The sequence below is a fragment of the Halichoerus grypus genome, chromosome 1 (assembly GCF_964656455.1).
Source record: "Halichoerus grypus chromosome 1, mHalGry1.hap1.1, whole genome shotgun sequence".
Lineage (NCBI taxonomy): Eukaryota > Metazoa > Chordata > Mammalia > Carnivora > Phocidae > Halichoerus > Halichoerus grypus.
In genome coordinates, this window is record NC_135712.1 from 77,855,487 (window position 1) to 77,999,665 (window position 144,179).

Consider the following 144,179-nt stretch of genomic DNA (forward strand, 5'->3'; position numbering starts at 1 on the left):
TTATCCATTCACCAGTTGCTGAATGTTTGGGTTTTATCCACTTTGGGAACATTATGAATGATGTTGCTATGAACATTTCATGTACAACTCTTTGTGTGGACATATATTTTCATTTTTCTTGGGTACATGATATTTTAAAGTGGAAAAGAAAGTACAGATGTATAAAAAAAGGATCTGAAAGATTATGAACGAAGGTTTTAAAAGTGGTTATCTTTAAATGGTAGTATGATTTCTTCTTTTGACTTACCTAAATTTTCTTACAATAAATATATATTATTTTAAATGTTCCTGTGTGTCTATAATAACACAAAGACAATAAAGTGCTTTTTTTTTAAAGTAGGCTCCACACCCAGAGTGGAGCCCAATGAGGGTCTTGAACTCACACCTCTGAGATGGAAACCTGAGCCAAGATCAAGAGTCAGATGCTCAACTGACTGAGCCACCCAGGTGCCCCAATAAAGTGCTTTTTTTAAAAAAGACTTTATTTGTTTACTTGAAAGAGAGAAAGCGTGCACGCGCCCAAGCACAACATGGGGGAAGGGCAGAGGGAGAAGCAGACTACCCACTCAGCAGGGAGCCTAATGCAGGACTGGATCCCAGGACCTTGAGATCATGACCTGAGCCAAGGCAGATGCTTAACCCACTGAGCCACCCAGGCGCCTCTAAAGTGCTTTTTTTGTTTTTGAAGATAAAAAACAATAATACATATTTGGAACGTTGCATTCCTTCTTTTGACAATTGAATCTTCTCAGGAATCCATGCCAGATGGTTTGTGTTGGGATATTATTTTGAAATATTCAATGAGATTTTTACCCATATTTCTAACCTTTGGCCTTTCACTCACCCAATTAGCTTAAGACATTCTTTGTTAGTGCATTCCCAGAGGAAGGGTGGGGTGGACTTCCAGTTGAATGACACTAGGTTTCTCCTCCTTTGCACAATAAATTTAATTTTAATTGGAAGCTCTCAATTATAAACAATCTTCAAATTTTCACATCTTGCTTTTGAGTTATGGATTAAAGTCGTATCCTGTATAAATTAGTCAGCCTTCATTTGAGAGCCTTCAAGCTCAGAATGGCTTCAAAGTGCACATGCCCCAGTCCTCTCTTCTCCACACCTCCCTGTTTCCATCCATGATACACCAACCTCCCCAGTCACAACCCAGGGTCATTCTTGACTTCTCTCTCTTCCCAACTCCTCTTTCCAATTAGTTGATAAGCCTGGTCAATTCTTCCCTAAAAAGTTCTCTCCCATTGTTCCCTTCTTTGAAATTAGGTTCCCATTATTTGCTGTCCCATCATTTATTATTTTAACATTCACAAATTCAATACGAGAGCAGAGAGAGGAGAGAGATAAGAAGTCAAATGCTACCAGTAATGCCCTCCACCAAGGCTTTTGTGAGCAGGGGCTGTGAGAGGCAAACCTGCCCCACACTGGGTCTCTCATTCTCTGCCTGCTTTCTGTAGTGTGGTCTCTCACCTTGCTAATTCTGTTGTTTAAAGACACCAATTTTGTATTCAGCATGGCCCCCAGTTAAAAGCCAGATGCTTCTTCTGGTGTTCAACAGAGAAACAGCAATTAGTCCCAAAGCCAGAAGAAAAATAGGCTGGGTTGGGCTCTAACACAAAACCTTCCTAAGTATTTTCAAGGATAATTTCAAGCAAAAATTTCCACTACATGCTTTTATTTCAATCACTAACATTAGATGGGCACTGGATGGTCACCAGAAAAATTCAAATGCATTTTGAATACACAAAATTAGGACGATTCTACCAAACAAACAAATAAACCTTGGTGTACCTGTAGGCTCAAATACCTGCAGGCCACTGAAAGGCTCTGGCTAAAGATCTAGCTGCATTTCATCAGGCTACTTTATTATTAGCTTTCTTTTTTCCTACAACACATGGCCTAATAGACAGCCAGGCAAAGAACCAGAACCCTGCAGGATATTCTGAAGAGAAATACAAGCAGCATGAAGGCTTTTGGTGGCATTCACAAATGTCAGGTAGGTCCCCTATGCCGTGCACAGATGGAGCACTCAACCACATAACTGAGCACAGCGGAGGATGTTCAGGTTGGCCGTCAAGAGACTTGGGTTCTAGTACCAACTCTGCTAATGAAGGTATGACCCTGAGAATGTTGTTTCTTCGCCAGGGCCTTTGTCATTCATTCATTCATTCATTCATTCATTCATCTACTGGATGGGGATCTACTGTCCACCTTCTTCTGTAACTTTATGACATGGATATGATAAAATGATGACTATAAAAGCAAACTCTAAGTGCAATGAAACTACTGCTACTAGAGTTCATAATCCCCAACACTGCTTTTCCCATCTCCACTCAACCTTTTCAACACTACCGTCAAAGTCATCCATCGGTGTCTTCTCATGTGGATCAACGAAACCACAAACTGTCCCAAATGCAGTATATATTGAGCCTTGATTTCCCCAAGTAGAGCATGGATGTGAAGTCTTACCAGCATCAAGCTCTTAAATATAAGATCACTGAACTTATGTCTAAATGTTCTAAGTGCTTTTCTTTAAGGAAAAAAAAAGTGGTTACTGCATTAGGATGATGGATGAATCTCCAATTAAATTCTTTAAAGCATATGGCTTTGACATTTTATTCCCACCTCTGATTACAAGTAAAGGATTATGCTTCATCACTGTGGCAGAGGTAGGAAGAAGAAACAGATTTGATTTTGTTGCCTTCTTTTTTATAATGACTAATTATTACAGTTCAAAAATTATCTAAATTGCAATGTCTCCCATTGCATGTGCCACACTTAATCAAAAGGCAAGTAGCATTCACTCGGGTAAAGAATAAAGGGAATCAAGAATCCTGCTCCCTTTATGTGTCCCTATCGCTAACTCACTGCTTGCTGTTTGACTAGGAGATGATAATCTTTCATATCAGTTTGGCCTAGAGAGTAGGTATAATGCCAGAAGCTCTCCCTGACCCAACACCTTCTATCTTAAATCAAAGTCTACAAAACAACTCTTCATGATCTGGCAAAGGAGTGTTGCTAGCTAAATAGTGTGATTGTATGTCCCACTTGCTCTGGACAATCCCAACTTATGCCTATTGTCTCAAAGTAATTATTAATAGCACTGCTTTTCACTCTCAAAGTGGTCCCACTTAGACAATTTATTTTTGTTTTTTTGCTTACCCTGTAACACAAGACTTCTCTAAGCAAATATTTCTTGAGTACCTATTGATATGAAAGTTCCCGAACATAACATTAACTTGAACCAGTCATCTATTCTACTCCAAAAGAACAGAGTCTAATATGCTATAAATAAATACTTCACAGAAAGAAGGAAGTCATTGTATTTTAAAGTGCTATTCATGTTCAGGGTTGGGGAGGAATTACTTCTAATTATAATTATATTTTTTCACAAATATTTTCAAGTACCTATTACAATGCAGGCACCTGACTAAATTTTAGGGAAACAACAGGGAATAAAACATAGCCAAGGGGTTTGCTAGAGGCTAGTTAAGGTTATAAACACACACACACACACACACACACACACACACACACACACATAATCGCTGTAGAGAGTGATTTGTGTTAAGGATGAGTCAGCCCATAGAAGGAGCCCATAGGTCTTAGAGAGAGGAGGGCAGAGAAGATCTGTTGAAGGAAATAATAGATAAGATGGGACCTGAGAGAGGAGCAGGTATTAGACAGGTGAAGAAATGTAGGACAAGGAGGAATGTTCCAGGCAAAGCTTATAGCACAAGGAAAGACTGAGTACTGTAGGATCAAGGAATTAAAAATAGTTCATTATGGCTTGAGCATAGAATGTGAGGAGTATAAAAAAAGATGGGTTATGGGGGAGGAGGTAATGGAGCTAGCAAAATTTGGACCAAAGGGTGGAGGGAACGTAATTCAGAGAAAAGAACAGGGGAAAGTACCAGGGTGTGGCAGGGCAGCAGGCAATCTATCCTGGACATTGACTTTCTCCAAAGTTCATGGAGAATTTCTGAGCAAGGGATGGGCTGCCCATATCGGTGCTCAGGATGGTTGTTCTAAGCAGTGAGACTGGGAGTGTGTGAGTTTGGTTCCTGTCTCTGGTCTCTTTAAACCTGCCTCACCTGCATGCATACACAAGTATGGAGCCCTTAGAGATCACCGAATCCCATCCTCTGATTTAATAGATGAGAAAACTGAGCTATCCCTTTCCCCATTAGACCTATATTTTTACTTTTTCAGAGTTAGAAATCCCAGCCCCAACCAAAAAATCTGCACAGAATGAAAGCCTAAAGACACCAGGAATTGGGCCAAAAGGGAGTATGACATCCAGCTCTTCTCTGGGAATGGGTTTGACCAGGACTCAGATGGACAGAGCAGAATCAATAATCTATCATGTAAGAATAGAAGATGACCACTCATTTGAGGAATGGTAGGCAAAAAATAAGACCACTATGGGGTCTATTTAAAAGATTTGTATTGTATCATGCAGGGATCTTAGTTGTAAGAAGTGAATTAGACTCTGACAATATAAACAGAAAATACATTTATGAAATGGATGTTGAGGAACTTCCAGGGCCTACTTTCAGACTATACAACAGGTTCAGAGACTATACAGAGGAATGAAGCTATATAATGGTCCTGTTGTGACACCCCTAATACCACAGCTGGTGATGGACATTATTGCTTGTACCACCAACACCCCCAACACTTGGTGCTCTCTTTGGAACTGCCGCCATGCTGCTTCTAGAAATTGAATTAGCTACTTCTGCCCTGCTTCTTTGAACCACTCCTATTAGTCAATGCAGATACATCTAACTGGCAGAGCTGACTCTGTGTGCTCTAATTGTAAGGGAGACTGAGAAATTGAGTTTCTGGGATTTTCAGTTTCTATATGGAAGACAAGCTTTGCTTCATAAAATGGGAGATTCTCCAAGCATGGGAAGGGAGAAGGAGGAGATTCAGATGCTGAGAAACAAAAACAAGGACAAATGTTCATTACGGTACATACAGAACAAGGGAAAAGAGAACATTAGCCTGGAAATACAAAGGGAGAACAACGTTCTGGAAATGATTTGCTGGAAGAACCAGAAAAAAATGATAAAGAAGTTTTGGCATTCTCTAAAAGCTTAAAGGGGATGCCTTTTTGAAAGAACCGAAGTAATAAAGAAAGAGTCCACACGAAAAGACAACAACAGAAATGAAAATGGATAAAATGGGAAAATATTTTAGGAAATTTAAAAAGTATAACAGCAGAATTAACATCCATAATGGGGGCAGAACCAGGGCAGAAATGACCTGGAAAAGCCTAGTCTATGATATAGAGGATAAACCGGAATCTTTTTTAGATTATAGAGAAAAGCCTAAAGAGATCAAAATAAAAAGAGAAAATGATCTCCGTAAGACAGGAGTCAGAGATCCAACCTGAGAATCATTGAAGGTCCTTGGGGGAAAAGCAGGACTTAGGTCAAAACAATATTGATCAGAAACAATGATTAAGAGCATATCTAGAGGAAACTTTCCTGAGCTGCAGAGAGTTTACCTGAGTATGCCAACCAAAAAGTCCACTGCATTCAAGGCAAAGTCAAAGACAAGAGATTCACACTGAGACACATCAGAGTGAAATGTTTGAAGCATATGAGTAAAGCACAACAACGAATTCTTTAAACATCCAGGTGGTCAAAATAGTTTACCTAGAAAGGAATCAAAATCACATTTATCTCAGGGCACCTGGGTGGCTAAGTCTTTTAAGCATCCCACTCATGATTTCAGCTCAGGTCATGATCTCAGGGTTGTGGACTCAAGCCCCAAGTCAGGCTCTGCACTGGGTGTGGAGCCTGCTTAAGATTCTCTTTCTCTCTCTTCCTCTGACTCCCTGCCACCCTCCACCCCACCTGTTAGCCCTCTTTCTCTCTCTAAAAAAAAAAAAAAAAATCACATTGACCTCAGCTGTCTCGGCCACAATAAAAATGTCAAAAGTAAATAAAACAATATTTATCTGGGTTTGTGGGAGAAAGGTTTTGACCAAGTGAATTTGTTTTACTTGTATGAAAGCAACAAAGAGACATCTTAGGTATGAAAAAGAAAATACTCTAAGACCTTGCTTCTCAAAGTGTGGTCTGTGGACTGGTGGCATCGACATCATCTGGGAGCTTGTTAGAAAGGCAGAATCCTCAGCCCACCACAAACCTTCGGAATCACAATCTGCATTTTAACCAGATCCCCAGGTAATTCCTAGGCACATTACCATGTGAGAAACACTGGTTTAAGACACACTTTACAGAGCAAAAACAGAACCAAAGAGAAGAACTCAAGAATGGTGAAGTGATGGTTTAAATGATTGGCAAACTGCTCTTTGAGCCATCAACAGAGCCCCCCATCTTGTCGGGAGGTCCCTGAGGAGCAGAGCCTCTGCAACAACAAGGAGGACTTGTGCCCCCTCCCAGCAGCACCGGGAACCAAGTGGCCCCTTTATCCCTTTCATGTGGTTTCTTGTCTCTTGTGAGACTAATGCTATAGATAACTGAACATAAGAAATGTCTCTTAAGGGGCGCCTGGGTGGCTCAGTCAGTTAAGCGGCTGCCTTTGGCTCAGGTCATGATCCCGGAGTCCTGGGATCAAGCTCTGCTCCACATCAGGTTCCCTGCTCAGTGCGGAGTCCACTTCTCCCTCTCCCTCTAACCCTCCCTCCTGCTTGTGTTCTCGCTTGTGTGCACGCTCTCTCTCTCTCTCAAATGAATAAATAAAAAATCTTAAAAAAAAAGAAATGTCTCTTGAAGGATGGATCTCACATACAAGGTTTAACATAATTGAAAAGCCCAATAAAGTATGATTAGAACAATGCTTTAAAAAAAAAACCCAGCTGTCTGTGAAAAAAATGGAAGGAAATAGAGCAAATTATTAAATAATAAAAATTATTATTGCCTTTGAAATGTCTATATTTTCAAGTTTTCTTGAATGAACTGATTATATACATTATAAAAATAAAATATTTTCTGGCATTATGAGAATACCAAAGCAAGAGAGCAAATTGTATATTTTCTCTAAGCCTTCCTTTCCAGCATAATCTCTCACTGTTCCTTTCCTGAGCTCTGTGTTCTGACAAATCTACTTCATACTTCTCCATCTCAGTGTCTTTGCTTACTGTAGGAAATCCACTTCTCCCGGCCCACCAAAAATGTCTATGGGCACAAATCCTTTGGTCCTTCAAAGCCAGTTGAGGTGACGCCTCTCCATGAAAACCTCACTGATAGTTAGAACCATTGACATCCTGACTCCCTGTATGTCTCTTCAGGTCTTTAACACTTTGTATCTCATATTATCATATTAGTGTGTTGTTAGTACTAATAGTAGTAGTAATGGAATATTCTAATACCTTTGCTGTACTGGGAACTCTTCAAGCCCTTTTGGAGTTTTGAAAACACCTTGATTATAGTATTAAAAACAAAGACAACAGGCCCCAAATGGAGTCACTTACACTAAGCCCCACGTCACCAAACCAAGACTTAATACTTAACTCAATTACAGTTTTGGGTCTCCCAGAAATGGAATCCTAAACCAGTCAGTCAGGAATCACCAGGTCAGCACTAGTGAGGAAATCTGCCTGACAGACCTCTCTCATCCCCTAAAAGCAAGTGACCTTGCTACAAACAATCTGCTACTTGCCAATAAAATTTCGCCGTGCCTGCTCCTTCTGCCTATAAAAGTTTCCCATTTTGTATAGCTCCTTGGAGCTCCTTTCTATCTGCCATATGGGATGCTGCTTAATTCATGAATCATTGAATAAAGTCAATAAGATCCTTAAAATTTACTCGGTTGAACTTTTTTTTTTTTTAACAGTTCTGGAATCTGAAGAATTCTGGATCTGAAGGAAACTCCTGACTGCTTTGGGAATAATGAGAAACACAGGCTGATACCCATGAACACTTTGAGTTCTCTATCTTTCTAACCATTTCTGAGGGCCATGGGTACGTTCCTCTCATTTCTGAGCTCCATTCTTTTTGTGCTGGGCTCCTGATCTAATTGGCTGTCTAGTCCAGGGCGGGTCAGTTTGAGCTAGCAGATGGTTCCACCCAGAACCCCAGCCCCAGCCCTTGGTGCAGTGTGCAGTCCCCCATTTGATTAGAATCCCCATCTGCGGTCCCCATTCATTAGGATCTGCTGGTTCAGTGCTTTCCCCAGTCCCCAGTTCCACATCGGGGATTGCTGGTGGTGTACACAAAGCCTTCTCATGGCCTGGTCACTGTTGGTTTCTATTAATGTGCACATGAGGTAAAGGCTGTTGCTAATGGGAATCTCAGAAGCCAAAGCCACAAAATTAGTGGGTCAAGCACTTAAAAGCTTATAGAGCACTCACCACCTAACTCTAAGACTCCCATGTTAGGATAAGTTGGTCACAGAATGGGTTAGATTGACACTAGGTCACTTGCCAAAGTCAAGAAAATTTCCATGCAACAAGGTACACTGTAAACACCACACAATCCCAAACCCAGGGACATATCCCTCCTAGGTATTAATTTGGCTTCCAGAGACCCAAGGGAACCTTAAGTTCTGAAGAGTTGAGTGTGCCACCTTCCAACACACCTGCTTATTTTATGTCTAAGATATAAATATTTTATGTCTATAGATATCTACAAAAATGGAAAAATCTTACTAAAAGTAACCCCAAATTACAATGGCCTTTATGGGGAATGTTCCAATTAGACAAGATCATCCATTTAAAACATGCATTTGAAAACAGGGGTTCCCAGATCAAACAGAAGGCGATACATATTTTACTTGGTATGCAGAAGCTTCCAAAAGATTCAAGATTCCAAAATAGCTTCATTGAATGATTCACTGCAAAAGGCTAATGAAAAACTGAAGATACAAGAGGTACCTAAAACAAAAAAACAGTAAGACTGACATGACTTCTGCTCCCCTCTAATTTTTATGTGAGTACTCACATTCTACTGGTACTCTATCTAAATTGTCCCTCCCCTTGGAAGAGACTACCTAACAGTTACATTTTAAAAAATAAGAGCACCGAGGCTACAGGTATCTTTCATGCCTTGGTCAAAGACCAAACTAAGGGCCATAGTTAAAGAGTTTCCTAAACCCAGGGAGATTCCTCAAGAAGTTAAAAATAGAGCTACCCTATGTCCCAGCAATTGCACTACTGGGTATTTACCCCAAAGATACAAATGTAGAGATCCGAAGGGGCACCTGCACCCCAATGTTCATAGCAGCAATGTCCACAACAGCCAAACTGTAGAAGGAGCCCAGATGTCCACTGACAGATGAATGGATAAAGAAGATGTGGTATATATATATAATGGAATATTACCCATCCATCAAAAAGGATGAAACCTTACCATTTACATCTATATGGATGGAACTGGAGGGTATTATGCTGAGGGAATTAAATCAATCAGAGAAAGACAATTATCATATGGTTTCACTCATATGTTAAATATAAGGAATAGCGCAGAGGATCATATGGGAAGGGAGGGAAAACTGAATGGGAAGAAATCAGAGAGGGAGGCAAGCCATGAGAGACACTTAACTCTAGGGAACTGAGGGTTGCTGGAGGGGAGATGGGTTGGGGGATGGGGTAACTGGGGGATGGGCATTAAGGAGGGCACGTGATGTGATGAGCACTGGGTATTATATGCAACTGATGAATTACTAAACTCTACATCTGAAACTAACGATGTACAACATGTTGGCTAATTAAATTTAAATTAAAAAAAAAGAAAGTAAGAAAGATGCTTTCTACACAGGAAAAAAAAAAGAATTTAGAGTCCTTATCAGGGCCTGTGGCCTTGGGCTGCCAGATCTTTATCAGCTTGGACGCATGTTGATAGGACCTGGGGAAGCCTAAAAATAGATATAGGAAGCAGAATGGCATAACCCTGAGGGTGATACTGAAAATCCCCAGTCTTCAACATGGTCCCCTTATGGACCAGAAAAAGCTCGCAAAATAGCAACTGATCCTTTAAAGCCATTAGCAGAGTCTTCCCTGCCCACACTGGATTGACCTATTATTCAAACCTGCAAACAAAAGAAAGCTAAATCTGTGGCGGACTTGTGTGTGTGTGCGTGCGCGCGCGCGTGCGCGCGCATGCGCGCGCACGTGAGAGAGAGAGAGAGAGAGAGACTCTCAAGCCCATCTGGAAGCTCTCTTCCTATGGCATTCTGGGATCCATACAATAGATGATATCACCCAACCTGCTCCAGCTGCCCTATTTGTAAATGGATTCTCTCCTGAGATCAGTGATTGATGAAAGGCAGAAAACAGGATGGGAAGCCACCGGTCTGACTGGATTTGTGACCGTAGCTAAACACTTTGAAAGGACCTTAGAACAAGACCTACACAAGTCTGACAAGCTATTAACCTTACGGTTTCAACAGCTCTAAGACCAGCAACCTAAAATAACACCTGGGCCACCCCCATTGTCCAACATCAAAATGACGGCCCAGGGGGTCAGTGTCTCATTTGTAATCAATAGGACACTCAAAAAAAAAAAAAAAAAAAAAGGATTGTCCTCAAAGGTTTCATGCAAATCTTTCAGTATCACCTCAAATGTAGATTTGGGGATATCTATCCTCGAAGGAGGGCCCCCAGAGGACCCCCCCACGCCAGAGCTCACACAACTCTAAGAGATTGTCCAGCAAACTGCTACCAGCAACTCCCTAAAACAGCTCCAAGGGGAAACTAAAGTTAAAATGAATGCAAACCCTCGCCAAACTCTGGCAGGTAACTGGAGCTTCACCTTCTACTTTAAACCCCATCTCATATACCCTCGGAGTAAAGAAAGAAAGTTCTACAGTGGGACTATCTAATAAAATTCAGAGAGAGTTTCTATGTCAACCAGTATAAATGACTCTGGGACCTTTCGCTGAAGAACATTGCTTTTTGCTGTGTGATGCAGCTGGTGTCCTTGTGTTCGGCAGAGATCTGATTTACTAAAACAAGCTCGGGAAGAACTGCCTGCCCTTGGGCTACCGATCCTTCTGTGTGCTTGAAACAGATAACCAAGCCCTGGGATTGCTCCTTAGCGGATTTAACCCCGGGACTAACCTCCTGTGTGATCCTTCTGCTTTCATCACCTAATCTACATCTTAAATGGTGCCACTTCTGAGTCCTGCCACGGGTTCCTGCCCCGGCCTGAGAAGGGTCCACCCCGTGCCCGTAAAGTAGTAACATCCCATGTCATGACACTGCATCCTGATTTACGAGACATGCCTTTGACTGATTCCGAACTAACTTCGCTCATCTATGGGTCAGACTGTAAAAATGAAAAAGGGGATTTTCCAGGCTGGCTAGGCTGTCGTAACCCGGTATGAACTCCTTGAGAGGGCGAGCCTTGCACAAGTTCTACCAGCCCCAAAGGAGAGCTCCATGCCCTGACCAGAGCATGCCAGCTATCAGGAGGACAAACAGCCAGTATGCCTTTGGGGCCATCCATGATTTGGGGATGTTAGGGAAACAAAGGGGTTTTCTAGCTTGCCACATGGCAACAGTCTGCTCCTGTATGAGAGAAATCACTGTGGGTAAACAATGGTTGTAAATTCAACGAACACTTGGGAAAACCTGACACAGGCACTTGGTTCTTCCCAGCTTCTGGCCAAACTCTGTCTTTTAGGGTTTTTTTATATCCTTTCACCCACCTTGGTGTGGTTATGGTGACTCAGATGATGAACAAACATTGCTGAGGAGACTTCTATAAAATTGTAAAAAGTTTACCACTGATGTCTCACCTGTTAGGTCCATAATCCCAGGAAAACTCTATTTGTTTCCAGAGGCCTCAGACCTCCGCTCTTTGAGCCTTGGCCATGGGACTTCATACAGTTGCCACCTAGTATGCGTTACCAACATGTCCTTGTTGTCTGTGTGTTCTCTGGAAGCGTCGAAGCCTTCCTTTGCTTGCTTCCCTTGCTGCTGCCCTCACAGGGGCCAAGAAACTGTTAGAAAATGTGTTTCTCAATTGGGCTACACCTTCCACAATCTTCAGTGACTGAAGCACCCACTACACTGGGCAAATCATACAAGCCTTAACGAAAATTTTACAAATTTCTTGGAGTTATCACCCTCAATCATCAGGCAAGGCTGAGAAGACTAATGAGATCCTCAAACTCAAAACTCTGAACTTGCTGAAATGACTGGACTACCCTGGCCTAAGGTGTTCCGTCTGGTCCTTCTGACTGTTTGCAGCACCCCCGTTTGGAAACATAAACTCCCTCCCCATGAAATAGTAGCTGGTATGCCAACGTCTACTTGCATACAACCTTCTGCTGATCTCTCATTGTCACCAGCTACTATAAGTCTGTAAGCCTGGCCTCAACAAGTAAAGAAGCTTTCCCAGAAACCGATGCAAAGGATCCTCTTGGTTCTGGTCTGAAGCTTGGTGAGTAGGCATTCTGGAAATGTCACCAGAGGACGACAGCCCTCGAACTCCTTTAGAGGGGACTTTACCAAGTGCTCCTGACAAAAGACACTGCTGGGAAACTAGATGGCATTGGACCTTGAGTATACATCTCACAGCTGAAGAAGGCTTCTCCTGACATCTAGTCCTGTGCCAACACTGGAGAAGTCCAAATCAAACAGGCTAGGAAAATAAGTAGTTGGCATTAAGGAAGACCGCATCTACACAAGATGCCAGATCAAGACTTTATACTTTATACACAAAACTCTTTCTTCTTCTCTTTCTTTCCTTTAGTCTGGTATGGGCTTGGGAAGATAATGTCATCCTATGTATCTACCAGGCCATTGCTAAGGGGGATGACGTTTTAGACTGCCGGATTTGTCGTCAAAAACTCTAAAGTGTCCATGATGTTAGAGACCCCCTTGTCCTTTCTGTGACCAATTTTTCTTTTATTCCCGATGTCACAATAAACTACAATTGGCCCTTTTCAGAAATTACTTAGAGAGTCCAACTTTTACAGCCAGAACATCCAGTGTCTTGTTTTTACCTTACTCTAATTATAATTTTACTTGCCCGACTAGACACAAATACCTATGGAAATTGTAGTACATTTGCACCCCCACATTCTTGTGATTATCTAAATCAGATCTGCCTCCAACCTCCAATTGTGAAAAGATCTCACCAGCAGCATCCATCTCTGGAAGGAACATAAAACAACTTTTTATTTCAAGCTAGGGGATTTACTTCCCAAAAACCTAAACATCCCTGGTTTGAACAGGCAAGTGCAACAGTTTCTGGGAATGAATCCATTAACAGTGCCACCTTAGCAAGAGTGGTTTGTGCCCTGATAGGATTTATCTTTTTCTGTGTTGGTTTTCCTTCTCCTTGGGCCTGTAAATGCCTAGATGGCTGGTACATAACTGGGAAATGCCTCCTGGGTTATCTAATTGTGCCCCTAACTGTCCACAATCCAACTGAGACACCTCATTGATCAAGTCCCCTGGATTTACATCATCAAATTAGAAGGGGACTGCCGGGAGGCATTCACGACTCAGGATTTGCTTCCTTTGGCAGATCCATACTTCCTTGGCTAAGAGTAAGTATGAATGAGGCTATGATTAGGAGCCTTTTCTTAACTCAAAGATATCACAGAATCTACTGCTAAAGCAATAGCTGTTCAACAAAGATCCCTAGACTCTCTGACCAAAGAGTTGTTCTTGATGAAAGGATAGCCCTTAATAATCTCTTAGCTGAGCAAGGAAGTGTTTGTGCTATGGCCTACACCACTTGCTGCTCTTAGATTGGCACTTCTGGAGAAGATGAAACTCAGCTACATATCACCGAACAAGCCACTTGGCTTAAGAAAGTGACTCCTTCAACAGGGTCTTTCTTCAACTTTTTTGATTTTGATTGGTTTGGGTCTTGCGGCTATATGGCTCCGAAGTACACACCAGACAACGGGATTATCTTACTTATAACAAGCACAGTAGTCTCACTGTTGTGCTGTATTCTCTCAAAAGCTATAAATGCACGTTTGCAGCTGTTAACCACCAAGCAAATGATCTCCCTCAGACGTTCTCAGTCAGAGAACAAATGAAGAAAATAACCGACTTAAAGAATATGAGCCCAAAGTCATGATCTGTGAACACCATGGGGAAGATCAGCAAAAACTGTGAGAACTTCAGAGAAATAGCTGGGAGTAATGCTAATGCATTAAATTTGGATCGCATCTCTCAGGCTGAGTCTGACCAAAAGGGGGCAATTGTAAAAACAAAGACAACAGGCCCCAAATGGAGTCACTTACCTAAGCCCCACATCACCAAACCAAGACTTATACTTAACTCAATTACAGTTTTGGGTCTCCCAGAAATGGAATCTTAAACCAGTCAGTCAGGAAGCACCAGGTCAGCCCTAGTGAGAAAATCTGCCTGACAGACCCCTCTCATCCCCTAAAAGAAAGTGACCTTGCTACAGGAAATCCACTTCTTGCCGGTAAAACTTCGCTGTGCCCACTCCCTTCTGCCCATAAGAGTCTTTCATTTTGTACAGCTCCTTGGCGCTCCTTTCTATCTGCTGTAGAAGATGCTGCTTGATTCACGAATCATTGAATAAAGACAGTAAGATCTTTAAAATTTACTCCGTTGAATTTTTTTTTTTTAAACAATAGTAAGCGTCAATAGGTGATTAAGTGAATGATTAAAAATTTGTCCTAGGATCTGAATCAGGCCCGAAAGACTGTGAAACATCATACTATTTCTTCTTTTATCTTTTACCAGCTGTGTAGCATGGCTTTGAATTTAAATATAGCAACCCAGTGTTTTAAGTATCAATAGCTTTTTAGGCTTGACAAATAGAAATCCCAAGAAAATACTTAAGTGTTTCTTTTTAAAAAAAAACACCAAAAGAACATGTTGTATCTCTCTTTATTTAGAACAACTTTCTATTCTACCTTGGGCAACTTGTTTCCTCAGCTCCAGAGAAACTGTTTGCTCTAAAATTAGACAAAATGAGTTTGGATTAAGAGCTCTTTAAGGCCCTTTCCAAATCTAGCCTTCCACAATCCTAAAATGATGATAAGGCCAAGTTTGGCTGGTAGGGACTTCAGTTGCTGTGGTCCAAATACTATAATGTCAAAATACAATAATTTTCAATAATGCTTGATTATTTACAGAGTGCTCAATCTGCTTCTTTCTGGTTCCTCATATCATCCAGTCACTGCTATAGTATTATTTTTGTCTTTCTAGAACAACCTAAAGCCAAAGGCTTCCTCTCTGATCTGTTTGCCTTCCCAAGGGGAGGCATACCTTCTGCAGCCACAGCTGTCCCCAATTAACCTTTCTCCTAGCCACCAGAGCATGGATCCACATGACTCAGCAATCCCAGCCTCTGAAGGAGCCCATCATCATGACAAAAACTCAACAATTACATTTTCTCATACACTAGCCCTAAGTTAGGCAAATACTACTCTCTTCACAATGTATATTTTCAGCTCCAATGAAATGGCCAACTCTGAATAAATCAGGTGGAAATTTTATTGCTAATCTACTTAATACATAGTTACATTTTATAAGCTGTGGATGATATGTAACATGAAATCTACCATAACCCAGACCCTAACATTTATTTCCAATTTTTCAGTTAATGGATGGCTTCCACACGAGTGCTGTATTGTCTCCTACAATGAGATACCGTTAATGTAGGTTAATGATTGGTTACTCAATGATTGTTGAGTTGACTTTCAAATGTGTTACAGTTAAGAAGTCTCAAGAGAGGCATCTCCTGACACTTTGTTGTGGCCAAACCAGCTGCAGGATCCAGTAGTGAGGACTGCTGCATAGATACAGACGGAAACATTCTATTTTATTCATTCAACCCTAGGTGATCACTCAGGATATTCACATGCCAACTCAAGTTCAAATCAGATTTTTCTTCCTCTATAAGGTCCTTCTAGACCTTCACCTCTCCAGCCAGAAATATTTTCCCCCTTCTGAATACCTATAGCACCTTTCCTATTCCTCATCTATTATATTTTTATTTTTATTATTATTTTAAAAAATCGATGACATTGTTTTCTTCCTGTTCACATTTTATAGCCTCTACCACTCTATGAATATCTACTCTATACCTATTGAATCAGAACCTAAGGGGCATCTGTAATTATAAAAACCTCATGGTTCCTATATGGGGCCAGGGACATCTGTGTTAAGGGCAGGAACCATATGCATAAGTCACATATTTCTTGTGACAGTAGAAGATGGTGGTTAAGATCCCAGGCACCGGAGTGTCAGACTGCCTGCGTTCACATCCCAGCTCTGCCACTTACAAGTTAGGCCTTTGGCAAGTCACTTAAATACCATGAACTTAATGTGTGAATGGGGATATAATACTACCTGCTTCGGAGGCTTATTGTGAGCTTAAGTGAGTCAACATGTAGAAGCACTAGGAGTGCCTGGTACTCAGTATGTGCCACGTGTTTCACCTGTCATTGTCCCCTATGGTACTCTGTATGCAGGAGTTATTTTCTAATTGAATATATAAAACAATAGACACATAATCCTATTGATGTGAAGCACACTACATGCATGTACTTGTATTACATATTTCTCAGGGCACTTAGGGGAACTACTTGATTTAGGTTAATAAATCAGAGTCCTCTGTGATCTTTACAAAGCATCCATACTAGTCTATGCATTATTTCATTTTTCATGTTTTATAAGAACTGACTACTTTCTTCTTTCTGTGGCAAACTTCATAAACCACGTAATTGTTGTCAGCAAGCAAGTACAGGGCATTTCTGAAGACTTCACTGGCCCAGTCATGCCGTGGCATGGGTCGAGAGTCCCCCAGCAGAGGAACTTCCATGGTCATTTCCCAGTGACATGTGACAAACTGGAATCCTGACAGAAGCCTGAGATGAGTGAGACATGAGTGCTTAGGCCAGATATGAGGAACTTGTGGGCAGGAGATTAGGCTTCATAGTAGCACAGAAAAATTAAGGACTCAGATTATTTTCACTCTCTCTATAACTTGTATATATTTTGGTTACCAGACTACATTTTTTTATACTATACCTTATTGAAATATCAGAGAGTAAGAAAATCAAATGTGGTATCTTTAAGCAAAAACTAGCATTAGTTACAGCAGTAACAGGTTTGCAAAATTGCCACAATAATCTTACCAGTCCTGTATGTATACTTCTTTGCAATGTGACTTTGCCATTCCTCCCATTAAGAGGTTGAGTTTCATTACCCACCCTTTCAATCTAGGCTCACCTTGTGACTTTGGCCAAAGAAGACTAAGCAAGAAGCCTTACAACTTCTGCTCTAACCTTCTCTTGTGGTGTCTACAATTTGACTGTGTGTGGGAAAGACTGAGTTAGCCTGCTAGATTCTGGAGACATACAGCTTTGCTGAAAGGAGCACCAATCAGCTCCAAGCCACAATGCCAGTTGCAGCTGCATGAGCGTACCTGGTGGGTTCATTGGAATGACTGCTCAGCTGATCCCAGACAAAATTACTGGCCAAGAGAATTGTGAGCGAATAACTGACTATTTTACGTCACTAAGTTTTGGACTGGTTTGTTACACAGCAAAGGCTAGCCAATACACATAGTGCATCTCATTGAAAGAAAAATCTGCTCTTTAGTTCAGTGAAGGTATTTAGATGGTTAATAAGCCTTCCGGGCCTTTTAAAAGGGATCTGAAGTGAAAGTGGCAGATTATAAGAGTGTGGGCACAAGCGCACCTCAGAGAAAAAATATGTACTAGGACAGAGTTTTCATTGAAGAGGCACTGGCTTTTTGTGGGGATTAGGTAACTGCAAAACAGGATTTACAAAGAATCTCTCAAAATGATTCGTACTAATCTTTACAGTTAGAGTCCTGTTTATAATTTTCCACATACTTTTAGCTACAATATCTCTTATGGCTTGGAATAAAAAAAAAAAAAATTTTAAAGCTGAACAGGGTCATAAATTCCAACTTGTCATAATAGTTAGAAATGACCAGGGGCTGTCACCCCAACCTTCCATTTTATCAATTTTTAAATATTGAAGAACCAATTAAGACTTCATCTGAGGGAAGTCTACAAGCATGTGCAATGACACTTATATAACTCAAACAGTTCATTTACAGACAGAAACTGAGGTGAGTTAATGATCCCCACCCCCAACACACATGTGAACTCAGACATCCAGACTTCTTTACCACAGACTCTACCGCTCCACCGTAATCTCCATTTTCCCACAGTCGAGGAACATGGGCTCAGATGCCTGTTTGAGATCGTCTAGCCCGGGCAAGGCTCTAACACAAGTTTACTGATTCTAAACCCAGATATTTCATCCTGGCTGGTGATGTCTGGGAACTGGTAACTCTGGTGAGTCACAGCTCAGCCATCGGAAAATTATACACTACATATACACGATTGCCCACTTGTCATGGTCACCATAAACCAAGATTAATGATTAATTTTTATTTTTATTTATTTATTTATTTTTTTAAAAGATTTTATTTACTTATTTGACAGAGAGAGACATAGTGAGAGCAGAAACACAAGCAGGGGGAGTAGGAGAGGGAGAAGCAGGCTTCCCGCGGAGCAGGGAGCCCGATGTGGGACTCGATCCCAGGACCCTGGGATCATGACCTGAGCCGAAGGCAGACACTTAACGACTGAGCCACCCAGGCGCCCAATGATTAATTTTTAAAGAGTGAAATGGCCTATGTCTCAACATTGTTGTAGAAATCCTTGCACCCTAATGTTACAAAAGAAAAGGCATTCTTTCCTTACGCAAAGCACAGGAAAGAAACAAACTTGTCCTTGTTGACCCCTGAGGTACAGAAGTAGGATCAAAAGTTGGAAGTAGTAAGAGATAGATTGTAGTGTACGTTTTTTTTTTTGAATGTTTTAAAAAAAAACCCAACTGCCGTCATAAAATCAGCAGCTCCTGTCCCTGAAGGTGTCCAGAATGGTGCAGATGAGACTTTAGGACTCGTTCGGAGGCTGGATAATCTGACATCTGAGATTCCTGTCAGGAAGTTTATAAAAGCTCAGGTCCTTGGTCTCAAGTGAGGATTGCTGCTTTTATTGAGTCTCTGAAAAATCTTGTCCCCAGAGAAGAGGCCTGTTGCATCTGTTTCCCCAAACAAGGAGGAAGCCTTTATTTAGAAGTCTTAGAACATAAAGAACATTTACTCTGACGAGTGAGCCTGGCGCCTGAAATTCCTCAGCCCTTCCTATGGGCACCCTGCTTTATGGACAGTTTTTCTGCTGGGGTCTTCAGGGTTCTTGAATATCCTTGGCCAGATGTCATCTATACCAGGGAGACAAGCTTCAATAGGAGCAAACACTTGCTCGTGGTTTTGCTTATTTCAGTTCCCTCACATATGCCAAGGTGGGGAGCAGTGAGGTGAGGCGGGGGCAGGAAACAAAGGAACTTACACTGATCTTGAAGGTGTGCCAGGCAGTGGGCCTGGGGCTTTGCAAAAGTTACCTTCTTTAATCCTCTAGACAACCATAGAGACAGCCAGTTTAATGTCTTGATTTTGCAGAAACCTGAAGCTCTGAGAGCTTAACTGTCGGAAGTCACATTACTAAAAGGGGTAAGCTGGCCCCAAGCCCCACCCAACCCCCAACCCCGCCCCCCTGCCACCGGCCACCTTTCACTCCAGCCCTTTGACTGGAAAGGCTTTGGGGAAAGTAGCTCAGTTTCTTTACTGGAGTTCAAAAGAATGATGGATTCGTATTCTCTAGCCACATAATCTGTGTCATACACGCACACCCTCACCACCTCAGGAAGTCCCTGAGGAGGGGAAAACAGTGTTCTCATTTAGTGGAAAGCCCACTGGGCTGACCAAATGCCCTTCATTCTGAGCTCGGCTGTCCACTTGTAAATAAAGGGTTTTGGACTACGTGCTTTCTTAGGCCCTATTTCTAGCTCTAAAAAATTTCCATGGAATCAGTCAAAGCAAATATTACCTGACTAATGTGTGTTAAGGAATTTCTTTCAATGGCAGAGAATCCCTACCTCTGTGAGTTTTATTTTTAAACTCTTTTTTTTCTCACGTGCATTCTCTGTACGAGTAGAAGGTGTTAGACCAGGGACCTTTATTTATTCCCAGGGTGTTTGTGGCATAAGCAGGAACTGCGGTGAAAGCTTCCCCCACACAGCTGAGCATCACAGACACTTCTCCCAGGGGGTGCAAGCAGAGTCCTTCTCAGCCTTTGCTGAGAAGACAGCCGCCCACCAGGCAGGGCTGGAGTGATGGGAGACAGCCAAGAAGAGCATGAGCATTTTAGCATGAACCCCAGCTCAGAGCGTGATGGTGGGCAAGACATGATTCTTCTAGGCCTCTAGTTTCTCCGCTCTGAAAGAATGCACTTGGGCGTATGGGTGGCTAAGGAACCTAATAAGATGGCCTGTGCATGATCATGTAATTTTGTCCATTGGTTATAGACTTCAGTCCTGCAGGGTTGGATTTGAAAATGTGCCTTTTAGACCCTCTTCCAGTCTCCTAGATCACCTTGGCTAGTCTAGTCCACCTTGTAGAATATATACCTATGAATTAGCTACCTTGTATGTTATCTGATTAAAAATTCCAACCTCAGGAACAGAATAAGATTTTGCTCTTTACAGAGCAAAAAAAAAGCATTACTGAGAACCAATTGGAAAGCACCTCTATTTAGACAAATATGGCTCACAAACAAAACAAGAATGGGGCTCACAAGCAATCAAGCAATCAATAAGTTTAACTCGGTCTCAAGGAGACCAGAGAAAGATGCTCAGTTCAGCCTTTCCCACTGAGGCTCAGCCCAAGTCCTGGGAGCAAGTATGTGATTGACAAAACTCAAGTCATGTGCTTTAGGCTTAGCTCTTCTTCTATCGGGGTGACCATAAGCCTTTGTCACCAAACTCTCTGAGTACATACAGATGGCTTTCTTTTGTGTTCCCTAATTGTGCCTTCTGCCCACTGCGGTGTCTCCAGTAGGGACACACAGTTCTCTTACAGAAGACTCTTTTGGAAAGGTGAAAAAATTAATTCTGCCATCAAATCCAGTTGTACCTTCCAGCTTGTTAATGCCATGTATAACTTTACACTTTTATTACCTGCAATAAAACACACCAGTATCACTTAATGAACTTTTTAATTGGCTCTTTAAAATAGTAGTGCAATCAGGCTCCTCATTTGATTCATGCACAAAAATCTGCAGCCAGGCTGAAAGGCAAAATGTGAATCACAGTTTAAATAGATGCTTTTCAACTGCTCTGTAAGACAAACAGATGTATTAATTAGCACATATTTTAGGGCATGTTTTATACTTAAATGGAGGAAGGAGAACAGAATATCATTTCACCAGCGGCAATAAGAAAAATTTGAGCTCTGACCCCAGAAACAAAATGGCAACTTGTTTTCAGAAATGCCTATTTCTGAGAACAATGAATCAGGGGCTTAGAGTAGCCCTCCAAGGGCTTGAACAGCCAGAGGAATGATCTCTGGATTTATGTAACAAGGACACTCTTGTCTAAGAGGTATATAAGAAGTAGACCACAGCCTTAGTAATGTGGGGAAAAGCCTTTTAACATAGACACAGAAGAAGAAATCCAGTAGTCATAGAGCTAAGACATTTTAAAAAGCCTTTAGTAACACAATTGCGCTCTTATACGCCCAGAACTTAAGTATAAGGAGATTTAGGCTGAGGGTAGAGTGACATTCTGAGTGTGCATGATATTATGGTAAGTGTTATTGAGATAATAAAAGCGACAGGGTCCCTACCCGGCAGGAGATTTGATGGGATCCTTGGACACAGACATGAATTTAATGTAGCATGTTTTTTTCTTATGGCAAATTTGAGTGTGCTTTTTTAACTGAAAGAGGAGAACACCTTTCCTTAGAACAATGGTCATGTGAATCTTTCTTCCCTTGAGCTTTTCGTCACCCATCCCCACCCATCTTGAGTCATTATTTGTGGGTAGCTCTTCTCTTACTGGACTTCAGGCATGAGAAAAAGGACTATGTCTCATCCTTTTCTTTCTTTTATCCCCTCCCCAGTTTTTGCCGAGCCCATAGAGAATTCTCGGTATGTGTGTACTGAATGAGTGAATCCTGAACAGAATAAGGAAGACATAGGGCTCCTTGTATTCCAGGAAGAATTCTCCCAGATCACTTTAGACAAGGCGGTGTGAACTTGGCAAGTAAATTCATCTCTCTGGGGCTTTCCTATAAAATGAAGGGGTAAAGTGCTGGCCGGACTGAGGATGTGAATAAGTTTCAGTTTACATGTTTGCTCACATTGGTAGTGGCTGAATTGAGCTCCAGTTCGAGAAGGATTTGGAGGCCACACCTGGGCTTAGCCAAGTAAAGGACTGTGATTGATTAGCCATGTTTGTCATGGGCATTGGAGTAACAAGTAGCTGTGTGTTATCATCCCTCAGGCAGAAGACATATGCATCTGGACCTTTACCAGTTACTCAAACTGAGGGTGACAGTGAGAAAATAAGATGGAGATGGACCAAGGAAATGGCCAACTTCTCTGGGCCCTTAGATTGGATGCTCCTTTTGGCCAGATTGCACACTTCTGGTATGGGCAGGTAGGATGCTGCCTGATGGAAAAGAAACAGAACATTTTGAAGCTTCTATGTTCTGATAACCCATATGCTCTGCTCACCTATAGGTTGTTGTATCTACATGGTTTTATAGAAAGAGGAAGTAAGTGATTTACAAAAGAACAAACATAAACAAAATGTAAAAGGCATGAGAAAGTCATTGCCTGCCCTTCCATGTAGATATCTTCTTACCCTCCAGGCAGTTTCCTCCAAAAATCATATATATCAAGTGTGTAAGTGAAACTGAGCAGGGCAGTTTGTGGTATACCCTGGATTTCCAAATGCAGGTTGATGTGCTGACTAATAACCACCTAAGATGTGTGTTTTAGATATAGCTTCCAGGGTCCTACCAGAGAACAGATGAATCAAAATCTTGAGAATAGAGCTCAGGAGAAATATTCATGCTCAAAAAATTTCCGTGATGGTTTTAATATGAAGCCAGGATTGGAAAGCACTGTTATTGATGGCTGAATCATAGGCCGAAAGTGTCTGAAAAGAGTGAACCAACAAGATAAAATGTCAGAGACAAATGTAAATTCCTCAAGTTTACAATAACAAGAGCTGGAAAAACCTAGCCTGACAATGGCATGTGTAATAAATCTGTAGTATTTAGTTGTCTGTAAGCTCGGGATGAACTACCTCTGAGACATAGCCTCCCGAAATAGCTATGATGATATCAAGCTGAATGCATATGAATGCAGTATCTAGATCACAGGAGGAGATCCCTTTTTCCTATTCTCCTGTACTCTCAGAAGACAACTGGATTATGTTCTTGATTTACTAGGAGTAATTGTTATTTTTAGGAGTAATATCTAGTAGCAGTAATAATTTTTTATGTAGCACTTTATCACTTATAAGCTTGTTGTGTCCAATATTTTATTTGCCCTAAATAAAAACTTCATTTCCCTGCATTGATGGAATATGGCCCATTGGTGGATGCACAACTCCAAGCTAGGTCTTGTATCTCTCAAGTCTAGGTCATGCTTGAAAATTTGGAGAGTCTTTGGACCAGGAGAGTAGGATAGCTGAAAACTATGTTATTAGGAAAAATAAAGCCCCTTATCCCGGGGAAGACCTCATGAGGGCTTGCTCATTGTCTCCAAAGATTTAATGACTTTCCCTGGGAAAAGAGAGGACAGACTTGTCAGGGGAGGTCTCAGAGGGCAGACCCGACCAATGTAGGAGTTATAGGGAGACAGATCTTGACCCACACCTTGACCCAAGATATTTCTTAGAGTCAAAACCCCCTAAGATGGAATAGGCTGCCTTCAGGCAGAGGCTGGAAAACTATTTATCAGGAATGCACAGGCAAACGGTTTGGGGGGTTAGTGATCTCAGAGGTCCTAGAAGGGCCCCTGACTTGTGAATCCCAAGCCCACCAATCCTCTGACGAGCAGGGTTGCTAGAGCAGCAGATCCAGAAGTGGGGTTGTGGGGGACAGGGATGCCTTCAGAGGTGGAAAGCTTCCGCTCTGTGCCCACATGGCCAAGAGACTCACTCTTTCGCCTTGTGACCTGTATTGGAGAACCTCCTGCCTTAGGCTGAGCTAGAACACTGGGAGCAGCCTGACAGCCCTTATGCTTTTGGCAATTACAGCCTCTCTGCTTTGATATTTGCTCAGTGAGCCCTGATTTAGTCATAGAATCACAGATTCCTAGAGCTGGAGGGCACTTAGAGGTCATTTGGTCCAACTTGGCCACATTGCAGGTGAGAAAACAGTAAAATATGGGACTACAATCACAAACATCACTGTTAGGGTTGGGAGAGGCTCTCAGGGGCCATCTGGCCATGTCCCTTTATTTTCCCTGAGACCTGAAAAGGGCAGCAATTGCCTACAATAACACAATGAGTGATGGCGTGGCTGTGGTGGTGGCCACGGTGGTGGCCGAGATCCCAGCCCAGTCCCTTCTCTCTCCACATGGTGTTCTCCTTGGCTGCACATTTCACCTCCTATTTCTCACTGAAGTTACGTTCTGTCTGTCTGCCCCTCTAGGACACGACCCTGTGCCGTGGCATGGAGCTGAGCTTACAGGGGGCCAGCCCTGTCAGGCACAGTGCCACCCCCACTCCAAGCTGGGCTGGCACTGTCATGGCGCCATGCAAAGTTCCCCAAGCACACAGCAAAACGGGGGTGTTTTGTAAGCTGCAACTCACATCACTGAGGTTTGCACATAAACAGACTATACATTCCTTTGGGTGATTCTACATATCTATTCTGATCCCTCCTTGGGTTACTTTTAGGTGTATGTTTGTGTGTTGGAGACCAGAGTTAAGATTATGGGTAGAACATAGAGCTTATTCTTATAATAGTTGAGAATTTTTTGATGGGGTGAGGAGAGAAATAGCATTTGGTGATGCTCTTCTTCCTCCCCTCCCTTCCTGCCTCTCTTCCTGCCTCCCTCCCTTCCCCCTCCCTCCCTCCCTTCCTTCCCCCTCCCTCCCTCCCTTCCTTCTTCCTTCTTTCCTCTTGAATTTTCCAACTCAGGGCAGCAGGTGTTCATCAATTGCACAATGAGTGTCCTCACCCTGAGAGCTGGTATATATCCTCTAATTTAAGGATGCTCTATTATGCCTTTCAGCTTCTTTGCCCATCTAAGAACGCAACTCTAGAGAACTGGGCCATCAGACACTTTTCTTTGTGAAAGTCTATACCCAAAGCCAGTGCAAAATCCCTCTTAAGTCTGACTAACACACTCATTTGTTCTGAAGTTATTATCTCTGCAAGGCCTAGCATTTGCAGTAACAAATACCAAGAGGTTACCAAATGCCTGTCCTGTCTATTTCAAAATTCCTCTTTGCAATTGCTCACTGCTCTTTAAGAAATTTTCCTTTCTTCACTGGAATTTTCCATAGAGTACTCTACACTAAAGGTGAATTTTTCTAATGAGGAAATGTGAATATACCATTTACAGATTGTTTTGTATTAATCATGACTGTGCTTGCCATTTTAGCAGGAAAAAAAGTTCCCAAACCAGAAGACCCACCAGAAGACCCACCAGAAGACCCACATCTAATTGCCCTAAGACGAGACTCTCTAAGGTAGGAACCAGTTTCCCCAAATGTGCTCAAGAAAGAAGAGTTTGGAAACCTGCGAAGTTACCTCCTGAGAGAATGGAATGGATGTAAAAGAGCAGGGGCCTCTTTGGGATGGAAGACCCGGGCTCGTCTCTTGTTTCCATTCCTTACAACCTAGACTGGCAGCTCTACCATTTACAACCTGTGTGACCTTGAACAAGTGACTTAACCTCTCTCTACCTCACATGGGGATAAGACAGCTGCATCCCTCATGAGTTTGTTGCAGGGAATAAAATAGTTGCCCTGTCTAAAACACAGTGAGAGGGCTTCTCTGGTAACGAGTAAGAGTAAGAGCCAGAGTAAGGCCTGGAAGCTGGAGTGAGGTGCGTGCGTGGATGCCAGGGCCATGGGAGGAGAGGGGATCTGATGGGGCAGGGCTTCGGCAAACAGCAGTGAGGCAGCAGGAGGCCTGGGCTGGCCAGACTTGCTCCCTGGGGACCCTGGGAACATCAGGCTAACTGAGGATGCATCACGAAGCTGGGATTCCCTCTTCTCAAATGAAGAGATGGAATTCACAGCTGGGAGTAGAGAGTAGGGCCATGCATGATTTTAGAAATGAAACCATATAACAAATGACCAGAATTGGAAAGAGCATTGGCCTGGAAGGTAGAAGATCTCAACCCTGTCTCAGCACGCTAGGAACTTGCTCCTTGACTGTGGGCAGGTAACTTCGTCTTTCTGAGGCTCAGTTTCCCCGTTGCTCCTCTGGCCCTGATATTCAGTGATTTTTGATTTGTGAGCGTTCTCCTTAGTGTTTAACAAGGACCGAAAAGAGTATGCTGAATTATAATTTAAAAGCAAAAGGAAGAAAGAAAGGAAACTTTTAAGATTTAATAGAACCAGTGAACTGTGCACCATTTCTAGCAATCCCTGGCAAATGTTTCATAACAGTAGCAGCTTGCTCACCCCTTATGGAATATTTGTAGAAAAGGTGGTACAGATTGTAAGCAGGAAGACACCCGAGATGTTGAATATCTTTGAATGTCTGATAAGAAAAGGGAAAAGGGGAAATGGCACTGGATGTTAATTCTATTCATTCCATAAACATATGTCAAGTGCATGTTGTGAGCCCGTGCACCAGGCCCATGTGAATCCTGCTTGGTTTGGGTCCTCAAGAAGTCACAGTGTAAGAGACAGACATGTAACAGAAAATCCAGTCTACAGACTGAGTGAAGAAAGAGCTGAAGAAAGGAGGGATTCATCCCAATGGGGGTGGTGGGGGGGCAGTTAGGAAAGGCTTTATACAAGATGATGCTGAACTAGTCCTTAAATAATGAGTAAGATCTTACAGACTGAGAATGCAGAAAAGGGGGCATTCCAGGCTGAGCCACTTACATGAATAAAGGATTGCAAGTGGGAAAGTCTGGGTATTTTAGGGCAGACAGGTAGGCTGCTTTTCAGAAACACAGAAGCGTGGGAGATCTCAGAGAAGTGACTAGAAAAATAGGATGTTTGTTTAGTTTTTTAGTTGCTTTAGTTGTAACTGACTTCCTTTATGGTTTTTACTAGAGAATTTTACCCAATATTCATTTTAGGAGAAAAGAACCAGTAATGAGATGCTTGGGAATATGATGTCAATATTTAATAATCCAGCCAAGATGTGATCTGCATATCTATAGTACAGAGGCATACGGAAATGACTGACATTCTTAAGAAGTAGATCTTGGTTTTCATTCTTTGGCTTATTAATAGTAGGAAATCTGTGGTGCTCAGAGTGACAGATGGGGGACTCAGTGATTGTGGTCAGGGGACTTGGAGAATTTATAACTCCAGGTCTCTGTAGATGAATGACCTGGAGTGAGTTAACAAGTGATTTTCAAAAATAAAAATTCTGTGCCTACATTTCCTAAGCTGATCTGGCCCAGTCACAGATGACTTTAGGCCCAATCAACTGACCTTTTGTTCCTTTAGCTTCTTCCTCAGAAAACTGTGGCAATGCTACAGTGCCCTGAGTCACTGTGGGAGGCCCAGGCTGGGGGTGTGAGGAGTCCCAGAGCAGGTGTCAGGAGATGGGGCTTTGAGAGGGAGGCACAGCAAGTTACCTGGGCTGACCTCGAGCTCCCATAGCCCTGTGTGTAAGCCTGCTCTCCTCATTCTGAGAGCAGTGACAGCACTATCCATGGCATAGTCGTGCATGAGAATTAAATGAGATCATGAATATGTAATAAAAACTAAAATAAGACTACAAAAATGTGATTAGATATAATGACTTAAAAATAGCTAATTTATATAAATGTGATTATTAAAAATTAGTTAATAAACATACACTTGGAGTATATCCAATCAAATCACATGTTTGCTAGCCAAATCGATATATGTAGTATAAAATTCACCTATAGTGTAACAATCATAAAAATTTAAGATGGAAGATTGGAAAGAATGTGTAAGACTTCGCTTGAAGAATTTTTTGGGATAAAAAATGCAAGATACAAAAGCACTTGTTTGGGTCTAGTTTATGATCTGGGTTGGCAGATGCCTCAGAAATTGTCCCCTCCATGAGGAGGCTGAGCATCGTTGGCACAGGGCAGGCCAGTCCTCTGAGGAGATGCATCTCCCTTGGGGCAGCTTTCAAGTTTGACAAGTTCCTTCTTGGGTTTGCTCCCTTGACTCTAGAAATCTTAGAAACTCAGAAAAGGACATGCCCTTGACGTTCATCTGAGCCCACCCCCACAGAGGGCAGAGATATCTTCTATAATTCAGCTCCTTGGGCTGTGGGTTCCCTGGCTTTGACCAGCATATTTTCTCTGATGAGTTTCTCAGTTCTCCAAGAGAAAGCCATGCCACTATCGAGCAGGGCCTAATTGTTAAAGATGTCCCTCTTTCTTGACTGTGGTCCTGGTTCTCTGAGACCATTACTGACTTGGTGGCTGATTTGATATTCAGAATCTTAACTTCACAGAGCAAGTCCTACCTGCCTGTCATTGGATCATCCTTCAGAGACATGGAAACCTAGAACTGTCTTTTTTTTTCCAGTGAATTATTTCCAGTTCCTTTAGGCATTCCTCATTTCACCCCTCTGCCCAAATCTTTCCTCACTTTGGGACCTGGCGCTTAAACTCTGACTCAACTGCCTCTCCCCTAACATCTTCCTACTTGAGTCCTCCCATTCATGGAAGCCTGGGTCCTTTCTCCAAGACACTTTCCCTGACCTCCCTCAGAAACAATCACTCCTTGGTCCAGACTCCAGTCACGCTCTACTGTCTACCATCTGCATTTCTGCCTTACCTATGTGTCTGTGACTATATGGTAAAAGAAAAGGTGACATTTTCTTCTCATTGACCTACATTTTGGGGAGTGTTGGAGCTATCATTCATCTTCAACTTGAAGAGTATGTAACATCCTTTTTGGATCAGCCTTGGTTAATTATGCTACTTATTATTTATAGCCACGGTGGGGATAATGGAAAAGGAGCATCATTCCTTGACTTACTACTATAGGAAAAGTAGGTGGGATGGCTGACATTATATGAGATGTCATATGCTGTCATGAGCACAAACCCAAAGACTCAGGTGCCAGCAGATGGTCAATGTCACGTCTATAGCTTCACCTTCCTGTGCCACATTTTATTTCAACTCGAACATGTGAATAATAATAACCTCAAGAGAAGGCTGTTTTGAGGCTCAAATGAGGTCCTCTGTGACAGTTCCTGGCTTATAGGAGCTGCTCCATAAATGTTAGATGAAGCCAGGTAAAGTAGAATTACAATTCCGTCTGACCCCTTAAATTAGAGAAGTTGACATGGATGTGCAGGATTATGCTTAATTGAGGGAAAATGAGTTCTCTGACAGAAGAAGAGTAAACAACTATTACACAAGAAGGGGGGATGACTGCTTATGCTCAAAATAAATATCAGAGTACCATGCAAATATCAGGAGGTATTATGCGAAGAATGCAAAAATTAGAATTAGCATGAGTTAAATATTTAGTGATACATTATCATCAAAATTCTTTAGGCCTTGTTCATAGTTCTTTGTCACAACACTGTCGTCGTAACCTTAGGCAACACCACACCCATCAGAACCTCAACTTCTCTGTCTGCAAAATCTAGATGTTTGGAAGAAGTGATCTCTAAGACCTCATCCAGCTCTAAGATTCTCAGACTCTAGCATTTTTAACTCAGTGTAAAAAGTCTTAGGTTAAAAAAAAAATACCAAAACCCACTGCATTTATGTACAATAAGCATTAGGAAATGCTACAGAAAGACTATCTCAATACAAGCCATCAGGCATCAGAAAGGATATTACTGTAAGGCTGGCAGTGTAGGTGTGTGTGTGAATAGCTTTCTTTCCATTCCCATTGAAGACAGCCAAAGCAAACTCACTCAAATTGCGTAAGGGAAGTCTTTCCAACTATCCGGGGCGTGTAACCCAGAAACAGTTACCAAAGAGAGCTTGGGAAATCAGATCTTTAAGAATAGCAGAGCAAAGGGTTTTATCAAGGGGCTTCGTGAAGGCCTTTCCAACCTCTGGGCGCTCAGGCATGTCTCTGTGCTAGGTTGGCTGTTGGGCATCTCCTAGCTCTGTGTCCTGGCCTGGTTCTAGTTCCCTCACTTTCATTCAGAGTTAGTAGGGAGTGTGACTCAGAGCCAAATGTGTGAGCTAGATTCCTAGTTGCTCAACGTTTTATTATTAGCAGTTAGATTACACTGTGTATGGTGCTAATGTGCTTTACAATGAGTTTTATTAGCTGCTATTTGCAATTATTTTGAAGCACATTGGCTGTTTCCCATTTTTTAATATGGAAATGCTGACACCCAGAGAGATGAGGGCAAGTTGGAAATGACACTGGAACATATAACCTCCCAGGCCTGAGCCCTTAACTTGGACTTCTTATGGCCATGTTGCCCATTTAACAAATATGAGAAATGAAGCATGAAAGTGTGAGGGACAGGAAAATGGATAATTTATGCACCAGAGAACTTTGCTATGTACATTTAGAGATAGAAGAAGAATATAGAAAATCCAGCCAAATGTTATAAACATTTGGTGTTACTAGATTCACTGTGGCAGGGGTAAACATGGTCTTTGGCCTGTGCCAAAATTTGTGGCCTGGGTACTTGGGGCCATGGAGCTGTGGGAGTATGCCCAATATGTCCTTCCTTGAAAAACCCGGAGTGGCTCAAGGGAAATGATATGATGCAGAGGGGTATTCAGAGAGCTGGGTTCTAGTCCCGACAATGCCATGAACTTGCTGTGGGAATGCCTCTTCCTGGCTCTGGGCCTCAGTTTCCTTACCTGTGCTGAGGCAGGTCTGCAGATGTTGGGGGGCAGGAGCTGTGGTCAGGTGGTAGGTGAACAGCCTCTTTCTGCTTCTGTGGTAGTGAGTGACATCACTGTGGGCATGTGGGTGCTCCTGGGACCAGGTGCTACTGGGAGGTGGGTCTCACATTCTCTAGAAGATTGTGGATATCAGAATTATCCCAGGTTATCAGACCGCAGCTGGCACCACCATGGCACGGCAGCACCATATACAGAGTGGGTATTCAGTAAATGCCTGACGCAAGAATGCAATAGGTTCAGCTGTGGGCTGAACCCCCCCCCCCAACACACAAAAAACAGTGGTTTGGACAAGATAGAAGTTTGTCTCTCTACAACTGTGGTAGGCAGAATAATGGCCTCGTGAAGATGCCCATGTCCTAATCTCCAGAAAATGTGAATATATTAGGTTATATGGCAAAGGGGAGTCGAGGAGGCAGGTGAAATTAAGGTTGCTAATAAACCGACCTTAAAATATGGAGATAAGCCTGGATTATCTACGTAGGCCCAATGTACTCTCAAAAGTCCCTAAAAGTGGAAGAGGGGATCATAAGAAGGAACCAGAGTGAGGGTAGCATGAGGAGAATTGGCCTCATGATCCAATGAATGTAGGTAGATTCTAGAAGCTAGAAAAGACAAGGAAACAGATTTTCCCTTATCGCCTCCAGAAAGGAATGTACCTTATGACAACTTAATTGTAGCCCAGTGAGATCCCTATCAGACTTCTGACCTATTGAACAAGAAGATTAAAAAAAAATTATGTTGTTTTAAGCCACTGAAATTATGGTAATTTGTCAGAGCAGCAATAAGAACCTAAGAAAATCACCTAACAGACATCTAAGGTAGGAAGCCTGAGATAGGGACTTAATGGTCCCATGGATCAGGGACGAAATTTCCTTCTCTTTTGTTGCTCTACTGTGTGACTTCCATTCTCAAGGCAACGTTCAGGACAAAGATGGTTGTTGGAGCTCCAACCATTGCATCTGCAGTCCGAGTAGAAAAAAGGATTAAGAGTGAAGTTCTCTGTCTAAGAAGAGTTTCTGGAAGTCACACATACTTCTGCTGACTTCTCACTGACTAGGACTGAGGCATATGGGCACACCAAGGTGCAGGAGAGGTTGGGAAATCCAGCTGACTAATTTTGTGCTCAGTCGAAAACCAGAGTAATTACTGAAAAGGAGAGACTGGATGTTGAGAGGCAACCAGCAGACTCCACCACTATCATGATGGCATTTCTCTCCCTCTAATACAGATGTTTAAGGGTCTGAGTTCTACTCTCAAAACCTGCTCTTGATGCATAGTGAAGGAGCATGTAGACTCTCAGAGGATGTTTATTTGTCTTCCCACCCTTTCTTCTTGGCCTAACATGCTCTCAGCATTCCTCTTCACTTAGCTGCCTTTTATGGCTCTCTAACCTATTACCACAGTCTTTGTACAGGCAGAGGCTCATTGCCTCTTGTCTGGATTCTCTCTGAAACCTTTGGCACTCTCTCAAAGTAGACAGAGTAGTTGTGATTATCCCCTGTTTCCTCCAGATAAGGAAAGTGAAACCTAGGGAGGTAGAGGGACTTGCCCAAGGTCGCAGCTGGTGAATGGCAGGGAAGCAGTGTCAAGAGGTGCTGGGCTGGGTGTTGGCTGCTTAATTGTACCAGAGTCACTTTCCATTGCTAACCAGGCCTCTGGATGGGAAATGAATTTACTGATCATATTCTGGCATAAGTTTTCTAACTTATCAAAAATGGTGGCAACTTGCAACCAACAGAGTGCTGAGCACAGAGGGTAGGAGTGAGAGAAGAAGAGATAGAAAACAAGGGTAGGGGTTAGCCAGAAGGTGGGCTTCTTCATTCTGAGTGTCTGTGTTGATATGTCGGTATGCCCCAAATGGAATTTCTCCATAACACTACTTCCCCACCCCCACCTCTGTCACCAAAGTCGCTGTTTCCAGGGTAAGGATTATAAGTCAGCAAGGCTTCTTTTCTCAATTTCCTTCTTGCCATTTCCACTGCCACTGCTCTTCTATTTTATATTTTGGTAGCTTCCCAAGGGTCTACCTTTCTCCTGTCTGTCCCTCCCTTCTTTCCTGCAATGTTGTCAAATGAACTTTCTAAAATGTAGCAATCATTCCACCACTCAGAAAATTTCAGTGGCTCTCCCATTCCTCCAGAATGTAGCCCCAACCCTGCCCTTTCCAGCTTTGCTGCCTTCATTCACACTATGCCCTTAAATGAAGTCCCCTTCTCCTACCACCACTCAATATCCAAATCTTATACGATCTTCAAATCTGACACAAATGGCATTTTATCCAGGAAATCTTCTTTGCTACCCTTCTCCTAAGTGGGAGAAATTCCCCTACACATGTATGATCTTCTGGAATTTCATTTTTCTCTTTGTAATTGTATTTACTTGCATAATTATTTGGCTAAGCTCTACTTTCTCCAAACCTTGTTTAAGTTCCATGAAAATATGGTCCATGTCCTTTTTGGTCACCATTTTATGACCAAGACACAGTGCCTGGCATATTGTAAATACTCCAGAAATATTTCTTGAATGAACGAATGTATCACTTGGTTAGTTCCCATGGTTGCCTGGCCATATCAGTATTTGAATGTTTATATAAATATCTATATCTACATAGATATAGAACTATCTACTTTTATTATCTATGTATCTATCATCTATCTATCTATCTATCATCAATCAAGAGGCACTGAAGCTCCTCACACCTACCCACCTATCAACTAGCCAATCAGCCAACATAGAAATAAACAAAATCATTCTGATTAAGAACCTCAAGTGAAAAAGAGGTTCAACATATTCTGAAAATCTCTTTAAATGATTCCAAAAAAGAATTCTTCCTTACTCCCACCTCTTCTGCTACTGCCCCTGGTGAGGGCTACAACAATCACTTTCTACCTTGTATTAAAGTTATTTGTGTGTGTGCCTTTTTCTGCCCACCCAGACTAAACTCTTAAAGTACTGGATTGTGTCTAACTCACCTCTATGTCTCTACCTTCCAGCACCTTGGACATCTCCCACATTCAGGAAGGGAACGGCAAGGGAACTAGATGCTTCAGAGGAATTCATGCTGTAAATTTAGGAAACATCGTATTCTTTTTTTGCCCTGAGCAAAGGAATATTTAGAAAGCCCAACCTCTTGCCTCTGCCCAAGAAAGGCTTTTTGATAAAGAGAATGCTTGGTTATATATTAAAAAAAATTTTTAAACCAAAGGCCAAACATTTCAAAAAGCAAGCAGATGGGCCCTGCAGGTAGTATTCACCGCCTAACTGGGATGCTTTCAACTGCCCGTGCTAAAATTGGTGCTAGAGGCTAATGTCTGCTTGTCTTACTTCATTAGAAAGTCTTTCTCTTTCTAAGACATATTCCAGGAAAAGAGGAGAAATGAAGGAGAGGGACAAAAAAGGCAGCTGCTAGATTGCCACTGGAGGGAAACAAGGTCTAGAGATGAAGAATGAAGTTGAAGAGCGAACTGGTCTGTCTCACCTTTCATCTCTTTTTATTACTACTGCACACTCCCATGCCAAGCTTCATTTCCCATTAGCATCCTTCCAAAGAAAGAAGCCTGCCTTTCTCTTGCCTCCTCTAAGCTTCCAAAGGAATTTCTGATCTCTTTAGCTAGAACTAGCTGAGCAGGGCCACGACCTCTCTCTTGCCTGCCACTCTGAGGAGGAACAGAAAGCAGAGAAGGTGACGGGCAGGTGACCTACCTTCCAGTGGGAGTAGGGAGTGCCTTGCCCAAATTAGCATCCCAGAGAGAGTTCGAGGCTCTCCTTTCCGTTTCTGGCAGAAGAGTCTGGCTCACAGTGGCAGTCTGAAGTGGATGCTGTGGGGGTGCAGGAAAGAGAGGTAGAAATAGTATCATAGTTAATTTACCATTCGGCACACAGAGAGAGGGCAGAAGGAGGGTGGCAAAAATATAACAAGTGACAACAAATAGTGGATAATCCCCAATGCACATACATCAGCATCTACTGAAGCCAGGGCACAGAGCTGGCTTGGGATGGAAAAGAAACTGGCTTGGGAAGAAGCATTTGTCATTGATTTTCCACAAAGTGGACAAGTGAGAATTTATCCATTTGTTTGGGCAAAATATACTTGTATAATTATAATAATCTTCTTTATACTTTTTATTGTTGAAAGAACACTTAGTTGAGGGTTGCTTAGCTATTGATGCATTGATCTTAAACCCACTTTTGGAGGGAGTAACCCTGGACTAAAGGGCAGTTTAAAGCATACCAAGAAGAATTGTGATTGTCTGCTCTAGGAACCCTGGCCACACCATGAATTATTGGGCACCACAGACCTTTCTCTTTTGAGTCATTGACAGGTGGAGGAGATGTCTGGTTTAAAATTGTGGCTTAGTGAATATCATTCTCAATGGGGAAAAATTGAGAGCTTTTCCCTTAAGGTCAGGAACATGTCAGGGATGCCCACTCTCACCACTATTATTCAACATAGTACTAGAAGTCCTAGCCTCCGCAATTAGACAACTGAAAGAAATAAAAGGCACCCAAATTGGCAAAGAGGAAGCCAAACTCTCATTCTTCGCAGATGACATGATACTTTATGTGGAAAACCCAAAAGACCCACCCTAAAATTGCTAGAACTCATACAGCAATTCAGCAATGTGGCAGGATACAAAATCAATGCACAGAAATCAGTTGCATTTCTATACACTAACAATGTGACTGAAGAAAGAGAATTAAGTAATCGATCCCATTTACAGTTGCACCAAAAATCATAAGATACCTAGGAATAAACCTAACCAAAGAGGCAAATGATCTGTACTCTAGAAACTACAGAACACTTATGAAAGAAATTGAGGAAGACACAAAGACATAGAAAAACATTCCATGCTCATGGATTGGAAGAATAAACATTGTTAAAAATCTATGCTGCCCAGAGCAATCTATGCATTCAATGCAATCCCTATCAAAAATACCATTGACATTTTTCACAGAGCTGAAACAAACAATCCTAAAATTTGTATGGAACAAGAGAAGACCCCTTCTTGAAAAAGAAAACCAAAGCTGGGGGCATCACAATGCTTGACTTCAAGCTATATTACAAAGGTGTGATCATCAAGACAGCACGGTACTGGCACAAAAACAGACACATAGATCAATAGAACAGAACAGAGAGCCCAGAAATGGACCCTCAAGTCTATGGTCAACTAATCTTCGACAAAGCAGGAAAGAATATCCAATGGAAAAAAGAGAGTCTCTTCAATAAGTGGTGCTAGGAAAATTGGACAGCTACATACAGAAGAATGAAACTGGACCATTCTCTTACACCATACACAAAGATAGACTCAAAATGGATGAAAGACCTAAATATGAGACAGGAATCCATCAAAATCCCAGAGGAGAACACAGGCAATAACCTATTCGACGTTGGCAGCAGCAACTTTTTGCAAGACACATCTCTAAAGGCAAGGGAAACAAAAGCAAAAATGAGCTTTTGGACGTCATCAAGATAAAAAGCTTCTGCATGGCAAAGGAAACAGTCAAACTAAAAGGCAACCTATGGAGTAGGAGAAGATATTTGCAAATGATATAACAGATAAAGGGCTGGTATCCAAGATCTATAAAGAACTTATCAAACTCAATACCCAAAAAACAAATAATCTAGTCAAGAAATGGGCAGAAGACATGCACAGACACTTCTCCAAAGAAGACATACAAATGGCCAAGAGACACATGAAAAAATACTGCATATCACTTGCCATCAGGGAAATACAAATCAAAAGTGAGAAACCATCTTACACCAGTTAGAACGGCAAAAATTAACAAGACAGGGAGCAACAGATGTTAGCGAGGATATGGAGAAAGGGGAACCCTCTTATACTGTTGGTGGGAATGCAAGCTGGTATAGCCACTCTAAAAAACAGTGTGGAGGATCCTCAAGAAGTTAAAAATAGAGCTACTCTACAACCCAGCAATTGCACTACTGGGTATTTACCCCAAAGATACAGATGTAGTGAAAAGAAGGAGCACTTGCACCCCAATGTTCATAGCAGCAATGTCCACAACAGCCAAACTGTGGAAGGAGCCGAGATGCCCTTCTACAGATGAATGGATAAAGAAGATGTGGTCCATATATACAATGGAATATTACTCAGCCATCAGAAAGAATGAACACCTACCATTTACATTGACATGGATGGAACTGGAGGGTGTTATGCTAAGTGAAATAAGTCAAGCAGAGAAAGATAATTATCATACGGTTTCACTCATATGTGGAGTATAAGAAACAGTGTAGAGGGTCATAGGGGAAGGGAGGGAAAACTGAATGGAAAGAAATCAGAGAGGGAGCCAAACCATGAGAGACTCTTGACTCTGAGAAACAAACTGAAGGTTGTGGAAATGGAGGTGGGTGGGGCAATGGGGTAACTGGGTGATGGGCATTAGGGAGGGCACGTGATGTGATGAGCACTGGATGTTATATGCAACTAATGAATCATTGAACACTACATCAAAAACTAACGATGTACTATATGTTGACTAATTGAATTTAAATTAAAAAAACAACACAGGAGGGGTGCCTGGGTGGCTCAGTCTGTTAAGCGTCTGCCTCCGGCTCGGGTCATGATCCCAGGGTCCTGGGATCGAGCCCCGCATCAGGCTCCCTGCTCGGCGGGAAGCCTGCTTCTCCCTCTCCCACTCCCCCTGCTTGTGTTCCCTCTCTTGTTGTGTCTCTCTCTGTCAAATAAATAAATAAAATCTTTAAAAAAATACCACACAGGAAACAATAGGTGTTGGTGAGGGGAACCCTCTTGCACTGTTGGTGGGAATGCAAACTGGTACAGCCACTCTGGAAAATAATATGAAGTTTCCTTAAAAGATTAAAAATAGAACTACCCTATGATCCAGCAATTGCATTGTTGGGTATTTACCCAAAACATACAAAAATACTAATTCAAAGGGACACATGCACTCTGATGTTTATAGCAGTATTATCAACAATAGCTAGATTATGGAAAGAGTCCAAATGTCCATCAGTTGATGAATGGATAAAGAAGAAGTGGTATATATATGCAATGGAATAGGACGCAGCCATAGAAAAGAATGAAATCTTGCCATTTGCAATGACGTGGATGGAGCTAGAGTGAATGCTAAGTGAAATAAGTCAGTCAGAGAAATGCTAAGTGAAATAAGTCAGTCAGAGAAAGACAAATACCATATGATTTCACTCATATGTGGAATTTAAGAAGCAAAACAAATGAACATGGGGGAGAAAAGAGAGGCAAACCAAGAAACATAGACTTAACTACTGAGAACAAACTGATGGTTACTGGAGGGGAGGTGGGTGGGGGGATGGGTTAAATGGGTGATGGGGATTAAGGAGGGCACTTGTGATGAGCACTGGGTGTTGTATGTAAGTGATGAATCACTAGATTCTACACCTGAAACTTACACTGTATGTTAACTAACTGGAATTTAAATAGACACTTAAAAAAAAAAAAAAAGCAACAACTCTGGCTTAGACTCTGGCCAGTGAAGGCATGTAGACCATATCGGATTCACAACAACTATCTGCTCCTTTTCACGGGGAGTTGACTAGGTGGCAGAAACAGGAGTTTCCTTCTCAGAACACCACAGTGCCCATCCTAGAGAAAGAACTCAAAAGCAAGGCCAGGAGGTGTATACACACTGCACAGACACACGGCCCTCCAGCGAAGTTTCTGAGAGAAGAGTTCTAACCGAGGGCGAGACGATCAGAAGAACCTGAGGGAACACTCTACCCCATCCACGAATGCATACCAAACCTGAAATGACTACTCATTTGGAGATGGGGGAAAGAAAAAGAGGCACAACATGTGCTCTTTTAAAAAATTCGACCCTGTAAAAGAAGGAGTACATTGCAGTCCAGAGGCAGAGAGAAGACACATTTGGAAAGACTTACTGTGGGGCCCCGGTCTGCAGTCACTCCCGCTGTGCAGCCTTCTTACACGTAGCTGTGAAACCTGGAGCCAGCCCCTGCAGAGAGGCAAATGAAATCATTTAAGTTGGAATGCAGGCTGCTTTTGCTGGACTAGAGCCCTGCTCTCAGAGCTCTTGTGCCCTTTACCTTCAGTCTTGCCTCTCTGCCTTCGCTGAAGCATGGACCTTATACTCATGGTCTCAGATAGTGGCTAAAGTTCCAGCCATCACATTAATGTTCCAGGCATCAGGATAACAGAAAAGATAAAAGAGCACACTCACTATCTTTTAAGCCAGGTTACCAGGAACTGCTATACAATACTCCTGCTTCTATTCTATTGGTCAGATTTTATCACATAGACACCCTTAATTGCAAAGGATACACACTAGTATTATATTCGTTTAAAGTACATATCCTTATCTTATTTAAACAAGGGGGATCGATTGCTCTGCTATGCAATTTACATTCTTGCTCAAACCGCCTTGCACATGCAGACATTCTTAGTTGTTTCTAAAAGTTGAATGGATGTACATTTATTGAATTAATCATTTGACATTTAAATGATCTCCTCCTCCTCCTTGTTCTTCCTGCCACTCCAACCAATCCTGAAGTAAATATCCTCGACTATCCCTCTAGTGTACATGGTGAGCAGTACTTTTTCCTGTTGTAATCTTTGTCTTAGCCCACATTCCCCAAAAGTTAGAGCAATTATGTCATTTTACTTTATTAAGGAATCCCATCTCGGCCAACATGAGTGAAAAAGGGAGCAAAGCAGAGAAGAAGGGAGAGTCATTACAAAAATGGTTACTGGGGGGTGCCTGGGTGGCTCAGTCAGTTAAGCGGTTGCCTTCAGCTCAGGTCATGATCCCAGGGTCCTGGGATCGAGCCTCGCACCGGGCTCCCTGCTCGGCGGAGAGCCTGCTTCTCCCTCTCCCTCTGCCCGCCGCTTCCCCTGCTTGTGCTCTCTCTCTCACTATCTCTCTCTCTCTGTGTTAAATAAATAAATAAATAATCTTTAAAAAAAAATGGTTATTGAGTTGGTCATTACTAAGTGATACTGCTTGCTCAATAAGTGGGACCCTGCCCCTAAGAAGCCTTAGAAACTGCATCTGAACACTATTCATTAATGGTGGGGGGCAGGGGAGAAAAGAGAAGGAGTTTATCCCCTGGCTTCTGTCTTCCTTTGGACAAAGGTTTACACCACAGGGTGTTACCCCCATACTTCTAGGTCATGCATGCCTATTCAGGGTTAGGGACCTGGCCCTGCAGCTGTGTGAATAAGAAAGCCCCCGGGGGAGGAGATGAGCGGTGTGACTGGACAGGAGACTGTCAGTGTGCACCCAGAGAGTTCACCAGAATCAAGAAACATGTGGGGCCAAGGGGGTCTGCCCTAGTACAAGGGGTGCACTGTATTAGATATCTGCTAAGCACCCCCAGCAGATCTGGTCATTAGCCTCAGGATATTGGGTTCTCATATAGCAAGAGGGAATAATCTGTTTGAAAACAAGATGCCCTCACTTTTTTCTATGAGGGGAGATAAAAGTTCAGTCAGTCTTCTTCAAGATGGGCTTGAAGCCATAATTGAACTTCCTTACAGCTAGCTCTCTTGAGCCACTCGTTCTAGATTTCCCTCTGCTTGGCCAGCACTTGGCTGGTCTGGTTTGCCTGCCTGGTGGAATGACCGGTTACACATCTTCCTTTAACATCAAAATATATTCTCCAGTTGTACCTCCAGCCTTACTCATGCTACCACTGCCTTAGTTCAGACCTGCTTCACCTCTTGCCCCGCTTATCACAAAAACCTTGTCACCGATCTCCTCGGCCCACCATCCCATACGCACAGCTATTACCAGATGAACATTTATAAAACTATAGCTTAGTTTATATGTTTCTACCAACAAAAGGAGCTTCCCATTGCTCATGCAATGATGTCTGGACTCTTTAGCTACAAATGTAAAGCCCTGGTTAATTATGATCTGGCACCTGCTCAGTTCCCCAGCATTATTTCCTCCTTCCCCTGCCTTCCCCCCACCCCACATCTCACGTACTCCAGTCCCAGATAACCTCTCTGATTCTGTTCTTTCCTTTAGTCATGCCTTTTCTTATGCTATTCCCATTACATGTGTGCATATCCAAACCCTACGTATCTTCCAAGGCCCAATGTAATGAAGATACCTACTAAGCTGGGGGATGAGAGATACAGTCAGTGGGAAATTGAAGAGAAGGGCTGGGCACTATCACAAGGTAAACAGGGACCTCAGTCAATAGTCAGTTTAGGGACCCCTTCCTCTCTCTAACACACTACCTATAGTATTCTTCTTAGGAATTTTTGTTTTTAACTTGCTTCTCTGGTTTTGATACATCAGTCTTTGTTTAGGTCAAAGACTTCAGAACCTGAAACAGATTTAATGATGAAAATCAACATGTAATATTTTAGCCTACACAGGATAAAAATAATTTCTGTGAATTCTTTGATTAACAAGGGAAATGACCCTAATACACTCTAACGTTTCATTGATTATAGTACTTAAACAACTTTGGTTCTATTTTCCTTTTTTTTAGAAAGACCAATGCAAAAGAGGGATTTGAAGGGCTTTACATATATGTGTGTGCTGAGCAATAAGTCACTCATATTTTTTGGAATTTTTCTTGAGAATGTATTCAACAAATATAGTAACAATTATTTGTTGATTAACTAGTATATTCCAGGCACTGTGCTAGTGGTGAGTGGGACTTACCCTTTGCCACTAAGGGGATTAAACACTATCAATAAAATAGACATGTGAGTAGGAAGTTGAATATAGGAGGAAAAATGAAACTGTGGGACTAAGCTCGAGGGTTAGCAAGGGGGTGGAAATGTGTGGCACCTGCACAGGGGACCAGAAAAAAATGACTAGCAAGCTGAGTCAGTCTAAGAGAAGGTCTCTGGGTCAAACATTCATTTATCTGTTCCTCTAGTGATTATCCAATCATTTGCTTGTGTTCCTCCCTGTGGCGGACATTCTTGGTTGGTACAAGTTTCACTTCCAACCTTTTTTCCTAATGGCCCTCCCCATCAGGGTGGCTATTTGACCCATTTGTAGCCAATAAGGGAAAAGTGTAAAATTGCTGCAGGGGTCCTAGAAATCTTTTGATTTCTTGACAAAGATGTCACCATTTTCCTTTCTTCTTTCTTTTCACTGGATTATATATGTGATGGTTGTAGCTGCAGCGGTCAGAATGTAACCATGAGGAAAAAGCCCAGAGAATGTCAGCTTAATAGAATTGCCTTGAAACTAGCATTGGAAATCCTCTTCCTGTCTAAGTCTTACGTGAGAACAAGAAGCCTGCATTTGTGTGAGTCATTGTAGTTGTGTTTTCTGTTACTTGCCACTGGAGGTATTCTTAACAAAGCTGGGAGGGTGCTTTGGACCAGGCCTTTTGTTTGGTGAGCTCTTAATAATGCTGTCCGTTGCAAACAGCTGAAAAAAGAGAGCCCCCCCCCACCAAGGAGCAGGTGATAACATCTCTTCAGTAGCTCCTCTTCGGTGAGTGAGGAACTAAGATTTATAACTGGGAGAGTGGGACAAGAGTTATAGGTGTCTGGCCCCTTGTCTCAGCACCATCGTATATTTCTTTAATGAAGTGTGAGACCAGAACTCCATAAATTCACATAGTAGCCGAAGCAGGCAGCAGCTCGTCAGCTAGCTATTCAGGGAGCCCAGCATCACCCTTTACGTATTAGAGAAGTTCACAGCCAGTTAAAAATAGGCTTGGAGAGAAGTCGCTTTTAGACCACAGCTCATTTTGGATTTCTCTGGAGCCCCGTTCTGGGCCACAGTGTATTTCCTTTTTTCTTTCGCTTGAGTAGGAGCACCCAGGCGGTTCAGAGACAAGAGATGCATGGTTGTCTCTAGGTTTGTTGTCACCGAAAGCGGAACTAAAGAGAAACAACAGTAACCCCTTGGGCACGTGGAGGCCTGCAGCTTTGTAAGAAGTCCAACACTGAGCTTTGACTGTAGGCCAGGCTTTGGGCTTTACATTCTCAAAACAACCCGATGTTAAAAATACTATAAATTGTCTCCTTTCTCTGATGAGGAACCTGGGGTTCAGGGCAGATAAGCAACTTACTGAAGGTCATATAGCTAGTAAGTAGCAGGACTAGGATTTGAATCAAGGTCTCTCTGATTCCACTGAGAGTCTGTGCTCCTGACCTTCTACTCACGCTGGTTACGTGGGGTTTTCCACATCACTTCGTGTTGATTCTCTGGGCAGCCTTGCGAACGCAGTAGGCAGGACAGGGAGAGGACTCCAATCCTCAGAGGAGAAAACTGAGGACCAGAGAAGTGACATGATTTGCCAAGGTCAACCAGCCCATGCACAGTAAAACGAGGCCTTGAACCATACGTACCTTCTGACTTGGAGTCCTGTGCTGTTCCAGGACTCGCTGAGTGCTCAAGCCCTTCAGTTCTGAAAGAACATTCTGAATATCAGGGGGTTGAGTTCTGAGCTTCAACAGCAGGTCCCGTATCAAGGAACCAAATATCTCAGGGCTAACCTGATTTATTCGTTCTCTTGTAGATAAATTCCTACCTAGTACATCAGTTAAATGATGTTTGGCACTGACATTTAAATATCCAAATATAATATTATTTTCACTGTTAATTTAACAGTCCTTCGAATAATGGGAGGAGAGTGAGCTGGAAGGGATAGACATCTCTAACAGGGGACTGCCAATTTAGCTGATAAAGCTAGAATAATATCTCTTTGAACATTTAAATTATCTAGTGACAAGGAAGCTGAGAATTAGCTTATAAGGGGGAGAGGGTAGGTATTGTACATGTGAATATTTTTTTGAACACCTGAGTTTTGAAAAATAAAAGTGGTCTGCCCACATTTTCAAGCACAGTGGTAATCAAAAGAGAGCTCTGTGGAGGTAATAATACCTTGTATTTAAATACTGCTTGTCTCTGAGGAGCTCAAAGCACTCTGTAATCATTTCCTTATTATGATTCTCAACACTTCCTGGGTCAAAAAGTTACAAAGTTTATATCTTAGCTGTCTGGCCTCAGTTTCCTCTCTGGAAACCTGAGGTGAAAAAACAGGCTGCTCTCCAAGAACCCCATCGTGCCCAAACACGTCCCACTCTCTCTCTCTGCCTACCCCTCCCGCTGCCCCGGCCCCTGTCCTTATCATCCTACTTCCCGACTTCAACTACTTCTTTTTTTCCTGCATCTAACTGGTTCCTCTCATGACCTAGAACCATACAGTATTTTAGTTAGAAGAGTTTGATTCCAGTGAGCTGGAGGCTCAGCAAATAGATCTGGATGGGGATGGGGAAGGGTCCCTTCAGTCAGAGTGGTTCCATTTTTATCTGCTTTTATACATTAGAGAGCTGCATGACATTTTATCTTTGTTTTTTTAATTTTATTTTTTAAAAGATTTTATTTATTTATTAGAGAGAGGGAGAGAGCACGCATGAGCAGAGAGGGGGGCAGAGGGAGAAGCAGGCTCCCCGCTGAGCAGGGAGTCCAACGTGAGACTCGATGTGGGACTCGATCCCAGGACCCTGGGATCATGACCTGAGCTGAAGGCAGACGCTTAACCAACTGAGCCACCCAGATGCCCCCACATTTTATCTTTAAAAAGGATTTTGCTGTTAAAAATTTGATATCTGCTAATCCAGTCTAACACCTTCATTTTGCTGATGGAAACACTGAGGCCCTGAGCAGGGGAGTAACTTGTTCAAGGTTCCACTCCAACTCTTGTGTGGCCCACTCATCCCTGAACCTTGGTTTCTGGCGCCAGTCTGGGGCTCCTGGCAGGCCACCAGGTCATTTTCCTTCAGCTGTCGCTTTCACTGACATAACCCCAGTAACAAATGCAGACTGCAGCTGCGGGCTTCCACCTAGGGTGGTTTGAGTGTACCTGATAGCACAAATCAACTTCCTTTTTTAGAGTAAAGGGACTCGTTTTACCTGGGAATACCAGAGCAGATCATGCAGGAAGAAACAGGTAGAATTAGTATGTGCCATTTTCACCTAGTCCCAAAATGTTTTTCCACCTCAACTAGGTCATGAAGAAAAAAAGTGTAAGTACAAACATACACACATATATATGTAGTTACTGCCTTCCAGTGAGCTCAAAGCACACACACACACACACACATACTGAATGCACGCACACACACTTTACACACTTTGTTAGTTAGAGCAGTATTGGCAGCCTCTTTTTGCAGTGAGAAAAACAACACACACAAGAAACTGATCTTGACTCAAATCATAACCCGAATTGGTGATGTTGGCATAGAAGGCCTATACATTTGTTGTATCATAGTGTGCAATAGGAGCAAAATCTGGGAAGTTGGGGACCCAAGCTCTAGACTTGGGTTGGACTGTAACCCTGGGCTTCACCCTCTGAGCTTCAGGGTCCCCATATGGTGATGGATAGGGGAGGGGTGTTGGCCATTTTTTTTCTGTGGCTTGTTTCTCTGTACCAGAAGTTCTGTGGTGAGAGATTCAAAGGATCAGGGCTGAGCCTGGGCAGCCCATTTGGATGGGAGGTGGCGGCCCCTCACTTCCCTAACCTTGGGTATTCCAGCCTTTGCAGGGTGTGTGGTGTGCATCCTGTGGAATAGTTTTCTGGGGTCTTGGAACAGACCACATACCGAGGGTTGAGGCTGTCCTATAAAGGGAGTCCAATTCCCAGATGCTGTTATGTAATCCTTGGGCTGAACACGAGAATGGGGTGTTTTTATGTGTGTTGAGTAGGGGGAGCGTTCAGTGTGTTGTTACGGTGAGTAGTGTATAGTGGACCCAAACTCCAAGGCATGGGGGTAGCTGATTGCTTCTGTTGGTGTGAAGTTTGTCACCCTGGCCTTCAGGGGGCAGACTAGAAACAAGATGGGGGGCTGGCTCTGGTAGATACTCCAGAAGTAATCTGGGCATTAGTAGTAGTTTAACCTAGTCCTAGCTTTCTTCACTTTCCTTATCCTGAGAATGTTAGTTACCTCATTAAGTTATCCCTGATATTGCTCCAAAGAAGATATAGCCAATAAGCACTTGAGAAGATGCTCAATCATAGTCACTAGGGAAATACAAATCAAAACCACAATGTAATACCACCTCCCACCCACTAGAATGGCTAATATTTTTATAAAAGTAAAATAACAAGTGTTGGCAAGGATGTGGAGAAATGGAGCCCTTGTCTATTGCTGGTGGGAATGTAATATGGTGCAGCCACTTGTTTGCCAAACAGTTTGGCAAGCACTCAAAAGGTGAAACAAAGAAGTACCTTATGATCCAGGAATTTCACCCTTAGGTAATACCCCCAAATTTGAAAGTAGGGACTCAAGCAGATACTTGTACACCAATGAACATAGCCACATTATTCACAATAGTTAAAAGGTGGAAACACATTATTCACAATATTTAAAAGGTGGAAACAACCAAATATCCATCAGTGGATGAGTGGATAAACAAACTGTGGTATATACCTACAATGGAATATTATGCAGCCATAAAAAGGAAAGAAGTGCTGAGGCTTCAGAATGTGCTTTGGATTACAGTGGATAGGCGCTAGAAATGCAGAAGAGAGAGGGAATAAGGTCTGTCCCTAATGTTTGTGAGGTCCAAGGCAAGTGTACAGAATGAGGTCCCTGGCTCGTAGCTTGCCTTCTTTCCCTACCCCCATTTGCCAATGCACTCTCAGTGTCTGACACTCATGCATACGGGCTCCAGCCTCATGACAAAGATCCATCCATAACCCCATCCCCGCCCCAGCCCATCGCTACACGCTGCACACAGCTATCTCTTGGCCTAGAGATACATATACTAGCTTCGGGTTTTGTCCTCCACAGTTCAGTCCTGCGGAAGCAAGAGCCTTGGTGTGGGGTCAGAGCCACATGGGCAAGGAATTCTGGAGTCCTTGAAGCTGAACATGACTCTGGGTGGGTGTGTCCCCTAGGCCCTGTGGACTCCTCACCCAGGGGAGAGAAGATCTGGAGACAAACCAGCCTAGGGTTTTGAAAATGCAGAATCCTGCTATACCAACCAGGTCAGGGGCTTGTTCTCATCTAAGCAAGTCTAGAAGGAACTGTGATTTATTGAGCCAAACCATAGCAAGGCATTTTTTTTTCTGGTCATTTGATCCTTATCACAATCTGAGAAAGTATTATTTGCCCCATTTTACAGGAGAGACTCATGACGGTGAAGTGACTTATCTAGGGCTACACAATGAGTGACAGTGATTCTAAAGTCTATGTTCTTTTCAAGAGCTGTGGGACAACTGGAGAAGGCACCAGAATGTTCTAAGGATGCTTTCAAGACAGGTGGAGTTTTTTTGCCACCAGAAGCCAGTCAGCCTGCGCAGCAGGCTAGGTTGGCTTTTGTCTTCATGTTTGCTTGCTAAGGAGGGAGTGTCTTTTGCAGGCTTCCTCCGCTGCTCTGCTCGGGGCTGCCCAGTGCGTGTTGCATGGTGTTCCCAGCGGTTCAGGTTGAGAGTCTGACAGTGAGCCGTGGTGCAGCCACATCTGTCCAGGACCACACAGTCTTCTATCTAAACACTTCCACTCAGCACAGCTGTGCGAAAGGCACCCTTGAGTTCTCTGGTAAACAAGGCAGGGTGGTTGCCTTGGTGTCTTTCCATCCCTCTCAGTCTCTTAGGAGATTATCCACATCATAGTCCAGAAGCTGAGAAGCCTCTGAGCAGCACAGTGAGATAAATTAAACCAGAACTTTCCTTTGCTACTTAAGAGAAACGTTCTTTATTCTCTTAGGGTGCCTTCGTTTCCTTGTTTGGAAAGGAGACATGTAGGTACTAGCTTCACATGACGAAGGGCTTTTAAGCATGCTCTTATTGTTGCTTTTTAGATAATCCGAGCTGTTCAAGTTTAGAAATGTAGAATGGGCTGCGTGGGAGGCAGTGGGTTCTCCCAAACTGTGGAGTTTTAAACAGATGATGGAAGACTTGGCTGTGGTATGTGGAAGGTTTAAGAACTAGACGGTCTCTTAAGTCCCTTTTAGCCTCATGACTAAATTATAAATATTCTTCATTATAAAAGAAAAGAAATTGTGTTAAGTACCATAAAGAGGCACAGATTGGGCCCTGCCTGTTAAAGATATAGCACAGAGAAGGGGTTGCTTCTGGTTGGGAGGATTGTAGGAAGCTTCCTAGAAAGAATGTCTTTTGACTTTGGCCTGGAGAAACGGCTAGAACTTGATGGGAGGAACAGCAGGAGCAAAGGTGTGGAGTGCTGGGCCACGCAGTGCGAGGACCATCTGTGCAGTGAAATGTGAGCAGTTGCTTCCGTGTGAAATGCGTAGGAAGCGGGAGATGCTGCGGGTTTAGTAACCTGAGGTTAGATGAGAGGGTGGAAGATCTTAACGCCTAAGGCATTTTGACTTTGTCCTGAAAAACATGGGAAGTTATCAGCGTGCTTGCTTGCTTTTGAAGCAAAAGAGTAACACATTAGTGCTGCTCATTAAATGGTTCTGCATCCACATCTTCTGAACACATGATAGGATTGTACTTCCTGGCCACCTGTGGATGGGGCCATGAGACCAGTTCTGTTCATGAGTTGTGAGCAGAAGTGACTTTCGTCACCCCCAGGCAAACGTGTAACTATCGATGGGAGACCCTCTAGAACTCTCTCTTCTCTCTTCTATGGCCTCAGTAATGCATCAGAGAGTGGCTGGTCCCCCAGCCTTGGTCTCAGAAGATGGACAATAATGACAGGGAACTGAATGCCCAGCTGCCAAGTGATGGACATGAAGAGAGAGTGAGAAATAAGCCTTTACTGTTTGAAGCCACTGTACCACTGGGTTTGTGTGTTACTGCGGCACAGCTTAACCTATCCTGACTGATGCAAGTAACAAGGTCGGGGTTGTACTTCAGGAGTATCCAGCTTGGTGTGATGTGCAAGATAGATGTTTTTTTGGAGAGACTGGAGGCAGGAAGAGAGTGCAATAGGCCAAACAAGAGAGAACAAACACGAGGAAGGGAGTGGCCCGGAAGACGGGGTGGTATAGTATAATACAGATGCCGTGACTTTCAAAGGCAACTTTGAAAATGAAAGAGTCATAGGCCTGGCAAATGATTAGATTTTCTACTAATCCCACTCTGTGTCCCACCCTGGTGTAACAAGCAGGATTCCCTAAACGTGTCCCTGGGAACACATTCTGGATTACCTGGACAATTAATTCTTTGGGACCAGAAGCTTCCCTTTCTCCCAGCAGGAGGAGCTGCACCCAAATTCACCTTCCAGTGGGACCTGGCAAGAGGTTTCTTCTCCTGGGTAGGAGGGTCTGTTTCTGAACCCAAGTTCCTATGATCCCCAGGGCTTGCAGGTGCTAGATAGTTAGCTTTCATAGGTAATTCCTATAAACATCGAAACTCACTGGAATATAAAAGCCAGACAGCCTGGCACCCATGCAATCCACAGTTCCCCACCTGCTTAAGTATGCTCTCAAGTGTGACTTTTCAAAGGGAACATGCAGCTATTGGCAGATCCAGCAGCGTATCCTGGCCCCAGGATGCCTCTCCACGGAAAAGTAAGAGATTGGTTCACGTGCTTCCCACTGCTGAACTTCACTTTGTAAGTTTTCCAGGTAAACTCTGTTCTGTAACCCATACTATGTCCTGAGCCCTGTTTTATGACAGATGTCATAAACCCAAGGGACCCCTGGTGCACAACCAGCACAGACACGGATTTCCTGTTCACCACTCAGACTAGGGAGGTGGGAAGACAGGCATGCAGAGGGCCTGACAGATGTACCTTGGCCCCTGAGTCAAAAAGGAAGGCTGAGAACATCCCAGATCAGAGTGGAAGACAGTGGCTGGCATGACAATATAATGGTCCTCTAAGACATATACTCTACTCTACCCTGGTAAAAATTGTTTGAATTCAACAATTCACTGTTTTTAGAAAAAGGGTCAAAATTGTTCGGGATGATTAGTCTGCACGTTTTCATTTTGTGTCTCCATCACGGAACTCCTTGAGGAATTCTCTGAGGATCACAAAGCATGAGCAACTTACCTGTGACATGGTTCTTTGGGGCTCAGGGCATGCCTGTTGGATAATGCTTTAAATGGTAAACAGAGCCCCAGCCCATCTCTCTAAAGTCTCTGGGCCCCATAATAGAATTGAAGCATAGTACGTTCATGGTAAAAATAGTAAAACATATTTTAGTAATTTAAAATACAAGGTGGGAGTTTTGTTTGACTTTTTAGGTGGCACGTTGGTACCTGAGGAAAACAGAAGAAGAGGGTATTGATAGAGATTTTGGCAGAATTTCTCAAAGTAACTTCTCGACATTTTCAGGGACTTTGAGGGGCTGATGAAACAGGTTCTTTGTAATGCGAATTTCACTACGAAATGGAAGTCTTCCTTTGCCTTTAACTGGGGGTATCATTAGTCCTACTGGTAGGACCGTCAGTCTGAGAGTGGTTTAGGACTCACGCCAGAGTAGATGGAGAAGGAAGAAGGAAAAAGAGATTTTCCTGTGGCAAATGGGAGGGAGCTGAACAAGAGGCAGGAGATGGTCAGGTAGGCTGTGTTTGCACATGCAGAAGAGCTTGGCATGAGGGGCACCATCTCAGTAGGAAGTGGGGAAAGAGAAGAGGGGAAAGTTATGGTAAATATAAGATTCCCCTAAGGCGGGGAGAAACCTTGTGGGGAAGACAGCCCCTGCCAGTCCAGCCATATTGGTTTCTACAAGAGGGTGGGATGAACCAGGAGCCTCACATGGGTGGGAATGGGCCACAGGTGGCATGCTTGTGGTATTTGACAGATTGGAGCGTGTTTCCTGCTGATCACAGCAGCGAGTGGGGGGTGTAAGAGGCCAAAAATCAAAACAGTTCAGTTCTTGCCCTGACTTGTACTTTCGGTCACTAACTATATAATGAGAGCCCGCTCTGCATGCCAGGCCTGGCAGCAGGTGCTGGAGGATCAGGAGTGATGTTCACACCTTACGTAGCGGGAGCTCGGGTCTGATGAGACTGCTGCTCCCGCCTGCTGGGTTCCATGGTTGTGTCATTTCCCCTCCTTGGAAAGTCTGGTTTATGTCCATGGGCAAGTGGACTTTCTAATACCGAACCCAGGGTTATATTGACTTATCTGTCCTCCCCCCAGCAGTGCTGGACCAGCAGAGACCTCCCAGGTGTCCAAGGCCTTGATTGCTGCACGTACATCAGGACAAGAGCCATCAAGAACACGTGTTCTCTGAGGGCAGGTAAAGGAGAGCAACGTGGGAAGGTGCATAGGCCATGGCCCTACTTCCAAATGGCCCAGCACAGAATACTCTGTTTCTCTCTACCAGGTAAGGGTGTGAGGAGGCCGGGGGTATCCCACCTTTGCAGCTCCCTACACTGAAGGAACCATTAGAATAGAGAGTGGGGTAAAAGTCTCCCCCCAGCAAGAGACATATGGTAGGGAAATTTATTCTAGCCCACAACTGTCTTAGCAGTTCACACTGGGATAACAGTCCTCTAAACTTGATAGGACATGAGAGAGAAATGAGACCAAAACACATTATCAATCTCAACACATTCTAGTGGAAAAGAAAGAATTTAATGCTGATCAAAAGATTGCTCTAGTATCTACATGGTCTCAGATTATTATAAAAAAATATAAATGATACTCACTAATTTCATTTGAAATGCAATAGCTTACCTGTTTGCATGTCCAGTTCTATTTTTTTTTTTTTTTGCATACTATAGAACTGAGCAACAAAGTTCCTCTAAACTGAAATAGATTGGAGACTTGACATGATCAATAAATGAAACTTGGCTACAAAGTGTCCTCAAGCTGTTGGAGCATAAACCTGAACCGATATTGTGTGTCAGTTTCAATTTGTTTTTATTTATCCATCAGCATGCTCTCCAACTAAATATAAGTGTGTGTGAAGAGCAGTTGCAGATATAGACAGTCATCGATGTCTCTAGAATTATTAAGACTCGCTGACCTGTGAAATATCAGTGTTCAAAAGTTCTGATTTCTCCCGTGAGGTACTTTTCATATCTTATTTTGATAACGGAGTGCAAATAAGCCCCAGTAAACCCTTCCTCACCTGTGTTCTTTGCATGATGGTGCAACTGCATCTGTTCATTACAGACTATTAACAAATAGACAGCCCAGTTTAGATTTATACAAATCAACTACAATTGGGGAGTTACCAAAAAATATCTTAAGGCAAAAACAAGCCTATTCTTACTTGCAGCTCTGTTGATTTTTGGCTTTCTATAATTATTATGATTTGTAACAGTGTGTAGGTATGATCAATGCCAAGAACTCCAAACCAAGAATGGAGAGTTTGAGCCCACGCTTTCGACCACTTTTGAACTTTTGGATCTGGAGCAGTCACTTCCCTGTCTCATGTGGGGATAATTGGGATAAACTTCCCTTCTGGGCCTATCTCACAGGCTTTCTGAGGGGCTGAGATAACAGGATAGATGTGATAGCTTATGGTGAGATTATCCAAACAGGAAAGGAGGAGCATGACCCTGCTTAGGAGAGCATGGGAAAACAAGGGGTACATCAGCCTGGATCTTAGGCGATGCACAGTCACCAAAAGATCCTAGGAACAATTACTTTGCTGTTGTTGGTTTCAGTCATTTTCATTATTGAACAGCCAGGACCATAGGTAATAGGACTCCCACGTCTCCCTATCAGGTGCCTCATACATCTTACAAGTATTTAATTCGACAAGCACTGCCTGCCTCCTGTGCCCCTCCTGTTGCTGAGCATACAGAGCTGGGTCAGAAATGTTCTTACAGCACACGAGGGAGTCTAATGAAGGGCAGAAGTGCAAACAGACTCTTGCAGGGCATAGGACTGTTTGTTGAAGAAGAGTTTAATTCCCCTGGGGGGGGGGTGGCCATGGAGAAGTGCTCATAGAGAAGATGAGATTTACATAGGAGGTCCTTAAAAGGGCCCAACACAGGTGTCTACTAGATACTTCCTGGATGAGTGGACCAAAGAATCACTTTTAGCAGCATGGGTAGCTGAGTCTGGCCCTGGCTGGGAACATGGTGTGGTCTTTTTTCCTCTTCTTCATGTCTGAATGTCCAGGGTTTAACAGAGGACCAGCACATGGTGGGCACTCAGCAAACATCACGGAGAAAATTAAAGTCATGTTGTGTCTGGAGTCTAGTTGGGTGGGTCTGATACTGAAGAGAGGGAGTTCACCTTGGTGAACTCCAAGGTGGGTTCCTAAAGCAGCTGCCAGGTCACTTTCCTTCTTTTCTCCACGGGACAGGGGAGAGGCACATCTGATCTGCCTGACAGGCTTGTGAGCAGTTTGCTGCCTGGGAGGTCTCTGGAATTGATTGCCACATATTGAGAATAAAGCAACTTCTTGGAGGCATGCTGGGGACAATAATGACTATTATATGAGATTTGGGATGGTAAGAGCGTCACAGGGAGCGGCCATCACTGTCCTGTACAGGAGGACTAACCTGAACGCTAATACTAGAATAAAAGAAAAAGGTGATTAACAAAGGTAATTGTCTATTGTGTCGAGGAAAACTTCCTGGGGCACTTTCCTTTATGAAGGTTAATTATCTTTGTAGATAGCTAGAATATTAGGGTTATTAGAGGGCGAAAAACTGCTGATGTTTAATCTGTAATTACTGATGGCATGCTAATGAGTTGAGAAAAATAAAACAGATTGGCCCAAAGGCTTAGGATGGAGAGCTTATTGTGGAATAATACGGAGTGGGTTGGCCAGCCCTTGGGTTATCACCACGCAGTTATCAAGTGGTCAGTGCTTCCTGTTTTAACAGAGGCAGGGTCTGAAGAGTAGGCATGGGCTCGAGGGTGCAACGATTGTACTTTTGGAGGAGCCTCTGAAAGGTGCAGGCAGCACAGTGAAGAGTAGCCCATGCCTACATCCTCACCCACCTGCAAGACTAATTTTGTCTTTGTTTTGGCTGCTAGTGGAGTCTTTCAGCTGCAAGTCTCGCTTGCATAAAGCATGGTGTTTTATAAGTATGTAAAACACTTTTATATATTTGGATTCATTCTGTCCAGTTTGCAAGAGTCAGAGAAATGCTGTTTATCTCAGGTTATGGGACTTGAATATAATGGAGAAATCAGGAGTAAGGCTTCTTGGTGGCTCTGAGGCTGGGACTCAGACTATGAGAAAATGTTGGCGGCCATTCTGGAAGCGGCTGCCATGACATCTGGCCATCCCCCTGTCCATGGAGGCCCATCGCTGCTCCTCCTGTCATGGGCACTGCCTGCCTCAGCTTGTCCTTGTGGCCGGGACTTCCTTTTGCAGTGCCCGATGACCTCCCCTCTCTACCTTTCTCCTGTCCCACAGCTCTTCCTGTCTGCTGGTTTCAGCTCACTCCTGGGTCTCTGAGAGACTCTGTCTCTGCACCACTAATTGTCCCCACTTATGTTTACACCCCCCTCAAGAAAGAAACTATGCGACCCGCAGGATCTCTGTTGGCAAGACCGGCTTTGTGCAAACTGTGCCGTCCCATAGCGCCCTGTGCTCAGAAGCGGTCAGCGCTGGCTCGAATTTTCTCCTCTGGGAAGAGTCTCAGCAGTGTTACATCTCCATAAAAGTACACATCATATTGTAATGTTTTGGTCTGCTTGCTTGTCCGTCTTGTCTAATAAGACACTATTCATTCCTTGAGAGTGAGAAACCAATCTTTTTCATTTCTGTGCCCCTGACACCTAGCACAATATTTAACATATAGTGGGTTCTCATTAAATATCTGTGAAATGAAAATAAGGACCCACAGTTGGTTGGTGGCACCTGGACTATAACCGAAGTCTTGCATGTCTCTATCTCGGGCTTGGTCAACTGCACCAAAATATCCAAATGGATTTTTAAATGACAATTCTTATGAAGACTTTCTTCTTTTTAGTCTTTTTTTGAGTGGGTTCCTAAAGCAGCAAAATTGCACCTTCTGTTCAACCCTTCCTTGAAATTCAGATGAGCTCTGAATTTCCAGCTGGACAAACACTGCCCATAGGGTGATGAGGGCTTAAAAAGACCAAAAGTAGACCAGCATGGATGCTGCCGAGACACAGGTTGCAAGCATCAGAGGTGCACAAAGAAGAAACCACAAAGAAAAGTCCAGTTTTGGAAGGCCAGAAAGGGAAAGGAAGTTGTGGAATATAGAGAGTGGTCATTCTTCTCTTTCTCCAGGTTTCTTGGTTCCAACCTGGTTCTATTATTTAATAATTGTGTGACTGAGAGCAGACCACTTAACCTTGATAAAGTTGGTCAACAGAATAAGATAATGACCTTCCTATTGCCCACTGTATGCTGTCTTAATAGAACCAAATTTGAAAGTGCTTATAAAGTATTTTGTAAAAATTGTAAAGCAGGACACTCATATAAGGGTCTGCTTTTACCACATATGCTTTTCACACATCTGGCTTTCCATGAAGCTCCTTCACTGAATTTTGACCAGGCTTGAACCTCCCAACTGAATGTTGGCTCCTAGGGTAAAAACAGAGATTTTGGCAGTCATGAAAACCCAGAAGTGCCTTTATTCACATGAAAATATGGGTTGTAGGCAGGTCTTATTGTTGTCTCTGGGGAAAACAAATGTTATCAACTTTGGTCCTTGCACCTTGTAGAAGCTGTCTGTAGCTCTGACTTTTCCCCACCAACTGCACTTCAAATAAAGTAAAAAAATATTTACCTATTACCTTGTGCTATGTACCAAGCATAAGGGATAATGTAAGATCCTTGTCTGAAGTCTTAAGAGAAAAACCAGATGCCAACATAAATAATTATAACCCAAGGTAGAGCATAAAAAAAGTAACAACAATGGTTTTTGACAGCTTTGAAGAGGAGAAATGACATCCCCCTGGAAGGCTGAGGAATGATTCATGGAGTCTTGCGGTTCTTGGACCCAGTCCCTTTGACAAGGGAAAAGCCCTTCCAGGTTTCTACAGAGCTTGTGGAGCATTGTGGGGGAATGACTCTTTAGGGTCTTCCTTCTCAGAGCCTGGGAACAACATTGTCAGATTGTCTCAGTCTCTCTCTGTGAGACCCAGAGCTCTGCACAATTGAAGTTGGAAGCACTTGGCCTCCTAGAATCTTGGTTGAGTTGCCCCTGGCAAGCCCCTTAGACTCTCAGTTTTCTCATCTGGAAAATGGACCTAATAATACTTACTTCAAAGGAATGTTGTAACATTTAATTGATGTTTGCAAACCCTGTTGAGATCTACAGATGAAAGACCTTGGAGAAGAATACAACAAGATTATTATACAGGAGTTAATCCCTTCAACAGCCTTTGGGAATTCTTTGTTTGTTCAAATCAAGTTTACCCTCTGTGGGGGACAGTTGACTGCATTTCCAGATGCAAAACATTCTTACAGGAAGAAACAAGTGGTTCTTGATTTCCTGCTCACCCTCTGGGACTTTCTGAATTCACATCATCCCAAGACTACTACCTTCTCTCTTCTTTCTTTCCCACTCTTGGGGCAAAAGCCTTGCTCCACACCTGGTCGGTGGTCAGCATCATCTCACCCTGGAGCATGATGTGAGTGAGAAGAAGCTGATCCATTACTTCAAAGACTCAGTATTTTCTGCTTTTTGTCATGCCCAGTCTTGGATATCAATGGCAGCTTCTTAGCCCCTCAGAAAACATCTCTCTCTTGTCTGGGATCTGAAATTCTTCATCTCTTCATTCTGAGAATGAGACGAATGTTCTTGGCCTGTGATTCCGTAGTTGGAAGAGTGAGACCCCATCGAGGTCCGATAATTTCCTTTGATTTTGTCATTGATTTGCTTCTCTCAGCCTTTCCTTTCTTCAGATCCCTCAACTATTAAATGAGTGCAATAATTCTATTAATTTTCTCAAACATGTGTCCTGAGGAGTTACTGAGCTCATGCAATCGAAAGCACTGTCTAAACTCTAAAGATGTGTAGATAAAAAGAAGTGAAGTAGAGAATTATCTAATCTGTAATGCAGGAATCAATGGACACAACCAACACTCATAAAAACAGATTTGGAGTGAGAAGTAAAGTCATTAAGATTAGCCCCACTATTTCCAAGCTTGCTAAAAAAAAAATCTACTTTACAAATTCTCTGTTTGTTGATCATGTGACCTCCGAATACATCTTAGTAATGGGGAACACACTACCTATTGATACAGTCTATTTCATACTTGGAAGCTTCTCACTTAAAAAGTCCTTTCTCTGGCTGAGATGACATCAGTGATAGTCATCAGTGATGTTATCCATGAAAAATCTCTCTGTCACTTCCAGAACTGGTTTTTAATTCTGGTTCCTGGCTCCACATACACAAAATATCCAACCCTCCTTCCCTATGATGGTCCTTCAGATCTGTGAAATCAAGGATCATTTCTAGTGGTTTCTCTCATCACCAGCTAGACCTTCTCAGTTCCTTTAATTTTTCTCATGGCACTGTTTCCAGGCCTTTCACCATTCCAGAGATAGAATCAGTGTTCTGACCAACAAATAGGGGAAGTAGAGGTTTTGGGACTAGAGATAGAGCAGGGTGAGAATAGCTGGATCTCTGTGTACTCAAGTTTACAAGGAACAGCCTGAAAAGGACATTTTTATCACATAGACTAGAGCCAGTTAGCTCAATACCCAACACAGTTGGTGTCTTGCACACAAGATAGGTATATTTTACTCATATGTACTTGTATTTCTCAAGTATATTGATGCTCTTGTGATTAATCAAATATAATTTTTGAGACCATGCTACTAAAACCATGCTGTTGTCATCACGTGTTTTATCAATAATTAGAATTTTAAAATTAATATATAGTTTTTTAAAGCGGTTTTACATTTAGAGAAAAGTTGAGTGGAAAGCACAGAGTTCCCTTATATCCCCTTGTCCTCCCCCACCCCAAGTTTTCCCCTTATTTTTATTTCTCGTATTGATGTGGAATATTTGTTGTAGTTGATGAGCCAATATTGATACATTATTATTAAATAAAGTCCATAGTTCACATTAGGGATGACTCTTTGTGTTGTATATTCCACGGGTTTTGACAAATGTATATATATGAAAAAGAATTCTATAAACATCCATGTGCAGACTTTTGTGCGGACATAAGTTTTCAGATCATCTGAGAAAATACCAAGGAATGCAATTGCTGGAGTATGTGGCAAAGGCATGTTTATTTTTGTAAAAAATTGACAAACTGTCTTCCATAGTGGCTGTATCATTCTGCATTCCCACCAACAATGAATGAGAGTTCCTATTGCTCTACTTCCTCATCAGCATTTTGTTCTCAGTGTTCTGGATTTTGGTCATCCTAATAGGTTTGTAGTGGTATCTCATTGTTGCATTAATTTGAAATTCCCTATTACATATGTTGCTAAGCATCTTTTCACATACTTTTTTTGTGTGTGTGCGTGCCATATATGTATCTTCTTTGGTGCAGTGTCTGTTCAAATGTTTTGCTCATTTTTAAATTGGGTTGCTTGTTTCCTAACTTGAGTTTTAAGAGTTCTTCGTACACTTTGGATAACAGTCCTTTATCAGATATGTGTTTTGCAAATATTTTCTCCCAGTCTGTGGCTTATATTTTCACCTTCTTAACAGTGTCTTTCACAGAATAGGAGTTTTTAATTTTAATGAAGTCCAATTTTCAATTTTTTCTTTCAGGTATTGTGCTTTTGGTGTTTCTAATTAGTCATTGCCAGGGGCACCTGGGTGGCTCAGTCGCTAAGCATCTGCCTTCGGCTCAGGTCATGGTCCCAGGGTCCTGGGATCAAGACCCACATCGGGCTCCCTGCTCCACGGGAAGCCTGCTTCTCCCTCTCCCACTCCCCCTGCTTCTGTTCCCTCTCTCGCTGTGTCTCTCTCTGTCATATAAATAAAAAAATCTTAAAAAAAAAAAAAAAAGTTTAATTAGTCATTGCCAGACTCAAAGTCACCAAGATTTCTTCCTATGTTATCTGCTAGGAGTTGTATAGTTTGGGGTTATATTTAGGTCTTTTGTAAAAGGTATAAAGTTATGTCTCAATTTGCTTTTTTTTTTTTTTTTTGCAGGTGGAAGTCCAATTGTTCCAGCACCATTTGTTGAAAAGACTCTCCTTTCTCCATTGAATTGCTTTTGCTCCTTTGTCAAAGATCAGCTGGCTATATTTGTGTGAGCCTATTTCTGGGCTCTCTCTTCTGTTCCACTGTATATTTGTCTTTTTTTGCCAGTGCCACACTGTCTTCATTACTGTAACTTTATAGTAAGCTTCATTACAGTTGGGTAATGTCAATCTTCCAACTTGGTTCTTCTTTAATAGTGTTGGTTATTCTGGGTCTTTTGCTTTTCCATTGAAACTTTAGAATTACCTAGTTGATATACACAAAATAACTTTCTGGGATCACTACTCCCTTGATTGTGATTGCATTGACTTTATAGATCAAGTTGGGAAAATCTGATAGCTTGACAATATTGAGTTTTCAATCCATGTACATGGAATATTTCACCATTTATTTAGATTTTTTAAAAATTTCTCTCATCAGAGTTCTGTGGTTGTTCTTATAGAGACCTTGTACATATTTTGTTAAATTTTTACCTAAATAATTCAGGTTTTTTGGTACCAATATAAATGGGATTGTGTCATTAAATTTTAGAAGTATTAACTAATATCAAGTGGTAGTGGTATTTTTCAGGTTAAAATGTGGTCTGCATAATCCAAAGATGAAAAATTAGTGGCTTACGTGACTTCGGACATGAAGTAACTAACAGCAGGGCTCTGAGGTCCTGCTGCCAGAAGGGTGTCTAATGGTGTTACTGTGGCAATGTCACGGTACACTGGAAGGAGAAATCTCATTTGCAGCTGAGACTCTAAGAGTGAAATAACTTTTTCCATCCAAAAGAGTTTAAAACACTTCCACCTTGCCTCAGATCCCATAGAAATAAATGGGCAACAATAGCCTTTGCAGAGAGGGTGCAGGTTACAGAAATGGAGAGCTATGGCATCACCCAACAATTTTTCCCACTAGCAGAGTAAGTAACTCACATTGTTTGTAGATAAAGATAAAAATTCTTACCATAGGTTATAAGCCTAGAGTGGTCTGACCTCTATCAACCTCTTAAGCCATATGCTCCCTCCTCTGCTTGACTAGTCTGGGCTTACACATCCTTTTCTTTGCCACACTTCTTCCACAGGGCCTTTGCATATGTTATTTCTTCCCCTCTTTAGCCGGATCATGTATCACTTCCTTGATTCTCCCAAGCCAGGCCTTTGAAAGTACTATATACTTCTGAGCATTTGCCACATTGTGACTTTACATTTATTTATGTGATTAGCTGATTACAAGACTGTAAATTCCATGAGGGAAGGCACTGTGTCTGTTTTGTTCACCATTATGGTTCTAGTGCCATAATTGTTGAGTGAATAGATGATTGACTGGATATCCTATAGAATCATGAACTGTGTATCTATTTTCATTTTGGAGTATGGGGACCACTCAATGAATCATTTTTATTGTCCTGAAGGACTCCTCTAAGTATTATGGCACAAATAGATCCCTGGTATGGGTAGTTCCCCACCCAAACACTATAATCAATATTCTGGTTCCTAGACCAGTGGAAATGGAGTTAATAGACTCCTTTATAGAGTGTTAGCTTGGTGAGGCTTATAGTTGTTTGGGTAAACATTAATTTGATTTTTTTAAAGGTTCTTCAGCAAGCATTTATTAAATGTCCACTGTCTGTCACACATTGTGTTAAATGAGAACCATGTATGAAACCACTTAGCCATAGTGTCCATCTTGGAAGACTGGTGTTACAGTGTGGGCGAGATGCACATCAATTCCATGCCAAGCTGAATGGTCAAGGTGAAGTCATAGTAGGTACTACAACTGTTGGCTCTAGGGCCCAGGCTGCATGTTTTTTTGGCTGTACAGTTTCTGAACCTTTGGGAACTGAATGTCTTAGGTGGATCCTTCATGTTTTTTCCCCCCAGTCTCCTACCACTCCCTACTCTCTCATATCTGGCTTGGAATTTCTTCTGTTTTCATTGCCTGCCTGCTCCCTAAGTGCATCCAATTTGTGGCCCTTGGCTGTGTCCAACTTCCCCCTGGGGTCAGTGGCTGGCCAGAGAGAAGGGCTGCTTTTCTCATTCCTATTTCGTACAAAGAACTGTGGGGGCCACCAGCAGGATCACACAGGCCCTGATGAAGAACTCACAGTTCAGTCAAAGAAGTGACATGCACACAAACAGCCAGAACACTCTGTCTCAGAGTGTTTACAAAGGCGGCTGTGAGAAGGGCAGGGACCAGAACACATGTTCTGGCCCGTGTGTTTGTAGGTCCTGTTTATGGTAAAGGGGTGGCAGAAGGTGAGGTAAGAGTAGTCATGCAGGCCCTCCTCTTGTCCTCAGTTGGTGAAATTAACTGTGGCTCTGTGGCTGTGGGACCGTAGGCAAGTCACCTCGACTTCACCTCTTTGAGCTTCAGCTTTTGTCGCTATAAACTGCTGGTGCTATCAGGGTGCAGTAGGGTTGTTGTGAGGTTTAAAAAAGGATGACGGTGCAAATGCTTAGCATAATACTTCATATAGTACAGACAACCAACTATTGTTGACTATGAAGCCTGCTTTATAGGAACCTTTATAGAGATCGTTGCAGATTACGTGTTGGCAAATCTGGGGCCCACCTTTCATAGGAAGCCTCAGTAGGGGGTTGGGCACTCCTCTTCCTTGCCCAGCCATTGGCAGCAAAGAACATTCTGTGCCAGCAGGAGGCCTGCCCATGTGACCTCTTCTCCTTCTTGGCTGTTCCCACTGGCAAGCCATGAATAGCAAGAAACACCCTCCATCATGCTGAGAGCTTTTCCCAAGAAGCCCAGATGGAAGAATATTCTGTGGTTTTGCAAAGCCTGAGCCTCTTCTGGAGCCAGTTCTGGTGGAGATACAGAGGACCTAATTGTTTTATGTTCTTCAGTTCCCCTCCATTGGTGGCCACTTAAGCCCTCCTTTAACACAATGAATGGAAGGCTTCAAAGAGTCAGCATTTGACCATCTCAGCTTCCAATGGTCACAGGAACACCAAGAGTGGCAGGTTTACAGATTCAGAGAGTTTCAGAACAGGAAGGTGTCCCAAGTTTCTCTGTCCACCTCTCTCAATTTACAGCTATGGAAATTGCAGCCCAAAGAGACAAAGCCAGTGATAAACCTAGATCTCCTTACTTTCCAGGCCTGGGCTTCTACCATGACATCCAGCTGCTTTCCCCGTATGGAAAGAAGCATTGAGCATGAAAGTGTGCATATGGTTTCACTAGTGCCAGTTATTACAAATGACAGGACATCAGGTTCAGGAAAGAAAAAAAAAGGTTGTATGCCTGAAGGAGGTATTTATTAGCTTGTGTAACTGAGTGATCTAGGAGGATATCTGGCTTTGGCAACATTTGTAGGATCTGGTTTCACCCTCTCTATCACTAAGGTCCTCTTCCTTGGTATCACCTCCATTCCAAGACTCTGAAGGCTGCCAGAAGTTTCCAGGGCTAAATCCTTTCATGATCATGTGCCATGGGAAAATACAAAAGGTCTCTGTCTCAGCTTTCTCTGCAAAGATCCCAAGGATCCCTCTGACTGGGTTTCTGGTAGCACACGTTCGGATGTAAGCCAATCACTGGGGCTGGGGATCTCGAAGTTCTAATTGACATAGGCCCGAGCCTCATGCTCTGCCCCTGGGCTGGAGACCGGCTGCTCAGACCCTGGGGACTAAGAGTGGGATGCTACTAGGAAAGGGAAATGGGCTCAGTGGCCAAAAAATAAAAAATGTCCTCGGTGCCTCCATAGTGCTCCTAGGTGTGATTATGAATTTGAGTGTGTCTTTGGTTTATCAAATCTTCCATCTCCCTGAATTGGGGAGCACTTTGCTCTCTAGCAAGCTGGGTGCTTGTAACAGTAGAAATGAACTTGGAAGAGGGTGGAGCGTTTCCGCAGGTGAAGCCTAGGTCTGGGGTTTAGGTAACGTGATGCCCTCCTGGTCATCAGCCACCCCAGGTCTTGTTCTGCATGTGCTTCTGTTAAATAAAACATGAGATAAGCAAACAAACAAAAATCAAAACAAACCAACAGATAAACAAAAACTCAACAGCCCCATCTTTCTGACTGCTAACAAAGTCTGACTAAACATATTCCAGTATAAGACAGGGCTGTTGTAGCTATAAGAGGAGATTTCTTGATGCTTGGGAATATGCAACACACCTCACTGAGCATCAGTTTATTCACCTGATAAAAGTCAGGGAATATTTAATACTGGCCCAGAGCTAACCACTTATGGAGCACTTTCATGACAATCATTGCCCAACCTGGATGAAGGCAAAGTCCTACCTATCCCCATTCTACAGACAGAAAAGTGAAGCCCAGAAAAGCTGAACAACGTGACAGAGTTCCCCCCCAATGTGTCAGTGGCACTTTTATCTTTCAATATGTCATGTTTTCCCTGAAGAAGATGAACACATTTTAAGTGTTAACACTTTATTATTCCCCATTTTAAAGGGAAAGACATTTGAAATGCAAATTAACATCAACAATGTAATGCTACCAGATTGGCAAAAAAAAAAAAAAAAAAATTAAAAAGAGTGATGATATCAAGTTTTAGCAAGGGTGTAAGAAAATAGGTCCTCTCATACACCGTTGGTCCATCTGCAAATCAGTACAAATTTGGTAATTACCTTTTATAATGCAATATAAAGCATGTGTGTGTGCGGGGGGTGTTTCTAAAGAGGCACATAACAGACGTGTTCATTGTGCCGTTGTTTGTAATTGAGAAAAAGATAGAGACTACCAAAGGTCCATTCATAGAGAAACGGCTTAACTGTGGTATAGTGATATCCTGAAATATCAGGGAAGACAGTACATTTATGGCAGCTAACATAGCTAGATTTCTACCATGTGTTAAGTTAAAAAAACTGTAGAACAATATATATAACATTAGACCATTTATATGAAAAACAAAGTGCAAAATGAATCGAGGCATTTCTTTTTTTTTAAGATTGTATTTATTTATTTGAGAGAGAGAGAGAGAGAAAGAGAAAGCACGGGAGGGGAGAAGGTTAGAGGGAGAAGCAGGCTCCCCACTGAGCAGGGAGCCCCATGTAGGACTCGATCCCATGACCCTGTGATCATGACCTGAGCTGAAGGCAGATGCATAACTGGCGGAGCCACCCAGGTGTCCTGAATCGAGGCATTTCTATATGCACATATAATTAGTTACGTAGAGTGAAGTGCTAAAATGATATCATAAGCACTAAAAGCTAGAGTGCGGTGAGGACGAGGAGGAGAAGGGTTTGGAATTAGTAGGGAGTAGGGGTTGGGATCAGGAGGGACAATCAAAGGGATGCTTGCAATCAAAAAAATTTGAATTTTTTGCAGTAAAAATATATTCACGTTCTATTTGTATAATTTAAGATATTAAAATAGAAAATAACGTGAGGTTTTTACTAAAACGTGCTAAGTCATTTGAATTAAGAAATGTCTTATTGGTAGCTGAGTTTAAAGGGAAAAAGTGCTGACTCCTTTCAGTTTTCTTGGTACCAGGTAGCCTTCAACCCTTTGTTAAATGTGTAGATCCGCAGAACTTTAATGCTAGAAGGAAGTTAGAGATCATGGGAGTTCACCTGCACAGAGGCAGGCCACTGGGGACTAGAGTCTAGTTACCTCCCTAGTTCTTTTCCAGGAGACCCATCTGGGAGTCAGGTCGGGGCCACATGACAGCTCTCAAAGCCTCAGGGGAGAGAATCACAATGCTTCATTCCCTTCTTTCTCAGAAGGATGACATCAGCCAGTTGTCACGGAATTATTAGGGAGCTGTCAGACAACAGAAATGCTGGGGAGTGATGTCATTCCTCTTGTTTCCATTTTTCTGAAGCTCAAAGTTGAAATGGTTTGCCCAAGTCCCAGTGGCTGCGGGACACCTTGGGCTCAGTCTTTGTCACAGCCCTGGTAGGGCTTTGCCATACTGCTCATATCACATGGCCGCAAATCGTGACTATGCCTGTGGCCCCTGCTAGGTGGAGGGTTCTGTAGTGTCTAAGACCAGATCCCAGTCTACTTCTTAGCCCAGCTCTTATCTCATGTCCAGCTGGCCTTCAGGGAATGTGAATTATGTAAGAACCTTTCTGGACTCAGCTTCTTTTTCTCTAAGTAAAGGGTGTGTGCTGAATTGTTACTATTCTTTTCAGTTGGAAGGGTCTGTGATTTTAAGATTCAAGTCTTCACTTCATTGATGCTCCTCATCTTTAACCATATGGTCAACTCCTTCTACATCCTGCAGAGGTTGGGAATTTCAGCTGGATGAGAAGCCCAAGGACCAGGCAGTCCTTTCTTGTGTGGGGAGAGAGGAGGTTTCTGCAGGAACCTTCACTGTGATGTCCTTGGCTGATGCGGGCTAGGAAGTAATAACACCTTGTGTTTATGTAGCCTCTTGCCACGGAGGAACTCAAAGGGCTTCCCAGACATGATCTCACTGTTTCTCATTATCATTCCCTGGCATGCCTGGCACCAACGGGTTAAGTGGTTTTCCCACAACTATCCAGTGGCGGAGTTAGGACCGGGACTCAGGTCCCCAGACATCTGGGCTTCCAGCCTGCTCATTGCGTCCTGCGGCTTTCAGGATGGCAGATCTGCCTTCGCGGAGAAGAGACGATTTTCCATCACGGTTGTACACTTCGGGACATCTGCTGAGGAGCGCTGGGGAAAACGACTCCTCTCTCCTGCTCCAGGCTCATGAAGCTGATGATGTATGCACTGATGATAGAGAGAAATTTGAGCAAAGGGTGACTCATGCCCGGGAGGAATCTGGCAATGAATCAGGAAACATTTATCGAGGCCAGCATGGACTATGAGGGGACATTGGAAACCTGGAGCCATGGTCTTATAGCTTCAGTGGTTCAGTGGGTAATGTGCTTCAGGAACGCAATGTCAGAAACCTTAGTGGGCAGTCCAGTTCACGCCCTGATTATTTCCTAAATGATAATATTAACATTATGGAAGCTGGGAATAGGGCCCGACCTTCCAGTCAGGAGATCTGTGTTTCATTCAAGTATTATGCATTTGGGTGCCATGTGCTATTGGAAAAATTACTTAAACTCTCTGTTCTTCAATTTCCCCATTCATTAAAATGGGTAATGCCTCCCTCATCAGTTTATTATAAAGAACAGATAACAGAGAATATAAGCCAGCCCTGGTTTTCCAAATATTTGGGATACTTGATAACTCCAGAGAATACTCAAAGCCATAGTGATAGCAACGTTGGCAAAGATTTTGGGGAAATTGATTTCATATCAAAATAAGCACAAATTTTTTGTCAAGTAGCAAGTTCAAGTGAATACATTTTAAAGATAAATTTCACCTTGCCTCAGAGGTAGAAAGGGGCATGACTGACCCTCTATCTCCAAGTCCTACGGGGTAGAATTCCATTTTTCTCTTCACAGGATGAAGAAGTTTGAGAAGTGTTTGTCTAAATAGTCCATTGTTTTGATCTCTCTGAGTTCTGTGTCTGTGTCTATTTTGGTCAGTTAAATGGTATTAGCTCAGGTTCCTGTAGCAATGACTTCCCAATTTTTTTTTTCTAATATCATGGCCTCAGATTTTATCAAGTGTCAATATAACAAATGGTTGCATGCAGCATGATTCTGCATTTTGCCTGCAAAATCACTGCTGAAGATCTGGTCTCCGGTCTCCTATATAAGCCTGCAGGTGATAAACCTCTTCCTCAAATTTCCTGCCTGGGAAAAGTTTATCTCCTCTGAAAAATAGTTATTTGTACTTTTGATCACATCATAAATACCAGGTAGCACATCACTTTCTATTTTTGCCTTGGCAGTCAGGAGGCTCGGAGCTGTTTTATTCTCCTATTTAGTAAAAGTCATTCCTGGCATGATTAATTCCGTTCCTTCATACAGTGGCAGGTCTGTATATTTGACCCTCTGGTGTTTTACTATAAGCCTTCTTCAGTTTTTTGTTTTTGTTTTTTAGAAATAGGGTATCAGTGATAAGGAAGCTGATTGGGAGATAGCTTTATTCCAAAGCAAGTGGAAGAGATACTAAGACCCACGTTTTAAACGTGATTTAAAATCAAATTCCTCCAGAGGTGAGGCCCAAGGCAAGCTTGGAGGGAGCCTGGTTTGCCGGTCAGCCTGTGCGGTGTCCATTGGACAGCTCCGGCTTAGGCAAGGTGGCCACTGAGCACCCGCTCTTCTTCCCACCCCACTCCCCACATGGGTCCTTCTCAGCCTGTTTGTTACGGCAGCAGTCCCACCCCAGCATTTGCAGGGCAGGTAAGAGTACAAATGGAGGCTGTTGGTCCTCCCCCCACCCTCCTACTCTCTTCCCTCCTCGGCAATGCTACACACTGGATTGGCTGGCATTGGCACACCAATTACAATTGTCTCCCAAACTTTTCCACTGAAGTATTTCTGAGGGCAGGGAAGAGTAAGATGTGAAGGCTGAGCATCAGTCACACCCCCCGACCCTTGGAACAACCCTAGTCCTATGGGTGTGCATCTGGGACTGTGATAGGCTTTGGGGATAAAGACCCAGGGGAGAGATGAGGAGGGAAACAGACATTGGGCCATTTGTGTGGGAAATTTCAGGGTCCCAGGTACCTGGAGTTTGCTCTGGAAGGGAGATGTAGGCTCCAGGTACATATGCTCATGGGTACGCTGTAACGTTATAAATCTCTGTCCTTACTCTACCCCTCATCCTCGGAGGCTGGATGGGACTTCCCCACCCATGGTGAAGGCCCGAGCTGGGGCCCCTTAAGCATGAGTAGGACCAGTTGCCTGGTTCTGCTGTTACCTAGCAACCCTCATGCTTAGAAAGACTGCTCTCGTCTTCAAACTGACCTGTCCTATGTCCCCCTCCATCATGGGATCCTGAAGTATTGAAGCTGGGAGGGGATTGTGGAGGCCAACTGTCCTTTTTTTTTAATTTGGCTCCCTGAGATCAAGACCTGAGCTGAGATCAAGAGTCAGACATGTGAGCAACTGAGCCACCCAGTGCACCTGGAGGCCAACTGTCTAAGCCCTCATTTTACAGAAGGGAATACTGAGGACTTGAGAAGCAATTAACTGGTTCGAGTGCCTTAAGTTGTATTCTGAATATTTGTACCGAGTCCTCCGAGGATGAGGGGTAGAGTAAGGACAGAGACTTACAACGTTACAGCGTAGCCAGAGCCACGGGGTTTAAAACATTCCGAGAGGTTAGTGGATGAAGGATGTGAGAGAAAACGAAAGGTGGGAGGGGGGAAAATTTCATATCCAACTTCCACCATCAGAAAAAGTATTTTCCCCCCTTGGATATACTGTAGTCACTCAAATGTGCTATTGCACAGCAGAGATAAAAATTAATAGCTTTGTTTCCTGTGATCTCTTTATCAGCCGAAGTACAGGACTATGGCTCTCAGTTATTTTAATGGAAAAAACTGAGGTTGTATTATCAGGTGATAAGGCTGTGTCAGGGTTATTTTATTTTCTTATCTCCCTTGTTCAAGGTGAAGTGTTCCAGCCTTGATGGATGAGCCGGGCTACCGTGACTGTGATGTTCCTTGTGCCTTGATCTTACTCCATCTTTTAAGATAACTGCGGCAGGTGAGAGAGGACTCCGGGGCCAGATGATTCTGAGCACAGAACCCAGGGAAGTCTATGATTGCTGGGTCCTTGTCATAGGACAGGTGGCTTGAGAGCTTTGCAGACTCAGTCACATGGCCCGGGTCGCCTGCACTGCAGAATCTTTCACGACTCCTCCAGGAGAATTTATTTAGCAAGCTCTGACTGGTGATCTCGAATGTTCCCAGTGTAATGTCTGATAGGGATAGAAAGATGAGTCATGCTGGTCCCTGTTACCCTAGGGAAGCTCAAGCTGACAGAGGGTTGCAAGTCTGATCACACGGGAAGGATGCTTAGTCACATCTTCCTCCTCTGGGCTTCTAGAGTGCATCTACCTCTCTGCACTCTGGCTTCTGTCATGGTATGTCTGCGTGTCTGTCTCTTCCCGTACTAGAATGTATGTTTCCCTGGGCAGAGATCAAATCCTAGATGCAGTTTCAGGTCCAGCTTCAGTGCCCGGCTAAAACATAATCAATGTGTGTGCACTAAATTAATGTGTGAGCAAATTCATTAGTTTGTTCGTTCATTTATTCATTCATTCATCATCCAGTGTCTGTTGCTCATTTCCATTATATAACACTACCTCCTCAAGTCAGGTCTATTACTGATATCAGAGATTTAAAAAAGGAGTAGCTTTGGGCCCCCTGGGTGGCTCAGTGGGTTAAGCGTCTGCCTTGGGCTCGGGTCATGGTCCCAGGGTCCAAGGATCGAGTCCCGCATCGGGCTCCTTGCTTCGCAGAGAGCCTGCTTCTCTCTCTCCTGCTCCACCTGCTTGTGCTCTCTCTCTCTCTCTGTCAGATAAATAAATAAAATCTTTTTCTTTCTTTCTTTCTTTTTTTTTTTTTAAAGGAAGTAGCTTTGCTCTGTGTGTGAGGTGTGGCTCATGAAGCAGGACAAAGGAACCAGCCGTCTCAGCTCCCTCCCTTGTTACTCCTGCAAAGACTCTGTGTTTCTCATCCTTTGTCAGCCCTACTGGTGACTCAGACCTACCGTGGACCAGAAAGACTGCAGATGTTATAAAATGAGTACTGGCCACTCGTGGGTCAGGCTGGGTTCTAACCGCCCAGGTTCTGCCACTTCTTAGATAGGTGACAGGGAACAGGTTGCTTCTCCTCTCTGAGTCTGTCACTTCATCTGGGAAGTGGAGATCATATAATTCTGTCTTGCCTTCTTTTTTTTTTTTTTTTAAGATTTTATTTATTTATTTGAGAGAGAGAATGAGAGAGAGAGAGAGAGCACAAGAGGGGGAGAGCGGGAGAGGGAGAAGCAGACTCCCCACTGAGCAGGGATCCCGATGCGGGACTCGATCCCGGGACTCCAGGATCATGACCTGAGCCGAAGGCAGTCGCTTAACCAACTGAGCCACCCAGGGGCCCTCTGTCTTGCCTTCTTCACAAGGTTTTTAAAAGAGTCATATGAAAATGGGTGTGAATGGTAAAATGCGCATGGAAAGTAAAGATTATTAGATAATAAAGCAGCTCCCTCTTCACCCTACCCTAGGGCCCTTCATGTGCTTTGGTAAAAAGCCTTCCCATAGGCGTACCCTGCCTTCCTTTTTGTATTTAGAATAATAATTTCTTTGATGTATTATGTTCCAGAGACTCTGGAGGAGTGTCTTGGCAAGCAATGGGACCTGGTCCCCAAGCCGCTTTCATAGGAGGGCAGCCACATTTCTCTAGGAGCCCCCGTGGAGCTCGGGGAGGAGTACATCCCCAGCCGGGGTTTTCTAATGGGGATTTTACAGTGATTGGCTAAAAAGCCAATGAAACAACCATCATTGGCTAAAGGAGCCAGTGAAATTCCTCTAGGCCTGCATGACTCAGCCCCAGGAGAGGCTCGTTCCACGGGATAATCAAGGGCTGCGCTGAAGCAAGGCAAGGCCTAGGAAGCTCTCCGAGATAAAAGGCAGCGTCTATCAAAATTCAATTCCAGACTCCCCTTCTCACTGCTGCTAGGATGGAATTGAAATAATGATGATATCTCCTTTCAGCTGGTCAAAGTCCCAGAGCCCCAGGCCTAGGGATGACTCTGCAGGAGAGATCTTGGACAAGTTCTTGACCAATTCGGTTTTCCCACCTCTTATCTGTCAAATGAGCAGGCTGATTAATTCCTGAGGTCCCTTCTAGCTTTGACATTGTGTCATGCTGTGATATCCAACTCTCTGACAATTCCTGGATACTCCGAGGTGAATTTACAGGCATGCAGCCCTTGTCTTGTGATTCCCCCAGTGTACCTCTGGGTAGCCTGAGCCCCAGTCTCCACATGAGGTCCCTACATATCCATTAGCAGGGCCTGGAGGACAATAGGAGCAGCTCTTCTCCTCCAGGCGTGGCCCTGCATTAGGACTCACTCACCCCTGTTGCGTTTAAGTTGAATGTTGGACCGGGACGCAGAACGTTGAGTTCTAGTCTAGATCAACTGTGACTTGCTCAGTCCCTTCAAAGCTCAGCTCCAGTAAACTCTCTGGTTCTCCCAGATTCCCGTCTAGAAGATTCTGTCCCTCCCTGGTCCTCCTTGTAATTTTCTTACCAGCTTGTGAGGGGGCGTGGGGGCTGGCTGTCATCTGGCTGCCATAGATCCTGAGAGAGTTTTGTACATGGTAGGTGCTAATAAACATGAATCTGTGACCTGAGGAATTTGAGGTTGGGATTTGAATTAGATCTGGGTTTAGATTGTACAGCTATAACAAACACATTTCTATGATCTCCTTGGTGCTTGGTTAATGATTCTCAACCAGGGATTTCTGGAGCCCAGAGATCTATTTAGGTAGTAATGATGTGAGAGGGAAGTCGATAGAATTACTTGGTGGCAAGTGACAAAATCCCAACTCAAACACACTAAAGCAAAAAAAGGGGGGGTATTATTGGGGACAGAGCTTGCTTCTGGTTTGACAACCAAGATATCTGAGCTATTGTCCCTTCTGCCCCCCATCTCTCATCTTTGCTTTCTTCTTATTTTGGTGCTATGCTCAGGTGCACTCCATGTGGTGGCCGTATAGCTGGCAGCAATACCAGGGTAAATGAAGACCCATTTCTACTCTAACTTTTTCAAGAGTGCTGGGCTTATCTCGCAAAGGTCATTATTAGTTAACAGTTTAGGCAGCTGAAAGGGAAGTAGCCTCTGACTGACTTTGGTCCAAGCCCATTCCCGGAGCTGGTGGAGGTCTAGGAACTAGGGTGGGGAACGGTGTTGCTAAAGGAAAAGGGGTGGCGCTGTGACCAAAAGAAGGGGAATTGATGTCCATGGCAAAACCAACAAAGTGTGTCTTTAAAACATGTTCAGTTTCAAAAAGCCAAACAGAAAGAGTCCATTTACTAAATGTTAAAGCCAAAGAAGCTAAGAAACATGTCCAGGTGTTTTGTTTTGTTTGTTTTGTTTTGTTTTGTTTTTTGTTTGTTTTGTTTTTTTTGCCTTTGTCTGAAATTATATCAGCTCAGTTTGGGAACACTGGAGATGTTCCCACTCCTTGCCTCTTAAATCACGGAAAGGACAGTGAATTTCTGGTATACCCCATTTAACGATGCTGATTCATTTTAACCGTAATTTCTATGAGATTTTTTTCCTTGAAACATACCATATTATACATATCATATCATAAATATTTCTACCTGGGATTGGAGAGCTAGGGTATCCTCTCAACAAATAAGAGCTAAATAAACTTGACTATGCCCTTTCTGACCTACACTACAGGTGGCTTTCAGCCAATGGGCACTTCAACTGTACTTTGAGAATGGAGAGTCTTTGGCAACTTGTGTTTTTCCTCCCCAGGGCCCCCTCTTTCCGGAGCATATATATTGTGCTCTGGTCAAGAGCTTTACCATCTACACCTGAAAGTGTATGGGAGTAAAATATTGAGGGAAGATGAACAAAGTAAGTTGAGTAACTTACTGGAGCTAAAAATGCAAGACTCAAGAGACCTTCAAAAGAAGGGTCCAGAATGAAGATGCAGAAGTACTTAGGTGATTGTGGAAGTCTTTTGACCTTCAGGAGGGTCTGGTGAGCACACCTGAGCCCAGTGGGGAAGAACTTGTGATTATAGGTAGGAGAAGCCATGGCCAGGGAAACTCATAGCTTCAGGGTATTGGAAAGAACCGGAAGATCCATTTCCTAGGAGAGCCGGAGGCTGGGAACAACCTCTTGCTGGGGCCAAGCTGTGGTAGTTGTTTTTTTCAATTTTAAGTGTTTACAAACGTTAAAGAAAAATTTTTTCATTGCTTTATGGAATCATCAGAATATCTTAAGGGAAAAAAAAAGTCTCCTCTGCCTGGCATCCCTTGTCTTTAAAGAACTCACTCCCTTTTCAAGTTTTACTTTTTTTGTGTGTGTCATTCAATTTGGTTAATCTGGAGCATCATCTTTTGTAGTAGGCTTGAGGGGGTAGGTACAGTGGGTTCTAGATCTAAGGGGTTTAGAGAGCCAGGCACTTCCTAGATATTCCTGCCTGAGGACATACAGTGGCTTGGGGAGGTACCATCTGAGGGAGAGTCGGCAGTCACGAAGAAGGGAGCAAGTCACAGAGAGGGCAGTGTGGATGGCATGCCGTGGGGAGGAAGTCGCAGGGAGCCCCCGAGCCCCTTCACGGTTCACACCGAGCTCAGTGTGAATGAGCACCTGTACTGAGTTTAAAGCTGTGTAAGCATGTGGCCTGTTTGGGCTACCGGGGTAACCCAGAATAAGGCAAGGGCCCAGCTGCTTCCCCAAGTCATAAGATCTCCACCGTCTAAACCAGGAAGAGATCTTAGGCCTGTTGCTTGTTCCACACAAGGGGAATAGGGCTTAGAGAACAGAGGATGACTTGCCCGCAGCTGACAGAGTGTTGGTATGTTTGCTCCACCTCTAGTATCAGGATCAGCGAGGAGTACTGGTTAAAATTCTGATTCTTGGGAGCAATTCTGGACTTATGAGATTAGATGCTCTGGAAGTGGGCCCAGGAGTCCACATTTCAGAAAGCACCCCAGGCCATTCCTAGACACCTCAAGTTTGAGAAGCACTGGTCTGAGGGTCTGATGCTGATTCATATTCCACTTTGTGGATGGGCTCCTGACTCCAGGCTCAGCACTTTCTCTTTGATACCAGGGGCCCATGGGAGCTGGGGGTGTGGATAAGTCCGTTGCAGGACGGTGACTGAGGGGGCCAGGACACAGTAGGGGGGACTGTGAAGAGTGAGGTTGTGTTTCTAATTCTTCCTGCCATGTGAGAGGGCCTGCAAGCATCTTTTCAGACCAGGTGGAGGGAAACTGAACAAGAGATTCCTGTCTGCCCGTCAGGCACCAAGATGCTGAAGTGTATGTGTCTTGAAACTCTGTGACTCTTTAAAGTCCAGCTGCTCATCTGACAGATGAAAAAACTCACAGCAGCTCCTCTGTCTGTTCTTCAGCTAAAAGCTCCTCCACCATCTCCAGGACCCCATGTGTAACAGTTTCACAGGCTGCCATGTGTCCTTCCTGGCTTTCAATCTCCAACAAACCTGATGAAACCGCAAGAGATGGTCTCCGAATTTCAACGACAGAGGTTAAAATGAAAAGAATTGGTTCTTTCTGTTGTTTTTAAAATGATATAGTTCTTGGCTGATCATTAAACTAACATCTACTTCCTGCTATAAATTTGTGTGTATTGTCTTCTATATCATGATATGAAGACATCTTTTAGCATTTTAGGCCAGATTCCTTTGGGATGTCCGAGGACCCCAATATAACTAGAGGTCAGTTGTTACGATTTTATTTTTCAATTATAAATAGTCAATAGATTGTTCATCAAGTTACTAAGAATGGTTAAACAAAAGAATAAAATAGGTTTTCTCTTTAAAAGCTCGGCTTGTATTGGGGCGCCTGGGTGGCTCAGTCGGTGAAGCGGTCCAACTCTTGGTTTCGGCTCAGGTCGTGATCTCAGGGTCCTGAGATCTAGCCCTGCACCCAGCCCCGCATTTGGCTCTGCACTGGGCATGAAGCCTGCTTGGGATTCTCTCTCTCTCTCTTTCCTTCTGTCCCTCACCTCCTGACTCCTCTCTCATGTTCATTGGCTCTCTCAATCTTTAAACAAAACAAAACAAAACTCTGTTTGTAGGTACATATTTCTATAAGACATTTGACAGGGATTCAGGACAGGGATCTGATGCGTCCCTGCTCTAAATACGCTATGTGAACTTGGACAAGGCACCACTTTCTCTGGGCCTCAGTTTCCCCCATGGAGTAAGATGGTCAGACAGGTGATTTCTGAAGACCTCTCCAGCCCTGAAAGTATCAGGGTAAAGTACCAGGAGGTTATGAAATATCCCACAGTGTGGGAGGGAGCAAATATGTCATGATTTCGTTCCAGTTTAATCTGTTTCACATTTAGTATAGTCCAAACTGTGATAGGTCCTCCGTGGAACACAGATGACTCACTTCCTGTCCTAAGTGGGTCTTCTCTGAAGTGTGGAACAGATCCTTCCTTCAGATATCAAGCTAGCTAGGGGGGTCGAGTCTCATGTTCTTATCTGTGTCAAATTAAACCCAATAATCACACACACACACACATACATTAAAGACATGACAGTTTAGAAGTTAGGTGTTCCCGAAAAGTGTGTCCATCAAGTTTTTATAAACATGGTCACATTTGAAATAGAGTAGCTGGCAACTGAAAAAAGATTAGGGTGAAACTTTTTGTAAGGTGACGGATGTCTTTTATGTAAGTAATTATGAAGGCTGGAAAAGCCCAATGTATTTACCACTTCCTCCAGGGAGTCACCTCTGACTGCTGCTGATTGTGTTTATTTATCTGCCTCCCCACTAACTTCTGCTGTACTTTAAGAGCTGGACCCACATCAGAAGGTACAAAATTACAATCTTAAATCCACTGACTCCTAAAATGTTAGAGCCAAAAAGGAACTTTGAAATGTCAAATCTCCTCCCCTCCCCTTTATCATTCATTCATTTGCTTATTCATTCATTCACTTAACAAATATTTATTTAATGCCTACTGTGTGTTAAGCACTGTGCTAGGCAGAAGACATAGAGTAAAAACAAGGCATAAAAGGTTTCTACTCGCATAGCATTTACATTTTGTGTGTGTCAGGAAGGGGCAGGCCATAAACAAGTAAAGTATGTGCTAAATAAGAAGTTAATGGAATGGGGAATTACTGGTCAGGTAGGGAGAGCTACTTTAGATAGGCTAGGATTGGCAGAGAAGATTCCTGTAAAGAGGTGACATTCAAACAGCTCTCTGAAGAATGAGAAGGAGCTAACCATGGGGAGCGCTGAGGGATGGCAGGAAAGAAATAGCTGGTACCTGGGGCACCTGGGTGGTTCAGTCGTTAAGCGTCTGCCTTTGGCTCAGGTCATGATCCCAGGGTCCTGAGATCGAGCCCCACGTCGGGCTCCCTGCTCAGTGGGAAGCCTGCTTCTCCCTCTCCCACTCCCCCTGCTTGTGTTCCCTCTCTCTCAAATAAATAAATAAATAAAATCTTTAAAAAAAAGTAGCTGGCACAGGTGGATGGTGAGGGAGAGTGGAGAACTTGGAAACCTGGAGGCAGGAGAAGTATAAAAAAGAGGCTGGATGAGGGTTATTGCAGGGGGATGCCAGGAAGTGGATGGTTTAAGACAAATTTTGGAGGTGGACATACAAGACTTGTTTCTGGATTGGACAAGGGGGTTGAGAAATAGGAAGGCATCAAGGGTGACTCCTTATCTTTTAGCCTGAGAACTGGGTGGAAGTTATTTATTGAAGTGAGGAGATTGGGGAAATCCAATACAGCTTGGGGAGGAAATCCAAGAAAACTATTTTGGATTTGGTGAGTTTGATATTGTTATTGGATGTTCAGGCAGAGATTCTAGAGAAGGCATTGATTCTTCTTGAAAAACTCTCAAAGTGTTTCAAAGATGTTAGCTTTATCTCCTCAACTAGACCAAAATTCCCCTGAAGGCAGGCATGGCTCATATTTCCTATTTCTTCTGACTCCTCCATAGAGTTCAGACTAGAGGAAAGTAACAACACTGTCATGTTCCCATGTTCTAGAATTAGAGAGACCTGGTGTGCTGAGTTTGTTTATACTGGGTCAGAAGAGCCAATCGCTAAAATTTCAGAAATGTTGCAAGTCAACTGCATTTGGCCATGGTGGGAGTATTTCCACATGGAAATGGCAAACTACAGATCAGAACACTTTTCCTCAGAGAGCCAGGTCACCGATAGATCCAGAGTCACCAACTCAAATGCCCTTAGGGGAAAACAAGATAACATTTGTAAGTGATTTGTCTAGGTCTGGAAACGAAACACTTCTCCCAGTGAAATATCAAAGCATGCTGGGTCCTAGCTAGGCTAAATGGCTAGGCTAAAATTAATACCTAAAGTCCAGAAACTTATATTTATCAATCTAAAATATATTATTTCAGGTAATTACAAAACATTCAGTTCCCCTCTCAGACTCCCCCATAAACATCTTAAAATTCACATGATAGGAAAGCCGCCATCAAGGACATTTTCCCTGAATTCATACAGTCTGGCTAAAGATAAAGCCAAAGGTTCACCTCTAATTAGGGAGAGACGCATTCCCTCTGAAAAAGTAAAGCTCTAAGATGTCAGTTGCCATTGTAAAGATGCCAATCCAGTGTTGCTAGATCTTATACTTTTTCAAGAGAAGGCTGGGTTTTAATGAGAAACTTCCCAGCTGTTAAAAGTTGACTTAATTAAACAAACAAACAAACAAACAAACAAACAACAAACCACTTTGGGCCAAGCAAAACACTTGAAAGGCTTCATTGGGCCCAAGAGCCACCAGTGTGCAACTCTATTTGAGGCTCTTATACATGGTCATCTGTCTGGCAGAGGGGAGAGGGCCCCCCAGAATATGCCAGAAATCAACTTTCTTGTCAACCCTGGCATGTGGGAGCCACATCAGACTTATTTAAGAAACATTGTTCAAGTGACATGTGTCATACTGCAGCATGGTAGAGCAAGTGCACATCGTCTGTATTTGTTTTTCCCACTTAGCTGTGGGCCCCTCTAGGCGATCACCATGATGCCATGCATATAGTACTCAGGACTGCTCGCTATGGAAGGAGCTTTAGAAATGACCAACTGGTTTATGGAATACAATTCAAAGTATGAGGGGTGCCTGGGTGGCTCAGTGGATTAAGCGTCTAACTCTTGATTTTGGCTCAGGTCATGATCTCAGGGTCGTGAGATCGAGCCCCGCATTGGGCTCTCATGCTGGGGTGGAGCCTGCTTGAGATTCTCTTTCTCTCTCTCCCTCTGCTCACCCCCACCCTCAAAAAAGAACATGTAAGTTGGGACTTGGTTTTGGTTCTTCCACTGACTACTGTGTTGCCTTAGGCATGTCCTTTTTACTCTCTGGTCCTTGACTTTCTTATCTATAAGGTCTCTTGTTTCAAGAATCGTAAGCTAATAGTAACAGTCACAGTTATTGAGCCCTGTAAGGCAGCCATTGGGCTAAATGCTTTCCTTGAATTTTGCCAGTGCTTACACTAGATCTATGAAGTGAACACTATTTTTATCATCTCCATTTCAGAGATGAAGAAACAGATGCACAATGCTATAAGTAACCTGTCCACGTTCATACAATTTGTAAGTTATCAGTGGAGGCGATTTGAAGTGAGGCATTTCATTCTGGAAATGTAATAGCAATAAAAGTACTATGAAAAATAAAAGGATGACACAAATGTAGAATCAGAACATTTTGGGGAGGCTCAGGGCCCTGGCATTCCTAAGGCTCTTGAAAAGAATGATGCTTGAATTTGACATTCTTTTCTGCATTTCACACTGTCGAAATGACATTAGAATCAACGTGAAGATTAGACTCAGTGACCTCTGAGGGATGTTTTAGACTAATTCAGAGATCTAGTCCTATTACTTCTTCAGTAACCTCGAGCTAAATCTCTCAGTTTCTCTCTCCATACAACAGACTTGAACACATTAGCACTTCTTCCAGCTCCAAGAGTAAAAGGTTCTATGCAGAATTTAATACAAAGCTAACACGAGTCAGGATTCTTTTTGGTTGCAAACTACAGAAACCTAACTCAAACCAGCCTAAACCAAAGAGGGGATTTAGTACCTTAGTAATCAAAAAGCCTGTGAGTAGCCTTGCCTTAGGCTTAGCTGTATCCAGAGGCTCAGAGAGTATCATCAGGTTTTCATCTCTCCAGCTCCCTTCATATATGGGCAGAATAGTCACCTGTAAAACTTACATCCTATCAACTAAGTAAACCCAACAGGGAAAAATAATCATCTTCCCCGAAAGCAGAAAAGTCATCATGAGGAACTGGATTGACTTGCTTTAGTCTCATATTTACCTTTATTGTGGTCTTCATCTTTACATGGGGACCAGTCCCAGGACATATGTTTGCTTCTTTGGTTATGTGGGAAGAGTGTCTTGTACATAACACATGGGATGGGTTTTCCACTGTATCAGAACTTTCTGTATGAGAAGAGAGTAGGTGCCAGGCAAGTAGAAACACAGAAGTTGACTCCAAGCAGCTTCACCTCCCACTTAAAAGGAAGACTGGCAGAATGGGCATCCTGGCTCTGAACCTTCAGCTCAGAATCACAAGCTGTTTTGTCACTTGTCAGTATTAGAAACAAGTCTTGTCTGCTGGAAGTTTTCCTCCATCTTCAGGGACACTTGAACTCAAACAGTGACATCAATGAATGTCATGGAGTCATTATTTTGCCTTGTGGTTACCGTTCTTTAGAGAAATATATGCAGTGATGATCTCAACACAGGTAATAAATTAGGAAAGAAATGATCATTCTTGAGCAAAGTTTGCCAGAGCTGTATTAATTTATGAGGACCCAGCCAATTAGGCAACTTGGCTAAAGCGTCTGATTTAACTCAACACCCCTGGTTTGTACTGGAGAGGGTTACCAGCCCCTTTGCCTCTTTTAGCTGGCACAAGTAATTACTTGCATTGAGGTAAAAGGGCAGAGGGCAAAGGGGCAGGAAATACCAACCAGCAAGAAGTAATGACAAAACCTCTCCTGGGCAGTGACTCCTGTGAGGCTCATGGACAGAAAATAATTTGATCGGCCCTCCACTCCAAAACATCTACATTCACAGTTTGGATATTCACAGCTTGTTAGAGCTGGACGAATGTTTAGACATTACATAATCCAACTCTTTTATTTCACAGCTGAAGAGCTGAGGTCCAGAGAGGGGACATAACTTGGTCAAGGTAGTACGGCAAAGTCGTAGCTGAGCCGGAATTCAATCCCAAGCCTCCTTATTCATTTCCCAGGCGCTCTTCTCTGCCTGGCAAGCTCCCTTTGGTTTTGCCTTCAGGACTCCGGTAAACATTTTGAATCATGGAAGCTTTGCCCATGAAGAAGCTTCATTTAATTTGATCTTCACTGGAAATCCAGGGAAGAGAAATAAGTTACTGGTGCAATGCCGGAGACTTATATACTCATAACTCTCATTTCTCTAAGCTAGAGGAAGGAAGGGATAGCTGAGACTCTTCCACATTAGAAAATCTAAAGGTAACTCATGAGTCGTTGGAAGGTGGTGAAGGGACATAAGTTATGTTTACTTTCCAAAGCATATCTGCATTTAGTTAGTATGGAAAGAATGCTCAAGGAGGAGCGTAGGGATCTAAAATTCCATTTGGATGTGCGTTTTGATGGGTAATCGCGACAACTCATTCTCTCTGGGTTTTGGATTTCCCATTTGTAAATTTAGCTGATTCTTAATGTCAACCCTGTTGATCCATCTCAAGCTTGAGCGTGTCAAGGGAGAGGGCAGTCTAAATTTTACTGTGCTTTCAGTATCATTGTTATAGATAGAGAAGGAACTCTGGATGGAAGGTGGCCAAACTAAGCCAGTCCTTGTTTGCAGACGAAGTGCCCTCTTTGCTAACCTGGCCCAGTGGAACGAGCACAGGGCTAAGAGTCTAGGACACAGCTGTGCTTCCCTATGCTCCATGACCTTGAGCAAATCCTTGACGTTCTCTAGGGCTCTTTTTAAAAAATGGGATTGACATCTTTGCATGCTTGCTTCATAAGGCTGCTGCATGGAGAATAAAGGATACAGAAATGCTTTATGGCTTGCAGGCTCTTTTATATATGTGACTTCATACTGAGTTTGTCCTTCGTGATGGAGAACAATGTGAAAACAACCTGTAGAACTAGTCAGGAGTTCAATGTGGCCAAGACAGCACCAAAGGAACTGAAATTTCTTTTTCTTGAGGGCATTTTGTTTTCCTGATAATAGTGCAAGTTGAAACAAGGCTTAACAAAATATCTATACATCCAGTTTGCCTGGGGTAATCCTATTTGCTGTGGTCATCCTGGTATAATTATTAATAACACACTTTGTTCACTTTCAAAAGTCTTTCTTTTTTGGCAATAAATGACATCATTACCCCTAAACTTAATACCGTTCTATCCAGCCTCTTCATTTTACATACTGGGAAATAGAGGCTCAGAGAAGAGAAATGACTTCCCCAATTTACCCAGAGTTTGTCCAGAGCCTGGACTTGGCAAAGCCCTTCCCTTTGTACCTGGGAAGAAAGGGGAGGGGAATGCAGCAGTGAGAGAATGCCTCCCTTTGTCTGCTTTCCAGCTTCTTAAAGCAACTTCTTAGCAAGAACAGCCCCACCCCTCTCTTGATTTCCTGGAAAGTGATCAGCAGTAGTGTAGCTGCCAATGGCCATGAGGGAGCTGGGGAGTGGAGCAAACATTACCAGATCCTGGAAAAGGAAGTTGTTTTCTCCTTTCTACTCATAAGAACAACCTCAGGGGGAGAACCACTGCCTATTAATAACTGGCCCTTATTTAGATGCATCGTTTTTCTGTTATCATTCATAAAGCACTTTCATATTCATAATCTTAATTGATCTAATTTTCACTGCCTTTGGAAATGATCTTGGAGGCATCTTTACTCACATTTTGTAGTGAGAAATGTAAGACCTACGGAGACAGCTCACTTGATCTAGTTTTTGCAGGAAGTGCAGTTGGGAGCAGAGCTTGGTTTCCTGTCTCCTGGCCCCTGTATCCCTTGTACTCCTTGCTTCTGGCAGGGTCTACCCTTAGGCATCTTCTAGGAGAAACCTCGTTTTGGCAAGTTTTCTTAGTATTCAAGAAACTAAATCTTCTTGGATGAGCCCAGAGCAGACCATCTTATATCCTGAATTTAGCTCTGCGTCAAACAGTGTTAGAACACAGTCCGTGATCAACTGTGGGCTTCATTCTACAAACCCCATTTCTGAGAAAATGAGTGTGTGGATGGAGAACAGGGTATTTCATCCTGGGATAAGATTTTTTTCTCTTTAAAATTTTGCTGGGATCATGGGGAATAGAGTCTCACTACAGTACTTAATGGCGCTGTGCTTGCAAATCACTGACCCGATAATTTGCAGAATCCCCATTTCAGAAAGATTTGTTCTGGTTCAGACTGAAATTCTTTCTTTGGAACTTGACACATCCCAGACTTATAAGAACTCAGCCTGACAAGATTTGCAGCTTCCTTCCTCATCAGTCTGCCCTAAATAGGCACTTATGCAGGGGGCAAAGGCTTTGGTGGACCAGAGTCAGGGAACCCAGGTGTGGTCTGGATTATGTGCGTGACTCATGTGATGTCAGGAAAGCCACTTTTCTTTTAGGGAGCTTGGTTTCTTCAGCTGTGTTGAGATTGGATTAATCAGTGTACTTCTAACTTCTAAAGTCACTGGATTCCTTTTTCTGAGAATGCTGTGGGAACCTAGTATATATAAATGGTGAAAGGGGTGGGGCCGAGGGCTTGGAGCCCCTTCCTTTAATCCATTTGTGTGGCCAGGTGACATCTGTGTGGATGCTAGTGTAGAAACCACTGGATAATTTCCAAAGGCCCTTCCAGCCCCGACACTGACATGGAGAGACCAGTAATGTCTTAGTGACAGATGTTAAGCCCCTGAGGAGTTGCAGTGAGCATGGAATTCAGGATGTGGAACTGGGTAGCCAGGGAAAGGGGTTGTGATGGGGTAATAAAGAAGAGAATTTGGGGTGGAAGGTAGCAAGATACAGGCGCACTGCACTTTACAGTTTACAAAATATTTGCACATCGGTTGTCTCTTTTGCGCTTGCCCAACATTGTACATTTGGGCGTTTACACAACAATCTTGCATGCAGCCCTGATCATGGGCCTGGCGCACAGTAGAGCTCAGATAGAATATAAAGAGGACGAAGAGACCATTTGAGCCTCAAGGAGCTTATCATCAGGAAAAGGCACATAAACAAATCATTGTAATGGCCAAACAGCAAGCCTCTAAGAGAGTAGCATGCAGATGCTGAGGAGAGAAAGAAAGGACTCATTTCTCCTGGGAAAGGAGGAATGGGGTCATTCCCTGTGCACCGAGCTCTGAGCTCCGGCAGCCTGAGGAAACATGGTGCCCGTGGGGCCACGGGGAGGAGTCTGGGGAACCCAGCCCTGGGATAGCAAACAGAGGTGAGGCCGTGAAGGTAGCCTGACTGGGAAGGGCTTTCAATGCAAGGCAAAGAATCTAGAGCCTGTGGCACTTGGAATCTGTTTCTCAGATGAGGAAACAGGCTCAGAGAAGTCAGGACACTGGCTGGAGCCAGCCGCCGTGGTAAGGGAACTGTGGGGCCCGCTGAGCCCTGTGCCCCGGTGCTCCTTCTGCGACCCTGTGCTGCCTCCAGCAGGCCTGAGCTGAGGCAGGCCCTGCACGGGACAGGCCTCCGGGCTGTTTATCCTGTTCGGTGGGGCTGGCTCGGGCCGGCAATGGAAGTGGGTGGGGTGGGGGCCGTGGAGGAGAGGAGGGGCCTGACAACAAGGGCTACATTCAAGGCCTGCACTGGAGCCGGGCGAGGAGAATGGAAAGCTACAGTCTGTCGGAGCGGCCAGCCTTGGCAAGGCGGCCGGGGCCTTATAAGGAAATGTTGTTCTCTCTGAGCCAGTGGGGCTGGGACGGAGGCCTGGGCCCACAGGACAGAGCTGCCCTTGTGGTGGTAGGCTGGGGGTGCCACCCGCCCCTGCACAGTGAGCGGGAGCGCGCAGTGGGCCACTTCTGCGGGCTCAGCATTCCCTTGCCGCCCCCGGGGCGTGCGGCCCCCACCCCCTCCTCACCCTCCCCCTCCCCAGCGCCCTGGGCTGATTGGAGGAAAGGAAAAAAACAAAACAAAACAAAGACTTGGCAAGGTCCCAGGCCTCAGTGCTGTTCGATGCCGAATTACCCAGAAAGCAGGCTCAAGTCAAATTCTGTCCCTTTTCCCTGAAGGATGCTTCAGTAAAGGGATCGCTCTTTGCCCTCTTTCCCTTCCCTGCACCCTTGCCTTATGACCACAGAAGGCCCAGTGCTGGGCCCTGTCCCATGCAGAAAGGCAGGATCTGAGACAATGGAAAGGAAGAAGCCTTGTGTGGGGCCTTTTCCACCCCCCACCCCCCGCAGGAGGGCAAGAGCCGCTGGAGCACCCCTCGGAGAAGGGTGACCCTCTTCACCCTCGTTACCTGGGTCGGGCGGGCTGAAGGGCCTGAGAGACTCCGCAGAGCCAGAGGAAAAACACAGCCCGCCCAGAAAGCAACAACAGAAGAGAGTGTCAGCATTAGTCAGCTCCTGGAAGGAGCGCCTTTCCACAGCAGGCCATGAGGGCTGATTTAAAGCACTGATCCCTCAGGGATGTCTTCGAACCCGAGATTATGGTAGGAGGAGGAAAGATGCTTAGTGTGGGCTTTTGCTCTGCCTATTCATAGACTCATAGATACACGAAACCCTGGAGTTACAGGGAACAGGTCAGCCAGCCCAGCACTGCCCCTGGGACAAATGTGGCAGACCTTCAGCCAACCTGTGCTCTCCTAGCGACCATGAACTTGCTCCCTCCAGTCAGTCTCCAGAATCTACAGGTGACCCCCTGCGTGTAGCCGTGGGGAGCCACCCTGAGGGTACCGGCCAGGGCAAAGCTCTGAGAAGCACACAGTGAACCAAATGCACAGGAGAGAGTAATAAGTCGCAGCAAAAACTCAGAGAAGATGCTCTTAGAGTGCGGATGAGGGAGAAATTCCTCTTGACTAGATGTACAGAGCAGTGGACAAGCAAAGGTCTTGTCGAAGAGATGGCATTGGGGTGAAGAAAAGCTGAGTTCGCAGAGTGACATTTGAGGGCTGGGAAAATGGGGCAGTGGTAGGCACGAGCCAGCCCAGGATGGTGGCAAAGCTAGGGGCTTGTTGGGTGCCCGTGGAGAGATGGGCATGGCTAGGTGTGTACAGCTGGGCGTCAAGGGAGCACAGGTTGGCCGATGGGTTAGCACCAGAGTTTGGATGCTCTGGATGCCAGAGGGAAGAGGAGATTCAAGTGCAAGACAGCCAGGAGCCACCGAAGGTCCGAGCATCAGAGCGCTGTGACCAGTGCAGTGACTCAGGCAGTGGGACCTGGTAGCAGGTGCAGGAGGAAGGGGTGAGGGAGTGGCGGGGGGGAGAGGCATCCTTTTCCAGCTTCCTGGAAAATGCTCCTTCCCCAAGCAGAGCTCTGGGTGGGCCACATTCTCCTTCCCAGGGTCTGGAGGCCCAGCTCTCCAGGTGGCCACCTGGATCCCAGGATGTCAAGTGCTGTTGGGGCTTAGGGGTGCCTTCTGGAACAACCAATGACCCTTCCCCCAGGGGATGATCAGGCGTGGCGCTTTGGTTCATTTCTCTTTTTGAGTTGACGCTTTTTTTTCACAAAGTCATTCTGTTCAGATGGGGTTAAGAAACCTAATCTTCACTCTTTTTTGGCAGAAGTTTATCAAAAAACACCCTGGCTTAAAAGGCAAAGACACGGCGATGCCATCTCATCTCCAAGAGCCTGCCCTTCTTTGGGCAGCCACTGTTCACACACCTGTGCTTGTTTCAACACTGCTAACAGCCCTGGGGCTGCCTCCCTGTTCTCCCTTCTACTGCTTCCTTCCCTTCCTTTCGAGGCACCACTGCACCGAGGGAGACCGGGGCCTCTGTTGGGAGGAGAGCAGGAATCGCCCTGCTGGTGGGGGGCCTGAGGCGCTCTGGCTCTGGGCTCCAGTCAGTTAGGCTGCGCGGGCTCCGAGGCAGGACTGTGAAGGGCCTGAGCTCACTCGGGTGCTGGTTCCTGCCTCGTGGTCGAGGGCTGAACCAGAGGGGCCGATACTCTGAATCTCGGTAGCTTCCCACCAAGTTTTCCTTTGAGCCACAAGGCAGACACGGACCCGCGGGGCCACAGAGAGAGTGCCAGTCAGGGAGGAACTGGCTGCTCTCTCCATCCTCCAATAGATAGGGCAGGGCTCATTTCAAACTTGTGTTTGATGAGCAGGAATTGATTTCTTCCCTTTTAAGGGCACATGTGAGCATTTTATGGTGAGGTATTTTCTTGACTCCAAAAAGTGAATTTCAAATAACAAATGTAGATGACGGCGAGGGTCCTATTATACGAAGCAGGACTCTCCCTGTACCTTTTAATTTTTACCACTTCAATCATCGGCTAGGCTCAGTCTTCAATTCAGAGAAATGCCATGAGCAAATCTCCTCTGCAGATTTTCTTTTTATTTAATTTTACCTAACCATTCATTATTCGCCCATTTATTTGATTTGGTAATGAGTAGTTCAAAAACATAGGGAAGTATAAAGGGAATGCCGTGCAAGTTTTCCTCTGACTCTTTCCCCTGTTACCCTGCTGTCCACCCCTGAAGCAGCCTGAGTTACTATTTTCCTGTGTATCCTTCTCCTCTGCGATGCTTTTATGGAAATGATTATCAAGGACTTTCCTTGTCCAGGACGCATAGCTGATTCAGAAAGAGGCAAGCCTGTTCAAACAACATTCTCTAGGGGTAGTTGTTCTCCCAGTCTTGCTGGCTTGGGAGGCTGACCCTGATTCTAGATATCAGATAGACCTCATCTGATCCAGGTGTCTGTAGAGCGATCCCTTGAGCCCAGCCCTTTACGACGAGATGTGAAGGATGCCCCAGTATACTCTCTGGAATGAGATTTAAGTACCCTCCCATGCATGGTCTTATAGAAAATGGATCCTACAGGGACTGTATTCTGAGTTCAGAAGCCAGATGAGGAAGGCTCTAAGGTGGATATGGCACACACATTTCTAGGGCTAAAGAAAGAGTCTCTGTGGGGTTAGCATCCTCTTCTTTGGGCCATGCTTTTCTGATTCCTCATGGTCTGATTCTGAACTGAAATGCCCATCACTTGCTCTAGACCTCTGCTTACTGATCACAGAGCAATCTTAGTCTGCGTTTGCTCACCCTGGGGACTTACCGCTCCACTATGCTACAGCTGCTCACAGATCACTCCAGAGCACTGCCTGGCTCACTGATCACGCCGGAGCACTGCCCGGCTCACTGATCACGCCAGAGCACTGCCAGGCTCACTGATCATGCCGGAGCAGTACCTTGTTCACAGATCACGCGGGAGCACTGCCTGGCTGACTGATCATGCTGGAGCACTGCCTGGCTCACAGATCACTCCAGAACACTGCCCGTCTCATTGATCACACTGGAACACTGCCTTACTCACTGATCATGCTGGAGCATCACTTTGCTCACAGATCACACTGGAACATCACTTTGCTCACAGATCACGCTGGAGCAGTACCTTGCTCACAGATCACACTGGAGCATTGCCTTGCTCACAGATCACACAGGGACTCGGTCTTGTTCGCTTATCATGCAGGGACGCTATCTTGTTCACTGATGGTGCTGGAGCTGCATTTTTCCGGTGAGGATTCATCAGTTGTGGCAGCTCTGGTCTCTGCATGCTGGTTGCTGGGAAGGGTTTTAAAGCCTCTTTGGTGGGAAGAGTCTCTTTCTGATCAGAGTCCAAACTGAAAATGGATTCTGCATTTGCAAGCACAGTGACAATATCATTAAACATCGCCCAAGCCATGGCAGCCTGGAACATTATTGTTTGGCCACTTCTTGCCCAATATCATGTGGGTTTCACTTGCAGAAGGATCTACGTGGTAAGTGAGGTAGGAACAAGTCAGCACAAACAGAACCATAAATATCTTGATTTATGAAATCTAGCTGGGTGGGGAAAGCAGATATAGATAAACAGCTGGATAAGAATACAGGTTTGAACCTACCGAAATACTAAGAAGATAATCTATAAAATATAATATTAAAGAAAAAGTTACCTATGGTCCTTTTGTCTTTTGTAACCATTTTTATTTTCCATAGCCCCTCAATCTTCTTGTCCATGTTCAAAGCACATTTCTATGTAGCTGCAATCATATTGCAAATACTATTCACAATCTGTGCTTTTGTTTAATATTATAAGCACTTGCCATATTGCTCCAATCTTTATTTTATGGCTACAGAAATGCCATTGTGGTGATTCACAATACATTTCTTGCTTTTACCTATTGTTGCAATTTTATATCTCCAGCTGCTTAGTGTTATGGATAATTTTGTAAAGAATGTTTTAGGATATTTAGCTTTGTGCTTTTGTTGATTTCTTTAGAATCAAATGCAAGAAGGGGAATGACTTGGCCAAAGGGTATGGACCCCCTTATGAGGAGCAGCATTCCCTCAGGTACAAAGCCAAGTGCGTCAGACAGGGCTCTCTGCCTCATACAGATCTGACTGGCTTGGTGCTCTCAGCCAATAAATAGCATGTCACCTGGCAACTGAGCAGAAGAGCAGAGGTTTACTAGGCCCAGAGAATGATCTGTTACTGCAGAAGTTCTCTACTTTTGACGGCAGAATATACATGGGGGCCATTCAAGGGGTCTGCCTTATTTGCAAAGGTTGTTCATTTGTGGTGCCATCTAAGGACCTCTGAACTAACAATGGGGAGCAAAAGCAAACCAGTGCTGAGCTCCCAGTTCTTATCCTTGTGGCTGCAGCAGTGAGGGCTGCAGGAGATGCGAGGGTGCAAGTCACTCTATTCTTGGTGCAAGGACACCGTGGCCCTCATCAGTGGCACTGCCCCTGGGCACAGCCCTCATGGCAGGGGCCCAATTACGTGCAATGCTGTTGTCAGCCAAGGCCCTTGGGGATCTGATTAAACTTGACCCAAACCCCAGTGCCAAGCCTTGTGTGAGCCTTGAATTCAGAGCCCCATTTCCACGGGTGCCCAGAGATGTGTCATGGCGCCCCACTCCGTGGCCTCTCAGCTGAGTGTGCTGTCCATCTCTGCCCCAAACTATTCAAGGAGCAAAGCCCAGCTCCTTCCCTGGTCTTCACAAAAAGCCCCTGGCACCCAGGACTTTGTGAGCTTGATAACCTTACTCAAGACAGAAGGTTTTGAGGAGAAGTCTCATCATGGACTAGACAGCCTTTTGCTTTCTTGACACCCACTCACAACTCTTTCTCAGACTCATAGTCCTGAGCAATAAGCAAGTGATTTCTCCTGGTCCTTCTCAGGAAAGTGCCCCATATTCAAGCCCCTTCTGTGCCCATGCAGGTAAGTATCTTCTCCAAGTAAATACATATCCCTCCCTAAAAGAATTCCGGCAGATAGGTCTCCAGCCGCCATCATAACCGTGCCCTTACAGGAAGGCTGGTGGGGAGGGTTTTTTTTTTGTTTTTTCAGTGAGATAAAAGTTCACACAGTGAGCAGTCATGTACAGAGTACTTGCAGATATCTTACTTAGGCCTCCCAGTGACCCTGACAAATGAGCAGTTGGACAGGCATTATTATCCTGCCTTACAGGTAGGGAAACTGTGGCCCGGAGGGGCAAGAACCTGTCTTAGGACCCGCGGTTGATTATCTGATGAGCTCGAAACAGAACCTAGGTTGCTCCTGGGTTCCATGTATGATCCCTTTCCACGGCGCACTGCCAGACCATCTGTGCACAAATGCCCGATCAGTAGACACTAGGGAGCCCTCGCTCTGTGCCTGCCTTCCCAGAGTACAGCACGAGGGGCCTGTGACTAAACTGAAGGACTCCTTAGGACCCCAGTACCCAGCCCTCAGTCAAAACCAGAGCAAGCATGTGATAGGACCAGTGTGGTCCGTCTGCACACTGGAATATTACTCAGCCACCAAAAGGAACGGAATGCTGACTCACGGATCTCAAACACATTAAACTAAGTGAAAGAAGCCAGACCCCATGGGTCACACGCTCTATGATTCCATTTATATGCAATGTGCAGAAAAGACAAATCCATGGAGACAGAAAGCAGACTGGTGCTTGCCAGTCTGGGGGGTGGGGAGAGAGAAATGGGGATTGACTGCTTAATAGGTATGGGGTTTTCTTTTGGGGTGATGAAAATATCTCAGAACTGGATAGAGGTGATGGTGGCACCACGTTGTGAATGTACTAAATGCCACTAAAGTGTAGACTTTAAAAGGGTTCATTTTATGTTATGCGACTTACCCTTCAATTAAAAAAAAAGAAAGGAAAACCAAATCAACAAACATATCCCTGTGCGATATAGCGATATACGTCCTTGCCTGGTTCCAGGTCATGCTGTTCCCTCACTGGACAGGGAATGAAAATGTGCGGACTCAGCTCTCCATTCTGTCACATATTAGCTGTGCGGCCTTGAGTAGTTTCTGGCTCTTTCTGGATGTTAGCTTCCCAATCTGCAAGATGAGGAGATTGACCCAGATTTTAGCCAAAGTCCCTTCCAGCAAAGCCTTCTAGGATCTTGAGGACAGAAAGAGGCATGAAATTCGGTGAGGGTGGGGAGGTGCTCTCTGAGTTTCTTTTGAACCTTTCTCTTCTCAGCTAGCGGGCTGCAGTGACTTTTAATTTCTTCTGTCCCTGGGTACAAGAGAAGCAGTCACACAGATAACAGCTTTGGCTTCTGACCTGGCTGGCACCGCTGGGGCTCCCACCATGCTTCATTGAGCAATGTGAGCCCCTTGGTAATCCTGCTAAGCCCCCGGGGCAGTGAGTCATTTCAATACCACCCAAACACCTTCCTGTCATGTCCTGGCAAGGGGAGGAGCTCCAGCCAGAACATTAAGACTTGACCTGCAGCAACATTCTAAACTAAGTTGGAGCTTTTAATTGGGTTGTGACTTGGAAACTGATCATGCCTAAATCAGTGCTCAGAGAGCTCAAGCTGCACTCTTTTGTTCACTTATTACCCTTTTCTGAGCCCCTGGGATATCTAAGGCATTGTGCTAAGCTTCAGGAATGCATATATATGTCATAGCCTCTGTCTTCAAGGAATTCAGTGTCTCCTGGGAGAGACAGACTGGTAAACAGAAGGGAAATGTAACATTACAAGAGCAGCGAAATAAGAAGGTGACACAGGACAGTGGGCAGTCCCGAGGAGGGATGCTTTACTTCTGGGGGTGGAGAGTGCAGGCCTGGGGTGGAGGGTCAAGGAAATCTAAGGATGCAGTCACACCTAGGCTGGCTTTTGAAGGATGATGGAGGCTTCCATGTTCCAGTGGTGCTCCAACGGAGTGTGATGTTTCAAGTAGTCTGCCTGGGTGAGGACAAGTGTTCTATCCCTGTAGATGTTTGCTAGTTGCAAGGTGACAATAAAAAGAAGGCTAAATTTCAGTTAGTTTATTACTGATTTTAAATTCCTACAAACAATGTACCCCCTTATTGCCTAGTCTGGGCTAGATTGCCCCAACTACTACCTGGCATACAAAATGGGGAAGGGTCCTCAAAGCAGCAGGAACAGCATATGCAAAATCTTGCAAGTGTGAAATTTCAGAAAGTATTATTAGAACAGCAAGCAATCAGTCTGAAGGGGCATGGGATATTTGGAAGAGAACTGAAGAAGAAGTGAAAATGAAGCCTCATTCCTTGAGGGCCCACGATATTGTGTTAAGTCTGAGTTTTCTTCTAGAATGCAATGGAGAGCCAGAGAAGGCTGTAAGCAGGAGTGTGATGTAGTCAACCCTGTTGCTGAGGTAGCATTTGACAGCTGAGGATAGATGGAATGGGAAAGAGCAAGGAGGAAGGAGACTGGTCAGGAGGCCCTTGCTGTCACCTGGGAGAGCGGGGATGAGGATTCTAGCAAAGCTGGGCCATGAGGGTGGGAAGCAGAAGATGAGCTCAAGAGATACAGAGAAGTTAAACTCCAAAGGCTTCGAGTCTGACCAGAGGTATGGGAGGGAGAAGGAAGGTCTAATGGGTGACTTGTGCTTCTCATTCCCAGTAATGATGTCAGAGTTGGAGGGAAGTTTAAGACCACCCACCCAACTGTCTTTGTGGCCCAGAGAAGTGCAAGGTACTTACTATCCAAGCTGCTGAGTTGGGGGCAGAGTCAGTGCGTGGTCCCAGTTTCCTAAAGCCCCAGCCCACTAGGGCTGCCCCCCTCCTGCCTTGACCCTGCCCTGCATCCCCACCTCTGCTGGCGGCGCACAGCATTGGACAGAGGAGGCCCGAGTTCCTGCCCTCACACCGTCCTCAAAGCAGAGTGACCACCAGGGAGTCTTTGCCTTCTCATTCCCAAATGGAAGGGCTGCTGATGTGAGCTTCTCCATGTTCTCTTCCTGTCTGCTTTTTGACTTTTTATTTTGCCACGTTCCTTTGCCGGCTCCTCGATCTCCTCTGCAGCCTCTCTGTCTTGTTTCCAGCAGTCGGGGCTTGTCTGGGGAGAGCTGGGGTCTCTCAGAGCTGTACTCCCTGGCCTGGGCCACCACCCTTCCAGGGCTCAAAGCCTGCCTCTTCCTCATCCCTCCCTCTCCCTGGATTCTCTGCCCCTGGAGTGAAGTCACCCAATGTGGGTGTTGTGCATCTGTCACTGTGTCTGAAGGGCCCAGGCTTGGCTCTGGCCATATATTTTCAGAAGAAAACAGCTGTGGGGCCTATAATCGGGGAAGGCAGGGTCCTCGGCGTGGATGAGCCCACCTTGCCTGTTCTTTCGGGGTCTCACAGTGTCGTGGGTCAGGTGCCTCAGGGGCAGAGCTCCAGGAGGGGAAGCAGTTCAGGTAGGCTTCCCCATCAAACCCTCTCCCTCGCCTCCCTTCCCAAGTGGCAGGAGAGGAAGGAGACTCAGAACTGCAGGGGAGGAATTGGGGATCCTCAGAGGCCCTGGGGCCACCCTTACGGTCAACCCATCCCCGCCATGGCTTTCCTGCCCTTCAGTCTTTTAGCCTCATTTGAACACTTCGTGCGCTTCAGGTGTGACTGTGGAGGGCAGCTTGTCTTGCGTTAGCTCAGAACTGTCTTCCCCATGATGATGAAACCTGCCTTCTTGTAACTCCCGGGGACCGGCCTGCTCAGAAGGTGGTACCCCTTCTCTCCCCTGCAAGATGGTCTCCCGAGTACGAAGAAAACATCATCCTTTCTCCCCCATCCCGCTCCTTTCTTTTCTGCAGGTTATCACATCTCCTACATCTTATCGTTGCCATATCCTTAGGATGCAGTGCCTCCCAAAGGCAGAGAGAGAGTCCAGGTAATGGGTTCACTGACGTGTGGGACCAACAAACCAACTGGAAATGCCAGTGGCCTAACGCAAAGGAGGTTTCTTTCTCCCTCAAATAACCATTCCTGGCAAGTGGGTGGTCTTCTTTCACATGCTGACTCAGGGTCCCAGGTCCCAGCTCACCTGGATCTGCACCCTCTCCTAGGCAGTGAGTGGAGTCCATCCCCCGCTGCCGGCCGGCCCAGCATGGGAGGCTGGAAAAGGCAGAGAGCCCAGCTTGGAAGAGACACTTAGGCGCATCCTCATCCTGCTGGTGAGAACCAGGCCTGTCGCGTCATCCGACGCTAACACGACCTGGACAATCCAGTCCCTGTCTGGTCTGCTGCCCCTTGGGGACAACTACACAGGAAGGGGACATCTGGAAAGAAGCAGGCCGTCCCTGCCGACCAGCACAACTTCTTCGCCTCTCAAGTCTGAGCCGCCAGCATGGGGCAGATGTTAAAGCCTGGGAATAGGGCTCCCTCTTATTTCTAAAATTTCAGTGGTGTGGCCATCCCTTCTGAGTCTGTGGCCATAGCTGTATAACACCTGGATTATGATTGACTTAATATTCTCTTGGAATCAAATCCTTTTTTAATGTAGCTTCACCTGAATAATAATATCTGGAAATCATGGTTTTGATGTGCTAATTATATTTTTCCAATAGATTAATATACTCCAAAATAAATTTATAATTATTCCAATAAAAACATGTGTACTCAGACCCCCCCCCCCAAAAAAAATACTTGCACATGCTGGTGGTATGCATTGCACTTTGTAGAAAATACCATGACTGAGTAGGGATAACACCCTCCATGATGTGGCCTTTGCATTTCTCTCTGCCTCATGTTCTGCCCCTTCCCTGAGGCTCACAACCCTCCAGGTGCATGGACCTTTTTGTTCCTTAAACCTGCCAAAGCAATTCCTACCCCAGAGTCTTTGTGCTAGCTGCTCTCTCTGCCAGGAACACTTCCCCCATGTGGATGGCTCCTTCTGGACATTAATGTCTATCCACCTGATCTAGTGGACTTACATCCCACCCCACCCCACCCTGCACAGCCACTCCTCTCCATCCCTTGAAAGCAATTTCCAAGGTCTGACATAGTCTGTTTGTTTGCCTGCTGATTTATTGTTTCTATGTGCCCGGTAAAATGTAAGCTCTGTAAAACAGAGACTTTGCCTACACTGTTTCGACCACTTTCCCAGCACTTAGCACAGGGCCTGGCCCACAATACATGCTCCATAAATACTTGTTAAATGAACAAAAACTGTAGAAAACAGATACATAGGTCACTAGTCAAATGATTAAAAGACAGTTTTATCAGTTGCTTGGTCATTTCTAATATGCAACTGGTCAAGTGCTGAAGAAGGCAGCGTGGAAGAGGGGCTAATGTGGGGCATCCAGCTCCATCCCTGCAATTCACAGGTTCGTAGGCCGCATGAGGGGCCCACCCAGCCACAGAAGCTGGCCAAGGGAGAGCAGGAGGGCCAGACCCACCTCTAGAAGACACTTACAGCAAGGAGGCAAGAGGTGAGCAGACAACAGGCCAAGGACCAGTCATCCCAGCCTTCAGCCACAAGCAGCCATGCTGGCTCAGAGAGTCTGCCCACAGGGAACACGGCCTTTACCACATTGGCTCCTGCCTTTCCTCTTTGGGGGTGGTGGGAGCTGGAGGTGGGATGGAGTAAAAGTAAGGGATGTTGAAACACCTGAAAGTGTCCAACCCAGACCTTGAAATGGGAACCAGGAAGGGGGGGGTGAAAGCCCCCTCACTCATGAAGAGGGTGGACATGGTTTTCCTTACAAAAGGAATCGGTCCACAAAAGAAATCTAAGACAAGGTTAAAGGCCAATGTTCTGCATCTCCCCCTCTCTCCAGAAGTACCTCTGTAATGGATGCTGTGAGGTTCCTCCCTGACCCCCTTCCCCCCCTTTAGAACAGGGGGCACTCTTTCCAGCCTCTCAGTATTCCTGAGATCACAGCTAAGTCTCTTCCCAGGAATCGTCCTGCCTTACCCGGGGCAACACCTCCATCCTGGGGACAGTTCACATTCAATGTCTACATGATATGGGGTACAAAGGCCTGCCATTTGCCTCAGTCGAGGGCAGTTCTGAAGGTCCATGCCAGCTCCAGACCAACCTTGCCGACCATCTGACTTTCTTCTGCTGTCCAACCTGCTCCCTTCACATTCCCAGTCAACTCCCTGCTCACAACGTCCTCTCTCAGAGTCTGTTTCCCAGGGAAACCTAGGATGAGGTATGTAAAACCCTAGTTGGCTGTGTCCTCCACCATCAGTCGCCATATCACCTAGGTGAGAGCTGATTTCCTGCCAAAGACTTTTATTAGATTTGCTTCCTGTACTTGAAGTTGAGACAAATCATATCCAAATAAATATCATGGTGGTGCACCTGAAAGAATGGTGGATCATTCCTTTAAAACTACTCCCTTAAAAGTAAAGGAAGGCAATGAAAATAGCTACAATAAAGTAGTATTCGTGTGGCAGTTGACATTTTCCAAATCTGTTTCACATGAAGCACTTGACCCTGTTTCTGTGCTTCTCCATTTGCTTGGCCCCACCTGTCTCCCAGGGCCCTCAACATGCTCATGGCAGAGCCCCCACATCTCCGATCACTGCCAGTTTTCTCAGATATCCCCAGGCCCCCTCACACCAGGGCTGGGCTCTGGCTTGGTCTCCATCACACTCACTGCAGGGGAGTGCCCAATACCGTATAAGCTTGTCTCTTCTCACTGTTTCTAGGTTTAAAAGATGAGTCTGATCCCAGATCCCCAGTGGCTACCCAGAAGGGCAGGGTGATATCACCTGGAAGTTCAAGCGAGTTCATTCTCCACGGGTGAAGTTTGATCATTGAGGGGCTGGAGGTGGAAAGGAATTGACTATTGTACCCTCGCTCTTTCTCTCTCTGTCCCCATTCTGCCCCAACAGTGGACACATAACAAGGGTTCCATCAGGCCTATTCAAAGACATCTCACAAAACAGATCACTGACTGCATTTTGTGGTGATGCTGTCGCAAGAATGGTGCTCACCTTCTTGGACTTGTTTCCCTTCTTTCTCTTTTCCCTTCACTCTTACTACCCTGAGATTACACCTCCTCCCACCCCCAAGAAAGCATGCATCAGCACGTATGCTTAACGTGAGCTTTGCTTCATGTGTGGTTTTTCCTAGACAACCCAGGTGAAGAAACAGACATCAACTTATTCAATTCGTTTGCACAAAAAATCATTCTAGGGGGGTAGGAATTATGACCTCCACTTTCAGGCGAGTGAACTAGAGGTAAAATGAACTACCCAAGACCAAAGCTACCCAGGAAGTGGTAGATCAGGACTTGGTCTACCTGGTCTGACTTCAAAGTGGGTGTTTCTCTTACCTCGAATGTGAATTTTCACCAAGAGTTACAATTAAGAACCAATTAACATATTCTTTTCCAGTAAAGGCGGTATCTTGGCGTGGGGTGGGGGGCAACAATCACCAGAAAGGAGATTGAAAAACCTCCTGCAAGGAGGCCGATGCGTTGAGTTGATCCACCCATAGACTCTTACCAGCTTCCGCTCTCCACAGGCTCATCATCACATGCAGAGGTACTGTTAGGGCTGTGGAGAGAACATGGCTGCCAGGTGTATTCATTTCCTAGGACTGCCTTGAAAAATTGCCACAAACTGGGTGGCTTAAAACAACAGGAATGTAATCTTTCACAGTTCTAGAGGCCATAAGTCTTAAATCAAAGTCGCAGCCGGGCCGTACTCCTCTGGAGGTTCTAGGGGAGAATCTGTTCTTGCTTCTTCCAGCTTCTGGCAGTTGTCCACAATCCTTGATTTGTTGGCCACGTCTCTCTGATTAGTATTCACATGGCCTTTCTCCTGTGTGTCTGCCTTATCTTCCTTCGCCTGGCTCTTACAAGGCCACTTGTGAAGGCCTTCAGGGCTCTCTCAGATAATCCAGAGAGATCTCCTCGTCTCAGTATACTTAATTAAATTACATCTGCAAAGACTCTTTTTCCAAAAAGGTAACATTTATAAATTCCAGGCATTAGGACTTGATATATTTGGGCAGCCATTATTCCACCTAGGACACTATATAATAGGCCACTTTGCCCAGAGACGTTGGCGTGTCTTTCAACATTCATAAAAACAGTTTCCAGTGTTCCTTTACATGACACTATTTGCCTCATGGGTTGGCACTGAGGAGGAGTCTGCTTTGCAGAGGTGGCTGAAGACAATTTCTGCTCCTCGGGCAGTGAGCTAGGGGGGCACCAGAACTGAATTTACCCTCCAGGCCCTTCCAGCAGTAGGTATGGGAGAAGTCTGTCTCTCTGATGTTGCCTGGCTGGTGACTCCACGATTCCCCTGCTGCTGGGATCACAGAGGACGCTGGGCTGCTGTGCCTGTGTTTGAGTTTTCAGTTACTCAATCTGTCAATCACCATGATCTAATATTTATATTTTGCAGAACTGTCTCATAGCAAGTTTTGGAGGAAAGAATCCTCTGAGCCACAAATATTTGCAGTATTTGGCTTTGCTGCACTTTGGCCAGCAATGTTGAAAACGGGGTCAGGTGCAGCCCTGAGGTACCCGACAGACGTGCCTGTTAGAGCAGTCTCCTGGCACAGTCATCTTCCTCGGCCTCCTCTGGAGCTCACAGAAGTGCTGAAAGGAAAAGGAGAACAACTGGGCCTGACTAGGGGGCCAGATGCCCTTGGAAGAAAGGTGCAGCCAATACCAACGTCCTTCCTTTGTTTATTCTTCCTCCCCATTGTCCTCAAGGGCCTCGTCTATGTTTGTGAATTATCATCTTTTTCTTCAAGTTCCCTTCACAATTCCCATCTCCTTGTTTGCAGGAGTCAGCGTCCCTTCCAGTTTCTAGAAAATGGAAGCACTTGTATTCCCACCCCCACCACCTACCCCTGTAACCCGCCTTCACACCCGGCCTCCCCTCTGTCTCTGTCTTAGAGCCACTCAAAGGATGCTCCACATCCTTCCATTGACACAGAGGTTTAGCCTTTCCTATGTCCTTGGGGTCTTCTTCCCCAAATTAGTCCTCCCTCTTTTCAGTAACAGTGTCATTGAGATATATCTCACATACCATAAACTCCCCCTTTTGAGGTATAAAATCCAGTGTTTTTTAGTCTATCAATCAAGTTTTGCATTAATCAGCACTGTTTAATCCTGTAATATCTTTTTTTTTCTTTTTGAGAGAGAGAGAGAGAGAGAATCTCAAGTAGACTCCCTGCTGAGTGCAGAGCCAGTTGGGGGCTTGATCCTGCGGCCCTGAGATCATGACCTGAGTCAAAATCAACCGACTGAGCCACCCAGGCGCCCCTCATCCTATAATACCATTATCATCATAAGAAGAAACCCCACACCCATTGGTAGTCAACTGTCATTTGCATTCCCCACCCTTACCCTACACCCCCCACCTCTGGTAACCACCTACCTCCTTTCTGTCCCTATAGTGTTTCCTATTCTAGACATTTCATAGACTCCCACAATTAGTGATCTTTTCTAAGTGGCTTCTTTCAGTCAGCATGACATTTTCCAAGGTTTACTCAATGTTGCATGTAGCATGTATCAGATTTCATTCCTTTTTTTGGATGGATAATAGTCTACTATATTTGTTTATCCATGTATCAGTTCATGGCATTTGGGTTGTTTCCACTTTGGGCTGTTATAAATAACAATGCCATCAACATCCATGCACAAGTTTTTGTGTGGACATATGTTTTCAGTTCTCTTGGGGATATACCTAGGAGTGGAATTGTGGGGTCATATGGTAACCCTACATTTAACATTTTGTGGGACTGCTACACTGTTTCCCAAAGCAACTACACCATTTTACTTCCCTACTAGCAGTACATGAGGGTTTAAATTTCTCCACATGCTCACCAACATTTGTGATTATCTGTCTTTTTTATTTTTCCCATCCTGGTAGGTGAGTAATTGTATCTCACTATATTTGTTATTTGTGGTTCCCTAGTGACTAATTTTATCAGACATCTTTTTATGAGCTTATTTATTTTTAAGTCCGCTATGGAGAAATGTCTATTCAGATACTTTGCTCAATTTAAAGTTGGCCTTTATATTTTATTATTGAGTTGTGGGTATATATATAGTTCTGGATATATTATATTATATATTTTGGACTAGTCCTTTATTAGATAAATGATTTGCAAATATTTTCTCCCATTCTGTGGATTGTCTTTTTAATTTGTCTTTTCACTTTTGTTTTCTTGTGCTTCTAAAAGCACAGAAGTTTTAAAATTTGATGAAGTTTAATCTATCTATCTTTGTTGTTGTTGCTTGTGCTTTTGGTGTCCTGAGAAGTCATTGCTTAATCCACTATCACAAAAATTTACTTTTATATTTCTTCTAAGAGTTTTAGAGTTTTTCTCTTATCTTTAGGTACACGATCCATTTTGGTTTAATTTTTGAATATAATGTAAGTTAGGGGTCCAAAATTATTCTTTCACATGTGCATATCCAGTTGTCCCAGCCTTATTTGTTGAAAAGGCTATTCTTTCCCCATTTTAAATGTCCTGATACTCTTGTTAAAAATCAATTGATCGTAAATATAAGGCACTATTTCTAGATTCTCAAATTTAGTCCATTGATCTATATGTTTGGTAATATATACTATCTTGATTACTGTAGCTTTGTAGTGGGGTTTTGAAATCAGGATATATGAATTCTCCCACTTTGTTCTTTTTCAAAATTGTTTTGGTTATTCTGGGTTTCTTGCATTTCCATAGGAATGTTAGGATCAACTGCCAATTTGTGCAAAAAAGCTAGCTGGGATTTTGGTAGAGGTTGCATTGAGTCTGTAGATCAGTTTGGGAGGTATTTCCTTCTTAATATTCGGTCTTTGAATTCAATAATACGAGATGTCTTTTCATTTATTTAGTTCTTCTTTAATTTTTTAACAATGTTTAACAAGTCTTGCACTTTTGTTAAATTCTTTCCTAAGTATTTTATTCTTTTTAATATTATTAAAAATGGACTTGTTTTCTTAATATTTTATTTTTAGGTTTTTCATTGCTAGTCTATAAAAATATAACTGATTTTTGTATGTTGACTTAGTATCCTGCAACGTTGCTGAACTTGTTATTAGTTTTAACAGTATTTTGGTGGATTACTTAGGTTTTTCATTATACAAGATCATGTCATCAGTGACTAGAGATAGCTTTACTTCTTCCTTTTCAAACTGGATGTGTTTTATTTATTTTTTTGCCTAGTTTTCCCAGCTAAAATCTCTAGTATCACATTGAGTAGAAGTGATGAGTGGGTGTCCTTGTTTTATTCCTTAACTTAGGAAGGAAGCTTTTGGTCTTTGACCATAAAGTATGATGTTATTAGTTGTGGGTGTTCATAGATGCTCTTTATCAGGTTGGAGAAGTTCTCCTCTATTCCTAATTTGTTGAATGTTTTTATCGTGAAGTGGTGCTAGATTTTGCCAAGTGCTTTTTCTGTGTATATTATCCTTTCTTCCATTATGTTATGTTATGTTATGTTATAATGTTATGTTATGTTATTTATTTATTTTAGAGAGGGAGAGAGTGTGGGGGCAGGGCAGAGGGAGAGGGACAGAGAGAGATTCCCAAGCAGGCTCCACACCCAGCACAGAGCCCGATGAGGGGCTCCATCTCAGGACACTGAGATCATGACCTGAGCCAAAAATCAAGAGTCGGACACTTAACCTATCGGGACACCCAGGCAGTGCCCTTTGTGTTATTAATAAGGTACATTGCTACTTATATGCTGAACTGATCTTCCATTCCTGGCATAAATCCCACTTTGTCATGGTGTATGATTCTTTTTATATGTTTCTGGAGTCCTTCTGTCTTTTATATCTTCCATTTTTTCCTCTGTTGATTTCTTTTCTTTGGCTAATAAACATGTTCAAATTTTTTTCAATAATAACAGAGAACCAAATAAACTTGCTTCATGGGTCCTATGCCCCCAAGCCATTGCCCCATCTCTTTTCTTCCATTTTTATTCAAGTTTTGGAAAGAGTTGTCCTCTTGTTGGCTTAATACTGATTCATAACTTAACCATAAGGGAAACTTGTTGCATTAAGATCATGAAGGACTTTTCAACTTCCAAAGTCCATGAACACTTTTCAGTTCTTACTTTATTAGATTTATGTATCATTCTATAGTTTGTTTCCTGTTTCGTTCCTTTTTGAAACTTTCAAATCTCTGGTTTGATTTGTATCTTTTTTATTACAGTTTCTTGCTTTCCTTTGTGGGCATTTCCCCCCCTCCCCTGCCTAAAAAATACTGGTATTCCTCAATGTCCTGTCTTTGGTGTACTTCTCCTCTCACTTTAAACCTTGTCTGGGAAGTCTCATAGATGCTCATCATTTTTATTATCATCTGCATGCTGAGGAATAATGAATTGCTACCTTTTTTCAGATCCAGCCAGGTATATCTCAACACCTGGACATCACCATTTGAAAGTGCCACATGCTTGTTAAATCCAAGATGTCAAAATAAAACTCTGAAGCCTTTTTATCCTGCCCAACCTGTTCTTCTTCTAGCTTGAAACAAGTTTCTGGGATTTAGGAAAATTTAAGCAGCTTTCTAAGTGAGGTGAGAATTGCCTCAGTTTACCAAGGCAGGTGAGCAATCCTGCCTTTTCATTGCTGTGAGATGCTGTGTAGTAGGAAGAAATAATTCAACATTTTACCCTACCCTCAGAGAAATTTTAGCCTTAACTAAGAGACAGGAACAGGCACAGATGACTGTAATGCAAGGCAGTTGAGAAAAGCATGATAGGGGAAAAAGATAATGATGATAGGTACTCAAAGGAGAATGAACTTGATTCCGCTGGGGAAGATGGCATATGGGAGTGGGGAGACCTCCCAGAGATGATAACTTTTGAACTAGGACAGGAAGGTGAGTGAGACTTAGATGGGGCAGGATGGTAGAGAATTGGCTGAGCTGTCCGGGGGGTAAAGCCAGTATGTGCAGGGAGAAATGTATGGTTCAGTGTGTCTGGTGGGAGATTGGAGGGAAGTAACAGGTGTTCAGGTGGAGGCCAGAATTTGAAGTGCCTTGAATGCTACTATGGAGAATTCAAGATTTTATTCCATAGACAGAAGAGACTCTCTGAAGCTGTTAAGCAGAGTAGTGACAGGGTCCAAGCCACATCTTAGGAACACCTGAAGGGTCCTATGCATCTAGGGTTTACATGATTTTAAAATAATTATTCCTGGATGCCTCAGAGTCAGTGAAGTAGAAGAGGTCTTGAGAGATCACCTTGTCCTTGTTTTTGCTTTAGAAGTTGTGGTTCTTATATTTAAAAATAAAGAGACAATGAAGTAGCATCTGACATTAACCTGCTAAAGTTTGGCCACCTCTGTGCAGAGGCTCTTCTTCCCCACACTCCTCTGGCATTGTCTCTTGCCAAAACTGAAATGTGTGTCACTGTGTCCTGAAGGCAGAAGGAAAAAATATACATTAAACAAACAGGAAAAAAAAGGCACAAACAAAAACCCACCAACAGCCATCCATGACAGGTGTACAGACTCCTCCCCCCTCAATAGCCCTCCCCCACCCTGCCATCCTGCAACGTTGCTGAGGTCAGAGTCAAACATTGGCAAAGTGGGGCTTCCTTAGGGTACAGAACTTAAATTTCATGCCCTGCCCCATGGCTTCCTTTTTGCCCTCCTTTGCTTTCATAAGGTACTCTGGTTATCTGTGAAGTTCTCATGGCATCTGTTCCTAGGCTACCTGTGAAATCCAAGAGCAGGACTTTGTTATCCATTGCTGTATTCTTCATGGTGCCCAGTGCAGAACCCTGGGCATCTGGTGCCTTAGGGCAGTGATCTGCAAAATGTGTGCAGTCTGGGGGGATGTAAAAAACATTTTGGAGAGTGAGAAGAAAATATTAGAACTTCATTTATGCTTATATTTGTCAACATAAGAAATGAAGCTTTATTATTCTTGAATGTATAGACTGACAGGAGTATGTACATATAAAATATAAATAAATGTATCAGAATGAATGCTTAAAAATTTTTTTGGTGAGGTTTGATTAAAAATATTGCAGATCATGCTCTAAGTGCTGAATTAATGATTGTTGCATGAAGTAACTCTAAAGTATTTGGTGATAAATAGGAAAATTCATTACCAAAGAAAAAGCTGGATCATTAATTTATCCATTTATTCATGCCAACAAACAAATATGAATACTAAATAGTGTCTTGTATGTGCCAGGCAATGTGTTAAGCTCTGTGGGTTGTTTTGTTCAAAGATGAATATAATGTATGTGGAGGGAGGGACTTTGAAGAAGTTTTAACTCCACATAATATGAGCAAGGTTATAAGGGAGTATATGGGGAAATGGGCACCCTCATGCCTCTTGGGGGGTGGAGCGTTTAGGCACCACTTTTCTGAAGGACATTTTGAAAAACATGTCAAAGACTTTTAAAAGTTCATACCTTGACCCAACAAGTTGTCTTCTAAAAATTTATCTAAAGTATAATTAAGGATTTGTGCAAATATTTAACTGCAAGAATGATTATCACAGCATGATTTCCAGTACTGAAAATTCAGGAACAGCCCAAATTTTCAACAACATGGGATTGCTTACATAGTATGTGTTATTTCCATTCAATGGAGTACAACCCAACCATTAAAGACTGATATGCAGGTACACATTTAATTACATTGCAATTTATTTACAATGTTTTAAAATTAAAATGAGTGATACAGTATTATATAATATAGAATTATTCTATTAATATACACGCATATAGGAAAATAGATGCTAAGTGTGCTAACACTTTTCAGTATTAGTTTTTAAACCCACATTTTTTAAAGTACAGTTCTGTGGGTTTTAACTATGTATGCATTTGTGTAACCATTACAGCCATCAGGACAGATAGTTCTATAGCTTCAAAACAAACAAACAGAAACCCTTGTGCTGTTCTTCGCGGTTACACCCAAATCTCTGGCAACCACTAACGTGTTCTCTGTTGCAATAGTTTGGCCTTTTCCAGAATGTTATATAAATGGGATCATATAGGACATAACTTTTAAAAAAGGACTTCTTTCATTCAGCATAATGCCTTTAAGATGTGGTGCTAATAGTTCCTTTCTTAAATCGCTGAGTAGTATTCCACTGTATGGCTCTACCACAGTGGTTTCTTCATGCGTCCGTTGAAGAACATTGGGCTGTTTTCACTTTGACTGCACTATGAAGAGAGGTGCCATAAACATTTGTGTACAGATTTTTCTGTAAACATATGTTTTGCTAGGTCATATGGTAAGTGTATGTTCTTCTTTACAAGAACCTACCAAACTGTTTTACCTTTATATTTTCCCACCACCAAAGTATCAGTGGTGGCAAGTATGGGTTATTGTCAGATTGTTTTCTGTTTTGTTTTGTTTTGATCTATTTTAGCCATTCCAATAGGTATATAGTGGCATCTTAATCCTGATTTTCATTTTCATTTCCTAAGGGCTAATGATGTTGGATATTTCCTTATGTGTTTATTTGCCATCTGTATATCCTCTGTGATGAGGTGTCTATTCAAATCTTTTGTCCATTTTGAAAAATCGGATGGTGTGTTTTCTTATGGTTTACTACTGAGAGATCTTTATATATTCTACATACAAATCCTTTGTCAGATATATAATTTGCAACTATATTTTCTCAGTCTTTCCCTTGTCTTTTCATTCTCTTAATAGTATCTTTCATAGAAAAGAGTTTTTATTTTATGAAGTCTAATCAATGTATCATTTTTTTTCTTTTATGTGTTTTGTTTTTAGTGTCATTACTAAGAAATCTTTGCCTACCCCTAGGTCATGAAGATTCTATCTTATTTCACTTATAAAAGTATTACAACTTTATATTTTATATCTGAGATCCATTTTCAGTTAATTTTTTCCTATAAGATGTGAGGTTTAGGTTGAGTGATTCATATTTTTGCATATAGAAGTTCAGTGATTCCAGGGGCACCTGGGTGGCTCAGCTGTTAGGTGTCTGCCTTCGGCTCAGGTCATGATCCCAGGGTCCTGGGATTGAGCCCTACATCAGGCTCCCTGCTCCGGGGTAAGCCTGCTTCTCCCTCTCCCACTCACCCTGCTTGTGTTCCCTCTCTCGGTGTGACTCTCTCTGTCAAATAAATAAAATCTTTAAAAAAATTTAAAAAAAAAGAAGTTCAATGATTCCAACTTGAGTTTTTGAAAATAAATTACCTTTGTGTCTCTAAAAAAATCAATTAGCCATATTTGTGTGTGAGTCTATTTATGGCCTTCCTATTCTATTCCAATGATCTCTGTGTCTATCCTTTTGCCAACACCACACTGTCTGATTACTTTATAGTAGGTCTTGAAATCAAGTAGGGTGGGGGCACCTGGGTGGCTCAGTCGGTTAAGCATCTGCCTTCAGCTCAGGTCATGATCCCAGGGTCCTGCGATCGAGCCCCTTGGCAGGATCCCTGCTCAGCGGAGAGCCTGCTTCTCCTTCTCCCTCTGCCTACTGCTCTGCCTATCTGTGCTCTCTCTCTATGTGTCTGTCAAATAAATAAATAAAATCTTAAAAAAAAAAGGGAAATCAAGTAGGGTGAATTCCCTAATTTTATTCTTCTTTTTCAAATTGTTTTGGTTATTCTAGTTCCTTTGCCTTTCCGTATAAAATTTATAAGCTTCTTTTTTTTTTTTTAAGATTTTATTTATTTATTTATTTGAGAGAGAGAGAATGAGAGAGAGAGCATGAGATGGGGGAGGGTCAGAGGGAGAAGCAGACTCCCCGCCGAGCAGGGAGCCTGATGCAGGACTCGATCCCGGGACTCCAGGATCATGACCTGAGCCGAAGGCAGTCGCCCAACCAACTGAGCCACCCAGGCGCCCTATAAGCTTCTTTGTATCTACAAAAACAAACAAGCAAACAAACAAAAAACAACCTTGCTGGGATTTTGAGTGGAATTTTATTAACTTTGTATATCAGTTCATAAAGAATTGACATCTTAACTATATTGAGTCTTCCAATCCATGAATATGGTATATCTCCCTATTTACATTAAGATTTAACTAAATTTAGGGGTTAGACTATGGTTGTTTTCTTTTTGCTTATTTGCTTACTTGGATAGTGTCTCACCCTTAAAATTGTCGTTATTTTTAATTTAAAAATTGACAGGCCTTTCCATAGGCAATGGACAGGCAGATCAGAAGAATGGACTAGAGATTAGAGATGACAATCGTGTTGAGCTGGAGGCAGACCCAGCTATCAGTGGGTAAAGAATTTCAGTAGATAGACACAGACCCAGCTATCAGTGGGTAAGGAATTTCAGTAGATAGACATGGCATCAGGAGAGTATGGTGAAAGGTGGCTATAGTTCAGAATCAGGAAGGAGTAAGGAAAGATGGAGGTTCCAGCAGAAAATCTGCCAGTGATGAGACAATGTCTCATGTTGATTCAGGCAGGGTCTGAGCATTTTAAAAGGTCAGGAAGCATAGTCCTAGCTACTGGGATTCAGGAGGGGGACATCCCATCTCTAGTGGGAGTGGAGATAGTTAGCAGGGGCATGGGATAGATAGCAAGTGCCCCAGATACTAAAACTGGAGTTCACATGGGTCACTATGGGAGAGGATCAAGGCAGTGATCCAAATACGAGTTCACATCACTGTGGGAGGATTGGCCATGTATACTAAGTTCTGAGTCTTTTGAGAATCTGGACTAAGGCCCCTGAAATTCTACTTGACTAAGTCCTAAATTGGTCCTAGGAATGGTGTGGTGTTGATCCCAAAGGTGGAATTTGAGTGGCCTCAGTTGTGAAAAGAGGAGGAATGTTGGGCTTGGAAGCCAGGAGGAGCATTTCTCATTTGTTCACTTATTCACCCAACATTGACTACATGAAAGGCATTCTTATGTTATTGCTACAGTCCATGGTAATGCTGTCTACTTGTGGAATGAGTAGATAGTATGCCTACACACGCTTGAACACACACACTCATTCACACACGCATGTGCTCATGTGCACATGCATGGGTGGTTGCACAGGAGGAATGGCAGGCATTGGCTAAATGCCAGCTGGGAAACCCACGGTCCTGAGCCTCAGGCACTGGGAGCCCCATGGATCAGTTCACAAGCTAGCCGCTAACATCAAAGAGTGTCGGGATTGTTCCAGAACTGGGACAGAGGGTAGCTGTGACCCTGAGGTCTTGTGACACCAGAGAATAAGTTGATGCATTTCGTTGGGATTGAAAAAAATTCTAGATGGTATTTGAACAGCTGAGCCTAAGGACACAATGAATTGACCAAAGAGGGAAAGGGACCGATAAAAAAAATTAAATAGTTCTTGATTTAGGTAGCATCACTAGAGGGGGTATGTTTTTTTTTTCCAGCAGGAAAAGTGATTAGCAGCTTCTTTTTAGCATCTAAGAACAAAAAGACAGCCAGTCTCTCGAACTTGAACTTGCTTATTATAAGCCCTTATCATAAACCATCGCTCTCTGTGTATTGATTTCTAGCCAAAGATTAACCAGATGTGACCTTAGAGCCTTGATAATAGCTGGGGAACTTACTCAACAGAGGGAAGCCTGCTAATTTATGAACAAAGCAGGTATTTACAGACCCCCTCAGCTTTGGGTGAGTACTTTTCCATCCAGGTGGCGTAAGAAGTCACAAACACAGAGCTCTGATGGGTCCTTGAATGTGAGCTTGTGCTGACCATCTGGAAGGATGAAGTGGTCTAGACCTGACTGGAAATGATTTGATGCAAAAATCATGAAACCAGCCACCTGCTGTGGAGCGTTGAAATTCAGTGCCTATGTCCCCACATAATAGGATTACTACTAATAATACCACTCACTCTTGTATACATTACGCTTTACAAAATTTTTTATAGCCATTATCATGGCAATATCTTTCTGTATGATTCCATTTATATAAAGTTCAAAAATAAATTCAAGTAAACTATAGTGTTTAGAGATGCATACTTAGGTGGTAAAACCATACAGCAAATCAAGGAAATGATCACAATAAAATCAGGGGAGCAGTGACTCTAGAGGGAGAAAACAGGTGTGATAGGTGAGGTGTGATAGGGAAGGTGTGATAGGGAAGGCGCACGTGTAGTCCTTCTGGGTGTTGGTCATTTCTTCCCGTGAGTGGAACTTGCTCAAGGATTCACTTAGCAATAATTTGTTAAACTATATACTTATGACCTCTGTACTTTGTGCACTAATGAATGTTTTATTTTACACACATCAAACAAACAAAAAGTCAAGAAAGAGAAGAAGTCAGTTCCTTCCTTTGTGTCATTTGAACCATAATTGGTTGTTAGTTATTGAGAGTCTAGGTGAGAGATGGCTAAAGCTATGCAATATATAGGGTGGGACTGCCTTGGGAGTACTGTACATAAATTGACCATATTCCTTATTTAGAAAAATCTCTCCACTCCCACACTATATCTATACGCACATACATGTAGTTCCAGTCTGAGAGTCCCATGGAAGGACTAAGAGGCTTCCTCAAGGTCACCAGATAATGTTAGAGTTAGAATTGCATCTTAGGGTTTCTACATCTGATGCTCCACGTCTAATGCTCTCGGGTGAGGATAATATTCCACTTCCAGCTTAACAAATTCCCCACATCTGTTTATTTCAGATGGAATGGATTTGGGTATCTTGGCTAATGTGGAATTGTCTGCTGGTTTTCAAACTTGTTTTAAAAGATGAAGACTGTTTGGCTCTGTGCTAGTTTGACATGTCAAAGAGAGGTTCACTTGGCGCTGTGAGTTAAGCCAGTAGGAAAGATGTGCCTGATTTTCTAGTAACAACAGCATCTTGAAAAATTAGACTCTCTTTTACATATGAGATTCAATCTCATTATAGTATTTTTTGTACACCAAATGTATTATGTGTTCACTGTAAAACGTTTAGAAAAATTCAGGAGAGATAAAGAGGAAATAATAACCACCCATACTCCCAACTTGTGGACATAAGCATTGTTAAACTTTGGTATGTGTTTTGCTATGTTTGTTTAAAAAGTGTTTGTAAAACTGATATCCTAAAAATATGGTTTTGAAACTTGTATTAAAAAAAATCTTGTGTATTGTGATTCTGTCTTCATATTAATAGTTCTCCTATAAAACAGTTTTTAAGGCCCGTGTGATATAATGTTGTGTTTAAGTGAATATATCATGTTTCTTAAAAAGCCAGTTTCCTTTTGTTGGCTATTTGGGTTTTTTTTCAATTACTGCTATTGTAAATAATGTTGCAATAAGCATCTTTGTCAATAAATCTTTGCACAGGCCCAGTATTATTTCCTTAGAATAAATTCCTAGAAATGAAATCACTGGGTCTGGGTCAAAGGGTATGCACACTTTAAAGGCTTTTGTTATGTTTGCCAAATTGCCTTTCAGAAAGATTGTCTCAATTTATGCTCCCACAAGGAGTGTATAAAAGTGTTTTCCTCAGCCATGACAATGCTAGATATTCTCATTTAAAATGTAAAAAAAAAAAAAAAAGATTTTGTTTACTATAAGGTTCCAGTTTTTTCATATGTTTTTTTTAGCCCTCATGCTGCTTTAATTCCTTTTGATCTTCAAGTAAAAATTGTGTGCTATCTCTTCTATAAGAGTCCTGATGATCAAACATAAATTACAGGACGAAGAAACCTCATGTGTATGTACGCATTTAAAATTTTCCACTTAAACCATGGAAGGAATCCATTATTAACAAAAAGGAGAATAGATTTTTGTCTGTGTTAACACTACGGCTCTCAACTGAGTCGCTTATTTACCTAACTAATGCCCCATTAGGTGTTCCAAGCACATTCACATATTGTTAAAATACCTAAAGATCATTCATAGAAATGAAAAGTCAAACAAGCCCAGTGTACCAATTTGCCAAATCCAACAAGCTCCTTGGCAATGTGCTTACAAGACCCTACGGGAGACAACAGCCATGAGTAGGTTAGACAGCCCATTAGCTTATGAAAAGAGCTGTCCATACCATCGTAATCTATCTGCCTGCATTTCACTGATATTTTTTTCCTGAGCTTATGGTGATAGAAAGCTATTTCCCACATTCCTACTCAGGCACTCAGCAGAACGATGGACAGGTTAAGTCCCAATAAAACAAATATTGCTACGATCCAAATCTTTCTATAACTGAAAGAATGTTAGGCCCCAAGTGGAATTCCATTCATTTCAAATATTTTTTTGATGTCATAAAATCCTAACACAACAAAATAATTGGGACAATGCTTGGGCCTACATTCTATTGGGATTTGACTTATTAGTGATAGTTTGATTAACATGGCTTCTGGAAAGAAATCTCCTTTGATTAAAACAGCAGCCTGGGGGAGAGCAGCTTGGGAGAAGTATGGACTTGTTCTTAGTTATTGCAGAGCTCTAGAGGGTAGAACCGAGGTCAGTGGGTGGAAGTAACAGAGTCTGATTATAGATAATCTTAAAGAATAAATTTCTAACAGTCAGGGTTGTGCCAAGAATGGCTGCCTTGTGAGTTAGGAAATGCCCTTTTACCTGTCAGTGTCCAAGCTCCCACTGGAGGAATAGTCAGGAATGCCAAGGAGGTGTTTCTTTTATGGTGGGGCGCAGGGTCTGTGTTTTCAGAGCAAGTCACGTGGACATAGTTGGGGTGGGTTGTTCTACCAATGGCTGTTTCTTCATAACAAGAAACAGGAGACATTCCAAGCTAATATTTTTCAAATGGCTTATTCTCTATTTTGTTTTTGAATAGTATGCTAGTCAAATACAGATTGCCAAGGTGAAGGCCATCATCGTCTGAGTTAGGCCATAGTGCCATGTTAGATTATTCCCCCCAGATCTCAAAGGCATCAGAGCCTTTCTTTCTTTCTCTCTCACAGAAGCTTCACTGAAGGCCAGATGGTTCTCCAAGTCTGCTCCCTTTCAGTCAGTGCTCCACTTTAATTTTGTGCCTCCCTTGTCTCAAGAGGTGACGTCCAGGGCCTCCGTGGCGAGGGAAGACAAAGCCTGGAAGGCTCACAGAAACTCCTCTATGCCTTCACTTAGGCCACTTCTATTTACTACTGTCCATTGGTCAGAGTTACATAGTCACCCAGCCCGTCTGGGCTGCAAAAGTGTCCTCCCATGTCCCCAGGAAAAGATAAGTCCTTGTGAACCCATCGCACTATTTTTTGCCAAGGTGCCATAGATTTTCTTTACTTTTATATTTTACCTTGAAGGAAATATATTTTATTTACCCTATGGTAGAACAAACTGAAGCATGACTTCTACCTTTCCACACAGACAACTGATTTTATGTAGCGTTAGCAGTTAACTCGCTCCATTGTTGCAAAGAGTTTATCCTGTCTGAGAAGTTGGGGGTGTGTATTCTCCATGTATATCCATACCCTGGCTCCTGATGCTGTATTTATTTGGAGTAAAGTTACCAAAAATGGTTTCTGAGCTTCTTGTAGAATTCTCACATTTTTCTGACTTTCAGCTCTGTATCCCTCTGTGCTGGGTCTCCTGAACACTCACTGTTGAGGAAAAGGAGTGTGTTAGTTTGTTAGGGTCGTCTTAACAAGGCACCACAAACTGGGGGGTGGGGGGAGCTTAAACAACAGAAGCTTATTGTCTCACTGCTCTGAAGGTTGGGAGTCTGAGATCAGAGTGTTCCTTCTGAGGCTGTGAGGGAGAATCTGTTCTGTGCCTCTCTCCTAGCCTCTGGCAATTTGCTGGCAATCTTTGGCATTCCTTGGCTTGAAAAAGCATCTTCCTGATCTCTGCCCTCATCTTGACATGGCATTCTGCCTGTGTGTGTGTGTTTCTCTCCATGTCCAAATTTCTCCTTTTATAAGGACACCCATAATACTGGTTGTGGACCACCCTAATGACCTAACTTCAACTTGATGACCTCTGTCAAGACCCTATCTCCAAATAAGGTCACATTTTGAGGCAAGAGACCTGAGTTTCGACCCACTTCCCTTTTTTGAGCCTCTGTGCTTTGATCTTTTAGAAGAGGGGGTTGGGCTGGTGAACTTTGAGGTTCTAACCTGCTCTGAGACTCTGTTATACTGTTGGTGACACTGTAAGGTGTAAAGGCATCATCTTAGAAGAACCCACTGCTAGAAGGGCCTATGTGGCTTTCTGGGTCCCTAATCTACTATGGCATGGCTTAGGTGCAAGGAAGAGAGACCACACATTGTAGCTTATGTGCTGAGGGTCTTATTTTGGCAGGCAGGTGTGAATGCAGGCTCTCTTCTCTTTGACACACATATACGTATATGCACACAGCTTTGTTGTTGGATAGGGGAGGGAGATATTTTTAATAGCAGTCTTTTATCCCTTCTTTTTTTTTTTTTCCTGGAAAAAGATGAAATCATCCATTTATTCTGGACCAATTACAAGCACTAGAAAGCACAGGAGGAACAGAGAGCCTGATCACAAATAAATATACACTGGGGGAGGGGGCAACAGAGGAAACTGTTATTGATTGGCCTTGTAAAATCTGCTGCTGAATCGATAGCAATTTCTGGAAATGCCAGACATTTATTTTGTGTGGCTTGAACAGTGGAGATAATAATAAACGTACTTATGAAGTGAGTCTCTTGACACCATTTCCTTGAGCCCCTTATAATAACACACATACATAATGGGTACGATAGCTCTACAAGCCATAGTAAACGGACTTCAGACTTACGGCCCCATTGCCCACTACTAACCTCCCCTCTGTGCTGGACATAGCATTCAAATAAGTCTCTTAAAAAAGCACAGATGACTGAGCTGCATGAAGAGATGGGAGAGATGGCCTCATCAGCTGTGGAAAGGCAGGCCAGGGCTTGTTCTGAGGCTCAGGGAAGAAAACCAGACACTGAAGCTGCTGGACCCTGCCTGGCCATTAGGAATTTCTGGACCTGCCCTCTCACCTGTGCTATACACAGCCCTCTCTGAGCTCTGTTTATCGTTTCTTTCTAACAATGGGCAGCTTACCTTGGGTGGATGTTCCCTCATCCCAATCCATCATCTGTAGCCAGTCCCTTCTCCCTACTCCATGTCAAGGGCATTTGATAACCTTGTCAGGGCCATTACGTCTGAGAGAAGGCTCAGGCGTGTTACAGGAATCGGGAAGTTGCTCAGTGTGCTTCAGCGTAGTCAAAAATTGCCATTTACCGAGTACCTATTACGTGCTAGGTACTTCACACTCATGGCCTCATTTATTTCTCACCACAACCTTTTGAGTTACTATTATTCTTTTAACAATTTTTTTTTTTTTTTGGTAAGAAACTGGGGCTCATCAAGTTTAAATAAGTTACCTCAGCTCATGAAGCTATTATAAAACCGCTAGATTTGAACTCAGATCTGACTCTAGATTCTGTATTCTTTCCATTCTGCTTTTGCCTGCTTCATGTGAGCTGGGATGCTGGGAGATGGAATGATAACATTTGGAGGGCCTTGAATGGCTGGTGAAGGCATGTCACATTATTCCTGTGCATTAGGGATTGTATGAAGGTTTCTTGGAAAATATAAATAGTACAATCAGAGCTAAGTTTTAGGGAGGTCCTATTCAGGACAGATTGATGCAGGGAAACAGGCTAAGAGATCATATGAAAGGATACAAGAGCAGACGTGATAAGGAGGACTAGGAGAGGGGCAATGGAATGACCAAGAGATGGATCTCGACAGTCACAAGAGTGGAAAATGTTTCCCCTTCTCTCCACTTTGTCTCATCCCTGCCTCTGCCTCCCTTCCCAGCCACTTCACCTGTTCCTATTTTGGGATGGTAGGAGGTTTCCCTGGAGAATATTCATTCCCAGCCTGGGCCTCTTGATGCAAAGTCATTCTCAATGATACCATTGGATACAGATGCCTGCTGAGCTGGTAATAGACGGAGATCACTTTTCCATCTCACTTCCTTAATACATCTCCATTTAGTATGGTGCTGTAAAGGAGAATTTGAGCTACTAATTTGGATGGCAGGAGAAGCTGTTCTTTTTGTAAATTGGTAGATTTGCGGATCTCTGGCTATGTCCCATCTCTTCATAATGAACCTGTAGTTTTGTGAGACAGTCTTCATGACTCTGGAAAACACAGGGTGTCTTTCCCTTGAGATTTGAACTGGTGTTGAGAGTGACTCTTTCCCTTCAAATACTCAAGGACCTGGCTCTCTTCAGATGTTAAGTCAGTCCCTGTTTCAGAAAAAATAGCTGGAAGGGGCACCTGACTGGCTCAGTCGGTAGAGCATGTGACTCTTGATCTAGGGGTTGTGAGTTCAAGCCCCAGGTTGGGTGTAGAGATTACCAAAATAATAATAATAATAATAATAATAATAATAATAATAATAATAATAAAATAAATAAATAAATAAATAAATAAAAACCTCAGAAAAATAGCCAGGAAAGAGCTCTCTGAAAACTTGAAAGTAAAAGAGACTTCTTGGGTGACTATCATGTGAGGATCCACATGAGTTAATTCTTCAGATGTCTTTTGTGTATGTATTTTGTGCCATACCCCATGACAGGGCCTATGGAGGAAGCCAAAAAGAATTGTACAGGGTTCCATCCTTCAAAGAGCTCACAGCCTATTAGGAGACATAAGTTCATGTTCACAAATAACATCTATACAGGCAGTCTCTGGTCCACATCACAAAACTGCCACAGATAATAGGGGCCAGGAAAGTTCAAAGGGAAATAGAAAGATAGGTTGTAGTTTTTTAGTGGTCCTTGAATAAGAATAGAAAAAAATGAAACTATGGGGTATTCTAGGTGTAGAGAATGACAATGGCAAAAGCAGCAATGAGAAAACACAGAGCGTGTGAGGCATCCCAGAGAAGAATCCAATTCGCTGAGATCCCAATTCATGGAGATCCACTGGGCCTCAGTGGAAGGGAGGGGTAGAAGATTGAGAAGGTGGATTAGAGGAAACTAAATACCAGGCAGAGGCAACAACTCTACACACAAAAATCTGACAATTTAGATGAAATGGACCAATTCGTCAACAACTACCACAACTTAAACAATATGATACAGATAACTTGAATAACCCTATAATTAATAAGAAATTGCACTCATAATTTTGAAACTCTCAGAAAGGAAATAGCCAGTGTCAGATGGTTTCACTGAAGAGTTCTTCCAAACATTTAAAGAAGAGTTAACACCAATTCTACACATCTCCTAGAAAATAGAAGAGAAAGGAATAATCCCCAACTCATTTTATGAAGGTAGCATTACCCTGATACCAAAATGACACAAACAGTGCCAATAATGACAACGACAGACTAATGGCTCTCCTGAATATAGAGGAAAAAATATTTATAAAAAAATACAAAATATGGGGTGCCTGGGTGGCTCAGTCATTAAGCGGCTGCCTTCGGCTCAGGTCATGACCCCAGGGTCCTGGGATCGAGTCTCACATCGGGCTCCCTGCTCAGCAGGAAGCCTGCTTCTCCCTCTCCCACTCCCCCTGCTTGTGTTCTTTCTCTCGCTGTGTCTCTCTCTGTGAAATAAATAAATAAAATCTTTTAAAAAATACAAAACATGATATAGAATTCAACAATTATGAAAAAATTATATGCTATGATGAAGTAAGGTTTATTCCAGAGATACCAGACTGGCTCCAATATTAAAAAAATAGATTAATGCTAATCCACCATATTCACTGTCTAAAGAAGAAAGAACAAATGATCATCTCAGTCAATACAGAAAGAACACATAACAAAATTCAATAATCATTCATGATAAAAACTTTCAGAAATCTATGATTAGAGGAAAATATCAACTTGATAAAGAGTATCTGCAAAACCCTACAACTACTATTATACTTAATGATGAAAGGCTGAATTCTTTGTCCCTTAGATCAAGACTGAGGCAAGAATGTTCACTCTCGCCTCTTTTATTCGTATTTTTGGAAGTTCCAGCAAATGCAAGGCATCAAGAAAAGGAAATGAAAGGAATAAAGTTCAGAAAGAAAAAAAATCATCCCTATTTATAGATGACATGATTAGCTACATAGAAAATTGCAAGGATATGAAAACAAAACAAAACCACCCCTTTTAGAACTAATAAGTGAGTTCATCAGGGTTGCAGGATACAAAATAAACAAACAAAAATCAATTGTATTTTTCTATACTAGCAACAAACACACAGACATTGAAATTCAAAATATAACGTCACTTACCATCACTCAAAAAACAAAATATTTATATGTAAATGTAATAAAACATGTACAGGACTTGTATGCTGAAAAGTATAAGATGCTGAAGAAAGAATCAAAGGAGATCTACATAAATGGAGAGACATACTATTTCTGTTCATTAATTAGAAGACTCAACATAGCTGTACTAGTTTTCTATTTCTTCTATAAAAAAAAAAATTACCACAGACCTAGTGGCTTAAAACAATGAAATTTATTTTCTTATAGTTTTGGATTTCTGAAGTCTGAGATTGGGTCTTATGAGGCTAACATCAAAGTATTGTCAGGGTTGGTTCCTTCCAGAGGCTCTGGGGGAAGAATCTACTTCCTTACCTCTTCAGCTTCTAGAAGACATCGGCATTCCTTGGTTTATGGCTCCTTCCTCTACCTTCAAAGCCAGCAGCATAGTACCTTCTAAGCTCTTTCTGTCCCCTGCTTACATCATCACATGTCCCTTCCTCTGCCTCGGATCCTTCTACCTCCTTTGTATAGGGACCTTGTGATTACATTGAGCCCATCTGGATAATTCAAAAGAACCTTCCCACCTCCAGGTCTTTAATCACATTGGCAAAGCCCTTTTTGTCATATAAAATAACATACTTATAGTTTCCAGGGATTGAGATGTAGAAATCTTTGAGGGTACATTATTCTGTCTACCATACAAGTAAAGCCATCAATTTCCTCCAAACTGATGTACAGATTTATCACAATTCTTCTGAAAATTACAGTAAGATTTTTGGTATGTATCAACAAGATTATTCTAAAAATTTATATGGGAAGGTAAAGAAACTTGAATAGCTAAAACAATTTTGAAAAAGAAGTATCAAGTCAGAGGAATCTGTCCACCCCATTTCAAGACATATTATACAGCTATAGTAAGCAAGACTGAGTGGTATTTGCAAAGGGATGGACACACGGATCAATAGAACAGAATAGAGAGCCCAGAAATAGACTCACACAAATATGACCATCTGTTTTTTGACAAAGGTACAAAAACAATCCAATGAGGAAAAGATAGGCTTTTCAACAAATGGTGCTTGAGTGATTAGACATCCACAGGCAAAAACAGACAAACAAACAAAAGCAAACAAAGGAACAGACCTCAACCTATGTCTCACATCTTATATAAAAATTAACTCAAAATAGACCATGGATTTAAATGTAAAACATGTAATGTCATTTGCAAATATCTTCTCCCATTCGGTGGGTTGCCTCTTAGTTTTGTTGACTGTTTCCTTTGCTGTGCAGAAGCTTTTTATCCCCAATGTTCATAACAGCAATGTCCACAATAGCCAAACTGTGGAAGGAGGCGAGATGCCCTTCAACAGATGCATGGATAAAGAAGGTGTGGTACTTACATACAATGGGATATTAATCAGCCTTCAGAAAGGATGAATACCCACCATTTGCATCGACATGGATGGGACTGGAGGAGATTATGCTAAGTGAAATAAGTCAAGCAGAGAAAGACAATTATCATATGGTTTCACTCATATGTGGAACATAAGGAATAGCATGGAGGACATTAGGGGAAGGAAGGGAAAACTGAAGGAAGGGAAATCAGAGGGGGACACGAACCATGAGAGACTATGGACTCCGGGAAATAATCTGAGGGTTTCAGAGGGGAGTGGAGTGGGGGGATGGGGTAACCCGGTGATGGGTATTAAGGAGGGCATGTATTGCATGGAGCACTGGGTGTTATACGCAAACAATGAATCATGGAACACTACATCAAAAACTAATGATGTACCATACAGGGACTAACATAACATAATAAAAAACAAAAACCAAAAAAACCAGAAAAAAATAAATGTAAAACATGAAACTATAACACCTTTAGGAAAAAAAATAGAAAATCTCCTGGATCTAGAGCTAGTATCTAGAACTATATCTAGAACTAAGCAGAGTTCTTAGACTTGACACCAAAAGCATAATCCATAAAAGAAAAAAAAAATGGATAAATAAGACTTCATCACAATTAAAAAAAAACTTGCTCCATAAAAAGTCCTATTAGATGAAAAGACAAACTATTCACTGGGAAGACAATATTTGTCAGATATTGAAAAATACCTGTCAAAAAATTAATATCTAGAATATATATATATATAGGACTCTCAAAACTCAAAGGTTAAAAAACAAACAATCTAATGTGAAAACAAGAGACATGAAGAGACATTCTACCAAAGAGTATGTACAAATGGCATGTAAATGCATAGAAACATATTCGACAGCATTCGGGTTCAGGAAAATGAAAATTAAAAACCCATGAGATATCACTATACACCTATCAGAATGGCTGGGATAACAAAAAGTAATGACAACATGACGAGCTAGCAAGTACGCAGAGAAACTGGTTCACTCATAAATTGCTGGCGGGAATGTAAAGTGATACAGTCTTTCTGGAAAATAGTTTGGCAGTGTCTTAAAAAATTAAAAAAAATTAACATGTAACCCTGTACTTCCCAGCAACTGCACTCCTGAGCATTTATTCCAGAGAAATGAAGATTTATGTTCACACAAAATCCTGTCCACAAGTATTTATAGCAACTTGTTCATGATAGCCCCAAGCTTGAAACAACTCAAGGTTCTTTCGATGGGTGAATAAACTGTGTTCTAGTCATACATGGACTCGTACTCAGTAATAAAAAGGAGCTAACTTGATACATACACAACCTGGGTGAATCTCCTCATAAGAATTATCCTGATAGGAAAAAAACAATCTTAGCAGGTTACATATGACAGGATTCCATTTATATTATGTTCTTGAATTGACAAGATTTTAGAAATGGCTAACGGAGTGGTGGTTGCCAAGGATTAAGGAGGAGATGGGAGAGGGAGTGAGGTGGGTTTGGCTATAAAGGGCAACATCAGAGATCCTTGGGGTAATGGAAATATTCTCTGTCTTGACTGGATAAATACCAATATATTCGTTATGATATTGTGCTATGGGTTTGCAAGATGTTAACATTGGACAAAGGGTACACAGGCTCTCTGTATTATGTCTTACAACTCCATATGAATCTACAAGTACCTCTAGATAAACATTTGATTAAAAATAAGCCAGAGGAGACTCAAACTAGGATGCCGAGAGTTTTGGAGGAAGGTGATGTAGAAAGGCATGAATGAGAGCAACAATTCAGGGAGCTGTTTTAGCTCTTTACCCCTGCCCCTGATCATGATATGCCTGGATTGACTGAGGTTGTTGGCATGTCTCTGAGTAATAGCATCACTCTAGTTTGTTCACTTACTTGATAAGCATGGGGAGGGACTTCTCCACCTAGTGTCCTTGGGTGACTTGAAGTATTGTCCTAGTCTGATCTGCTTCAGTGGCTTCTGGAGGGAAGTCAAGGAGACATTTATAAAAGACTTTGCGGGACTGAACTATGTCTCATTGGTCCCAGTGATAAAGTTTGGAGAAGTCACACCAAGAAATCTTCTAAAATTCTCCAGAGCAGTGGGGAGGTGGTAGTGGAGCATTATGGGCATGAGTTGCATATGAGCTTACCTACTAAGCCTACAGGACTAATCAAGAGAAAGAATAAAAAGTGAAAGAACATTGGCTTCTAGAGTGAGGGTGAGGCCATTCTCTCCCCTACTTCATGCCCCCCTCTATGGCCACATGTACACACCACCCTCAAGGATGAGCCAGGGTCAAAAGCGAGTGTATGATGGACTCCTGAGTTAGAAAGGGAGCTTTTGCAGGGCTGAGCTGATAGCTTGGATGGTCTGTCCCTGCTGCTTGGGAGGGGCCTCTACTTGGAAGCCTGGGGAGGAGAGGCTCAGGAGAGTTTGGTTCTGCTTTCAGCCTATAGCCTGAGCAAGAGGAGGCCTGTTGAGTGTTAGCTGCCCAGCTCAATAAGAATCTAACTGAGATCTGGGGCCCGGGCCCAAGCTTGTGGTAATAACGTTGCTCTTCTGCCTGACCTTGCCACTGCCTGGCTCCCTCGGGTAGTGGCCATGGCAGTTGGCTTGTTTGTTTGGTTGGTTGGCTTGGTTTGGGTTTTGAGTAAATGATAGCCAATTCTCTCAGCCAGTTCCAAGTCTGAATAATGTCATGCAGGACTCTCCCCAGCCTCCACTCCCTGCTTCTTCCTCCTTCTCCCTCTCTCCCTCAGGTTCAGCCACACCTGACTCCTCACTGTCCCCTGCACATGCCAAGGAGGAACCACCTCAGGGCCTTGGCATGTACTCTTTCTTTTGCAGGCTTCTCCACCCCACAGATCTGTCCACAGGGCCTGTTTGCTCACCCCTTCAGGTCTTAACTTAAATGTCACATTTTCAGGGAGATTTTCGCAGAACATCTTACATAAAATTGTGTCACCCCTATTTCCAACACTTGTTGCCCTCTTCTCGGCTTTCTTTGTTCTTCAAAGCGTATATGACTCTCCAACACTCTGTATTTTACTTTTATCTCATTCCATGTCTGAGTTCCTCAGTTCAATGTTAGCTTTATGAAAAGAGGGCTTTTTGACTGTTGTGTTCACTATGGAATGTGTCTAGAATAGAGCCTGGCAGAGAGTAGGCAGTATCAATAAATATTTGATAAATGAATGAGTGGAATGAGGGAGTGAATAAAATTCTTTCAGGTGTAAGGTAGAACATACACCATATATTTTTAATATTTTAAATTAAGTATACTATTAATTAACTTAATTATTAAGTATATTTTAAATATACTGTATTACTTATATTAAATAATATAAATTAATTATTTAAAAATATACTATAGTAAAAGATATATTGAATTGAGAATATATATTTTAAATAAATACGCTGTGTATCTGTTTATCTAAGTAATATATAATATTATAAGCTTTATTTGTTTTAAGTCTATGACCTTGAAAATAACCCTGGACTGGAGTTTGAAGGGTTGGTGTCAGTTCTGGCTTCTTCAAAGCAGATCTCATGGGAAGAAACATTTCATCTCCCTGCCTTGGTATTTGTACTTGTGAAATAGGCGTAATATTCCCTGTGTGCCTCACAGGATTATTATGGGAATCAAATAAAATATTGGACAGGGATTTGTAAAAACTAAAAGGCAAATCACACACACACACTCTAATCTCTGCGAGGATGAAGCGCTGTTATAGCAATGTTTAGTTATGAAACTAAAGAATTCAGCCTGTGCCCTTCCTTGTCCTAGTGATTCTAGAAACACAAACTATGACAGGAGAGTTGGGTATTCTGTGGGCCTTAATTTTCCCGTGATCCTATGAGGTTGTCTGAGAGACTGATCTGAAACCCGAGTGTGATTTGGGAACTTCTCAGGAGTGTTTCGTGAGGGGAAAGGAGAGCAGAGCCCAGCGTGTCATGGAATATTCCTTCCTTTCTTCCATTCGCCCCAAGCCCTGTGCTGTTGCATTTCTTGCTGTGTATTATTGACAGAGGAAATGCTGATTCATGGTCTGAGTTACAGGAAACCTTGTTTCCTGGTGAAGAAACAAGCCGGGTGGTGCTGCCAGCCTGCTCGTCTGCCAGTTTCTGCCACATGCCCTTCTCCTGGGCCTGCACCCAGAGCGACTGAGGAGGGGTAGGGCCAACTCGGGCTTAAGCAGTGAGGTCACTTTCCCTTGGAACTGAATCCAGCACAGGCTCCTCACTGTGCCTCTGGAGGCCCTTCTGGCTCTGACCCCACGATACCTTTCCATCCCATCTCCCACCACTCCCTCCTTGCACCCTGTGCTGCGGCCACACATGACTACTCCCAGTTCTCTGTGAACACCTTGTATTTTCCAGTCGCTGTGCCTTGGCTCGCGATGTGCCCTGCCTGGAATGGCCCCTGACCCAGTGTCGGCTCATTGAAATCCTACCCATGCTTCACCTTTGCTCAGGGCTACCTGCTATGTGAAGTCTGCTAGGTTGCCCTCTATTATTTTTGTTCTCTTTTTTAGTAGGGGGTATTTTCAAATATGCACAAAAATAGACAGAGCTGTTGGGCCAGCGTCCACATACCCACTTCCCGGCCTCAACAATGAACTGATTTCTCTTCATTTGCACTCGATCCCTCTGTCTCTGAGCTCCGCTAGGAACCCTTATGTTCTTTGCTTCACTCATATTTGCAGAATTGCGCGGGAAGAAAGTGAGTCAGTGGATTTAGAATGCTGTTTACCCACCTCCCACAATGGGGAAACTGAGGACCCAAGAAGTGAAGTGAGTTGCCCAATGTCATGAGACAGGTAGTGGCAAGCCGAGACGGATTCTTCAGAAGGGCCTCACAGTCTAATTGGGAGGCGTGGGTAATATACTCATAACAAGTACATGCTATTGGATCTCGAGTACTACACGGGTTCAGGTTAAGTGATTAATAAGTATGTGTTGAATGAATAAGTTAAGCTTCTTTCCAATCGATTAATAAGGTGACCCCTTAAGCTTGGCCCCAAGCTGCTCCCTGGTCCTCTCCATGCTGTAATCTGATGTCAAGGCTCTGGAGATACCTGATTTTTGTAGAGAGAAAAGCCAGGTACTTGCAAAGCCCAGTGAGAGTTAATGAAAAGTTTAAAACGATAAATAGTTTCAAATAAGTTCTGTGTTACTCCAACATGGGTTAGAGAGTAGGTGTTCTGTATCTGAAGAACTAAATGCTGCTGAGTTAATTTGGACTAGAAAGTAGGAAGAGAAATTAAGAGAGCCTTACCCTCTGTGACTGGGAGTACATGTGTGTCAGATCATCTGGGAGGAAGGCATGGGAGAAGGTGTGGAAAGATAAAGTAAGCAATAAAAAGCCAGCAGGGGCAAAATGGTAATTTTTTCCTCTCGATCCATATTTGGCTCAAACCTCGATTTTGGAAGTACAACAAGAGGTCATCTGCTGTCCAGTCTGCCACACCCTGATTTACTATGTCAAAAAGAAAGGAGAGATCTGGTCATCAGCCAAGAAGCTGTTGTCAATGGGGTGAAAAACACAATGTGTGTGGATTTTCCTCATAAATAGGGTTAAAACATAATTTGAGAATGCTTTCCTTGAAAAAAAATCTCTTGAATCAAATTCTTTTTAAGGGTCACATATAATCAGTGCCTAATCACTGTATTTCTTTGTGGGGCAACTAGATGGGGGGGGAGGGAGATGTAGGGGGCAGGACCAGGCCTCCATCAGGCACTCTGTCTATACTGTCTCACTGACCCATTAAAATGGTGGCACTCACTCCAACGCCTAGGTTGCAAGGAGGTTGTGAGGTTCACCAAAATAGTGAACAGAAAGTGCTTTGTAAGCTGGGAAGTGCTTCAGTGAGGTCATGACATCTGCCATTTCTAGAAGCATGCTGGTAGTAATTTGATGGCACAGGAGGCATTGCCCTGAAGGCAAGAGGGGAGAAGAAGAAAGAGACAAAGAAGCGTTATTAGAATGATGGACTCACATTTCACATTTTAGTGTGGGCCAGAGACCTGGGTAAAGAGAATGTAGGAGAAAATTCTGGAACTTTTGTTCCTCCCTCACATTTGCCACTCTCTGTTAGTATCCCTGTGAAGATCATCATTAAAGACATCAGCATGAAAGCATGGTCCCTGTGTCTATTTTGGAGGCAGCAAGTGAAGGGGTGGGTATATGGAGGAAGTGGGGTAGTGAGAACTGTTTTGCATTCAGTAGGTAGTCTGGAATTGTGAAGAGAGGGAAATGGATAGAATTTAGGAATCCTGTGAGGAGAAAAGAAAATTTAAGATTTAATGGACAGATGGATGGGGTGTATTCCCATTTGGGCTGTGAGAATACTTCTGAGGGCAGGCAGGAACAAAATATTGCTAAAAGGAGACCCATGACAGTCACCAAGATAGATAGGGTTCCACTACAGCAGATGATGATTTGCTTTCTAAGAAAACATTTCCTTCTTTTTTTTAAAAAAAAAAGATCTTATTTATTTATTAGAGAGGGAGATCACAAGCAGTGGGGAGGGGTAGTGGGAGAAGCAGACTCCCCGCCGAGCAGGGAGCCCGACGCGGGGCTCGATCCCAGGACCCTGGGATCATGACCTGAGCCAAAGGCACATGTTTAACCGACTGAGCCACCCAGGCATCCCAAAAACATTTCCTTCTAAAAGAAAAGAAAAATCCCTCCTCCTCCCCATCACACATGCTCACCCGCCTGTTTATTTTCTTAAAGAGTCTTTCTTCAAGGGCATATACAGAAAGGTGTGGTCTGGCATTAAGTAACCATTACAAACTCCAAAAGTAGTCCTAGGTACAGCAAATCGGAATTTAACACCGCCAAGGGCAGGGCACTTGCTCAGGCCTCTGAGGGACACAAATGGGAATAGGTTTGAGCCCTCAAAATGCTTACACCTTAGCAAACACGTGTGTGGTTTCGAACCTTCAAAACAAGAAGGAAAGGCAGGGCTTACTTTTTTAGCTGCACAGGATTCATCTTCTGCCACCACTGTCTTTGCGACAGGACAGCACTGTTTCCAAGACAGAAGCATTCAAGGAGTGGCGGGAAGGGCATGGTCATCTAGGGCCTGGAAGATTTCCATCGGAGAGCTCAGGTGAAGGTCTGGGCCCCTGGAGCCTGCATCACCAGGAGGGAGCCCAGCAGGAAGAAAACGCTTTGGCTGTGCTGAGCAGAACTCATTAGTGGTGGGGTCAATCCTGAGGTTAATGTATATTTGGTAGGCTTTTTTAGTTTCCTGGTGTCATGTTTCCATGCCTAAGACCAGAGTTGCTCTGTAGACTTTGGCATGGATTTAGCGGCCCTCTCATTGAAACGGGAGGCCAGTCTATGTATGCAAGAAAACTTCCGAGGTCTGCCCTTAAAAGGACTACACGTGATCATTCAGATCAGACAATCAGGCCTCGAGAAGGTACAGAAAGAATGAAGGGTCCATGCTAGTGTGCTTCCAATGTTTCACAAGAGACTCTCCAGGGGAAAGAGTCCGATTGGAGGGTTCGCTGATTTCAGTGGTGTAGATAGTCCACCTCCGGCCAAGTTCAAGCTACCAGCATGATGGTCCCTGAGTGTGGAGTGTGGAAGAGTCGTCAAAGACCAGCACACCACCGGTCAGCCGTCAGAGCAGACACAGAGGGACTCACTCAGAGGAGCAGGAAGAATTGGAACGCAGGGACCAGACGAAGCTGTTAGGTAGGTGTGGGTGTGGGCAGTGCCAGCAGCATATGAGGACAGGCAGGAGGTGACAGGCCAGGTGGCAGTCAGCACCGAGCCAGCTATGATAGGTAGTCTTCCGAAAGAAAAACAGCTACTGTTCACTGAGCAAGACTGTGTGATCAGGCCTGTGCATGGTCACAAACTGTCTCCCAGCATCTCTGCCTGGGTATTTTTATTTCTATTTTGCAGATGGGGAGATTGAGGCCCAGAGAGATCACACGGCTGGTCACGTAAGACATGGTGGAGGGAGAATTCAGATCTGGAGTCTGTTTCCACTACACCATCAAGCCAGGGAGAGGCTGGGAGCAAGTCCTGTTCCCAAATGTCTAGGACAGGATGTGTGGCTGCTGGTGGCCGATGGTAATTCCTGGGAGTCTTGACAGCTCTGTGGGAATGAGGACACCAGTGGATTATGGAATCAGGGATTCAGTATCGGGGATAAGATGAGTCACGGGACCTAGGACGTGAGGTCAGAAAGGACAGACTTGAGGCTGGGTCACAGTAACGGCCCTTTAACCTGGAGCAGAGCTGAACACCAGTAAGTTGACAGTTCTCAGAACATCAACTGGGCAGGTTGTCAATCAGTCAATCCTGGTTGTGGCACTTGGGTCCCCGAGAAAGGGCCCTACATGGGATGACTATGGACATCTGTGTTTTATATCAATATGATGTCTACAATACTTCAAAACTGTATTACAGACTATGGAAGCTCATTTGAAAATGCAAATGTGCATTTAATTAATATATTACTTGTGACCCTACATGACTCACAGGCAGAGTAGAGGCTGTTGCGAGCTGTGAGCTGTGGAAGGCATGAAGGCTGGGTGAAGGGAGCCGTGTGACCACTGTGGGCATGGAGGTCCAGGTGAGTGAGCTGTTGTGGGAGGGGTACAGCAAAGTGTCCAGATGTTGGTGAGATAAGGGATAAGATCCAGAAGGAGAGAGGGAAGAAATTGTGTTAAAGAAAACCAGAACTGTGTTAAAGAAAACCAGAGGAAAACCACCTTCCATTTGGAGGATCAAGAAGGTCCAGTTCTGGAAGAACCTAAAGGGCCTCCAGGGACTTAAGTTGGGGCTAGCTTGAAAGGGAAGCCTGACTGGTGATAGGTGACTGAGGAATCAGACTTAACTTCACCAGTATTTCTTATCTGCAGATAGTTTAGGTTCTGATGCTCCTTTCCCAAGTAGGAGAGTTTACTTGTATCTCTTAGCCCTAGGATTTGTGTGTTAAACTGCAGTGGCACGAAGTAGGAAATGAGGGTGAAATATAAAGAAACCCCGTGGGAGACTGAGGTAGGCTGCTGTCATTATGGATGTCCCGTCTCTGAGAGACAAACCTCCCTCTTCACTCTTGGGTACTGGTAGCCCAAATCCGTGCCATTCCATGGGTGATTTCATTTCACCCTGCTAATAAGTGGAAAGGGGGGGGGATCTGACCCTTGGTCACTCTTCAGAGCCATAACCTATATTATGAGGGGAAACCCTATGAAATGGTCTTTCTTTTACATCCTTCAGATTGAATATTGGTAATTCTATCTCCAGCTATTTTGACCTCCTGGTGCTGAGAGTGTCCTAAGAGTAAACAGATCTTGCTCTTCCAGTGAACAGACCCAGTAATCAATCTCAGCTGCAATGTGATGTCTTGCTCCTTGTGTCCCATATCATACCAACAGTAGGAAAGAACTTCTTCAGAAACAACGGTGATGAATGTGGGAGATTTTTCAAACCCGCGGAAGTTCCTGGAATGGATTCCCTTCAGGTACTGGACATTGGTTAGAGACCCAGAAAGGGAGGGCCCAGATGGTGAGCTTCTTGAGAACCAGCATGGTTTCTGGCACATAGTGTCGAGTAAACGGAGAACAAAGAACTTACGCTTGTGGAAGATTTCGCACTGAGGTTACATAATCATACAGCTCTCCCCTGGTGAGTACACTCACCACTCACCAACTCAGCCTCCTGGCACATGGTTGAAACTCTGGACCAGAGCAAATTTTGGCAGAGCAAGTGGTGCTGAGGTGGAAGCATCAGCATTTGCCTAAATTGTTCTTCCATTGGCTGAGCCAGGTGACTTCAGGAATATTGTTTACACTTCCTAGGGCCTCTGTTAAATGGGAAAGCTTATTCTTTCCAGCTTTCTCTCTGGATTGTTGGGAGGATCTTAACAGCTTAGAGAAAGTAAGTCTTTGTGAGCTTAGGGGAAAAAAGCAAAACAAAATGCTCGAGGTGGGCAACAGAAGGTTTCACCTTGTAGGCAAAAGGGGGACAACATGGCGGCTGGTTTGGAAGTCTGGGAAGGCTCACCATTAGTGAGATCGTAGATGGGTCAAAGGGGAGAGTGATAAAGCATTTCCTGACACTTTGCCCAAACCTGGCTCAGTGCCTGAATTTCTACTGAAGCCACATGGCTGGTGCCTGTGGACTCTGACTCAGGAAGTTCACCTGCTGCGGAGGGCGATTAGCAGCAGTGCCCACCACACAGCTGTGGGCTTCCTGCCCCTGCCTGCCCCCGGGCCCCTCTCAGCCTCATTCCTCTAGACCTCCCTCCCCCTTTCTCCTTTTTGGAACAACTGTGCATAATCCCGTCTCCCCTTCCTGCCCCTTCGCCAGTGCCCCCACCTGCCCTTTCTGATTCTGTACCAGCAGCTGGTCGGTGAGCAGTGCCAAATCAAACAGATGTGTGAGGTATTGGCCGGCACGTGTGACCAGCCTCTCCGTCCAGCCCCGTCCCTGAGCAGGGCTCTCTCTCGATGGTCGAGGGCTGGGCACCCCCTCCCCCATCAGGGGCACTGCAGGGCCTGAGCAGAGAGGTGGCTGGACTCTGTGGCCTCCTGACCGCCTTTGTCTCTCTCCTCCTCTTGGCAATGTTTTTTATTTCTCTCAGTGTAGCACCTCTTCCCCTTCTTTGTTGCTTGTCTTGTATTTTTGTTTCTTATTTAAAAAAAAAAAAAATTCTTCCTCATTAATCAAACTCATGAGACTTCTATACATTGCATTAGAAAAGAAGGCAAAACAGGGTCTTTTAAAACAGGTTTTAAAGTTCAAGTTCTCCTAGGTGAATCAAAGACATCACAACAGGCCAGAAACCAGCCAGAAGAAGAATAACAGCTGGTCGGCTTCACCGCAGTCCGCCCAAACCGGGGGCCTTCAAGATGTCACTTCCTTCCTTCCTTTCTTAGTCAGTGGCATGCAAAATTCATGGTAATTCTCAGAAGTAGGTACCCTTGTGAGCAAGTATCTTTGGTTTTTCTGTACAATGGGCTACATTCTACTCACTCCCACCTATCTAAGTGGGCATGACTGTCTAAGTGGGCAGCAATTAAGCCAAGAGAGCCCTGTGACTCATCAAAGCCCTCTGGCATAGCGAAATCTCATTGAAAATAAAATTGGCAGGTCTAGCATCATGATACATGTTTTAAAGTATATATATATATTATATATATATAATATATATATATAATATATATATTATATATATATATAATATATATATTATATATATATATTATATATATAATATATATATATAATATATATATAATATATATATAACATATATATATAATATATATATATAATATATATATATAATATATATATATTCCTTATAACCCAATGAAGTGAAATAGCTTGCATTCAGCATAGTTGGTAACCGAGAAACAGTCCCAACAGAAATGAAAAACAACAACAGAAAAATAGTAATTCATACTCCAAATCATAGTCTTAAGTGTTGGTAATGATTAGTGGCTTAATGAAAGTCTCAAAATTCCACAGACATGCATGCCTTTGGCATTCACCAATTGAATAGAAGTATAAGATTATTGAATTAGGCCTTGCGTAGGTTTCTGTGTATTGCTTGAGAGAGTGGCTGCATTGAAGAAATAATAAACTATAAGTAGGAGTTTCCCATTTTGCCCTGACTTGCAGGAAGCTCAAAGCCGAGGCTGAATCTGATGCCTAACCCAACAATTACATTAACCTGGCCATTTCTTTCTTTTTTTTTTTTTTAAAGATTTTATTTATTTATTTGAGAGAGAGAGAATGAGAGACAGAGAGCATGAGAGGGAGGAGGGTCAGAGGGAGAAGCAGACTCCCTGTCGAGCAGGGAGCCCGATGCGGGACTCGATCCTGGGACTCCAGGATCATGACCTGAGCCGAAGGCAGTCGCTTAACCAACTGAGCCACCCAGGCGCCCCAGCCTGGCCATTTCTTTTTGCTTCAATCCAAGTTTCTTGTTCTAGTTTTGTATATCGCTCAGTGTACGTCTTCTTTTGTGTCATAAATCGCCCCAAATTCTCTTTGGAAAAAAGGATGGTATACCAAGTACAGGGAATCCCATAAAAACGACTTCTAATGATGATGATAATGATTCATGACACTTCACTTTCTACCTTTAATTAGTTATTTATGTACTTGTTGTAAGGTTCTCATTAGATTGCAGAGTCCCTGAGGGCTGAGCCGGGCTTTGGGGTGCGGCATCTCCCCTGGGGTGGGTGTTTAGCAAGATTCTGCTGAAAAAATACAGCCTTCAGGCGAATTTTAGAGGAAATAGATTGAGGTTTTCTTCCCCTTTGGTTTCCATTCCTTTCCTCTCCCTTTTCTCTTTCTTCAGAGAAGACTCTATTGATGTAACTTCTGCAGACAGGCAGCTCTGAGCTAATATATGGGGCCGCTACCACGGTGCTGGGTGAGAAGTGATTTTCTTCTCTTTCCCCTTTGAAGACCGTCATAAATTTTTCCTTTCTCTGCATTGTTCTCTCCCTCTTCCTGAATAAGACTTAGTAATGTTCTCCTACATAAATAATAACCACTTACATTTACATAAGCACCGATAACATTGGCACATCCCTTCCAGAAAGGATTTGAGATGGGATTTTAAATTTTACAACGTACTCTCAGCTGCGGTGGCGGCCATTGGTAGCTAATATTTATTGCGTGCTCACCACGTGCCAGGCACTTGGCAAGGGCTTTTTGGACACTCATTGAGTCCTTACAGTGATCCTATGGAGGAGCTACTGATGTCCGCACTTGCCATAAGAACGGACAGTGAGGCTCCGGAACTTGCCCAGGGTTGCACGGGTAGGAGGGAGCAGGACTGGGGTTTTGAGCCCTGACTTCTGAGTACAAAACCCAGGCTCCTACCCTCTCACATATACTCCCTTCGGGTCATTGCTCCAACCCAGTGGAACAGGCAAAGTGGGGGCAATGAACCCTGTTGTACAGATGAGAGGAAAGAGGAAGAGCAGTGTTTGAGAGCCGATGACATCCAGGGCGTTGTGCTTCGCTCACAATAGTTCATTTGCTGCCTCTGGTCAGCCCACAAGGCAAGCAGCGATGTCTGTGTCACAAAGGAGGGGGCCAGAAGCTGCGAGCGCTGAGTTACCTGGCACAGGCACCTGGACGGGAAGGGAGGATTTGATCCTGGGTCTGTTTGGCTCTAAAGTCCATGTTTTCCCCTGGGACATGTGGAAAAACTGGCCCAAGTTCACATCGTGGGGTTACGAAAACAACACCAAGTTTGGTTTCAACGAGCGTTCTTTTAAGTGCCCTTTTCAGGTTCTGGTGTCCTGCTGGGGTCAAAAAGTGCAGCGTCTGTCTGGCTGCTGAGTGTCTTTCCCCATGTGACCTTGGGTGGGGGGGAGCATCTTATTATGACTTGACAAGGCGGATGCAATTGAATTTCCATCTCATTCAGAGCAGAGAGAGAATAGCTTTGGGAACGAGGCTAGTTTGAAACAAGGGCTCCTGAAGCTAATTAAAAGCTAGGCTGGAGCTGTGCTTTTCATTCTTTAAGAATGTTCGACCTCATTAAATAGGGAAAAGCAAGTGGAATTTTCTGATTTTTTTTTTTTTCAGGTTCTGCAGGGGGTGGGGACTCGGAGCAAGTGAGACGTACTTCCACGGCTTCTAGCTTGCACAGTATCTACGACGAGATCACTGTTGTGATGAAGACTTAACCCTTCTTGAGTGCTTAGCGCCCTGGGAGAGGGCAGCTTGGCAAAGCAGACACAGAAGGACATCCTAGGCCCTGCTTCAGGCTCTCGGTCCCTTCCCACCCCCCTCAATTGCAAGGGATGGAGAAAGCGTTTGCAGGCTCCAGCACCGTGGAGAAAATGGCTGGCCTTTGGAAAACCCTCTCTTTCGGACACTTGGAGCTAGGCTGCAGTCATGGCCACAAGGTTCTAGCCAAAGGAAACAGAAAACTTTGCAGGCTTTCCATGCGGCCTCTGGATGGAATAGAAGAGCCTAAAACACTGTTCTGATGTTTGGACTTGAGACTCCCAGTTCCCAGCAGTATGTCAGGGGCCGTGTGCTTAAGCCACCAAGATGCCTGGGACCACTAAGACAGAGGTCAGGCTGGTGGAGGCTTATCCCGGAAATCTTTAGGTTTTGATTTAAAAACCTCCATGTATGGGACGCCTGAGGGGTGCCAGGCATTGTGTTAGCGGCTTTGCATATATTATATCTAATCTTTCCAGCCACCTTGCATAGTAGGTGTTATTACCCTCATTTTAGAAGTGAGGAAGGAGAGGTGCCAGCTATGATCTTCTTCATAGCTCTTGGCCCTGCTAATAGGGCACAGTTGGAAGAGTCCTAGTTTTGTGAAGTATCTGAAATGGAAGGGATATTAGAGGTCATGTCTACTTTCCAAGGATTATGATGAAAAGAGATCCAGAGCCAGAAATGTAAATCAATCTGCTCAAGGACACCCAGCAGAGCTGACACCTTCATGTCCGTCTCTTCTTTCCCATGTAGTAGCAGGAGAACAGAGAGATGTGGTTGCCACCTGGGATGAATGGAACAAATGTCAAGACCTGCTCTGGCTTTGGCTCTAAGCAATGATCACCACAGACATAGTGATCTTTTCAAAAGTCTTCGCACTCGATATGGTCGACCTCTCTTAAAAATGAGGGAAGAGGAAGCTCTGCAGTTCTGGAAGGATAAAGTAACTCGCCGATGATAAAAATGGACATCCATGTCCGTAAAACGTTTTCAGCCTCTCACAAGAAAAGTGCAGGAGTGGAGTGGACAGTTTTAGAATTTTCTTTTTTTCCATCATCTTGTAATCTTCGGTGTCACACACTGCTAAATCTTTGCTTCCACGGGCTGACAAGTTTGCTTCTCTCTCTTTGGTTTGCTCCAAATTGCTCGGGGTTCCAGCAGAAAGTTCTTCTAGAAATGTCCCTGCATTATCTCACAAAGTCTCTAGGGAATGTATAGTCTACATTCAGTGCCATAATATAAACACCAGTCTCCTTGAGCCACATGTGGGATTGCCCAGACCCTGGCATCTCGGAACTCATCAATGGTCTATGTACTGGGGTCTGGCTGCAGCACCATGTACAGAATAGTTAAGAAGCATTAGGGCTGACAGGGAACTTGGAGGCTATTTCAGACTCCCATTCTCTGAATCAAATCATACCTATTTTTCATCTGACCAGTGAGTGGCCTTCAGAAATTCTCAGATAGTCAACCTGTTGGTTTAGTGATAGGGTCATTTGCAAGGGCACAGAATAAGTAGTTTAGGTGATTGGTTCTATTTTTCATTTTGAATGTTCTTTAAGAGCCAGTTTTAATTATCTGGTAAGTGAAAATAATAATGGGTAAACCTGTTTCTAAATTGAATGAAATACAAAATCCACACACATTCAAGAGTCTCTCCAGGCTAGCCTTAGCCATGCTCCCTACACTTCAGCCACTGGATGGCTTGCTAGTGCCTGAATATGTCATGACAGTGTCCACGGGAAATAGTAGTAATACCTTCTTCAGTTTGTTATCTATGATTTACTCTCTTATCAAAAAGGATTTGACACTTGGGAGTTAACCTTTCACATATATTTTCCTACTTAACCCTCGAAAGGACCCCGTGAAAAGGATCTCTGTTCCCATTTTGCAGATGCCAAACCCAGGCACAGACAGATGAAACACCCAGCTCAAGGTCACATAGTGGGTTAGTTGCAGGAACAATGGGTCTCCTGAATTCCAATCCAGAATTCTTTCCTCTGTATTGCATGGGATAAGGGCTTAATTCTCCCAGATTTGGAGTAGATGTTTGGCCACTAATGCAAGATGGGAAAAACACCTGGAAGTTCCTTTGCTATAGCACAGCAATGACCACATACCTCATGTGCACAGAAGCTTCCCTGCTTTGATTCATCCTGTCCCCTCTGCTGGGAATGCCCTCCCTTCCCCTTCTCCAAATGACCAACTCTTCCTAATTCCTTTTAAGGCCACGTGTTCTCTGATTAATTTCCTTTTCTATGTCCCATGGTGCTTTGCATGCCTCCACTACAGCATGTCAGTGGGCAGTACGCCATAGCCAGGTGTGTCCCCTGGAGTCACAGAGGGGACAGGACCCAGTGACCAACTAGAGGGAAAGCTTGTTCAGAAGCAGGATCAACTCTTCGTTTTTACATTTTCATCACAGTGCCTGGAACATAGTGGATATTTGGTAGATATTTGACCAGAAGTTGCTCAGAGCCTGAACATCAGCCTGCTCCTAGAAAGAAGCAAGGTGACAGGCAAGGAGTAATGTAGTAAAAATGGAAACCAGGATCTCAGCCTTCAGATTTCAAAGTGAATTTCTTGCAGCTACGGATAACATCCTGCAGTGCCTGTGCATTTCAGATGGTTACAAACACTTTAGAGGGACTCTTGGAACCGTTTGGGAGATGGGTCTACCAGCAGTTTCTGTTTTGAATGAGCGTTAGCTCCCTTAACTAATGTCTTGAGGGCTGACTGCTGGTGTGCCACATACTGTTGCCTTAGCCTGGATTTTTCCTTCTAAGTGTCAAAAACAACATTAGATAGAGCAAATGAATTGGGGGGGGCAGCCCACAAGTCCCAGAATAACCTCCAGTTTGGTAATGATTGATCCTATTTCACTGTTAATTTTGCAATTAAGCAGGAGTACTTTATATGCCTGAATGACCCCTGGATTGTATCTTAATCAAATTAATGTGTCTGTAACATAAGACTGATTCAGTGTTCAACTGTTAGAATGACAAATGATGCACAGCCTAAATTTTCTCCTTCCTTTCTCTCTCCTCTCCCCACAAAACCCTCTATCACGAAAGGTCAACTGACTGAAAAGCTGTTGTTTTGATGGCTGACATGAGAACCTATTGGTTAAAAATGCGAGAAGCCTGGCTACCTCCCCTCACCCCACTTCAAACCAACTGTATGTGTGTGTGATAGTGTGTTTGTAAGTTTGGATGAAAAAAAAATTGTGGTTAATTCTTCTTGTTGTGTACTTCCTGCCCCTGACATTTGTTGCTGCTGCTGTGTAATGTAGTTGAGGCTGAGTAGGAGAATCCGATGCAAATGACCTATACATGTATTTCTTAATGATGCCTGCCCTCCTCAACCTCTGTTCTTGGAAAACCTGGGAAGTAGAAAAAGGTGGCCAAGGAAGCCAGCTAAATGTTGCATTGCAACATTGAAGCAACCCCTTAGGACGTTAGGTCATTTTAGTTGATAAGCAATTTGAAAAACATACAATTCTGTTTAATAGAATTACATATATATTTTGAGACTGTAAATCACAAATAATAGGTTTTTTTAAAAAAAATATTTTATTTATTTATTTGTCAGAGAGGGAGAGAGCACAAGCAGGGGGAGCAGCAGGCTCCTCACTGAGCAAGGAGCCCAGTGCAGGATTCGATCCCAGGACCCTGGGATCATGACCTGAGCTGAAGGCAGACGCTTAACTGACTGAGCCACCCACGAATAATGGTTTCTTAAAGAAGACTTTGAGTCAAGGACTAGGACTTAGGTTTTCCTGGACTTGATTCATCAGCTCTTAGAGGGACTTCAACAATCGTTTCCCATCCTTATCCGATCCATTTTCCATGATTAGTAGAGTGTTTTTTAATGCTAGTCAGGTCACATGTCTTCCCTGTTTAAAATCCCTTCCTGGCTTCCAATTGCACTAAATTCAAAGTGTTTGGGCACCTGGGTGGCTCAGTCGTTAAGCGTCTGCCTTCAGCTCAGGTCATGATCCCAGGGTCCTGGGATCGAGTCCCACATCGGGCTCCCTGCTTGGCAGGAAGCCTGCTTCTCCCTCTCCCACTCCCCCTGCTTGTGTTCCTGCTCTCGCTATTCTCTCTGTCAAATAAATAAATAAAATCTTTTAAAAATAAATAAATAAATAAATAAATAAATAAATAAATAAATAAATTCAAAGTGTTTGCCATGCTTACAAGGCCTACACAATATGTCTCTTCCTTGCCCTCTGACCTTCTCCTTCCCCCCTTGCTACACTGGCCAGTTGCTTTCCAGCCCCAGAACCTTTGCAAAGGCTGTTTCTACTATCTGTTTTGCCCCTCTGCTCCTTTCCTGGCTCACAACATAACGGCCACCTCTACAGACAGGACTTTCCTGACCCACCGATGAAAACTATGTCTCTTCACACTTCCTGACGTGTTCCCTTTCATGAATGTATCATAATTTGCAACTTTACATTTATTTCTGTACTGAATTTTTATTTAATGACTGTTTACTCACTACTCTATAAGCTTTATGTCTGCTTGGTTTGCCACTGTATCCAGTTCTGAGCATATAGTAGGAGCTTAATTAATATTTATTGAAAAAAAGAATAGGCAACCCATTGACTTTCATAATACTTAAAATTCCTTAGCCTCAGAATGGGAATAGTCATCTTTATTCTACAGTTAGCCATGGAATTCAACTTGTACTTGTTTTACACAGAACTTCGAGATGTTAGGATATTGGTTGGCCATGGAAGGAATGTGAGACCGGGAGTTTTGTCTTTGGTTTTTTCCCTCTATTCAGAGCTCAGTGGCTCATATAGTAGGGATTAGACACAGCCCCTGTTCTTCGTCCCATGCCAGGCCAAGCTCGCTGCACCTCTGCTGCGTCTCCTTTCCTTTAGCCCCTCCAGTCATTGTCTCTGCCTTTAACCAACCCTGGGAAATCATAAAGAACACATATGTCAACAGCTCAAGGCTCATTCCTCACCAGTCCCCCTTTCTTTAGGAATTTCTTTTTGTCTAAATAATCTTGGAGACTTCAAAAAAGATGCTCAGAGATTGCTGAAGAAGATACTAAGCACCAAATGCCACTGTTCTTCCAATTCCTTCTCAGCAAGCTCCAGGTCCTGTCCTACTTTCTGCTCGGCCTCACCTTCCCTTTGTTCTTCCCAGTCCTTAGATGCCAGAGCCTAGAGTTTTTCCAGGTGTGTACCTACGAAACCTATGGCTCTGATTTCTTTTCAGCCCAAAAATTTCTTCCAGGGTGGGTACAGAAACCTGAGAGGAGGTGAGAATAAAAGGAATCATGTCTTTCAGCAAGCCAGTGAATATCTCCGAACTTTGATTTATCTATGAAATGGTAGCTAAAACCATCAATCTGAAGGGGCTTTTAAGACTAAATTAAATCACATATGTAATAGTATTTTTACAATGTCAGATACTCAATGCTCAGTAAATGTCCACTGATGATTCATCTACCACTTTCACTTCTCCCACCCTTCTTTGGTCACTCCAGAATCCTTGAGATTCCTTTAGCCCAGGATGGGAGGAGAGTATCATTACAGTTGGTCCACCTGTTTGTCAAGAAAGTGGGAAAGTGTGTTGTGTTTAGAAGATGAATCATGGAGGAGCATTGACCTCACATAGGATTTTCCATCTCAGCTCTGTGCATGTGCTGGATTACAGCCTCTAGAATTCCAGTATGCGGAGGGGTTTTAATGGTAAGCAAATTCAATCTCCCCCACTCATTCATAACTAGCGGTCTAGTGAACAAAGCAGTCTTTGGTAGAACCACCCCACTGTCTGATTTTGCAAACATGCTTCATTTCCACTTCCTAAGGGAGAAAATCCTAGAAAGAATGTGAGATGACCAGAAGGGGAACAAGACACAACCTAACTACTGGCAAATCCTACCATCAAACTAGAATTTTAAGCTTGCTATGTTGGCTTAAAGAAAAACAAAATGGTTGGGTTCTCAATCATGGAGGTTTTTGTTTGTTTGCTTTGTTTTGTTTTGTTTTGCCAGTTATCTTAAAGCAGTAAGGTCCTTAACCCCCAAGAAGCTAAGAGGATGAGGGATGTGGAGAGACACTTATAGAAGACCAATGATCTGCCTTGGACAGTATGATGCCTGCCTAGGAGATATGACGAGGCTGGCAACATCTGAGAAGGTGAGAGAGCCTCCTGGTTTCCAGCCTGTTCTCTCCGATTCGGTGTGACCTCCAGGAGAACTAGTTTTTGGCCCTGCTGCCTTTGTTCTTTCCCATGTCTGCTAAGTGGGGTTCTGCTAAGGTTCTCAGGCTGGGAGAGAACTTACGGCTCTGTGCCAGACTCCTCTTCTGGGATTTCTACTCCTTGCAAGGTGCCAGCCTAGAATCGAAGAGGTGGCTAATTTGAGTTGGCGGATCTGAGTTCACGTCCCAGCTCTGCCATTTACAGCAGTATGACCACAGCCAATCGCTTTGCCTTCTGGGCCACAGTTTCCATATTGGTGGATGGAGGAGGATGGTGTGTACCTCACGGAGCTGCTAGGAGAGAGCATAGAAGGCGTCAAAGAGTGCCTGGCACTTGGTCAATAGTCAAGGCTAGTTGGCTCCCTTCCTTGCCCCTCCCCCCCCATATTCCACTGTGTTCCTTGCTATGGAAGGAGCCTGGCAAGCATCAGGGACTATGAGGAAGATGAAAAAGAAAAACTTCAGGAGGAAATGGTCTTAGAGACTTCAAAAGGGAGGTAAGGAGATCCCTTTACCTGGCTCATTTTGTCCATGAAATAGTCTCATCTTTGGAACTTGGCATCAAATTTTGGTTGTGCAGGAATGGGGTCTGGAAATGAAATTGAAGCTGTAGACAACCTTCTTACTCTGGATTTAAGGTGCTATTTTGAAATACACCTAAAATCCCAGGGGAAGAATTCCATTGCAAATACATATATATAATTTTACCTTTTGTAGAAAGTGGTCTTTTTAGCAATGCTGCAGGAACATTGAAGCTTATCAGTTAATATTTGAGAAAATAAGAGTGATACCCACTCCATGGCTGCTGAGTTTTCAGCGGAGAAGACAAATATTGAATAAGTAATAACAATACATTGAGCAAATGCTCTGAGAAGGGTAGCACACAGGGCCAAGAACACTTAGTAGGGGCACCAACGTAGTTTGGTGATTGGGGGGTGGGGTGGGCAGATGTGGTCAGGGAAAGCTTCCTGGAGGAGTGGCATTTAAATTGAGATCTGAAGTTTGAGTGGAGGAAATCTACAGATAGAGTCAGAGGGTGTTTTAGGTAGAAAAACCGGCACGTGCAAAGGCCCCAGGTGAGAGAGCATGAAGCAAGGTCGAGGACTTGAAGAAGTTTGGTTGGGCTGGGATAGAGGGCAGTAGGTGTGGATTAGTCAGAGAGGTAGGCAGGGACCAGCTTGTGAACTTTCTGGGAAGCCAAGCTGAGGGATTTAAACCCTATCCAAGAACTATAAAGTGTTTTGCTTGAGGAGTGATCATAATCAACAAGGCTGGCCCCTGGGTGGGGCACGTTTTGACACATGTTAAGCAAGAGACAAAGGTGGCCTGGACTCAGGCAGTGACAATGGAGCAGAGACAAGAGGAGGGATCAGAGATGTTTTGGGGAAACATTGACAGGACTTGGCCACGGGTAGGGTGCGGCATGCTTGTGGAAGAAGGAGGTGTCAAGGAATCCAGGAATTTGGGGCTGGGTAAGGTTCAGTGAACAAGAAGCAGGTGTTGACAGAAAGGGTGAAGTTCAATGTGTGAGCTGGGTTGGAGGGTTTAGTTTGTAGACAAGAGCTAAGATGGAGATCAAGATTTCGGGGTTATCAGCATGTAGATCACCGTTTCCCAAACTCTGTTCCAGGTACCACCTGCATCAGACCCACCTGCCCTATTTGATAGACAAAGACTACCGGAGAAGGCTGGGATAACGACTAAAGTGTTGTGAAATATTTTGCGCATGAAATGCTCACTGAGAACAGAAATTTGAACGTCTTCCAAAATAAGTGGCACTTAAAGGAATGGTGTCTGCATATTCCTGGTGTGGAGTGAAGGCAAAACTGCTGGAGAAGTGGGAAGGGTCTCTTTCATTTGCCCTTGTCTCTCCTCTTCTTATCCATTCAGCACCCCTTTGCCCCCCGCATAGACTCATTTTGTTTGTTTTGTTTTGGGGGGGGGGAGGAATGGTAAAAATGAGGCCCAGCCCCTTTCAATTTTTCTTTTCTTCTTTTTTTAGTCTAATTCAGGACCAAAAAAGCTTTCATCGAAAGAACAGATGTCATCTGCTTTGGTCTTTTGTGGTGGTTTTATTTTATTTTATTTTTTAAAAAAATGCTCCTGCAGATGAGGCTCATTTAAACATAATGACGAGGCAACAAAAGCCCTCGCACAGAGGCGCTTCAGATTCAGTTTGACTCAAGGGAGGGAGAGCAGACAAGGAGATGTCCTGTCCACTTGGCTCCCCTCCTTAGGGCCCCAGCAGCTGCATTTCAGATGCAAATGGAAGCCAAGGGTGGGGGGCAGAGGAGGGGAGTGGAAATGCCCAGGAAGCTGACGTGCAGGTGTCCGGGATTCCAGACATGGCTACAACAACAGGCTCTGCAAACACAGAGCTCACAGAGAGCGGCTTGAGGGCGCTAGCTCGGAGGGCTCAAGTGGACCCGCAGCTGCGCTGGACATTCCTTTTCCTAGCCATCAATGGGCTCTGTATTGAAAATATGAGAGCCAACAAATGGCATGTTCGGAGAAAGGAAACACTTTGGAAATGGAGGAAACATCAGACTGAAGGGGCTTCCCCTGGGCCGCGCTCATTATTTAAACCCACGTGCTTGCGTAAAGTAGTTATTTGATATACGACATTGGCATCCCGAGGCTGGAAGGAATCCATGGAATTGTCACATTTATCCCTCTCCTTCTATAGATGAGAAATATGTGCGGGGTCTGAGTGACTTGCCCCAGGTCATGGAGCGCCTGAGTGAAATGCAAGCATTCTGGGGGTAGTGACATTTCTTGAGCCCTCTCTGTGCTAGACACAGTTCAATATTTTGTGTGCACGATTTTATTTAATTTGCAGAGCAGACCTATGAGAGAGTTTTCCTCATTTCCATTTGTAATGTGGAGAAATTGAGGCTTCAGTGAATTCAAAACTTTTCCTGAGTCAAAAAGCTGGTAAGTCATAGTCAGGATTTGAACTTGGATATGGATGTCTTATTCTAGAACTCATGCTTTTTTTCATTATCCTCATTCCTAACTCCTGGGAAAGTATTCTTTTCTCTCAAATGTGTGCATGTGCGCGCGCACACACACGCACATCTATACTTATTTAAATATTGTTTCTATTCCCTTATATGTAAAATGTGTGAACATGCATAAAACCTCAAAACAAACATGGGATTTCAGCTATACAAGTATGAAACTAAAACGCTATCAAATTCAGCTATGGGATAGGTTGGCGACAATCCCTTGCATAGCATCTAGCACAGAATATGCACTCAATAAATATCTGGATTTGAATTGTGCCCTTATGTCTGACAAGGTGCTTTTCCTTAGAGGCAGAACCTAGTGTCTACCACTGTCATGCCTCCTGTGAATCTTACATGTTTGCATTGTGCCTGTGTTCATGAAGCACCTGCCCATGTGTTAGTTGATTGCATCTTGGTAATACCAATGTAAGGAAGGTAAGCAGGGCCACTAGTCCCATTCTATAAGTCAGAAAACTGAGGCTCAGGGAGATAAACTAATGTTCCCAGACAAAGCTGGAAGGTGAATGCAGATCTGCTCAGGCCAGCACACTGGCAGAAGCTCTTTACTAAGGGGCAAGGTGCCGATGAAGGTCAGAGGAAGAGTCATCAGCATACAGGTTCACCTGCCTCCACCTGCTTAAAGACGTTGTGGTCCAATGTGTAAAACTCCAGATTTGCAGACAGACAACCCAGAACCCTGTGGGTATGTGAGTGTGTAGGCGGTGCTGGAGGTGTGGGGATCATGGGGACGGTGACCTGGGGGAGGTGAGACTTTGTGGGTGGTTCCTTTGCACAGATGCGTCACCCTCTGTGCCTCCCGAGGACTGTAACAATGTCTGTGTGAGTGCCCACGAACAAGAACCCATGTGGGTGGACAATAACCACGAGTGTGCTAGGGACATGGCCAGAGTCCCGGTCTGTGGCAGCGTGGGTCCTGGGTTTCTGGGTCCCTGTGTGGAACCCTGTCTTTGAGCAGTTCTGTGACTTCAATTGGAGCTACTGAGACCAGCCATTTTGCTGTGTGGGTGGACCACAGTCCCACTCCTTCCTTGGGAAAAATAACTCAGCAAAATCTCCTACTACTGAGTGGGCCAAGGATGTGAGCTGTATACTTGAAGGATGATGCAGTATGAAATCTGAGGCTAGTAGCGTTGTAAGGTATCTGGTTCAGATACCTATTTTATGGATGGAAACACTGAGGATCAAGGGACAAAAGTAGTTTATTTATTACTTCATACCTGTCTCTGATATTTCATTTACTAAAAAAAAAAAAAAAAAAATTGTTGAGTAGGCATTCTGTGGAAGAACTCACCTTTGAGGATTTCCCAGTCTAGTGGAGAGAGACATGTAAAAACAAGAAGTCGCAATGCCAATGGGTGCTTACTGGGAGTGACTGTGTTTTGACAGAACTCACAGAAGGAGCTACCAACTCATTTCTGGGTGTCTAAGAGGGCCACACATCAGAGATGACATTTGAGCCAAATCTGGTAAGAAAAATTTTTTTCCAAAGACACAGAAGCGCTTACCTATGAGAAGGTAACATGTTCAAAGACCCAGAGGTGAGAAAAGCATGGTGTGATACAGGGCTCGGGGCTGGCTGGAATCTAGGGTGTGTCTCTGTACACATGAGTTTGTAGGGTGGGGTCAGCAGGCAAAGTTAGAAGGTGGCGAGGGGGTGCTGCATCGAGAAGGGCTTTATATGCCAGACCCAACAGTCTGGATTATTTCCCGCAGGAACTGGGAAAACATCGAAGGATGTTAAGCAGGGGGATAACAAGATTTGAAAGAAGGTTTAAGCATATCATTCTGCAGACAGTCTAGAAAGTGGACTGGAGAGAGACTGGAGGCAGGGAGACCAGTTGGAAGATGCCAGAAAGAGTCATAGTGCATGATGATGAGGGCCTGGCCAGTTCCAGCTGCGGTGGGGAAGGCAAGGCGGAAGTGGATGCAGGGACATGAGTCCTGGAGCGATGTGGAGTATGGGTGGAGGAGGGGCACAGGATGTCTCAGCGCCTAGGTTGGTGATCGGGTAGATGGCGGTACAGTCAACCAGGAGAGGAGCTGAGGGAGGCAGGTGCGGAGGCCATTGTGTGTATGGTTTTAAACTTATTTCTTGTTCAATGCTTGGGGACGTCAAAGTGGTGATGTGGATGGAGGAAGCAGTCTGGAGCTCAGGAGAGAGGCCAAGGTTGGAAGTCAGGTAGCTGTCAGGATTAGAACGCATGCACATTGATTTCGGTGAGGCAGAACACTATCTCAAAACCAATTCATCAAAAGTGGTATTTAGATGTGTCTTAGCGCGTGGGCTGAAAAGCTCCACAGGGCAGAAAGATGCCCAGCATTTGCTCTGGAAGGTCCCCCTGGGCCAGCAGGGAGTTTGTTTGCCAAGAGGTGGAATGGCGGATGCCCTGGGAAGGCACTCAGGCCCCTACTTGTCTGCTCTGTGTCAGAGTCAGGAGCCCAGCAGGGCCAAACCCCTTTATCTTGGAGTCCTCCTTCATCAGATGGAGTGTTCATTTATTTCCTCTTCAGCCCCCGTGCCCTACCTACCACCACCACCTCCTCGCCTTAGTCACAGGAGCTGAGTCATCTATCCTTTCAGCCTATTCCTACCACCTTCCCCTCCATCAGGGAGGGGAGGGTTTGGGCAGGAGCTGCTGGGCGTAGGGGACCAAATGGGGACAAGAGGAAGGGTCTCGGACTCTGGGTTCCAAATTCCTTTACCGCTGTTTCTTCCCAGGAGACAGAAGGAGGAGCGAGGCTGGCCAGTCTCAGTGACTCTCAGGAAGGAAGGGGGGGCAAAGGAGCAACTCCAGGGTGCCAGAGAAATGCCAAATGTGTTAATATCCATTCTCCATTACAGTGGGGAGCGGCATTATCCTCAGATGAACATGAGGCTTTTGAACTGAAGCCATTTCTCCAAGGTCACAGAGCAGGTATATCTGAATTATTTTAAAGCTTATACCATTTCTTCTACATTGCTCTGCTTTCTGTGTTGTCTTTGGGAGAGGGTGACATTGAAGTAAACTTGTCGGTGAGTGCCTACTATGTGCAAAATACTCCACTGGAGGCATTCTTCTCTCAAGAACACAACATCTCATGTTGGAAACCCTTGATCCTTTGATTCATTCATTCAATATTTTCTAAGTACCACCTATGAGAAGGGCCTGCGCAGGGCCTATGGAGATAGGTAACTCAGCGTCTCAGCCCTGGCACACTGTAACACTGATCACGGGATGCAAGAATCAAACAGTGAAAGGGTGTTTCATATTCTATGAAGAGTTCAAGGAAGATTTCTCAGAGTTACTTTGAGACTGACACCGAAGGCTGACTCTGGGGAAGGGAAGCCAGGACTGCAGGAACTGTAAGCACACGGTGGGAGCAAGTACAGGAAAGAGGAGGTATAAAAGGAGAGTAGCACGGGCTCACAGATGCTGGGTCGTTGTTGGGTTGTCGAGACAAGCTTATATATTTTTTAAGATTTTATTTATTTATTTGTCAGAGAGAGAGAGAGCACAAGCAGGGGGAGCAGGAGAGGGAAAAGCAGGGAGCCCCCTGAGCAGGGAGCCCAATGCCGGGCTCAATCCCAGGACCCTGGGATCATGACCTGAGCCGAAGGCAGATGCGTAACCGACTGAGCCACCCAGGCGTCCCCGAGACAAGCTTTTAAAGTACTACTAACGAGAGATGAATTACTGAAGATTTGATTATGCTTATATTCTTTTGTTGACCCATCAGCTCTTTACTGCATTCACCCCTTTTTTTGCTTCCTCAGTACCAGGTGCTGGGCAAGAATGTGGGGGTACGATGGAGAGCAAAATTCAGGGACAATGCCTGAGTGCCTGACATGAAGGTTAGAGACTCAGAGCAGATGGTCACAATCCTGTGGATGTTTGAAGAGTGTTAAAAAGGAAAAGAAGATGATGTGAGAGACCATAGATTAGGGGGACCTGTTTTTGGGGGGTGGTAAAGAAGGGCCTCATTGAAGAAATGTCACTGAAGCTGAATCTGAAAAAAACGAATACAAGTAATTAGATTGTGTGTGTGAATGTGTATGTGTTAAGGGTATGGTGGAGGGTGTGGGGGTAGGGGGCAAGGCATATTGTCCCAGAAAGAAGGCATTAATAAAGAGAAGACAAGCATTCTAGTAAAATAACAA

At 43.6% G+C, this 144,179-nt stretch overlaps 2 long non-coding RNA genes across 3 annotated transcripts; both read left to right on the forward strand.

Moving 5' to 3' along the window:
* Window positions 1-7,810: 7,810 nt before the first annotated feature.
* Window positions 7,811-73,820, forward strand: LOC118546828 (uncharacterized). Of its 2 annotated transcripts, none has more exons than XR_004922792.2 (4): window positions 7,811-7,946; window positions 50,865-51,051; window positions 68,192-68,288; window positions 73,684-73,820. It is a non-coding gene; the product is annotated as an uncharacterized LOC118546828 (long non-coding RNA). The 2 variants fall into 2 exon arrangements; XR_004922793.2 differs by having other exon boundaries at window positions 50,868-51,051.
* A 67,317-nt stretch (window positions 73,821-141,137) lies between these two features.
* On the forward strand, window positions 141,138-144,009 carry LOC144379874 (uncharacterized). Its single transcript, XR_013443350.1, has 3 exons — window positions 141,138-141,507; window positions 142,884-142,956; window positions 143,802-144,009. It is a non-coding gene; the product is annotated as an uncharacterized LOC144379874 (long non-coding RNA).
* Window positions 144,010-144,179: the final 170 nt, after the last annotated feature.